The 140154-nt window shown below is 40.4% G+C and overlaps 5 protein-coding genes and 1 long non-coding RNA gene across 7 annotated transcripts; 1 reads left to right on the top strand and 5 right to left on the bottom strand.

Moving 5' to 3' along the window:
• Nucleotides 1-18928: 18928 nt before the first annotated feature.
• On the bottom strand, nt 18929-43607 carry ctnnbip1 (catenin, beta interacting protein 1). Its single transcript, XM_046057332.1, has 4 exons — nt 43435-43607; nt 34219-34333; nt 30540-30630; nt 18929-21707 (listed from the first exon to the last, which is right to left on the bottom strand). Exons 2-4 carry the CDS (start codon nt 34312-34314, stop codon nt 21649-21651), a joined length of 246 nt encoding a protein of 81 aa, XP_045913288.1. The 5' UTR covers nt 34315-34333; nt 43435-43607; the 3' UTR covers nt 18929-21648.
• An 805-nt stretch (nt 43608-44412) lies between these two features.
• On the bottom strand, nt 44413-64469 carry pik3cd (phosphatidylinositol-4,5-bisphosphate 3-kinase, catalytic subunit delta). The gene is made up of 23 exons (XM_046057396.1): nt 64225-64469; nt 63130-63304; nt 62103-62331; nt 60846-61078; nt 60349-60525; nt 58804-58959; nt 58200-58289; nt 56946-57167; nt 54406-54502; nt 53911-54041; nt 53765-53815; nt 53489-53656; nt 52321-52442; nt 52072-52215; nt 51888-51987; nt 51643-51809; nt 51051-51160; nt 50658-50736; nt 50391-50558; nt 47975-48098; nt 47420-47565; nt 47182-47314; nt 44413-46693 (listed from the first exon to the last, which is right to left on the bottom strand). Exons 2-23 carry the CDS (start codon nt 63268-63270, stop codon nt 46556-46558), a joined length of 3126 nt encoding a protein of 1041 aa, XP_045913352.1. The 5' UTR covers nt 63271-63304; nt 64225-64469; the 3' UTR covers nt 44413-46555.
• A 3717-nt stretch (nt 64470-68186) lies between these two features.
• On the bottom strand, nt 68187-82374 carry tmem201 (transmembrane protein 201). Its single transcript, XM_046056832.1, has 11 exons — nt 82189-82374; nt 81437-81557; nt 81141-81335; nt 80860-81039; nt 79453-79817; nt 79150-79350; nt 75121-75341; nt 73896-73958; nt 73494-73784; nt 73176-73304; nt 68187-70294 (listed from the first exon to the last, which is right to left on the bottom strand). The coding sequence occupies exons 1-11, from the start codon at nt 82296-82298 to the stop codon at nt 70197-70199; spliced, it is 1974 nt and encodes a 657-aa protein (XP_045912788.1). The 5' UTR covers nt 82299-82374; the 3' UTR covers nt 68187-70196.
• A 1062-nt stretch (nt 82375-83436) lies between these two features.
• Nucleotides 83437-84916, bottom strand: foxl2l (forkhead box L2-like). The gene has a single exon (XM_046056958.1). It carries the CDS (start codon nt 84762-84764, stop codon nt 83952-83954), a length of 813 nt encoding a protein of 270 aa, XP_045912914.1. The 5' UTR covers nt 84765-84916; the 3' UTR covers nt 83437-83951.
• Nucleotides 84917-111429: 26513 nt separating this feature from the next.
• Nucleotides 111430-112959, bottom strand: LOC123974597. Its single transcript, XR_006825891.1, has 3 exons — nt 112851-112959; nt 111801-111934; nt 111430-111551 (listed from the first exon to the last, which is right to left on the bottom strand). It is a non-coding gene; the product is annotated as an uncharacterized LOC123974597 (long non-coding RNA).
• A 13376-nt stretch (nt 112960-126335) lies between these two features.
• On the top strand, nt 126336-128354 carry her9 (hairy-related 9). Of its 2 annotated transcripts, none has more exons than XM_046056598.1 (4): nt 126336-126743; nt 126912-127007; nt 127117-127204; nt 127340-128354. In XM_046056598.1, exons 1-4 carry the CDS (start codon nt 126636-126638, stop codon nt 127918-127920), a joined length of 873 nt encoding a protein of 290 aa, XP_045912554.1. In that variant the 5' UTR covers nt 126336-126635; the 3' UTR covers nt 127921-128354. The 2 variants fall into 2 exon arrangements, with proteins under 2 accessions (XP_045912554.1, XP_045912553.1); XM_046056597.1 differs by having other exon boundaries at nt 127337-128354.
• Nucleotides 128355-140154: the final 11800 nt, after the last annotated feature.

Here is a 140154-nt window from a genome sequence, read left to right as displayed (position 1 = left end):
CAGGGGAAACCCCCCCCCCCCCCCCCCAGATATCTAGCACTCTGGGGAAGAGACAGAGTGGCCATTATCATTCCTCTGGGGGACAATGGCAGGCAATAGGAGGGCTTGGTGTATAGGTGTGAGAGATCAACAAAAGAACAGACAAACGTTAACTTCCTCCAGGCCATCTTACCCCCTGCTGTGAGTGACTGCTACTCTCAAAGGATTTCCATGACTGTTGATGGTTTCTTGTCTGCTGTGAATATAGGCTTATTGGCATTTTAAAGGGACAGTTCCCCCCAAAATTACAAAGAGACATGTTTTTAGCAGTATTTTGCCACGGAGGTACTTTTAGTTTTTGTTCACCAGGTTTTGTTCACATTAATACAATGGAGCTGAATCAGATTTTGTTTACGGTGCTCAGTAGTTCCAAAAAACTCTACAGCAACGTGTCATATTTCAAGCAATGTCCCAGGTACTCTGGAGAGTCCACAGACCTTACTGTGACCAATTTTCATTGGAATATTAGAAACAGTCCATATGAAGACTATGAAAATAAAGTTATGTGCATGCCCAGCAGTAAGCGAGGAAGACTTAATTTCTTAAGTCTTCCATTTTTGCCCGTCTGAACTAAAACGCTACCTGGAGTTTTAAAATGAAAAACGTTTTCGAACTTTTCCGCTGTTTTAGTCTGGACGGGAGGCGCAAATGTAGCAAAAGGTCTTCGTTTTAACACGAAAAAGCAGTAGTGTGGATGGGACCCAAGTGTGAACATGTGACAAAAATGGGAAATACCAAAAAATACCAAAAACACAATTGCAATTTCATGCAGGTGTCAGATTCTGATCCCATGTTACACTCATTTTGTCTTTGTAGATATTGTATCCCATGCAGAGCTGTAGCAAGTAGTTGATCCACAGAAAATCAAGCAACAGCCGAAAAGATAACTGATTAACAAGTTTTTAGTCAAGACATCAGATCGGATTTGGCTGCTCAATATGAAGATTTGATTATTTGTATTCATATATTTGTACATGAGTCTCAACTCACATTTAATGCCTGAGCTATACTATCAGACTTTCAGCACTTGAGGTACAAAGTGGTGTTACAAGACAGGACGGGCTGGGCCTAGCTGGTTAGCATGCTAACTTCAGTGGATGTCTCTGCAACACACTAGACTTCTTTGACACAACATCAGAACTTACTGTTATAAGTTCTGTTGATAATTTTAGTTCATCTTTAATTGTTTCAAACTCTTAAACATCTTAAATTCTTGCACATTGCACCTTTACATTTTCTGATGTTGTATAGACTAAACAACTAATCGAGAAAATAATCACCTAATTAATTTAAAATGTACACAATTTTCAGTTGCAGCCTCTAGACCTGCTGCAGAAAATGCTTTAGAAGCACATGTGTTTGTGTTGTCTGCAACTAAGCTTCTGTATGTTATCAACTAATCTATTGATTGCTTTTTGGTTGGTTTATAAAATGTCACAAAATAGTGACAATCATCCCTTACAAGATAGATAGATAGATAGATAGATAGATAGATAGATAGATAGATAGATAGATAGATAGATAGATAGATAGAGTTATTGTACATACAGGTATTGTGTTATCCGTTTGAACAGCACTTTTTTATTCGCAATGTTTTACTCCTCTAAAAAAAGAACCTGACTTGCCATCCATCTCAGAGATGAGCTCACTTCTCGAGCCCCTAGACAAGGATTTGGGGATTGGATACACCACATTATTTGGATGGTCGAAGGTCATGAATGCCTCACGGCTGCTCACATTATTCAAAATCCTTCAACCTTGGTTTCCATCCTTCTGCTTCAGTCAGACACTCTGCCAGTATGGACAGAGGGTGGATACACTGGGGGTTGCATACTCAGATACTGTCTGTGTCGGAATCATGTTGTTGGAGACATTACTGTGGGCTCCAATCATGGTGGGTGGTTGGCAGCAGACGGAGCATGAAAAAGACTTTGCTATCACAGGAATCAAAGTGGTCGTGACCATTTAACGCAACCGTTCCTTAAACTTCTCTTTCCTGTCTCGTGTCTGCAGCTTGTGTCATTATACTGCAGAGTTTTGGTTTTCCCTTCTCAGCTACCAGACTATGTGGACAGTCCATTATGTGTTCCACTTTTCTTATAATAGGCACAGATTTTACTGGACATACTTGCTCAGAAGGTAATTGTTTGGAGAGCCCAAATCTTTTTATAATGACTTTCTTCAATTTGTGATTTTATATTAATGATGTGTACAATAATTTGTTTATCGGTGTCTTTTTTACTTTTGAGATGTGCCAGTTTTTATTTGGCCCAAGGGAAGGGTGAGAAAGAAAATTAATTTCAGGAGTACAGCTCTTCATGCCAATTAGGCTTCATTTTAATTCACTCTCTACTTCTTTATCTGATAATCAAAAATATATTCCGTGAAACCTGAATGTGTGTCACCTCATAAATTGCTAGGCCTCAATTTTCAGTGAACATTTTTGTTGAAAGATTAATTTTATACACAGCGAGACATCTTTTTTCTGCTTCAGTATGGATGTCTCCTGGACTTTGCTCATGAATACATTTTTAAAATCCTTGGCTGGGGGAAATTAAAGCTCACTTTCGAAGTTCCGGATGTTATCAAGTTCTTTCACAGGAAATTCTTAAGCCAGTGGGTCTGTACGTGCAGGAGCCTGGCAACAACTCATGCAGGGAACTGAACCCATGCACCTTTAAGCTGCCTTTGCTGTCTAATTCATACATTCTCCACAGGGAACATTTAAAACTTACCCACTGTGATTGAATCCCTTCCACTTAAGTTGCTCTCATTTATCTTACAGCTTCAATTGTTGCTCACAGCCATTTATTAACTGCTGGCTCTTCCTCCATGTGCACACACTCTCACTATGAATGTCCTGAAAATGCCCTGTCAAATTGTCTTTTTTTAAACTGAAGCCACCCTCATTCATCAGAGGCTATGTTACAGTTCCTGGCAGTACTGCAGGCAGGTTTTGCAGTTCACCTCATAAGAAAAGAAATCAGTTTGTTTTTTTAATTTCCACATTTGATGCTAAGCAGAATCCTGCTTGTCTATTTAGGTTTATGAACAAAAAAGCTGTTTAGGGAATTGTTTTCTGATGTAGTCTGACAGCAGTGATCTATATTTCATACCTGCTTTATTCACTTTCTTGTCAAGGCACTTTTAGAAAAAAATACACTCCCCCCGAAGCCATTCTATTATGCAACTCTTTAGCTTATGAAGTAGCCTCTGGGCATTCGATGGCCCTCTTGATTGTCAATAGCCAACGGTGTAGCTGTCTCTCAGGCCCCATTGTTACTGACAGGACACTAAAACACATGGCAGGAGTTACTGGGAATCTGACAGACGGAGGCTTGAAAACCTCACAGATTACTTCAGTCCTCTCTATAGGGCTCAAGGACCCTGCAGATTAAGCTTTCAGTCCACACCTTCAGCCACATCCATATTCATGAGAGCCATATCTTAGTCTTATCACTGATATCAGATGTCAAACATGATTGATTTAATTTGCATTCATTATGTCCACCTTAACCAGAATTTAAAATCCGAATTCATTAATAAATGTCCCTATTTGCCAACCGTGAGTGGCAGATTCCTACAGATGGGCATCAGGTTGCTCAGAGGAGCATGAGTACCATGTTTTTGATGTTCTTGTTTTAAGACCTTGACACCTGACCCCCACAGAAGGTCACCTCTGACATGCAATGAGGAGGGTTCATGCTGTGGGTCAAGCTGGTGTCAAACTCTCACCTCCTTGACTATATTGCCTCAGAGTTTAGGGAGGGGGCACTGATATGGTATGATATATGTCACAATGAGGTAGGCAGGGTCCTTTGGCTCCCCAGTGACTCCAATTTTGAACACTGAAAATTAGGGCCCGGCGAATGGCAGCTGATGAATATAGATATGTTGGACATGTGAAGTTGTTGCGTTCAATGAAGTTTATTGAGAAAAGTGTGTAGATATACAGTACTGTTGTCCAGTGATTTCCAACCAGAGGTACTTACCCCAGGGGGATACAAAATGGAAATTTATGGAAAGATATATCCACATATTGAACTGTAAAACCAACACTTCATAAATATTGTGACAGTGTGAAAATGTGTTAGCAAGCGAGCAGAGCAGTCTAAATCTTTAGCTAAAAGTGTTAACTGTAACTTGAAAAAGATAGTTAAAAGTAATGGATAAAATTTGATATAGTCAGCTAAAAGTAATGGATAAATAGTTGATAGTTAGCTAAGGTAATAATAATAATAATAATATAGACAATATATGTCTATATTGTTTTGTTCATAGTGTGTATATTAGTGTTGTCTACTCTGTAGTTTGTGTCTGATTTTATTTTATTATATTATTATTTTATTATTGTATAAGTAAGCACATCGTGAGCAATGTACAATCCTGAGTCAAATTCCTCGTATGTGTATACATACCTGGCAATAAAACTGATTCTGATTCTGATGAAAAGAAATAGTTAGCTAAAAGGAATGGATAAATGGTTGAAATAAAAGAAATGGATAAACTTGAAATAGTAGCTAAAAGCATTGGGAAAATGGTGAAAATGCTAATAGTATTGGATACATGTTTAAATATATAGCAGCAATTGATGCATTTTTGTATTATAATGGTCTTAAAAAAGCCAAGTCGATTTAAATAAACCCATTTGGAACGTGAGGGGTGGTGTTAAAGGGGTACAATCAGATTGGGAACAACTGCTGGGGACAATCAGATTGGGAACAACTGCTGGAGACATCACATCTCTCAGTTAATCCATCTCCCATTTTTATTGAACAAACATATTACTTTACAGACACACATAAAAAAACGTGCATGTGTACACCCACACACCGGATAAAGCTAATAATACAGACGCAGACCCAAGACACATTGCCCACCCGATGTAACAACCCCCAAGTTGAGACATCTGTGATTAAAATCTGCGTCCCTGTGTATGGGAAAACCGGCTGTCCAGACAGCGAAGTGAGCGGTCTGCTCCCTCATTACCCTTGAAGGGGCTCATATGGTGAGTGGGTGATATTAAAGTGGAGGAGGTTAAAAATGGCTTGGAGCCAATGTGTACTCGTCTCTGACCGAGTGTGCCGCGCAGCTGGGAGAATGCTGACCCAAATGCTGAAACTGGTCTCAACGATGATAAGATCACAAATCATATCCAAGCAAAATCTAATTCAAACCAGGAGGTACATCACTTGAGGGATTAACTTGAGTGTTTATGTAAGGGTTAAATGCTGTTTTGTCCAAATTTCTTCCTCCAAACTTAATCTGAGAAGTATTCCCTTCTGCCCATAGTGGATTCAGTTAGGTCTAATGATGGTTATTTGTTCTCTTCCTCCTTGAAACAGCGTCTGATCCCCTCCTGCGATAGCTGGAGATTAGTGAAAACTGACCTCTGAGTTCACACTCATATGCACACTTGCAAACCTGGTGTACGTTAAAGGAGTAAATCACACCGACATATCAGGGTCTCCGCAGACAGCTTGGCTATACTGTGGCCGGGTCGCATTATAGCATTTATATCATGTTCCCTAGCTGCTCATCATTATGTTGTTAGCCTGCCATTTACCGAGATAAGTGTTTATTAACTGGCCAGGTCAGCGCCACAGACAGGGAGCAATAGGAATACCCCTGGTCACGCTTAGTTCATGATCCCCCCGTCGCCAAAAGCTAGAGCAACCGGATATGACTTTGAGCTTTGATAAAATTTGACATATGATCTTCAGGCTTGTCTTGTGTGATAAGCCAAGCTTATCAGAATCATCACATCAGTGCTGTGTGATGCTCAGGGGTGGAAAGCTTCTCCTAATGCATCCATTTGGTTAATTATGTTCATTCATTATAGATTCTGTTGAGCTTGGCCTTTTCCTTACAAAAGTCTGACTCTTGTCCAAGTTAAACAGCTAGTGGTGCACTTACTGATTACACTGGGTGCCTAAATGCACCATGGGGTATTTGCTTGACAAAGTTAATTTATTTGATAGTTTAAAAATGCTGCACAACATAAATACAACAAACACAAATTGTAGCTCCTGATAAGAACATAAACATTCAATTGCGCAGTGGCTAGGCTTACATGTTCCAAGCTCTCTTCATAATATCAGGCTAATTACTATACTCACTGATCAACTAGAGTTGTTGGAAGATTATTCAATTTATCATTCCTTTAAACCGAAAAAATGAAAATTTAATACATTTCCAATAATGTAAGAAGATATTACATTATTGGTAAAATGTTATTACTGAACAGTATCAGTCAGCACATCTTACTGAATTATTGGTGAAGTTATTACATTATTGGGTTTTCAAGTTGAAGTTAAATGCAACTTTTATTGCATTTTCAGGAAATGATTACATTATTGGGTGCTACAAGGACTAATTCATTGTTGGTTTTGGTGTTTTCATGGGATTACTTAAAATCAAAACACATCACAGAACTCTTACGCAGAACACAAAGCTTTATTCACCAAACATTTTCAGCTATCTTGCCTTCAACAGGGTGGTGTCTCAGGCTGTTTCCGGTTTCCTAATAATTCATTGATCCATCATGTGACCAATAAACTAAGATGGACTTATACAGAAGCTTACACTGGTCGGCACCTTGCTGTGTGTGCATTCTCACAAATTCATGGGATTTATTGACTCTAACAAAAACATAGAATATCACCAGCCTTATCCTTAAATCAGTGGAAAGTGGTTTCATAAATGCACTGGAAGAAATGGTCACATTCAATATGTTTGTGTAATAAACATGTTGAATGGCAAAGATCCTATTTTAAAGATAACTATAAAAAAGGTCGCAATCAGTATGTGCTAGCTGACAGATGCATGCTACTGTATGTATTATTCAGCAATTTCTGTACATCACCGACACACGTCAACCCAGAACTCATTCAGTATATACATCATGTGGGCATTCATACAGCAGGATGAACGTTTTGCATAAATAAATCCCATGGTACATTCGTGCTGGCATCCCATGTGACCTCACGTGATGAGGAAGCAGGAGATTTTGGCTGCTGCATGTTAAAGGACTCTCTTTCTCTCTCTATGTTTCCACATGACCTTTTAATTATTGATTTTCAACTCGCTAGGCCTCATCCCTCCTCTCTGCTCTGCTCCTCTCCTCTCCTCTCCTCTCCTCTCCTCTCCTCTTCTCTCCTCGCCGCTCACTCTCATATTCATCTTTCTGGCTCATTTTCTTCCAACACAAAATCACTCACAACAGCTGCACGCACCATTGCAGATGCATTTATGAGCACACACACACTTCTTCTCGTCTTTTTTCTCCTACTCGCTTCTCCCTCCTCCGTTTCTCACTGACTTGTCTCCATATTAAAATGCGTAGCTGCTGGCCACTAGCTGCAGTGTCAGCAGGGGGGAATGGGGAAGGTAATTCATACCCGGCTGTCAGCCGGGCTGGAGGTGAGCGAGCACACCTCTTCCCTGAGGAGACAGCCAGAAATGAGCCCAGCAGTGGAGCTCAGAGGCATCAATAATCTAGCGCCCCTGCCTGCACTAACGACAGCCTCACACAGTCTCATTAAACAATGCTCGTCATGCTGCCATATTTGTACAGTTGGAGCTCAGATTATGAATGTGAGACCTCTTTATGTGTGTCTTCCCCTCAACAGCAAACCCCCGCAGTTATAGGTGTGAATGAATAATATTATTTGGTCAAATTTCACTGCGGAGATGATGCAAGAGCCCTCTTGAGGAGATGCGATTCCTGCTCAGGGATGTCAGTTTGTGGAAAGCCCTCAACGTGTTTACACCCACCAGAGGTTTGGGTATATTTTCCACAGAGTACCTACCCAGCCCTGTGGAATGCTACTGTAAATAGGCTGTCACCAGTTTTATTTGGGCTCTATTAGGAAACTTAGGAGCACACACACACACACACACACACACACACATACACACACACAGAAAAATACAGCTACACTCCCAGTGACAAGAACAAAAACACACAGACAAATATACACCAATAAGTGCACAAATACGAATCCACAGACGTGCACATAATGCGCATACCACTCTCTCAAAAAACCTCTTCAAGTCTTTTAATTGGTTTTGGAAATTGTTTATATGAACCCCAAACCTGTAATTGGTTTTCAACCACCAGAGGAGCTGGAGCTGTGATTAGAAACAACACAATTAGAATAAAATAGTTTTCACCACTGAGTGACAATATACACACATGTTAAAACACAAAAGGAAATACATAACCAAACACACCTTTGTCGACAACATCCATTCTCTAATTTGTAATCCCTGACTTGAAGCATGCTCTAATTCTAACCTTAACCCTTTTGTTGGGAGAGGTGGTCAAATACAATGCCCTCACTTTGTCATATTCATGCAGGAACACAAACTAGCAAGTGCTCATGCATGCCACGCCACTGCCAGGAGACTGACACAGTTCAAAATAGGCATTTACATACACCCACTCCCCAAAATGGCTCCCAGCTCCATTCCTCCTCTCTGATTGCCCCCAGGATAATTCTGTCCAGGGTATTCTAGGAATCTGTCTCAGGATAAGATAATCCAGGGACAGCTGCTCTCTAATTTTAAGTGAATGCCCCGTGGATACGGGTGTCACAGAGAGAGCTGAGGTTCAGTGGATGCTCAAGTTGGTTAAAAAAGCTGCATGTTGCACGTGCAGGGCAGAATCTCATTTCACTGGCTTCTGTCACACACTATTCTCGATAGCCCCGAGGAGGTCAAGACCTGATCTCAGGGCGGAGAGTGAACCAACAGTCAACTCATGATTCACTTAGAGAATTTCATCTATTGTTGCCATGGCAACAGCACCTGCAGACGGATGAAAGCACACACAGTGACACTTCAGAAACACCCCCTTTGTGTCGTGAGCACATGATTGAAGGGTGTGTGTGTGTGTGTGTGTGTGTGTGTGTGTGTGTGTGTGTGTGTGTGTTTTAAAGTAATTGTCAAATGAGAAAATATATAGTTTAGACAGTATGCCAATAAAGAAACCCTTGTTTTTGAGCGTTTGTATGTGGTTGTTTATTCACATGCCAATCCTGCAGATAATTAGCTGGTAAAATAGTCATCAGTCAATAATATCTGCATCATCATCTGATGATAACAGGTGCAGCTGGTTAGACCTGCTGCTGTGTCCGTCATCAATTATACTGTTGCATAAGATCCAGTTCATTATTGTGCATCAGCATCAGCCTATTGATGTACTGAAATGCTTTGGCAGAGTTGGTTCTCTTCCATTCATGCCAATAAAGCTTTCAGGGATTAGTATTGACATATGCATTTGCAAATTCTTATGTGGAGGTCATGCAGGGCGTCGTAAGGAGGAGCTCCAAAGGCTGGTGTGCAAGTCCTCGTGTCTGCAAACAGCCACCATGCTTAAGGGTTTCTTTAAACAAGAAACTGTAGGGTGCTGTTTTGTAGATGACCCTGACCTCTGGTGCCTGTGGTGGAGGGCAAATGGAAAAGGGATGATGATATCAGCAAGAGCTCAAAAGTAAAACTGTGTTTGTGACCAGAGTAAGGGGCAGATATAAAAGTATATTTTTTATCATGTCACACGCCTACAGGAGGTTGACACAGCAAAATGTTGTTGATGCTTTGACAGAGCAGTCAACAAAATGGTCATTTCGGAGGCTGTAGTTTGTGGTGTTGTCGTGATTAGAATAACATTAATTTGTACAGTTGTTCCTGTTATTTTGTCCATCCTTGACATGTGTAGTTGGATAGAAAGAAAGCAGTAGCCATGGCTACAGCCAGTCGCAGTGCTGCTAATAACAATAGCTAAACGCGCCCCCCATCCCCTCATGACGGGGGACTCAACTGAAGTTACTGTCACTGGAGAGACTGGCTTCTTTTCCTCTTCGTCTGTGAATTTCTCTTAATTACTCACCATCAGTGAAAAATGTTGAGTCTGGATAGAAGAGCTTGTTAACCGTCTTATGAGATCCAACAAAACCTGATGTACTGTAGTTACAGTATAAAAAAAACCCATATCAATGTAAGCAATGTAATGTGACCATTTACAGTGGTTTGTCCTTTAATTTGAAAAGTTTTACTTTAAAAAGTTTGTGGGTGGTGCAGGCACCAGTGTCACGTTGTGCTAACATAATGCTCATAACATGCTCACAATCCCACAATCTTTTACCAACTGAATAATGAGGGCAACTGCCCCGGCTCCCCAAAGACCCCAGGATTATCAATCTGTGTGGCACTGACCATGTAATAATTTGATTAATTGCACGTTTGTTTAGCATCACTAAAGCACAATATGAACTGAAATGATCACAAATTTTACCTAATTGCTAAGTTGTATCTTACAGATTGGCCCTCAATGAAATTCTAGTGTTGATACCTTCATTATTTTAGTTGCTATTATGCTTCCACGGTGCAAGGCAAAATCTAATGCTCAGGGCCTGGTTATGAGGGTGGAGAAAATTTCATTGAGGCTGTCAGTGTTTGTTCCAGACACAATCGTGGTTTACATTTTAGCCAATTCCACTAATCACTTCTTCCTCCTCAATTCACTGCAGATTGACGTGACCCCTGGGCAGAACAAGGTCAGTTATATTTCCTCAGCAGTGCCTGTCAGCATTGTCTGCTCTGTCTGCACAGTGAGCCAACAGTTACAATGTCAGAGCAGACCGTAGCAGTGGTGTGATGGATGTCGACTCCCGCCGAGAACGCTGAGTCATTTTACGCATTCCCAGCATTAAGAGGGATGCTGCATTGGCTTCACTGCTCCAATTATTTATCTGGGGGTCAAAGTCCATAAAAAGCTCGGCTACAACTGAGACCGGTTATCCTGGTTTTTAATGTCTGATCTGGTGGTGTGAGGCACTTGAATCAACAGTTCATCCCTATTATAACCACAGTTTCAGTTGGGAAAAGGAGTCATACAAATACAGATTTGTCTGCCTCTTAAAATATATTGAAGAGTTTATGTTTTTGGTTTACAGACTCCATCATCGTTGGAAAGAAAACAGAGTAATAAATGCGGCTTTGAACTTGAGAGTTTGGAGTCTGTTTCATTAATCAATGCCAGGGCTGGTGCCAGCTGTGCATCTTTCTTTTCCCTCCCCAACCTCCTCAGGGAAGAATTTTATCGCTTTAAGGTTCAGCTTTTTAAGATTCCTCCCGCACTGGGTGAATTCAAATGAGAAAGCAAGTTTGGAGAATGTTTCTCAGTTGGCTGATAAATGCTTCAGCTTAAAAAAAGGACAAAAACTTTACCAAAATGAGACAAAGAATTTGTATTATGCTTTCCTATTGAGATTTCATGTTTGAGACACCATTGCAGTTGGCTGCAGCACTTGTGTTATTGTTGTAGTTGGATCTTCTCTAAACACTGTCTAAGTATATGCTGCCCCTGCAGCAACAGCAGTCACTCATGCTTATTTCAGTCAACATAATGCGGGCACAGCCAGAATCTGTTTATTATGACAGCTAGTTATAGTACAGGCCTCTCTGGATATTTTGAGACTAGAGCAGAAACTTGTGTCTATATTCATAAACAGCAATTACATTTATAAGATTTGGAGACATTTCCAGAACACCCGGATTTGTATTTTCAGCACCTGTCAAATCATGCTATCAGAATTGAATCACAGAGAAGTTTACACATAGGAGATGGAAAATATAATAATATTTTATTAAGAAATATTAGATCTTTTCAAATCTAACTGTCCCTAACCTCACAAGTTTTAGATTTACTGTTGCTAAGGTAGTACGATTCAAAGGAGACTGGACACTAATGAATTCTCTGATTTCGGTGTCATATGTTAAAAACAGAGATGACATCTCCATACATTTAGCCTACACACTGTATCAGGTACAGGAAATAAAATCTCACACAGCGAAAGCGATGGAGTGGGAATCCTGGAGGTGGACAGGTATGTTGATCCTGAGAGTGTATTGTGGAAAATAAGCTTCTGTCAAAGCAATATCACAGCTAGAAAGAACTCAAGCAGATGGCTGGAGTCGGTACGCCTTCAGGGGAGCAGTGTGCCATAACAGTCAGATGGGAAACAGAGTGGAAGCCACAGATCTTTGATGCAATGAATACTTGCGGTCAGTGGTTGATGGGTTTAAAATGGGATGCATGCTTTTTTTTTTAGTTTCACAAAATGAGATGACTGGTAACACAGGTGGTCCACAGAGAAAACTCACGACCCCACAGCATCTAAACCAACATATGGCCCGAATTTGGAGTGACCAGGTGCAGTAGGAATCTGATGCCGCATTGAAAAGGTCATAACTAAGAGGGTCTGTTGCACTGTTGAGTTTCAGACCACACTGTCAGGTCAGCAAAACAAAATATACTTTGTCTAATTGTACCTTTAAAAATGGACAACAGGTCCTGAAAGTGTATATGTATGTGTTTGAGGCAGATATTGGTGGTGAGAATTCCTCCCTCTAGTGTCACAGTTGCTGAGTGGTCACCTGCAACCAAACCCTCGCTAATAATACAGGGAGATTATCAGTTCTTCATGTTGACCTCTTTAACTCCATTGACCTGCCAGGGTCAACCATTACAAACTCAAGCTGTGCAGCCAAACATTGTTCACACACTCCAAACTTTTAAATTCTAGCAGAGATCCCAAAGATTCCAAAGTCACCAAACATGTCAGGTTGAGTTGTAAGGAAATGTGTATAAAATTATGCATCTATGATATCCAGCCAAATCCATCCAAAAAAGATCAATTAAAAGCTGGAAAAAGTTGATACAGAACATACATGATATAGTTTGACTGTGTGGAAGATGACTATTTTTCCAACCTTTAAGGTTAGGAGGAAATGAAAGTGCAAACTGGATGTGGAGGTGTCAAATGTTGAACTATAAGGTGGTTTCAAAGTGGTGGGCTTTGTGACAAGGCTTGCATGCTTAGAAGTGCACAATGACAATGCTAACATGATAATAAAGTTTAATGTTTTGCCTGTTCACCATGTTAGCATTACGGAGTCCGCGAGGTGTCAATAAGGAAATTTTAAAAAACTAATTTGTGTTTTGGAGTACAGTGGAGGCTGATGAGAATGTCATTAGTTTTTCATGGTATTTGGTCATAAACCAATGTATTGGACAAGATAAAATTCTGACCTGATGATGGCGATAGAGGAATCACCAAAGTTATTAGAATGCATCCAGAGGGGACCACAAATATCTGTGCCAACTTTATAATAATTCATCCAGTTGTTGTTGAGGTACAAATGTAAACCTCATGGTGGCACCAGAGGAAAAGTCAGGGTAACACCAAAGCCAGCAGGGTTCACATTCTGGGGAGCATGAATGCCTGTACAAAATTTCATGGTAATCCATCCTATCATTGTTGAGATATTTTAGTGTAGACCAAAGTGGTGGACAAACATTGCCATCCCTGGAGCCCTGGCACGGCTGAAAAACAAATAACACAAAATAAAACATATTTCAGGATTTCTTAGGCTCCGTAGTCTGCCATGCTGCAATCAGACTGAGTTAAAACAACATCCTGTAGTATTTTTGTCTTAAAATAACATCTTCAAAATCATTTTGATAGTACAGTCTGTCATTGCCACTTCAGGGCCCAGCGCACTTGGTATAGCACTATATGAAGGTTTAGCTGCTAGCTATAAACCTCGAGTTGACATTATAGCAAACTTCTAGATTATACACTTGGACACTGGTAACAGTATTGTATGGTCTTGTGTCAGTTGCTGTTTAGCTTTGTTGGCTAGCTTGCCGTCCAAGTTTCAAGTAACATGTAACTTTTCTACCATAAAATACAGCTGATGGAGAGTGGGCAACATAACCGGGCATAGCAGCCTATATACGTAACATTAGCTAATGATAGAGGCAAAGAGACCAAAGAGGGCGTTGATGTAGGAAGGTAAGACGCAAAAAAGAGTGACCAAGCAAGAGGCTCCCAGATGTTGGCGAAAGCTTTGTGAAATAAAAGCCTGCAACACAGATGCCGAGCTGATCTTCTTTCTGTTGGACTAGTAAGTGATATTAGCTAGTTTGCTATGCCTTGTATTTTTGCTTGATGTTTGGATTTGCTAATTTTTGACCATAAGTAATGTAATCAAAACAAATGCACATGTAGATGTCCTTATTTACGAATTACTCTCTGAAACAGTGGGGGTGCCAAATTGCACAAAAACCTAAATCTTACATAATGTCACTTTAAAGTATACAGAGCCTGGGACAGTATCATTCATCTGTCATTAGACTCCTTTATTTTCTTCGTAAAAATATACATTCATGTATATAACTATAGTCAGTGAACTCTTTTAAGTCCCTTCTTAAAACATACTTTTATAGGAGAGCCTTTCCTGATCTTATTTGACTTTATTTTATCCCTTTTATTTTATTGTATTTTACTAATTTTATATTAATTTTTCATGCGCTTATCTTGTTTTTTTGTATTATTCTTTACACTTGTTAAAGCACTTTGTAAATTGTTTTTGAAAAGTGCTCTACAAATAAGGATTATTATTATTATTATTATTATTGTAAAAATGTGCCAAAGCAAAAGACAGATCATAGCTGTCAACGATGAGCGTTTCATAAAGTGAAGTTTTCTCTCTGTGAAGAGTTCTTTAGACGCTACAAGTTGGAGGAACTGAGGGGAAATCAGTTAGTCATGAGGTTTTCGGGAGGACTAGAGTGTATCTGCAGAGCTTTGTGTAGGGCTGTGAGTGGTAGTGCATTGCTGCATTACTCCACAGCAGGCGCCCTCCCTGCCTGCATGCTTCTCCCTCCTCTTCTCTGGATTCCTCTTGGCTTTGCTTAATAATGTTGAGTCATAAGGTGGGAGGGAGAGTCACCTCCCTCGCTCCTGGAGCTGCTGCACGCTCGCTTTTTGCTTTGAAGATGAAAGGTGGAGTTGATCGCTGTAAAGTTATATCCTTCCTCTCAAATTTATGGGGTGGAGTTATTTTAGCACCGGATCAGGAGAGTCATGTGGTTTCAAACTTTCTTAAATAAGGCCTCCCTTCATGTTATGTTGATTTTAAACTGTCTAGATTTTTTAAATACCGAGGTCAGGAGTCCAAGCCTCGATTCTCCCAGAAAAATGTGGCTATGTACCAGAAATAAAGTCTGAAAATGTTTTAATTACTTAGATTTCATTTATTAATGTTCAGTTATTTTGTCTGTAAACATGAGGGTTCCTATCATATGAAAACCACATAAGACATCAGCTTTTCATTAGCTGTGAAATGCCTTTTTTTCATCTTTGTGAGAATACATTTTTCACATAATCCAGTGACTTGTGTCACAAGTGTTTAATTAGCCTAAGAAATTTATTTTTTCTCTGAAAAATTCAAAATCACCAATGTTTATATATCAATGTAGCATATAACCTGCCCCCATGTTCATAAAACCCCCAAATTCCTAAAAAATATATATACAGAGGACATGACCTCAGTGCCATCACAGAGAAAGATGCAAAAACAAAAGACCAAGACAAAATGCTAAACTGTTCTAATTGAGTACGGGATACAAACCCTACAGCAGTTCTACCATAATTTAGAAAGAAAGTTGCCATTTTATCTTGAATTTCTCAGTGGAACTGTGAAGTATAAACCTGCAGCACAACCTGAGCGTGTCTCTACATCACATCTCTGTCTGGCCAGGAGGTTGCATACGTAACTGACCTGTATTGAACTCCTTTTATAGAACGATTCTCTTCTGAATTGGTAAATATTGCAATCAGTAGATCAAAAATGTCTGATAAGGTTTTTCAAGTGTTGCATGTTAAGCACACTGAAGTCACACTGAAACTACCTGGTTCCTGTGTGCACTCGGTAAACATGGATGATGCACAAAGACTGAGTTGGCTATTTACATACAAAACATTTAAATTAGCCAGATTACATGAGAAAAAAAAAACCTTTATAAGGAAAAACTGTAGGCTTGTAGCATTTTCTTTTCTTTCTCTTGATATTGATATATTTGTGTGCAATTAATTAGAACATTTTCACACAAACATTTTTATTTGAAAGCCTATAGAAGTACATACTATATTGCAGTTTCCTATGTTTTACCTGAAGATACATGCCATATTTAGTTGTTTGATGAATAGGGGTGTGGGTCAAATGTTTGGCATGAAATAGAAACAAAACTTACAAACATAAAAAATGCAGAAAATAAAAAAAGCTATGGCCTTCACATTCACTAGACCTTAATTCAACTGAACAGCTATAGGATATTTTGGAGCGACGTGTTAGATAGCGCTCTCCCCCACCATCATCAGAACAACAAATGAGGGAAAATCTTTTTATATCCCTCATCCCTCCAGTTGAGTTCAAAAGACTTGTAGAGTCTATGTGGAAGGGCACTAAAGCTTTTCTGGCAACTCAGAGTGGACAAACATCTTTCAGACCCATCTGTGAAGGGATTGGCCAGTTTATCTTGGCTATTCAGAGATCATTGAGTACTTAGTATTTGTTTGTTTTCTAACTGCTGTGCAATGAGCTGCTCTTAAGATGATTACTGCTGTCAGACAGTGTGTGTGAATTTTTTTAGATGGCTTAACCACAGCCTTACATGCACTTTTCTTTGCGCATAAATGTCCTGCCGTCCATTCTGAGTCACGGTGACTTTAAGAATTTCAGCCTTGCTCCTCACATGTGTGATTTCCTTTTTGTTTGTTTGGGTTTCATTTAACCAACATTCAAGTCAGGAGCTTTGACTGTACATTGCCTGTATTTAGCAAAGGAAAACCATTTGAAATTGACTGTATTTGTGTGTCTGTGTGTGTTCATTCTGTGATGGACTGATCATCCATCCATTGAGTTTCCCTGCTTTCCCAATGACTGATGGCATAGACTCCATCCAACATGATTCTAAATTTTAAATGCGTAAAAGTATTATATCTTAATGCCGCTGTCCCTTGCCATGACCTACTGTAACATTTGCAAATCCTCTACAAGTTTATTAAAGAACAATCACACAATTAACACCGTATAAAGGTTAATCTTTGTAGTTCATGATCTGCTGCCCACAATCTCAATCTGAAAACAGAAATATGTAAACTATGTTACAACATGGCCAAACGCTATCTGGAAAAACTGGGGAATAGTATCACAATATCTATAGATTTTTCTCAAACCACTCAGAATAATCACTGCTGTTCATCCATATGTGCGGACTTATGTATGCCCAAATACGGCTAAATACACTGCTTATGTGTAATGCTGTCACATAAGGTCCTAAGCTCTGTGGGAATTTATTTATGTTCTGCCAAAATTTGACAGTTCCTATAGATATTTTTGATACTTTTTTTTCTTTTTACAGCCATGGCTTCAGCCTAAAGGGAAGGTGCATTTTGACACACAAAAGATAAATCTTGGAAGGGGAACCCAAACTAGGCACATGTTGAACAACCAGCCTTGACTTCCAAAACACTTATCAAAAGTGACCACATTTCACCCTGTTGTTCTTAAACAGATGTCCTCAGTGTGTGGACACTCAGCATACTGTCCAGGCGCGCACACACACACACACACACACACACCCAAGCTGTTGTATAACGTGATGTGATAGTGCTGGTGACAGTTATCGGCTGGCTGGTGCACAGGCGGGCTGCTGTGGGTCTGATCTGCCTGACATCGGATAAACACAACGTCAAGGCTCACGTGTACAGTGAGAGGGGGAGCTTATGTGGTTGAAAGGAGAAATGTGCTGCTCTCACATGCTGCACTTTGTCTACATTTCAGGCAGCAGCAGGCAATTGTGTCCACTGAAGACTGCACTGGACACAATTGTTCCTCCATGTGTCTCAGAGCTTGTGTTAAAAAAAGAAGAAAATTGTAATGGATGTGGAATGGAATTGTTATGGATGTTCACAAACTCATCAGGTCTTTCAAAAGAAATCTGTTTTTGCGTGACGAGGAGGACGGCTTTCACACAACTGTGGCGTAAATAAATGATGCTTCGACACATTTGCAATCATCATGTGAGCTTGAGCTTGAATACTCAGCAGCAGCCAAAACAATTGTTCAACTTGTTCTAGTGAGATACTGAAGTTTTAATGTCAGTAAATGACAGCTACAGTCTGAAGTGGCACATGAACACTGGAAAAAAAATGAAAAAAAATAAACTGCCAACAGCTGGCGTGTTATTCCCAGAGCTCGCTGCGTCTAAATTGCAGGATTCTAATGCATCTGTGAAAGACGGCATGGGAACAGCGAACAGATGCTCATCATTAGCAGAGGAATAACATGGAGCCCCATTTCCAAGTTGATGACCAGACAGCACCCAATTGAAACATCTGCCTGAACACCCGACAGGAAAATGCACGAGGCTGTGGCTAGTTAGGGTTAAGTAAAAAGCCTGTGTTTTAATATGACAAGTAAATTTACAGTACTTAAGAGTACCACAACATGAAGTGCCACTGCCATTACAGACAGCCTTTGTGGAGCTGAAAGGCAAATGTAAACTTTGAATGTAATGCGAATGTACGAGAACCAACATGTACATTTACTATAATTCGGAGATCTTTTTTGGGCCTATAGACATTCTCAGAATTCAATAGGACTCAGCAACTGATGAAGACAGTGGAATATATTTGTAAGCTTCAGAACAAGCGAGGAAGTGGGCCTTGAGTAGAGATTATCATTTGCAGCTTCAAAGGTCTTAAGATTTCAAATTGAATCAAATATGCTTGTCTTTGTATACAAACTACATTTTGTACTTATCAGGCTGGACAAAAGGATAAATTTGTCCTGTACATGCACATGATAAGAATAAGAAATAAATCATGACTTTACCCTTATTATGACTTTGCTGAATACTTTCTTCCCTGGGCGCCAGGCCTTATCTGAAGACAAGCAGCCATTCTGGGCTATAAGAATACGTTTCTCATCTCTGAGCTTCCTAGTTTGAAGAAGTTCAAGTAAATGTAACTCATCACTGTTTAAAATATCTTTAATGGTTCAGTTGGTATAGGATTTGGAAGCATTAAGTCAAGACATGGTCAGCAGCCATACAAAACAAAACCAACTAATCAATGTCGACTGAGAGGAAAATAAAATACAAAGTCAACACAAAAACAAAGAAGAAAAAAAAAAGGACAATTAGGCAATGTCAGGTCATCACAGTAAAAAGATACATTGATCCTAGTCAAACTCAACAGCATGCTATAAATCAAAACCGGTAGCAAGTTCAATGATGATCACACACACACACACACACACACACACACACACGGCTGTAGAACAACCCTGATAGGTAAAATGTACAGTAAGACGCCTTAGAGGGGGGGAAAAAACAATGCATAGACAAATAAAGAGGTTTTAAAATAAAAGTAAACATAAAAAGACAAATTTCTTTGTCATAGGCAGACAGCGTGACAGATCTGTTGGCTGATTACATTGCAATGATTGCTGAAGACATTCAAATAGACGTTATTGCCAACAACATATAATGGATAACACTTTACCCATACAAAAATGATTTTTTTTTCTGAAACCTTTTTTTTTTAAAGAGCTAGTAGCTTCCACAAACGTCAAGAATGTACAAACAATGGTCATTGTGGCAAGGCTTCAAAGATCCTCGGCTCCACTTGAATGAACATTATAAACCACAAGGCAGACATGCTTGGCTTTAAAACATTACGTTACAATTATTTTAAGTTATACAAGATAACAAACTGTACTTAAATCACATTAAATATTGAGCATGTCACTAGAAAAACATGTTGGTTGTTAACAAATATTCAATTGAGCTATTCCAGTTGAGTCAATTAACAAACAGAAGACTTTCTTTTTAAAATCATTGAAGGAATAAAAACATGGTTACAAAGTTATATATTGATCCAAACATAGAATCCCCTGTGCTAAATATCAAAATGTATTTTTTGCAAATATCCCATTGATAATAGTGCAAGAGATACAGTAAAGTCAGAAATAGCACACAGCTCTTATGTTTGGCTTCACGTGTTGAGTTACAGGTTGTTAAAAATTAGAGTTTGTGTGATTTTAGTGTGAATAAAGAGCCACTGCTGATGGCATTAAAGAGTGACTCAAGGTAGCCTTTCACTATCTACTGGTTCTCCATCTTTAATGACGTGTTGGAGGAACAGGGAGTCAATTCAGTAAACAATAAATAACAACTACAGCCCGTCTCTTATCAATTTTCTTAATCATGTTAATTTTATCTCACAGATAAAAAAACAACAAAAAATACAATTGGCACAATCAAGTCATTATTGTGTTTTTCCAACTATCTGTACAATAAAAAAAAAAAAAGGTTTTACATGTCACAATAACCCAAAGCCAGTATTTGTTTGGGGAAAAAGTGTACACCTGTGTTTCATGTGATTATGTCTGCTAGTGTCTTTAATTCTTACGCTTTCCTCACAAGAAGAGCGTTGTTGCACTCTCAACAGCCTATGGGTTCAAAATAAAGCAGCAGAAGAACAAGCGGGGCCTCATTCATAAAATGGTGCGTGGAGTTCAACGCGAGAAGGAAACTGTGTTCACTCAGAGATACCCTCACCTAAAGGAGTTTTCCATTCCTCAGTCAAATCGATCACCGCTCTGTTAACTCCCATAATTAAACACGAGGGATTAAAGACAGGCCTGTGGTGAGGGTTAGTACACACATCAATCAGGGTGTCGTTCTAGTATTTGTACATGATAGCAAAAGGTCAGACTGATCTGCACCTGTTTTGTTTTTGTTCATATTTCTGGTTTTATGAGAGACTATCAGCAACTCACAGCAGCTGTGAACATTTTGTTAAAGAAAAAGAGCCAAAAGTTTGAGCTGACTTCAATGCATTTAAATGCGTCTGGGTTCTACAACTGACTTCCTGCCGCAAGAAGGTGATATATAAACAGGCCAGAATTTGATATAAAGTGAAATTAATTGCCTGAAAAGATTTACTAATCCATTAGATTTTATTTTACTACTTGGCCTTCAGCATGCAGGTTCCAGTAAATGTGTTGACGCTCCCCAGAAACTTAATATCTGCATGGGGATAATGAATGAGGCCCCTTATGCTACAGAATACGAAAGCCTTTACCTTAACACAACAGCTAAATCAAAAACAATTTCAGCCCCATTAGGGTAAGCAGAAATAATTAAAATCTGTCCCCTAACACGATCAATCATCACACTTGCTGCTTGACCAAAACTATATTTCTCTTTGCTTCGATCAGCTGCTGACTGGCTAATTCCTCCAGTGACTGCAGTCGATGTAACACGTAACACTGCCTAAAGTCTCAACACAGACGAAATAATACAAAACAAAACCGAACCACTCACCAAAAACCCCCAAAAGAAACTACATTTGATATTCATCCACATACAATCTGTGAGTGTTTTCACTGACTGCCTTGTTGCCAAGACTTCAACCCACAGTGAAGCACCTGAGTGCATCTCAGGTAATGGCGTGCCAGCTTGTACGAGGAGGTGTCGGGGATGGAAAAGGCTGGTGGGAGAGCGAGGCAGCCACCTCCTGGCGTCTCTTCCCCTCCTCTTCTGTCCCTTCCAGGTTCCCCTCCCCTCCTGAGCTCAGTGTTGTGTTTGTGGAGTTTGGGTTGTTGTGGATCACGTGCGGGGCGAGACGGGTGGGGGGGCAGGGTGCAGTGGGGCGGAATTCGGGGTGGGGTGGGGGGGGCCCAGGGTCACTGTCGCCGATCCTCCGTCTCTGACCGTGAGAACGCCATCACCACGTCCTCTGCACCTGAGAACCAACAGCAGAGGGTCAGGTGTGTTTTAGTTCATTTGTGTGATATTTATGATTGAAAACCAAGGACATTCTACTTTGCGGCAACTGCTGTAGATTTTGGGAATGAGAGCTTTTAAGGAGAATTAAGTGTTACACAAGATAAAATCTGATATAACCAAAAATCTAGAAAATACGTGTGAGCTCCAATCAATAGACTGAAGACAAGGATAAATCGAGACTTTTATTCCGGTTGATTCACCAATTCTGTCTGGTGAGTTCATTAGTCCAGCAGAGAAACATTTATATTTGCTTTTATGACTAACTGTTAATGTCTCTTCTCTTTGCTTCACACTGATAATAGGTGTCACCTGTAATGGGCAATTTAACATTACCAATTGAACCATACACTGACAGAAACACACAAAAGAGATCATCTGCATTCAGATATATCTAAAAGCGTCTGGCATCAGGAGCTAAAATGTGTAGTAAGTAATCAACTGGGATCAGATTATGCTTTTCTGCTGACATTTGTGTTCTATGGGAAAGTGCGACAACTGCTACACATGCTGCTACTACACAAAAAAATCAATCATGTGCAGTTTGAGAAGATGACCTTGGCTATGGACTGGCAAGTTGACCAGGTTGTGAGGCCGTTCATTGTGGGATGCATTTGCAGTCATTTCCCAGACCTGTCTTTTTGTTGTTCTAATCACTGGATCCCGGTAAGTCTTCGCCATCTTTTGAACTATCCACTTGTAATCGGATCACCCAAAACGAATTTTAGCACAAAGTGTGAAGCAAGCTGAGCCGTGTACAGGTCCTCGGATCCTGTCAGCATCTCTTAAATCCTGTCAGCTGTGACTACAAAGCCGAAAGGGAATACACCAGCACGAAAATCCCTTTGGTGCATGCAGGTAAATTTCACCTATTGCAACAAACACATCTTGTGGAAAGCGACCGTCTGCCATCGCAGCTCCCCAACGGGAGATACTGTAAAACAGAGAGTGGCCAGCTGAGAGCAGGATCCTGCTCTGCCATGATAATGCTTAGATCTGTGGCTTCGATACCGCTGCTGCATTTCAGGCCTGTGAGTAAACAATACCAGTTTCCAGCTGATGATATCAACCTCACTAAGCCGTGGAAAAAGAACAATTGGGCCAAAGAAAACGGACTGAAATTATCTATAGTATGATTTCTTTCTTCTCCTTTTGAGCCTCTTTCACTTTTAGCAAGTTAATCAGGACCAACCCATAATTACAATCTCATCTGGGTTGAGCCAACTAATGGTTCCTGCAAGCAGCACAATAAGACTTAGTCAGCTAGCTTTTGTTTAACAAGCAATCATTCATTAGTCTCTTGCCAACTGTGATTCATCAAGTTGTTTGGGCCTGCCCACACCTGCTGAGACAGTTTATTCTCTGATATGTGAACACATTTTTTCTAATTCTATTTGAGTAAGATTCAATAAAATACACAATGCTCTTTCAGCGCTTCATACATCCAACTATTATTATATTATTTGAGCAACTCCGTCCGGGGGGGGCGCTAAAAACGCTTCTGCCAGATGAAGTAGGAAAGTATTAAAATCCCACTTGCACTGTCATGCTTGGCAGCCTGATGAAATGCATTTGCTTCTCGGTAATGGAAGCAAATTGATTGTGAAATATATGAGACCCTAAAGTAAGTACAGGAACCTTTCCAGTCTCCTCAAACCCTTAATTTAAAAACACATCTCTTAAAGAAGAGAGGAGCAAATGACTTACTAGGTGCCGTAGCCTACAGTTAGCCTGATCGTGTATTGAAATAAAAACATTTGACAAGCTACGATCTCATAAATACCATTAACACCAAGTTCCACAGCTTTGCAGACGGTGGAGAAAGAACTCCTAACAGCACCCGTGTGCATGTCTGCTATAAAAAATAATAATAATAATAAACCATTTTCAACACAGCCCTGTGTGCTTGTTAGATTTAATTATTGTGGAGATATGAAAGTAGGCCAGGGACTGAGAGCTTCCACATGTATTCGGCACAAAGGGCGGACCCTCCTCATCAGACAGCACAGACCCTCCAAACGCAGAAGTTTGTGTTTCATTCAGCTATCTCTGCGGGGAAGATAATTAGCATATTTCTATTGAGGTCGTTGTGAGCTTGGTATGATCGAGACTTTTGGGGGGGAGAGCGCCTTTTAATATGAACTTTCAAGTTCCTCTTCCCATGGGAGCTCACTGGCCTACCAAATGAGGCTATGGCAAAGAAGAAGCCAATAGGCAAAAGCAGCACCAGGAGAGGAAACTACAGACAGAATGATTAAAAAAAAAAAAAAACCTGGCAGAGACATGCTGTTCGACTTCAGATAATAACATAAATCTCATCTGCTTTGAGACTGCACGTAGGGATAATGATCCTCGAACATGAGACAATTATGTAATACCACACAATAGGGAACACGACCTGAACTACACTCCCGCTGAATAGCACTGCTGGTTAAGATGATGTTTTGGCAAAGGAACGTGCTCGTCTGATTCATTTTGTGGTTTTGCTAAGGAGTTCATCCTTATCCTACCCGTTCTCCTTGTGTAACGGGCAGTTCAGGGGAAGGACATGTCAGACGCTGTGCAACTTGAACCCAACAGCCAGCAGCAATACTCTCAAAATACATCCACAGAGCCAAGTGGATGGTCGGGCTATATCTGTTTAACTTTAGCACTTTGCCTGAGAGTTATGTTCAGACCTCGCCCTGCCACAAACACACATACAATACAACACACACACTGAAACAAGCTCCAGCCAAAACGATGGTCCCTCAAAGCTGTTGCCTAGCGACAGATAAAAATCCGACTGCTTGAGAAGATGGCAGGCGGCGGTGGCTGCTGCTGCTGCTGCTGCTTATGAGCAAAAAGCTTTTAGTTTGTTTGGATGCAGCTCTGTGTCCACTTTCTGGCCCCTCCCTCCAACGTGCACTGATCCCCTCTTCAACCCCGCCTGATGGGGGTAAACAGAGCAGCTCCGGACGGTGGATTACACAAATAACCGCAACAACAAGCATGTCATCCGATTTGTCCGCCATAGAGAAAAGTCTCCTCATGCATTACAGAAATTCTTTCCATGAAAAGAAAAAAATATGTAGGTAATATGTAGAGCTATTTCAACTTAACGTGTTTTTGTTTTTAAATAAATAATGCAGTGGTTATGAAAAGAAATGAAGCCATGTCTCAAATTCCAATATGCATCATCACAATGCTCTGCGCTAAAAACATTCCACTGGTTGATCTGCCGTAAATTTGGGTAAATGGTCAACTGTTTAAGTCTTGTAACTATTTAAATATGTGGTTGAGAAAAGCTAGTTTGAAACTACCACCAAAAACAAAACAAAAACAGGAAGTTCTGCTGAAACCTCTAAGGGTAAGGAAGCTGATAAAAGTTAAAGGCATCATCATGCTGCGGCCTTCGAGTCCCACCGGTATGAATAAGCAGCAGTATGACGACTCCGGTGTCGCAGTGATGGAGCGCAGAGTTATTAGTCAGAGCAGCAACAGCATTAGAGGTCACAATCTGTGCAAGGTCAGCAGAGAGGATAAAGACATGCCCCCACCCACAAGTTAATAAGCACGACACAGACCAGAGGACTGCGTGTGTTCTAGCTTAACATGTTCACATCAACAAACACAGTGGGTCTACAGTGCATTTAAGGATTAATCAATCTATTTATCACACACACAGACCTACGTACTAGTAGCAATTTATTCCACTATATAGTCCCATCATTTATCTCTTTTTTTAAACTTAGTTTTGAAAGCTAACATTTACCCCCATTACCCTTTCTCCCTTAAACATGAGTATTACAGGGACACGTGAGTTCAGACCTCTGCACCTTTGATTGTTTTTCTGACTATATGTAGATTTGCCATTTTGGCCAGTTCACTGTTTTAAAAGAGATTATGTATTTCTGTGGTTTTCCATCACATTCATGGTTTAGTAAAGATTAAAAATAAATCTAGGAAGTGATGTCCATTTGACTGTTCTAATGAGCTTCAGCCAAATGTTTATCATAATATTATAAAATTATACAAGTGCAGGGTTTTCCACCATTTTTGGTGTGAAATCTAGTACATAATACAAAATGTACAATGTCAGATTTGTTTAACACTTTTCAGTTCACATGGTGATATTTCAGAAATTTAACGAGCTTTGAAATTAGGTTTCAGAGTCATTTTTCTTTTCTAAATGGATCCTTTATAGACGGATTTAATGAATTTGGCATTTTATAGGCCAAGTCCAGAAAGTAAATTTGCTTATACGGCAGCAGATTTTTATGGAGCAGAGCAGATCCAGGGCTCAAAATCAGTTTGGTTAAACTTTTTGTTTCGGTTTCCAATAGAGCAGAGATCAGTGGTTGATTCGTCATAAAACTAACCTTTAACCTATTTGAACACATACTGGCGCATTTGGGATAGAGATGACATCGTATTTAAGGAGAAATCTAGTCTCTGTGTTTCAGTGAGTTGAGTTAGGTCGACATTGTACTTCATAAATCTTTAGTCTCTGGCTCAGATTCATGCCGCAGTGAGGAACAGGATAAAGTAACAATCGATACCACTCTGCCCCGGCCGAGCCACCAAACAAAGGCGGGTCCTTGCTCTGTGTCACATGGCTTTCACTCTAAAAGGCAGGTTTAAAGGTTGAGAACGGAACTGTAATACAGACAAAAAGAACAAGGTGGTATATTGATTGCGCAGGGCTGCAGCAATATTTGAAACAAGAGAGGCCATATTTCTGTAAGAAGTGATGGGACTGACAGAGAGATTGGAATATCACACTCTGGCTGTGTAATTAGCACTGCAGCTCGCCTCCAGGCCCCCTAATGACACCTGCTTCAATCTACCAATGCAGCATGTCACAGCAACACCAAAGCCCACAGGGAAGCTTAGCTTTCCTGGGACAACTGAGGTTGCTATGGCAACCGCATCCTCGTCTATCCTCTTTTGTCCTTCTGGGAGGAGTAAACTTTCCTCGTCAAGTCAGACAGGATAACGAGTCCTGAGATAGCTGGCTTTATGTGTGACAAAGTGAATTGTTTAAAGTGACATGTCGTCAGTTACAGAAAGCCGTGAATAAGAGAGTTAAAGGGGGAAGAAGGCTGACTGTAAAGACAAAACTTCTTTATTTCCCATATTATGCTGTAAGTACTGTATGGCAGAAAACACGCTGTGCCACAGAGAGACTCATTCAGTATTACCCAAAGAGCAGCATTTTACACTGAAACAGAGCCCCTCAAAACACAAGCTTCACTTAATGAGTTCACGCTTCATTTCAAATCATAATTTCAACAGCGTTAAAACATAACATGCAAAGTCCAACTCGCCCACTATCCTCTGTTCCTCTGCGGCACCAAAATTCTGCTACATCAAGGTATTCACAACGAGAAAAGCTGAATGAAATAAAATATTCTCATCTCCAGAGCCTTTGGCAGAGAATTCCTCTTAGGCCCGATTAAAATTGCAAAACTAAATTCTGTGTTTGCATGTATGGTAATCAGCCAATTAAAACTATTTGAAATGCAAATTCAGTGACCCCTAGTCTTAAAAGAAATATAAGTGGCAACCCCCAAGTTGTTTTTTTCTTGTTTCTTACAAGGAGGAACCAACAATAGACAGCTGAACGAAGTCTGAAGGAGTGATTCAGGTTTCACATTTCTACTCGTTCTGATCAGATGTGATAAAGGATGACAACATTTTCTAGATAGATTAAACAGCAACACCCACGAATGTGTTTTCTTATCAGAATAAGCAAGGCTGACAACAGCAATCATGTTATCCATTTGACACATTAGCTTTTGTGCGCTCTCGCACCTACACTATTATTTAACACTGTGTGAACATAGCCTGGTCTTAACTTAAAATCTGAGTGTGCCTCCACTACGCCACTGTGTCCTCAGCGCCCTCTAAGCATCCCGCCGCTCGATCGATGAAACCACGTCAGACAGGTGACACTATTGCTCCATGCTGAGAATCCTTGAGGACGTATCCTGCATCAGCATGTTAAACCTGTCCTCTGTTTGCGGTGGCTGGACAGAGCTGAAAAACCTCTTTGGAAGCCATCTGACGTCTAATGGTGGCTTCAGTGGCTTAATGCTTTTCTAATTTAACAATATTCAAACAATGCAAATTGTATAAGGGGTGACAGAAGATTCTATAAACCAATGACGAATGCATCAAAGATACAAATCAGTGCACTTTTTATTACAGCTGTTTGTCTGTACAGGAGAGGAGCCTTTAAAAATGCTGCAAAAAAACCAAACAGCTTTGTCAAATGGTACCAAAAAGCAAGGTGGATTTAAGTCCTACAGCTCAACAAAAACATTTTCAATAAAAACACTCTAACGCAGTACAGAGTGGATGATGTTTTTCTTTAAATTATCTTTCTCTCAATTGGAAAATGTTGCTCAAGCTTACCTGTACAAAAACACAACATCATTACCTGAAGCTACAACCTCAGTGTCTGCTGCAGAGACCAACTAGACCGGTGAGAGGTATGAAGATGGAACATTAATGATACAAAATCAGATAAACAACCTCTGCCTGGAGGTATCTATCTGGCTGCTATACTGTGTGATGGTCGACTGGGACAGACAGTACTACTGCTGCATATAGTAAAATGAGGGAAAAAGGTCTACTGTCATTATAATGAAGTGAGAACAGAGTGAACCACAGGGAGCCTGATTTACCTTCACACCCATATCCAGGACAATTAACACACAGAAATTCAATCAACAAAGAATTCACACATTTACACTACCAACATTTTATTTATTTGTTCAAAGAGGAATCAAAGAAAATCGTACTTTGTCATAATTGACACTTGTAATTTGCTGTTTGAAGTCTTCTGTAAAATTATATTTTAATAGGCACAAAGACTGTGCAAGTTGTTAGGCAATAACATTTTTCTTTTCATCCACTGTTTTCCCCTCTTACCAAGTCCAAATGAGATCAAATAGTGGCCTCCCTTCTTCATGTAACCGAACCTCTTCACCATCTCAAAAGGATCCCGAATGTGCTGATGCCTACAAACCAATGTTCTTCACTGCAGCGTTTAAAAGTGATTAACTCTCAGCTATCTCCGCGATGCCTAATCACAATACTGTGACACGCAGACCGCAAATAATTTATTTGCACACCGAGGAGGTGGCAGGCTGCCAAATGACACTAAATGTGTCTGTTTTTGTGATGTATAATGCATACTCGGAGCACCTTTCACTAGCCGTGTTCGTACATAATTAATGATGCTCTTCTTAGCAGTATTGACACAGCACAGACATGGAGTCCGGTATCTTACTAAAAGGGCATGAAGAAAGAGAACAAGGGCATGCAGCACAAACGAACAGCTAGTCTGTAGTTGTTTGAACAGACAGAAAACAACCTTTATAGATGAATGACTTATGCATCACTTTTGATGCTGCACTTTTAAAGATGTGATATCCTTACTATCTGATGCAATGCTCTGCTTCTGCTTGAAGAAAGAAACACTGTAACAATGCAACCTACACTGCACACATGCATGCCTTCTTGCAGAGTAAGGCAGAATTTATGACAATGCAGTTAAACACCCTGCAGGTTAACACAAATATAATAAGAAGCAATAGAGAAGGGCAAAAGGCAAAGTCATTGCATCTTTTACTTGCCTTCTTAATACCATGTATAAATCATAATCCTTCCCCAACACAGAAAATCACATATTTATCAATTCAACCAACACTGATTGCTTCCTTGCAGAGAAAGGACACAGACAAGGAGACACAACACTGCACTGTAGGCAACGCGTTCCCGATTTAAAGCTCCCCCTAGGGACCAATATCGTAAGGGACAAAGCAAGGCCCGGGCTTCGGCAGGTTTACCACAGGAGGACAGCAGGGTTCCTATCTGACAGGCGTGTTTGGACTGAGCCTGGAAAGCAGCTGATAAGTCTACTTACAGCAAATAATAATAATCTGGAACAATGTGTTGCTGCTGTCTCAGGTAACTGCAGTGCCTCCTAATATACACTATTCTGTTTGATCTAACACCCTCTTGTGGTGTGAAAATGTGAAAACTGTGGAGGAGATAAAGAGAGCTCAACAGTGCCCTCTGGTGCACGGAAAAAAGCATGACCATCATATGGAAGAATAGACTGGTATTGCTAAGCAAACTGAGTCTTATAACAACACATATAAAAATATAAACCCATCAATATTCGAACTCTGTACTCCATTCCATATTTCTACATTTATTTATGTTGACAGTATGTTTGTCTATGTGCAGCACCTTATCACCACAGCAAATTCCTCGTATGTGTAAAACACTACTTGGCTCCTTCTGATTCTGATTCTACCTAGGCCACTTGAAACTAGCGATGCACACAGGATGAGTCACCTGGTTCCAGTCAGCCACACTGTTTGCTGTATGAGTAATCTCACAGCGCTGGTAGGCCGCTGAGTCAACCTCAGTGCAGTTAGGGAATCCGTAAGGCCGTCTGGGGTAAAGCCTCAAGAGGAGCGATGTGTGGAGGGATTTTCCCTTGTTTTCAGTCTAGGCAAAGTAGCACTTCTGTCACATGTGAAGGTGGTGTGTGTGTGAACTAATGTAAAAGTGTTAACACACCAACATAAACGCCTTCTAACTTTCAAAAATCTAAATATTGAAACTAGAACTAAAACTATATAAACTTCAACTACTGGCCTGGATGAAAGAAGGAGAACAAAATTTGCATAGAAGCAAATGGAAAGTTCCAACTATAATAACACACTTTAAGAGTGTGTGTGTGTGTGTGTGTGTGTGTGTGTGTGCGTGTGCGCGTGTGTGACAGCCTTACCCTGGTCTATGTTGTGCTGTGGTAGCTGGCTCATCTGAGTGTGGACCACACCTGCATAATTCCGGAGAAAAGCCTCTTCACTCGGTGTAAGCTGAAGAGGAGTAAACAAAGAGACGTTCCAAATTATAATAAAAGCACAAACAAAACGTTATCTTAAAAGGAGGAGACCGAGTATGCTTTTACCAAGCTCATTAGCGAAATCAAATTTCAATCAGAAAAAAGGTTATTTTTTAGGCAGTAAGTAATTCTGCTGCAGTGTTAGTAATCACAAAGCACACTCTCTCACTCACTGAAAGTAAAACTCCTTCTAATGTAGTGCCTTAGTCCATAAGTATTTGTATATCTTATGAAGTTGTCGTGTTTTGAACAAGGCGACTTGCATGATGGTTTACTGTGTTGAGATAAATTCACAAAATGTGTCCTTGCTGGTTGTACCGACACATTCAGAATCATTACAGCTTTTGCCGTTGTAAAATGTATATTTTAAAAAGGCTCTGTTTTGGTTTTCTCTGTAATGTAGCACAGTGTTAACAATGAACAGAGTTACTAACACGTTCTCCGTTTCAAACTTCCATACATCCAGACTTTAACTTCCCTGTATTTTTTTCAGACCATATTTGAGATCTGAGTACAAACCAGCTAGATGTTTGTTATGTAAATAACTTTTTTTTCCGAATGCAACTGTTTACATGTATGTTACATTTTGATTAGGTATACTATTATGTTGCACAATAATTGCCAGAAGATTGTAGCTAGGTACTGTAGCTCATACTATAGCTGTTCAGTCCACACTCCTACGCAGAAAGTTGGACGGTAAACTAACCAGTGCTACCTATATTAATATTTATTTTATTATTTTTAACAAATAATACTATAATATTTTACTTTCAATGACATCAAGCCCGCTCTGGCTCGTGCTCTCTTACACTGTGGCAAACATTTTGCCTGCTCCAAACACCATGAAAAATACATATTTGTTTTTTCCATACATATCCAGACCTGGCAAATCAAAATCCATACTTTTCCATACTACGTAGGAACTCCGCATATAACATTCTTTCTCAGCTGTGGAACCACCATTTTCTCATGACCCCAAAATAAATATTTAAATAATTCAATTATCATAAATGTGTGATGATTAGGGGTGGGAAAAAAACTGATTTCTAGCTGCACTGAAATATGGACAATTCAGAATCGATTAAAAAAACGAAGTCGAAGTCCTCTGAATCATAATCGACTTATGGGGTGGTGATGGCGCAATGGATAAGACACACACCTTTGGTGTGAGAGACTCGGGTTCAATCCCCTACCCATCCACCAATGTGTCCCTATATACAGCAACTGTAAGTCGCTTTGGATAAAAGCGTCAGCTTAAATGTTAGGTGTCTAGATGCAACGACTACTTGACTACTGGTTTGAACTAAAGACTACTAGTTGACTAGGATCAGTTAGAGGTAATTAAGGGACTTTTGCCTATAACACGTGCAACAGAATCCAAAGTACTTCAGGGTTCACATTTTAGCCAGCAACTGTAGGGTTTGCTGCCCAAAATGACAACAATCACAAAGTGACTTAATCAGTTGTAGTTATACAACATTATTTCTGAGAGTTGTACTAATCACAAATTGAAACTCTTATCTCGTTTGCATGCTGGAACCATATTGTGGACTGAGCTGCTGTTCAGAAGACCAACAGAATGATCAGTGTAAGGGAGATGTCTCTCTGACTCTTTGGTTTCTCCTATTCTCCTCCACACGGGTTTAAAAATAAAGAACCTGAATATATGAGCATTTTTCACCTTTGAATCTCCTTGTTCTCTTAAAATAAGGTTTTAAGGAGGACAGGTTTGCATAATATACTTGCTTCTGTAAATCATTTAGAATACAGACTCTGATGGACAGAGTTGCCTGCACAGCTTCAAAAATAATTGGATGTGTGTACTCCACACCGTTTCTGAATTCTACCACATCCGCATTGAGCAGAAAGGTTTGAAAAATTTAAAAGCACTCCTCACACCCTGCAAACCTTCTATCCGGTCTTCTCCCTTTGGGTAAAAGACTACGCAGAATTAAGACTAGAACATCTCGCTTCCACAATATAACTTATCCTGAAGCAACAAGCACATTCATTATGATTGCAGTGTTATTTTTATTGTTTTATTGTATTGTATTGTGTGTACTATGAAAGAAACATATTCAAATCAACTGCGATTGATGTGGCAAATCAGTTATTGAATCTTGCTCAATTCCTGCCTGATGCAGGCATAAAAAATAAATAAATAAATAAATCAGGTGGATGTATTTGCTGAGTGACGTTCAAATTGACAATAAGTGTGTATCCCCTCCAGAAATGACAAAATGTTGGTTTCCAAACTGCCCCAGTGACCACAAGGAATTCGATTGATTTAGAACAGACATGTGCTACACTCCTCTACACAATAGCATAAATAACTCAGATGGAGGTCTTTATTTATTGTGAATCTATTTTGAATTGTGCCATACTTTACTTAGCTTCTCCTTCTGGTAGAATCCATCAGGCATGTGATTGGCAAAGAGCAAAAAAGAAGGAAAATATACTGAGACCCCCCCACATCTCGATAATACTGGCTATTATAACATGGATGGTAAAGCAGGACCCATGACAATAACTTATTTGGTGGATGTGTTGCAGTGGGAATCATAGACTAAGTGTCTAATCCACTGCGCCATCGCAACCTCTCTATAATAATTACTTTGTATTCATTTTTACTGAACTTCAACAGCTAAATGTGCAACTTGCAACATGTGATAATTGAGTCTATAACTAAATAATATAACTACTAACTTTCAAAATTAGTTCAGTAGAAGTTAATAGATTATTTCTAATGAATAAGAGACAGCAGCAAAGGTTGTCGCCTGTTTAAGACACAGAAACAGTTATATTATTCAGGAAACTCCGATCAAACAGTCAGATCAGTCTCTGTGTATTGTAGGGCTGGCTCACGTTGCTGCGCTGCTTTAGCTGATGTTTTAATTAAGTAAAGATGTAGAACTGTTCGCATTGAAAGCTTTTTGCTGGTCGCACAAAGTTTACAACAGACAACAATGTTCTTTGCATCTTAGACTGTGACAAAGTAATGTCAATAACGTTACTTAGAGCTGTCGAAAATACCTCTCTCCCTGTTCTCCAGTCTTCCTTTAGCTATTTGGCTAACAGCTGACTTGAACAACATTTGTTTTCCGGTGCCACTGACCTGCAGCGCGGTCGTGCATTTACGTCAGTGGATGGTGGGTTCAGTAGCGCAGCGTTACTTGGATTATTAAATGTAATAATATACTGTAACTGTTCTGGAAATAGTAATCCGTTACATTTCTCTTTACTAGGAAATGTAATATTGCAGTATTACTGCCCAACACCTTACGTACCACTGATGCACGAGAGCGACTGTGGTACACACTACGCAGACGCACACGCCAGCCTATAGATGTCCCCAATTCCTTTCCATTTCACTCGGCCAGCTCCTATACCCTTCCTGCAACCCCCCCCCCTTTTTAATACAGATCTGCATGATTCACGTGGGTCAGATTTTCAGGTGTGATCCAGAAAAATCACATCCTCAAATCCTATCCTAAAACATGAATATCCAAATTTAAAAATGTCACATCACCATAGTTTGTTTTAGTCAAGACACTGTACTTACATTTGATCCCATTTTCTTTAGCATGAGCAGGACCCGCACTTTCTGTTGGATGTACATGTCTTCCGGAGACTTCCCCGGGGCCTCCTCGCGGTTCATCCCCCCTGCTCCTGTGGCTCTGGACACAAACAAATCCATGTTACACAAGACCTGCGAAAATGCACAGCTACGCAAACACTCACTGTGTTATTTGGAGTTAAAAATACTTATACGCTGACAGTTAAGACTGTTTCAACCAGTTTGATTTGTATTCTTCTGTATGGCTATGGTATTACACATGAGTTCTGTGCTAAATGCAACACAGACAAAAGCTTTTTAACAGAACACTGACAACCACTTTATAAGTCGCATTATCCTTGGCAGCGGTCTTCAGCAGATATGAGGTTCAGGCTTATATCATTAGCAGCACTGAGCGAACACTCCCTGGAGTATTGCTAATATAACGACACTGACTGCATTTAATTATCAAATGTTTTCTCAGACGTACAGCACTACGCTTGACTTAGATGTTTTACTATTGGGGCAAATAATACAGACTCTAGTCTGCATGATAAGCCCTTCATTCAAATAATCCAAACAGTGATGATATTAGAAGTCAGCGGCCTCGTCTCAGTGTAGGTTTGACATTTCACAGCGTGAATGACTGTCATTAATATTGCAGGGCAGTTTTCACACAGATCTCGCCCCTGCCTGCTCCTTTCCATCTCTTATTCTCCATCTAACTAATGACCTATTTTCACTGTCAGTCTGCAGAGATGCAAAATATTGGCAAAGGGGGAGGAAAAGGAGTTAGGGGAGTGAAGGCAATAAAACAAGCTGCTAATGCAGATGACAGAAAAGGCATAGGTTCCGTTGTAATAGCACACACTGTGTCGCATTAGATCCCCGTAGTAATTCGCCAACAAGACGAGGCATAGAGCGCGCCGTTGTATCCAGCCTAATTGAAATAGCAACAAATACATCTTTAAAAGGATAAATCTGGCAAGAAAAAAAAAAAGCTTTAATGGAGAATATCAGTATGCAAGTCAGGATTTGTTCTCCCCCAAGAATCTTTCATAAAAAGCCTACGGGAGTCACAGTGACTATGATAGTTCTGGCAATTTATTTTGGCCTCTTATCTATACAAAGGAGCACTAATGCATGTTGACAGGCTGTTTGATGTGGGGTTATATTTAATTGAGGAGCTGGCTCGTCGTCCCCCCTTCCCAGAGCAGGGGGGTGGAGGGCGGGACCGTTGGCCATTGCTACTGTGAGCGTGTGGATTCATCCAGATCAGAGCAGCTGGAGAACATGCTTTTGGCTACAGTCCTTATAATTATGACTTTGTGCACTTGCCTGTTTTCAGCCACACAAAGTGGTAGCAGGACACCGAATGAGGGACAGACGAGTATTAGTGAGGGTGATATATATACTTCTGCATTGAGTCAAGGGGTTTCTATGTTCCCTTGTGATGACCCCTTGCCGGTTTTCCGGTTCTTTGTGGTCTGTGGCGCCAAGACGTGTAGTTATATTTTTTACACGTAGGCTACAGCGTAGATTCAATGCATAGTATAAATAAAGTCAGCGTCACGCATAGTTTAATAGGAGAGCCACTGAAGACTTAAAGCAAGACAGAAATAAAAGGATGGAGAGATCTTGCCAGTTGCTCAATGGTGGAAGAACTAAAGCTCCAGGCAGAGAACCCTAACCAGAGAGACGACATTCAGAATGAAGAATGATTTAAAGTTAAAACTCAGGAGGGCCAACCTGCCTGCCTCAGAAGCTCGCTGGGTATAAAACGCTCACTGCGTATGAGTGGAGAGAGAGTAGAGGATGAAGAGAATGACTGAAGAACTGGATTACTTTAATTGCCAAAAGGTGTCATTCTTGTCTTGAGATTTTTAAAGACAAGGATGATACATCAAGCATCCATTAATATTCAGTCATATTTTGAGACTTGACAACTTCACCATTTTCATGTCTGCAACTGCACAAAAAAAGGCTGATATATTCTACATTCATCATCTGTATAAATAGACCTAGTGCTTTCATGGCTGAGGCATTTCTGATCCTCTGATGTTTGCTTTTGAAGTTTGAAACTGGCCATATTTAGTACCATCATTGCCCAGGCTGTTGACTGTTTTGAGGGCTGCAATTTGTATTTTTACCAGCATGAATTTTTTTTAAATCTTATCCCACTTTCAGAGCGATATCTGCTAAAAGACGAACGAATGTAGTTGATGGAATCCTGTTGGGAAAATCTCTGCAGGAAGTAGAAAGAATGTGGAATTGTGTGATGTTCTACTATTGTCGTGACATGTTTGTTAGTCACTTTAAATAAAAGAGGGAAGGAGTCAGATGATCTCATTCTTTTGTGGATTTAACCTATTTTTCTTTAGGCTGGAGGGTGGCAGAAAGACTAGTTTGTAGATGACTATTCTTGGCGTAGCTACAGAACTGGAATCATTGCAACTCTGGTACTCAGTGAACCGGATAACAACGTGCATACAACAGTGATACACATTTTGCATATGATTATGTAACTTGTAATTTCATCCATCCAATCCTGCTGAACAAACTAGCTTTCAAACCATGTTTATAATTCTAACAATGCTCCAGATGGTACTCGGGTGCCTGGCGTATAATGTCTCACTGCCACAGACTTAACCTCTGAATAATGTCTTCAATGTATCACTGCTGGATTACATTTCAAACACCCGGGGTCAAGGTAAAGTCCATTTGAAAATGATGCCAAAAATCACATATTTCATCATAGTCAGGTGTATTATCAGTGCCCTTCATACATTTTTAACAATATAAATGCTACAACTAACTATTTGAATTTTTTAATGATTTGCTTCATTGTTTTAGTGAAAGATTCACTTAAAAAAGTGAATTTCTTTAAGGTGATTTGTGATTTGTAAGAAATAGTCTTACGAACAATGTCCCTTGCAGGTTGTCAAAGCGCAAGGTGTCATCTCCAAGTTGCTTACTATGTCCAACTAATGGTCTAAAGCCCAAAATATTAAGTTTTAATTATGCAAAACAAAGAAGCAGTATATCCTCACATCTGAATAGCGGAAACCACCAAATGTTTGGAAGTTTTGCTTAATGGAATCACTTAAATGAATAATCAATCAGAGTTGTTAGTCATTTTCTATTGCCCCACTACTAAATTAATTGACTAATCGTTTCAGCACTACACAAATTACCATTTTGCTAAAGTGGCCTAGTAAAACTAGCCCTCCAAACAGCCAACTTTCTATTACACAAAAATGCAGACCAACAAATAAATTCATTGCTAAAGATTGACTTGATTTTTCTGTCATATTAATATTTCTCCAAGCTGTGTTCTGATTAAAATCTTTTGGGAAAACACAAAACTCTTCTATTTATAGAGACCAATGTCTGATTTATATGTTTGCCACTTCAGCAAACAACAGAATCCATCTAGACACTCCTTTACAGTTTAGACTTAAGATGCTTTTTATATGATATTTGCACAGTGTGAAATATACTCTGAATAATATTTTTGACTGCTCAAAAGAAAGACAATATTTATTATATGTGTGTGTATATATATATACACATTCTTGTAAAAAGATAGCAGACATAAGATTTATCAGGATGCAGTGACAAAGGAAAAGGGACACAGCTGACAAAAAACTATAAACAGTGTTTTAGAAAGAAACCTTCCTGTATGTAGCCTACTAGGACCATTCTAGCATTATTCTGAGGTGTAACATGTCTTACATCATTTCAAGAGGCACAATAAGGATCTTGTCAGACCCCTTTGTGTGTGCCTGATGTTAGGTTCTAGAGGTGGGCTGGCTCAACACTAATCCCTAGAGGGATGCTCAGCCAGCCTCAGGCGCATGCGGCTAATATTCCAGACGTAATCAAAGGCTTTCTTTAATGCTGATCTAGGCCTAATCCCCCCTCTCTGCCACTGTTGGGGCTCTTATCAGTGTTGTGATGTTGGGTTGAGCTGAGCCCCTCTAGGCAGCCCGGCTAAATCACATAGTGAACTGAGAAATCTAAAAGAAACAAAAAAACGAGGGCCAGCTTCAAGTCTCCAATATGTACAGACAGTAGTGGTGGGACACATAATTGATATGGAAATATATTTGTGATCTTGAGGTTGAGGTGTCTCCAAAGCCCAGGTATTAGTGTCAGTATCAAGACTGAAAAAGTTCAGCCATGTGTCAGTTTATGGCATTTTTACAGTTACATTCAAAGACATAAGTTGCACCGCGTTAGTGTTTTACAAACACTTAAAAACAAGTATTTAGATAATGTGCTTCGATAAACGGTTTCTCAGTTTTGTATAAAAAAAATCACAACATATTTAATTCTTAAAGAGGTCATATTATGCGCTTTTTCTATTCCCGTTTCCTTTATTGAGTTATATATCTTTTTTGTGCATGCAATAGGTTTGCAAAGTGAAAAAGCCCAAAGTCCACCCCAAAAGGAGTTCCCATCTCCCACAGAAAACACTGCTCTGAACTGCCTGAAAACAGCTCGACCATAGTCCAGCCTTTTTTCCGCAACCTATCTGCGACACTTTGTAATGCGCTGGTGGAGAAACACACTGAGCTGCACTGCACACAGTGACAAGACGTCCACCCGCTGCCTCCCATCACTCTCACCCTCCGTACCAAATGTTAGATACCCTCCAGCCAGTCAATGGACATAAAGTTGTGCACAGTAAAAATGTTGTAAATTTACAAATTAATAACTCACCACTCTGAAACGTCTTGCTCCAGTCAAATTTGCGAAGCTGGTTCGGGAACATCTACAGCTGAACCGAAGCCGTGGTTACCGGCTTGTCAGGACCTGCCCTACTTTGCTTCTGACTGGCTAGTAGCCTAGTCCTTAACAAGGTTCTGCGCATGTGCAACTCCCAACAAAGATCAAATAGTAGTGAAATTCTTCACTCCATAGCTAAAACGGAGCGTTCAATACACAGGGTGAAAAGAGGAGCTGCAGCAATGTGCAATATGACAAAAATTTGGTGTTTTTTGTAAATTAAACCATGCAAACCTGTTCTGGTATAATTCCTAAATACAATTATGAATTATGAATGAGCATAATGTGACCACTTTAAAATACATATGATCAATTTTTGACTTTTGAAAAATGATATAATTTCAGAGCCACTTTTATCATCCTGAGTTATGTATAGAGATGCCATTGTCAACATGAGCAATGTATTGAGATACTATGGTATCATAAGACAGCGTCTGATTCCCTGCCCTCTTAAACCATGGCAGGAGACTGAACATATGCTACTGCTGTAGTAGGTTGGAGTTTAGTTGTAATCAATATCACAATATTAGTACAAATGTTTTGTTCCCCAGATACCAACATGCATTTTGTGCGTACCAAAAAAGCATGTTTCATTATGTCTGGACAATATGATTTGGAGGCTGGGGCACCATGTAGCACCCCAGTGCTTCACTTATATAGTGGTATGCTGTGACACATTTTACCTTTATCAACAAATTGCAGCTCTTGTGATTTGGATATTGTACTTACACCACTCCGATTTTGATAATATTTCGATTAACTGTTCAGCCCTACTCAGCGTTATTCAAAGAAAAAAACTACTGACTGCAAATTGTATGCCACATAAATAATATAGGCAAGCCTATTCATTGCATGGCCTGAGCAGTCCACATTTCTAGTGTACTTTGGGAATCAGTGTCCATTAATGTCTCTGAGAAGACTTCCACACTCTGACCAGGCCACACAGTGCAGTGAAGGGAGGGTCTGCTGCCAGGGATTACAGAATGCAATGTGATAGGCCCTCACATTTACTGAGGGTCATGAAGGGCAGAGGCTGCCACAGTGCACCGGCCCACTCACACATGGCCCGGTCCACTTGTCGAGCTTGTTATTGGCTCAAGAATCAGCTGCTCACACGATGCACAATGTCTGATCGTTTTAGAAATCAAATTCCCCCAGCAAGCAGAAAAAAAACCCCAAGAAGAACGGGCCTTTGGGTTGATGGACAAACTGTGTCTGAGCAGAGTTCAGCTTTACACAAATACCAGAATTCTGTAACATCCTGAGAGCTTAAAAGCCTCTACAAACAGGAAAAACTGAGAAGGAAAAATAACTTAAATCAAGAGCTGTGCCAACATCCCAAGCAAATGTGCGAGAAACTCAAGTAGGCTAGAAGCCTGGTGTGACTGCCAGCTGAGCTGCCAACAACCTGGCCTGGTTCTGTAGCAGCTGTGTGCAGGTACACGTACTCACGCACACATGCTCTCTTCTAGTGACGGCCGTGACACGACACCTAATGGAACAACTAGCAGTCATACTGAAATTGGGACATAACAATATTCTCATTCAGCACTGCAGTTCAGAAAAAAAAACATCATCAGTTTGACTGTTTATCTTGTGATTTTTTTAAGCAAAACTCTAATACTGTACAATTGGTATGGAAGAAATTGGGCTGCAATTTGTGATTATTTTAATAACCAATTAATCTGTGAATTTCCCCCCAATTAATAATAAGTAATTTTAGCTTATAAAATTACTGAAAATAGTGAAATCTTTTCCACAGGATCCCTGTGTCCACATCTTCAAATCAGATGTTTAGTCTGACCAACGATCCAAAACCTAAATATAAGAAATTTACATGCAAAACAGAGAAAAGCAGTAAATACTCACATTTCAGAAGCTGGACCCAGTCCATGTTCTGCAATTTTGCTTGATTAATAGATTATCAAAATGGTTGTCAATTAGTCTGCATGATCATTTTAACAGCGATGACGCCTTCTTTTATACAGTCTATGGGTGAGGCTTTGACCAGCAGTACATCCAGCAGACTGGCTCCCTCTGGGTCAGGGCAGCATGGGGTCCAGAGCCAGACAAGCAGACACTACAGGCCAGAAGGGTCTTGGCTTGGACTTACTGGATGTCTGCATGCTGCATTTGTGTGAAGCCATCTCCTCACATATACAGTGTCCACAACAATGCCTACAGTATTTGGGGACAATGGCGATGAACTGGATTGTGCAGACATGATTGATAAGTAGGTCATGTCTTGTTGTCACCACGTGAGGCATGAACTCAAACAATCCTGCTCAACTGTACAGGCTTAGTTCAGAGCTGGATTTCTGGGTGTGCTTAACTGTCCTTTCACTATTTCGGGGCCACATTAGGTTGATACTAAGACCAGAGAGTGAGTTACAGTAGCCAGGACATACCATTTCACAAATGTATACTGTCACTGGTAAATGTAAGTTTTTTCAATTTTTAAAAACATTTCCCCCCATTATTTAGGCTCCTATTAAGCTAAATATATTAACTTGTAAATTTGTAATACTACTTCAGGTCATTTTAGGAAAATATTTTTTTATTTTACAGTAAGATTCCAGCAGAGATTTTCACAGACCATGCTAGATAATATAATTAAATCAGGCCTATGATCTCAGAACATCTTAGCTCACTCGTCAGGGTCCCTCAAAGGAATTGAAACATAAGCTTCTGCCTTAAGCTGGTCCTTTGGGGGTGTGGCTGCAAGAATTCAAAAGCCCCAACGTCAAGGCAGAGCATAAAATTCTGAAAGTTACACGAGCTGTGAGCATGGAACAATACGATGCAAATGTGCAGGATACCATGCACAACAGACAAAGAACTGCAAACAGAAAAGACGGCTATGCTTTCAAGTCGTCTAGAGTCCTCTGCCATTTGGACTGGGTGCATAAACCATGAATGGCCGCAAGGAGCTTTAGTGTCATAGTGACAGGCCACAACAGGCTACTACGTGGGCTGGCTGATGCTGACAGGCTGACATGCGCTTGTGCGAAACACAAGAGTTTGTGACATAAACCAGCCCACCCTCCCAAACTGTGCTCACAGGCAGCTGATGAGATCCCCTCGGGGCTCAAGCGGGTTGAACAGCCGCTGAAGAGCACCTGCCCTCAGTGTGAGGAGGCGAGGAGGGGAGGGAGGCCGGGCCAGGGGCCCCAATTTCTCTCCAAAAATCGAGCCAACTAGGGGAATGTGCAAACTAAGGCAGGCTTGACGTACTGTGGTCCATGACCCCTTCTGCTAGTTGCCAGGAGGATTCAGAGTGCTTGCCTGTGGCCAAACCCTGTTACCCACTGGCTGCAGCACTCATCAATGCCCCGTTTGCCGGCAGGGTGCCAGCTTCACCACTCAAAGGGCTGTCAGCTATCTGACATGTGTGGGGGAAAGCAGACACTGTAAAAGGCAGGGTGGCACAATGCATCCATGGGTGGCATGATCCAAAAATAGAAAAACCAATTAAGGAGTTATGTGAAAAGCAATCTTGTATATGAAAACCAAATTGAAAGAAAGTCACTACATTTACAGTAGCTTTTGTGGATGAGGCACGTTAACTGTTCTCTAACTTAAGCATTGCCTTGGCTGACGGGTAGGTGTTTGATGAGTGGGACAAATGGGTCTGTAATTTGTATTTAAATGTAGGCGTGCATCATGTACGTGTAGTCTGCTGTATTGTCTTGCCAGCTGGAAACAGAAAACTTTTCTGATGTCGATGTTTAACGTTAAGTACAATATTGTTAACATCATAATCGTTAGCACACGTACACCAAACTATAACGTTAACGCTAGCAGGGGTCTGCATAAGGTAGCTGCACTAACGTTAGCTGAGATAGGTAGTTTTAGACTGTAGGTGATTTCTCAATGTTTTCTTCTAAGACAAACTGAATGAAGAATAACACGGAAAACAAAAATGACAGAACACCAAACGTAACGTTAGCAAAGTCAAACAGAAACAGTTTTAAGAGATGGATACACATGACTGTGAACGGTTCTTGTTATCATGTTGCGGGACGCTGACCGTTCAAACTGTAGCAGCGCTCTTGCTAGCAAGCAGCAAGTCTTCAACGCATTTTCGATATGAATCTTAAGCAATATCCGTCTTGGGGAAAAGGGTATGGGCAGTACAATCAGTGACCAACAAATCGCATTCCTTTTAACATGGCAAAAATTTCATTTAGTCGCCACCAAACCCGCGCTACTACTGGCAAAGCAGCCAGTGCTAACCAGCCGAGCTAGCTCGCTAGCACGCCCGAGACAAAAGCCTGAATGAAGTTCCTATGGGTGCAAACACCATCCAGGTAACGTTGCTGTTACCGCTGCTCTGCCAGAAGTGCAAACGCCGGGATTCAAACACACGCATCGTTTCAAAAAACCCTGACAATGAGGGCCTCGGCAAGAAAACGAGACATATGAGCTTACCCCTCCTGTTCCAGCTTTTCTTTCTTCAGTGCTCTGTTTGAATGGTGTGTTGTTGTAGGAGGGCGTCCTGTTCCGGGGTCACATCCCTCCACTCGGCAGAGCTACGGCGGACTGACTGAACGCAGCGAGAGCACCACTGGCTGTTCAGTACCGCTACCGGCCACAGGGGCCGCTGCCTGGCCCTGTGGACACGGTATCTAGGGTCTATCACAAAACTGATAGATCCTGTAAACACACATCTCAGAAAATACAAAAACCTTGCTGATACGAATTTTACTTTCTGTATTGAACCGATTTACTTGTTTGATGCCCAATGAGGAAATATTACTTATAGGAACCTACTTGTTTGCTTTTTAAAAAGTTATATGAATGGAACGCTATAGCATACACTGATGCTATTTCTTATACTCATATTAGGAAAATGATCAAAACATATAATCTGTGTTGTAAATATATATGGTATATCTCCACCTTAGGATACAGTATGTTTACATGGATTCACCACATCCTGTGTATTGATGATATGGTTCTGTGTTCAATAAAGTGTGGACCCACTAGAGAGACTTCATCACATTGGCCAAAACCACCATGCATAATCAGAAATTAATTTAATTGCTACAGCTCCAAATTAAAGTAACAGTGAGTGCTTTCATTAAAAATGAAAGGGACCCAGATTTTACTTTTGTGCATAGATCGATTCATAAACTTAACAGTTGATTAACCATTTCTGTGTTCGGTTGTATAGAGACTGCACATCAGGCTGATATTCTCTTAAAACTATATTATGTGTGAACTCCCATGGACCTGTCCAGGAGGCAACTGCTCTAAAACACTGGTGGCTAATAAAGAAAAACTGGAAACAAAGGGAGACTTGGGTGACTTTGGTGACTCTGGCTTTCATCCACGATCAGCCTCTTTTAAGATGAAAAAAAAAAATAGGTATAAAATTAAGCTATCATGGTTCCCAGGAAGCCTCAGTGCGCTCTGTGAAGCAAACTGTTTATTAAGTGTATGTTTCCCTCCCAACAGCAAATGAAGCAAATGTAAAAACAAGATGCAGATACAGGACAGGTCTACATCAGACCTTTGTTGACAGGATGATTTATCTATTTTAGCTGCACACATGAAAATAAGGCCTGAGCCTAAAAAGGATTGTACCATTAGACATAATTCATGAATTTACAATCAATTCAGAAGGCAGCAGTACATTTTACAATTTGCAAAAGTAGCACATAAACTCAATACTGTCACCTCTCTTTGGCTTAAAGCAGCAGTGTTTAGCTGAGCCCATATGAGGGACATTGACGACATGTATTTAAAGTCTGTTCCACAGTAAATATTTCAGTAGCTTTTAAATCTTCTTGCTGTGTAATCTACAGCTACACTGGATCTTCTGTAAAACTAAGACTCATACAAACGGTACATATAATTTAAACTGCTATGCAAAATGAAAGGCTAAAGCACAATGTCATCCTTGCAGGACTGACCGCAAGATACAGTATACAGCATCTAGAGTAACCTGAATGCACAATAAAGTTAAATCATACGGGCTCCCTTAAACAGACAAACACCATTTTGTACAGCCTTAGATGTGTCATAGAGGTGTTTGACACTGCAAGTATGGAATCTCTTTCATGGCACCTGGCACATTAGTTAGAAATCACAGTGCATAACTTAAATATCACAAAATAACACAGGCGCGCACACACGCGCGCGCACACACACACGCACGCACGCACACACACACACACACGCACACACACGCACACACACAGACACACAGGTACTGCACCATCTGAGATGGTACACAAATGGCAAACATGTACAGTATCACGTTTTGAGAAACACAACCACAAGCCTATGGCTTATATGAGTCCACAAATTCGTTGTAATGCCTCATGTATTCAATATTTTGTCTCATCCTTTGACCAAGTATCTATATAATATCATTTTAGGAAGCACTCCTATTCACTTTTGTGCCGAGGGTTAGACAAGACAAGTGATACCACTCTTATATCTGTCCATTAAATGTGAAGCTACAACCAGGAGACAATTAGCTTAGCTTAAAGACTGGAAAAAGGAAGGGGTGTCTACTAATAGTTTGACAGAAAACTGCAACTTATATAAACGTCAGTGTTGGGGCATATTTTCACCTTTATTGGACAAAGTAAAAGTGAAGAGTCAGGCACGAAACGGAGGAAGAGAGAGGGGCATGACATGCAACATGTGCTGAAGGCTGCTGGCTCCAGCTCCACATTAAACAGACAGACTTGAGATTGGTGTCAACCTTTTCATCTAAATTTCAGCACAAAAGCAAGTAACCGTATTTACCGAAATTTCAAACTATTCCTTTAATGCGTAGTAGCGGTTTGGGGATACAGGGATGTTATCAAAATAAAGTTCCCATTTAAAATAATTTTCTCATCTTACATTAAACTGTAAATGTTACAATGCTTCCTGTCTACTGGCACTCCAAAGGCATCATACTGTACTTCAAGGCAGTATTACACATCCATAAGTGATATCGCAGTAAAACACAACATCTTTTTAAAATATATAAGTTTAAAAAGTACTTCAGAGTTATCAGATTAAATAAAATACAATAAAATAAAATAAAAATACACAATTGCAAAGAGGAAGTTGAAATGAGAGGAAATGACACAGCCAATCAAGGATTGTAAACCGTACAAACGACTTGACGTGAAACTGCCGCCCTGTTATTGTACTCCGTCACTGAATGGCGTCGTCTAAGTCATTGTTTGCTGTTTTCTCTCTGCTGAGTAATGCAGTCGGTGAAATTAACTTAAAATCTCTGCTGTTTATAATTTTTGTTGACATGTCCTCAAGGCAAAGGCATTCCATTGTTTCACGGGAGAAAGACGAGTGTGATGGATCCTTCCTTCATTGTGAAAATATCTGTGTTGAAATTATGCTCCATGATTCTATCATTGTCTTTGGATGCCTCCACTTAGTAGTTATTTACCACAGACAGGCCCGTCAGATGTAAACATTTGCTGAGTGTCTTTGAATGCCATTAATAAAGTAAAATATTTATTTATATCTCCATAAGTTAAAATCCATCGTTTTTCGTCATCGTCTGGTCACCTTGGTGCAGTGTTCTTCACGGTCTGTTATCTTTGGCCAAGGAGTGCATCATCCAGTTCACCTTCGTCTTCCAGCTCTCCCGCAGAGCTTCGTTGAACTTCACTTTGAAATTCTTCAGTGCCTCTTCCTCTGATTTGCCCAAAGCTAAAGAGTCCTTTTGAAAACAAGAACCAAAAACATTGTCAAAATTATCATCATCCTCATCATCATCATCATCAGCAGCAGCAGCAGTGCATCAGCATTAACATCATCATTGTAGAGCTGCAACAATTAATCAAATAATCGTTGTCAACTATTTAATCAATCGCCAACTATTTTGATAATGGATTAATTTGTTTTAATTGGCTTTTGTTTTTTAAAGAAAAATGTTCTGATTCCAGCTTCTTAAATGTAAATATTTTCTGCTTTCATTACTCCCCGATTACAGTAAACTGAATATCCTTATTGCCTTATTAACAAAACAAGTCATTTGAGGACGTCTTCTTGGGCTTTGGGAAACAGTGATTGACATTTTTGACAACTGTCTGACACTTTGAACACTTTATAGACTACACAACTAATCGATTAATTAAGAAAATAATCAACAGATTAATTGACAACGAAAATAATCGTTAGTTGCAGCCCTACATCATCGTTGCATACCTTTAGATACTGGATGTCTTTGAAGGAGCTGAGCTCTGGCAGTCCTGCTGCCTTCATCATAGCAAAGAGGTTGACAAACAGCATCCCGTTACGACACAGGATCTTATAGGCCCGCTCACAGTACTCCCTGAACCTGACAACATGGATGCAATAATCAGTTATCGGTTATAAAAATATGTAACAGATGTATATAACAGAATCCCAGATCAGAAAACAGAATGAAACAAAAAGCTTGTACCTCTCAAACTTCTCACTGTTGTTTGTCCGTCCTTGCTGGATCACATGGACAAAGTCATAGGTCAGGATAAAAGGCACACGCTCCCTGTTGATGCCTAGTTTCCTCTTGAAGTTGCCCAGGAAATGCCCAAAGTCAATGTGAAAAAGCTGAGGAGCAAAGGTGAAAATTACTCAAAAACATACATTCACTGGCAAGTGACCTGAAGGACTTCATCCCATCTTATCAAAGACAAAAAACTCATTGAAGTATTACAGTTTTTCGCTAACTGGGAACTTGCATAACTTGACATACCAATCAGTATTGCATTTCAAAGGGACACATAATTAGTTTTTTGAACATTCAGCAGTGAAAACTACTTTATCATTGATGTTGGCAACTGTGGTAAGTGTTCTACTACATACAACATTATGAAGCAAAGCAACAGTGAAGTCAGGTTGATCACTGGGTTAAACGTACCACCCATTTCCCGCTTTATGTCTAATCGCCCCCTTGTGGTATATTTCAGTGTTGTACTAATTTCCTGTGATAGAAAAACATCCCAGTCGAAAACCCCACCTGTCCAGTTTCCCTGATCATGATGTTGTCGTTGTGACGATCTCCAATGCCCAAGACGTAAGTAGCTACACAGTAGCCAGCACAGGACAGTGTGAACTCTTCTATTGCTTGATCAAGTTTGTCCCTGGTGCCAAAAAAAGATAAGAGAAACAAGGAAGCATGAGTGGGTTTTGTTCCTACAGTACATTTACACTTCTCTTTTAACTCGCATAACTACTACTACACACACACAGAATGTCTTTACTGCTATATGAAATATTCACACACTTCCTGTGGACGATTAATGATCAACCGTCACGTCCTCTCACGGTCTACACATGCACAGGGTACATCGTGTCAAGCTTTTGCTAATTTTCTCCACTCCATTTTGGGTGCTGCAGCATTTCAAGCTAATTACCTTTCTGTTCTGTTGTGCAGTCAGCTGGACTTGTCTTGCCAAAGTGATGTACAAAGGCTTGTTCATTACATTGAATGGTTCTCCCTCTTCCCTCCCTCTTCAAGGAGCTTTTAGAATAGACAAGACCTTCAGACTGTCTGGCACCAAATAAAAATCTACTTTCATTTAACATTGCTGAAGCTCTAACAATGCCGCACACGACAAATACTTTGAAGTAAACAATTCAAAACACACACAGATAGATCCAGAGAGATTTTCTTAAAGCATAAAATTAAATGCTACCACCAATTTTCTCCATACTGTCAAGCGAAACCACCTACACACTCTGTGCCTGTGTGTTCCTGAATATAATGCTCGTATGTTCACCTATGTAAGATTTTAAGTATATTATTAGTATATGGTATAATTTTCTTCACTATAAATATAACAAATGTTCAATAACTGCCAAAAACTAAAGGAAGAATGGAGAACGAGGGAGAGAGGCGTTCTTTCCACAGCTGTAAGTAGCTACTGCCATTAGTGTGTCACAGTCTAAGATGCAAAGAACATTGTCGTCTGTTGTAAACTCTGTGGGACCAGCAAAAAGCTTTCAACCGCGAACAACATTTAACTCCGGCAGCTACTGTCACTGATGCTTGGACTCATCGGGAGAGAGTGAGAGTTAATGTAATGTTTTGTAACTTCTGAATACTGTTCTTTTAAACAGGGTATGTGCAGAAAAACAGCTGTTCAAAAGTCGGGATTTACTTGCTTAATTTTTTTATTTCAGCCGGTGGCATTCAGAAACGTTAGGCCTAGGCTATATTCTTTGTAAAAAACATACTCCTTGCTGCTGTCTAACATGGATATTATGTTAGTTAAAATGTCGGGAGAGACTGCTTTGTTTGGGGGTGAAGGGGGGTGGTAGTGAAAGCAGTGTTTCCCATAATTAGCCTATAATTTGGCACTTTTTAAATACGCCTAGTAAAAAAATTTGAAAATCAATATGTGGATATTGATTTTCAAATTTTTTTACTAGGCGTATTTAAAATCATATTTGATTGAGGAGCTGTATTGAGGAGCATATACTAGTGCAGCACCTCCTCTCGCTCACTCGCTCTTTCTGTCTGTCTCTCTCTCGAACACCGCTGCACAAACTGTCCAAAGTTAGAAACCAGTTAACTGGCTGGTTTCTTCAACTTTCACTCAGGAGCAATAAGTCTTTAAACTTTAAAGAAATAATAATTTGACATTTATTGTGATAATAATCAATTTCGATGGAAAAATATTTATTATAACGTGTTATAGCATTTATAAATTCTTCCTATACTTTTTATAACTGCTAAATGGGGGAAGCGTTAAAGTCAAGTATTCAAAACAGAGACAGCGGATGTGACACATTTCACAACATCACTGTGTTGAAATTCCCTACAATATAAAAATACTCCAAGTGTTATAATTGGTGCATTATTTTGGTAGTTTCACACATATTGCGATGCACACCCCCCCCCACCAACTATAGTGAGGTAGGTGTATACAAGAAATAAATATACTTTACCATTTCATACTAACAGGAAATAACAAGCACTGAGAGACATTTTTGTTTGCAGGTTTAATACTTTCCTTTGTTTATAATGTCTATGGAAATCCTCGTTCCACCATTGAATTCTGGCTGTGGCTAGCTCTAAAATATCTGTTGTGCATTACGTTATGGAGCAGTAATGTTTTGCATCACACAAAACAATCTTCACTTGACTATCCTACAAAACATGACAAGAATAACAAATGTATCTGGGTCACAGCTTATGACACAGCTGGCCCTGGGAGCACTTGGGGATCCCCCACGAGCTCTGGGGGAAATTACTGTGTTACTACACCATGTTGCCACAGTGTGACCCTGATCATGACCCAGTGCTGGGTTCCTGGGGTACAAGAGGGTCATCTCTTCTAGAGAGATCAATACAGTATCTACACAGTAGAAGATGACATTTTAAGGCTTCCAGTAGTAACCAATGTGTCGTAGTTGTTCATCCTACTCACTCAGGATTCTTAGATTTGAGCCAGTTGAGCAGGGCATCCTTGTTAAAGGCAGCCGTGGCGGCACTGTTACTGCTGTTACGCTGGATATTGGCGATGGTATCTGAGTTCTTCACTACCTCAATGAGCCCCATCTTGTTCCCAGTAGACAAGCAGCCATATGGGATCATCCTGTGAGTGTGGGGTGAAATCAGCAGTATTAGGTTGGTCTAGAGGTGCTCCTTGTACAAAAGCATCAACAGCTGCTGCAAACAAGTGCTCCCACTGTACCTGAGATCCAGGCCTTCTTTCTTCCATAAATTCTCCATGAGCCGGATCATCTGGAGAGTCAACATGTCTTGTCGAAGATCTGAAGGTGATGAGTGAAAAAGGTGAAAAATCCCCCCTCTTCATTTCATTGTCACAAGTGATTTTTGAGTTTTAATTTCATGCTAGCTTTAACCCTGGTACTGTTTGACTTCTAACCTTGCTCTTTCTGAATTTAGGGGACATCCCATTCAAAACCTGCTGGGTATGTTTATCTTTCTGGTCCATTTTAATATACAGTATGTTCGTTTCGTGTTTCAAGTTAACCACAGCTTAAATCCTGACATTGTGTGGCTATTGTATGTTAACATGTACTGAATGCGTGTGGCCATGTATTTGGATTTTCTGGTATCTTACCATCTCCATTCTTGAAGATGATGCCCACCATGTCTCCTTGAGCACTGGGGTTCTTATACATCAGCCAGAGCGGCTTCATCTTGGAGTCCATAAACCTGCATTTATCTGCACTGCAACAGCAAAAACACCCATTATAAACACATGATCATTATAACTGTGCCAGGTTCACAGACTGAGGACAAAATGCACATGAAAGTTGTCTGTTTTTACAAAACTCTGTGCCATTTTTAGTTTTTCACCCTGGGGACATTTTACTTTTTGAGTTGTTAAATTGTTATGCATCAATGGCTACTGTCCCATGTGGGCTAGTGTAAGAAATAGGGAAATTCAGTGCAGGGCAAATAGGCTGAGCCAATATTATTTAAAAATCCCTGCTCAAAGGCATGACAAAGTTAAAAAAAAACATCCTCATTAGCAGAAAAATAAGTGTAAAATAAAACAAAGTCTACAGATTCTGTAACAACTAAGGGTTAATTTGTCAGTATGCTACATAAATGTGTTATTTTGTAATTTAGTAAACCCGGAAAGGGACCAAAACTACCCCTGAAAATCCAATGAAGGAGTCAAAATATGCAATTTGTACTGTACTAACCAGATCTCAGCGAGGATGATGCTGGGGTTGAGTGGTGACAGCAGGTCTGACAGGGCCTCCAGGTAGGACTCCTGCCTGATACACAGCTTCAAGTCGTCCACTGTCATCTTCTGGGAGCCCGACTTGACAAAGTCACTCAGGGCTTTCATTTTGCCCAGAGCCTCGTTCTGTGTGGGAGAGGTAAGGCAGAGGCTGAGATTTCATCCAAAACACACATTTCCGAGCTTTAAGGTGTGTGAGATTACCTGTTTGGTTAAAAACTTGATGTGGTGGATGTTTCCCCTGCAGTAGGCCTCCAGAATTAGGCCAAAACGCAAACTCACAGATGCCACGTGAATCTCCGACCTACAATAAACACAAACTCGCCAGTCAAACCAAAGGCTGCAAATACACATGATCTTGTTTTTTTTCAGCTGGACTGTGTCTCACCTCAGATGCCAAAACAGAAAGTGTCCTATCCTCCTGTTGGACAAAGCCCTCTCTAGCAGGAAAGTGGTGAGGTCACAGTCTAGATAGGACTCGTACTTTAGGACTTGGACCAGCTGGATTAAGTACTGTAGCAGTTCATTATCACTGTATGCAGAGAAAATGTTCCATAAATTCTAACAGTGGTAAAACTCGAACTAAAAAAAGTCTGATGCTACATAAGCAAAAACATATACATTAATGTGTGTGTACCTGAGCTTCCTGAGGCATCTGATAGTGAAAGAACGGACCGCTGGGTCGGGAAAACTGTAGTCTAAGAGCTCCAAGGCATGGATGGCAGGAAGGTCCGACCAGTTCCTCAGTAAACTCACCATCTGAGGAAAATCAAAAAATACATTTCTATGACAATGAAAATAACTATGATTAAATGTCTCATGAGATCTAAGTGTGTCAGTGTACTGTATATTTACTTTGAAAAAACATTTTCAGTACCTTTACTGATTGGTAGTGCTGAATAGAATAATCTAAAACTACTTTAATAATTACAAAAGCGTATTAGGACCACACATAAAAAATGAATTATGCAGACCGGTGAGTAGTATAAATTTGTAAATTTATAAGAAAAACACTTTTCTCCAGTCATTACTAATATAAGACAAGAGCTTTCAGACAATTAGACAGATGTGAGGAAAAGCCACCAGAAAGCATGTGTCACATCTTAGTCATTTATAAATGCAGTTCTTCCCCAATTTTTTATGCTTTTGGTTTTTGAACAGAAGGAAGTAGGCTCAAAATACTGGTTGGCGAAAGGAACTTACTATATGTGACGGCTGTTGTTATTAACATCTGCATACCCTGTTTAATTAAGAGTACAGAGCCTTTCATAACACAACACATGTGAATTTTTGTATTTTCCGAGTTTCGTCTCACAAATGTATGACTTTTGGAAATTCTGAGTTTATTCTCAGACTATTACCCCCCACCCCATGATTCATTTTAATTTTTTTTTTTTAACCTACAATGGCCATAACACAGCGTTGTAGATAAATGAATAATAATCAAGAATTTCAAAACATTTTCTGGTTACAGTTTCAGCATTGTGACGATATGCTGCTTTTCGGTGGTTTATACCATTGTTGATTCAATGTAAAAAAAGCAATAAAAAAAAAAAAGCAATTTCAAGGTTGTCACCTTACCTCATCTGTAATATTGTTTTTAGCCATGCTAGCAACGTGGCTCTGGTACAATCCCTCAATCAATATTTGTTACAATAATTGTTACAATAAAAAACATCATTAACACAGCCTTAAGTGTTTTGTGTGTTTGGCCAACAGTTCCAGACCTGTATACAGACAACACAATTAAGAAAACAAAATTGATCAAAGTGGGGAAATTATGTTCCAGAACTCTCAATTTATACCTGAACTACGTCCTCACGCTTATTCCACTTGGTGATGAGGAGCAGCTTGGACAGACTTTCAGGATAACGGTCGCGGACCTCTGCACGGAGCTTCCACAGGAGCTCCTTCTCGTCCTCAAAAAACTCTGTGTAGTTTTTGTTGTCCATGATTTCTTTTAGTTTCATGTACTACATAAGAGGAATTGACCCGAAAACATATTCATACAAATGTGTCAGTCGTCAAGAAAAAGCTGCTGCTGAAAAAACTTCAACTGTGCCAGATGTGTAAAGTCTCACCTCCTCTTTAGTGGCAATAGCTACATCACCATTCCTCTCCATGTCACTTATCTGAAAACAGATGAGGATTTTGTGACTTACTGTAATACAAATCGAAATTTTTAGTACGTTCTCAAATATAGCCTTTTGGAAATAAGTAGGCCTACCTTGTCCAGTGGAGGGTAATAGAGAGGATGTGGCCGAATGTTGTGGAAGCGAATAAGAAGCCCAGCAGCACTGTCCACGTTGGGGTTCTTCTCGACTGTTCCCATCGGGTTCAACAGATCACCTTTGTCATCTGTGATGAAAATGTCATATATGAGTATATATCAAATAACTCCCATATCTCTAAAAAGAGTGCTAAATGTATTGCTCTTCTGAACTGCAGAGAAAGATCATTCCATGTTACATCTCAAGTGAATAAACATGTGGCCCCAATTTACAGCCATGTTGTTGACACCAACGAACAGTCACTTCCTCATCTTAAAAAGGCTATCTCATCAGCAATCGCATAATGTGTGAATATTTGGGGTTTTGCTGGCACCACATGTCACTCTGGTTATTTCAGCCATCGCTGAGTGCTGCAAGTGCTGTGGAGGCTGTTAAAAAGTGAGGTGTTTTTCAAGAGAATGAGATGTGAGAAGATGCAAGGCTGAAGGTACCAGGAACAGATGGCCATGTGGACAAGAGGAACTCCCCAGTCTTCAGTTGGTCCTTGTAGTCGAACACCATGGTGTTCACCCAGGCTATTGGACAATCCTGAAGAGACAGGGATGATTAGGTTTGTTGATTCAATTTGAAGACCATCCACAAGCAGTAAAATCAAGCAAAAGAGGGACAAAAGAGGGAGTACTCTCATTTTCAATAAGTTACATAAAGGTCTGATGCAAACAACTACTACAACTGTAGTAATTTGCGGGATATAAAATAAGACCTCAAGATCAATTTTAACATCTATCAGCTCTTTACAAGCTCCTGTCAAAAATATGCAGCCAACAGTAACATCCAGAATACAGGATTCTTTAAAGATAAAGCATTTTCATCTGTTAATCTAAAATGTATTGAATTATTAAATCTTTCTTGTATGACATCTGCTCTATTTTAGAAGATCATTAGAATTCAAATCAACTAGCTTTAAGAAAAGACAAATATTTTTACAGCATAAAAAAGTTTAAAGTGTTTTGTGGTAACTTTTATTGTCATTTAAAAAATTCAATAATAAAATGTGAAGCAAAGGAGTCCAGCTTCTAGTAAAAATGTACATGGCAGTGACATTATATTTATAAGGTCTTAAGTGTTATGGCTAAAGTTGGAATTTAAAGCAGCAAAAAGGGAAATAAGAGCAAGGCAGGTCAGCAGAAAAAAATATATTGACCATCCAAGGTGTTAAAAACAAAACAAACACACGCAGGCTGAATGCACCTGCAAAAAAGAGATATTCATAAAACAAGAGGCTAAATAGTTCTAGTCTGTCTGCAGGAATTCTCTTCCGGGCAAAAGAAGAGAGAGTGTGGCTGAGAAAGCAGAAGTGGCCTTGATGCTCATAATAAGCCCACCTGCGCGGACCTTCCAGGTTGCCCACAACCGCTGCAACGCTTCAAAACAGAAGAGGCTGAGATCACAGCCGCGAAAAAGGGGAATTTGTTGTTGTTCACTGTACTTTTCAGTGTACAGTGAGTGGGCGTGTGGAGGCTCTTTCCTATGCAGTCTCTCAGTGTAGTACTACTGCTGTTGTTGTTTTATGTTGTTTTATTATTTTTGGAATATTATTGATGTTAATCGTGGCATGAAGTAGCCTACTCTATTCAATTTAATTACATTTTATTTATATAGTGCCAATTCATAACAGAAGTTATCTCATTGCACTTTTCAAATAGAGCAGGTCTAGACTAACTTACTAATTTTTAAATTCATAAATATAATTAGGGCTGCAACTAATAATAATCTTTTATTATTGATTAATCTGTCAATTAATTTCTTGATTAACAATTTTGTCTATGAAATCTTCAAATTGCATCTTTTGTCCGAAAATTCAAAGATATTCAACTTTCAATGATCGATAATGAAAGAAGTTCTCGGATCTTTTATTTAATTAAAAGCAATTAAATTAATCTGAATCTGCAAAAGTAACCAGGCACTTAAATAATTTTGCCACTGAAAAGAAAATGGAAATACTCAAATAATATTTAAAAATTGTACAGTGCTTGAGTAAATATACTAGACATTACATTCCACCGGCAACAATCATATAGACATTTATACGTTTATTCACGATCAAAATAGTTGCACATCCATTTTCTGACAAAACACTAGTCAATTTGGTACTGAATGTAATACTCGTATTACTGTCAAGTGAATGTTATCAACATTCGTATGTATAACTGGCTAGCTAAGGTTTTAAATACTGTGGATCAGTGCATTTTACAACAAACAAACAAATAACATTGTTTTGGACTGGACCATCTTGTTCAGGTCTGGTTTCATGCATATTTGTCTGAAAACAGCTGGTGCCACAAGGTTCCATTCTTCGTCCATTATAATGTATATAAATTATACTATTTCCGAACAGACATATCCATTTTATGCTGATGACACAGCCTTGTACGTCGAGAGTACATTCTGCATATCTGCAACTACATAATGTACAAACAGTGTCTCATGTAAAATAGAAAGATTCCGCAGCTGTGGGCTGGTACCACAGCAAAACAAAAAGTATGGGTTTGGCTTCTTAGGTCTCCACGCTGAAGAAGAATGACAGTAGCAGAAAATTGCTTTGCACGGTTTTAGGCCTCAACTCTAAACTGTCCCAAGTACAGGCCTTAAAGATGAGAAGTAAATTAAAAGGTTAAATGCTCAGTGGGCGTGAGTGCTGTAACTACGAATGGGGACTGTGAAGATGAAATTAGAATTCCTTGAAAATGTTTGCCAATTCCTTCCTTCCTTGGTGTGATGTACAGATAAAAGAGCTGAAGCGGATGAAATGTTAACCGCAGCCATGCCACTGAACACACTTGCACAACCAGACGCAGCAGCAAAACACACCCACACAGCACACACTGACGCCGCACACTACACACTCGAGAGGAAACAGATCTGTTTGTGCTTGCTAACAAATTCACACCCACCAGCCCAAACACTCGCCTGCTCACTCACAAGTTGTACACTAAGTCCAGAAAACGGCATGAGCTTCTGATGGACTCACCGCTTTCTTATTCTTCTTTTTGGTGCCACGGGGTTTCTTGGTTTTCTCAATTACAGCATAGAGGGCAAAGCACAGGCGGCTCATGCGAGGCAGATCAGCCACGTTTATGTCAAACTCCAGCTTTTGATCCCACAGCGGCTCCGAGCACACCGTCACCTCTGAGCTCGTCACCACCTTACAGAGCAGTTCGCTGCCATGAAACAGACCAGCCTGCACCACAAGCTGGATGGGGAAACACACATACACAGTATTGATTAGATGAAGGCATGATATGTCATTTGGAAGCTGAGGAGATTAGCACTTGTGTGAGGGAGATTGTTTGTGGAGACTTAACTAGATGATTCAGAGTTTCCTGTGTCACTCAGGCTATGAGTCAAAGGGTCTACACATTCATAATGTAAGCAGGTCGCGATGCCTTTGAATGCGATCCAGAGGCAAAATTCAATATTGTACGACCATTAAGCTCCTGCCTTTTGGCAAATCAAGTTAGTCTGAATCTATATTTACAAAATATATGAGTGACTATTCTTCTGCAGGGTGTGTTTTCAAACATTTGCCTGTCAACTGCAGACATGACCGATAATTAAGTGACAGGACAAATTTGCCATCAGTCATGATGTGCTCTAAGGCAGTAGCCGGAAGTGCGCTCACCCTTAATAACCCATCTAACCAGTAACATAGTTATGAAACTGAATCACAAACACAGACACACATTAACAGAGTTCCCTATCTGTGTTCTCACTCTTTTACTTGTTTGTCAGATTGGTTGAAAAAGAAAACTGATTATGCAAAAAACAAAAAAAACAGACATGGAAAAAATGGATATGAAACATGGATACTTTTACATGGTTTATACTCTACATGCTTTTGCCAGTCATTTACAGGGAAACGTCTCAATTTTAACAAACACTGACACTAACGCAGTATGGAGTATTAACAAAATGCATGCATCAAAAAAAGAAGTGCATTGAAAGTGCGAGAGTGAGAGACAGCATTAAGTATTTATTTCTTAGAATCTAGGCCTCAGAATGAGACGTAAAAATCAGATAGGCCCTCCCCACTTCCTGTTTTGAAGTTTTAACCAACCGCCTTGATGAATTATGGGAAACGTGTGGTCTGGACCATGTGACCTCCCCGTCATTTACATATCAACTCCGCTGTTCTTACAACTGAAATTGAGATATTGGTAAACAAGTGAATGCCACACTTCATTGAGCAGCAAAGTGAGAGAAACCCACACAAAACCACACCAACCTTCATTCCTTCGTCTGCATTCACTCGGCTGCCCTGCAGCAGGTGAATGTAGAAAGGCTCATTGATGGACCACAGAGAGGAGGTATTTTGCTGTAGGAAGGAGTCAGGAGAATTACCATTCATTTTTAATTCACATTAAAGTTGCATTTATAGCATTCACTTCAGTCTAAAGTCGTCAAATGGTTGCTACAATTTCCTGTTTAGCAACATGTCAAAAGAAAAACTCAACACTGTACACTTTCAAAAGAAAGTAAAAAAGGGGAACAAACATGGAAACTGGCAGAAACTGACAAAAAAGCTCTCCAAAGTACATTGATAAAGCCTGAAAAACATGTAATTTGATTGCTCATATTTCTGATTTCTTTTGTGAATCATTTAAGATGAAAGCTTACTTTAATAGCTTTCATTTTTGCCAGCGCAGTTCCAAAGTAGGAAATGCAATGTATATGCTCTAAGCTCAACTACACTAAAGTGTAAATTATCAACATTGTGTTGCACAGTCCGGTTGAGGAACAACTGTGATGAGGAGAGAGAGAGATGGAGGAGAGAGGAAGAAAGAGGCAGCTCTGTTAATGAAAGACGACAGCCGTTGACTGACTTTTACCTTCTTCAGGGGCAGTGGAGGAGGTCTGGACAAGGAGCGGCTCTTATATACTTGGCTGCACATTCTGCCCTGCTCCTCCTGATATTTGCTGATGGTGGAGCGGTGCACCATGGTCAGATGAGGGTTTAGGCCATTTCTCAAACACATGAAAATGTACTGGGAGAAAAAAAGACAAAGGGATTGCCAAGAGAGGGGGACAGAAGAAGAAGAGATGTTTTGTTTACTGTTATAGCCATCAGTCAGTTTACCCACAGACATTTCCCAGTGTTCTGAAAGCACTGGTTAACTCCTGGAGGCTGTTCATTTGCTGTAAGTTAATGCAGCCGAAATCTCATTATGTCTGGATAGATGCAGTTCCCTTCTGCAGGGCTGCTAGACAGATATGAGTCACCCCTGCAGGTAGCTGGAGTTTCAAAATCAACAATGGGGTCTCCTGCCACCAAAACCATCACTCGGCATCTGACAGTCATTTCAGCTATTATGGACCACCTGCACAGGCCAAACCCACAAACACAACGCAGACAAACAACACAGAACAAAAAAAAAGGATCTACATTCCCTGAGAAAATAAGTGTTCACTACTGTTGGGCCTTTTCATGTTCAATCGTTTGTAAGTAGGCATTTTGACACAGATCAACAGAAAAGGACTCTGAAAAATGACAATGTACAAATGTATCTAAATCAAAGTACATTAATTGACTGCATATGTTTTGACAGTTTGATTTCATAATTGACTGCATAGCTATTCATCAACTATGACTCAAATCATCAAGTGATTTTGGGGTTTTTTTCTCATAAAAACTACTTAATGAAGACAGAGGGGATGTCAAATAAATCTACGGCAAGGCAATCAAAAAATACCAACCAGGGGAAGACATTTCCAATGCAATTAATATTTTTTGGTTAGTTAGATAACATAAAATATGGCACAGTTGTATTCTCAAAAATGTTGTATCCATATGAGAAGGCCATTAATGGGGGAAGCCACCAAGAAGTCACAAACAAAGAAGATTTTATGATCTGATGAGACCAGAATTTAGCTTTTTCCTCATCATTTTAATAGCTGTTTGGCATAATCACAACACGAGACGTCATCACAACTATGAAGCGTCATGTTGTGTGATGCTTCTCTGCAGCAGGTCCTGACGGCTTGTGAGGGCAGAGGCTAAAATGAATGCAGCAAAATACAAACATATCATGTCAGCTTGAGTGTGAACAAGTCTTGGGAAAAGATTTCTTTTTCAGAAAGACAACAACCCTAAACACAACAATGAAGCACAGTAAGGTCCAAATGTCCAAATCCAGAATTTGTGGTAGCGTTTGGAAATTTCTCTTCATTGTGTCCAAAATGTGCAAAGCTCATACAGACCTATCATCCAAAAAGACTAAATGCTGTCAAGGGTGCCTCTCTACATCATGCTGACATGAAGGGTGTGAATACATGTGTAAAACAACTAAATATGAACAAAACAATAAAATATGAAAAAGGCAGCTGTACTTCCACACAAAACAGCTCCGCTTAAATACACTGTTGTGGTCACTCACTTTGAACTGGCACATGGGGTGTTTCCCATAGATGAACTCCCACCTCCCGTTGACCTGTAAGGTGTAGTCCTCTGGCTCCTGTCGCACTGAGCGAAAGACAGTGGCTTTCTTCTTCAGGGCGCTCCTCATCAGAGCTACTGGGAGGTCCTGGGGGTCCTGCTGCAGCATGAAGCTTTCCTGTGAGAGCCCCGGACAAGTTAATACAAATAAAGGTGCCAGCTTTACAGCAAAATGTTGCTTTCATTGTCAGTGGATCCTGTTCCTGAGTGATGTTTTGAAGGTGGTGTTTGTGGTGTGGGAGGGGGATTTCCAAGGGTGCTCGCATTTACTTAAAATCATCCTCCACAATTTGTCTACACATGGTGGAAACACAGTTTTTCCAATCAAAGCTGGTGTGCTCTTTGTGGGGTTCCCTACTGCTGCCTCACCATACCATATAGTTTGATTTCTCTTAACTAAATATATATATGACTCATAAAAACAGGAGATAAACTAACTTCGCAAGCCTCAAACTTGACGTTGATGAAAATCTTCTTGGTGCTTTTTGACTTCACGCTCCCACACACGGGGGGAGAGCTGCATGGCTCCAGGTCACATGGGAAGCTGTACTCCATCCACTGGTGCCATGGCAACATCTGCCGCTCCTGGGCCTTCTCTTCGCAAAACGTGCGCATCTTAGACCGAAACTCATTCACCTCGTGGTTCTTCTGGGCCTCAAACTCATGTAGACCTGAAAAATCATAATTAAAGCGTCAAATAAATAAATGAAATATTTTCTTATACAAACATTTACTGGATCTGCCTGAGAGACGCTCATGTTTTATATATTATGGAAAGTGAAGAACTCTACTGTTAACTCTACTGTCCATTTTTAAGTTATTTACATTAGCTCATAGCTAGCTCTTAACTTTCCAATGGTCAAAGATTATGAACGAATAAAAGCCAACAAAGAAATAACTGCTTTTGATTGATGTCCCATCTTTTTCAATCAAGTGTTGGTTTGCTAACTTTGCTAACTGCTATGAAAAATAGCGTCCATTTGGTTTCCTTCATTAAGAATTTAACTTATTTCTTCCTCCAGAGCAGCTCTAACCTAGTCCAGTCCCAGACTTAGGAATCACTGTCACATCTTTTTTGCATCCATTCTAATAATGCTGCCGGTGTGAAAATGGCTGTTTCCCTGGTTGGAAAAACAACTGAGCCAATCAGTTTTGTATACAGGATTAAGAATTGGACTGCTACCCTCTTGTGCTAGAGCCTGAAAAATGGCGGCAAACGGTTTTCCAAGAAAATGGCAAAAACTTGATAAAATCAGTGCCACTGTATAGGTTGTCATAGGTCGATTTACAGAAATATCAATTGTTAAATTAGTGCTGATCGGTGAGTGCCAAACAGAAAACATGAACACAGTGTCAGACAGAATAGTGTGAAGTGAAATGAAATGGCAATTCAATCTGAAATTGCCATTTAATTTCACTTCATTATTGAACTCAATATATTAATCATTTACTCTGTTTGCATGGTTTAAAAAATTAGAGATGTGGACAGCGATTCAGAGAACTGGAACCAGGCGAGAGCAGATCTGCCTCAGAAAAATGTACATGACAAAAACTCTCACCGTCTTTTTGATGATGAGAGAAGGCCGCTTCTTATCTTATATTTAGTAACTATGCAACAATACCACCAACTACCAAAAACTTCTATGGCCCCACTGCGACTCTCTCTCAGCTCTATCAGAGAAGGATCCTGCTGACCTTTGCCAATTAGCAGGCTGATTTGGGTGTTGGTGAGTTTCTCCACTCGGTCGCCCTCCCTCGCCACCAGCCTCAGAACACACATGAAGGGCCGCACATCGCTTATACGCCTGGATTCCTCCTCCAGTTCCTCCCTCTCTGCTGTCTGGTTGATGCAGGTGAAGACGTATGCGTCGGGATCACCCAGTGCACCAAACAGGGCCTCACTGCTGGCATTTTTCCAAACCATCTGAGACAACAGCAAACCATGCGGTTGAGATCGCAGTGTTTATGGCCTGTGCAGTGTACAGTGTGTTCTCTGTGCATATAAAATGTGCGCTTGAGGGGTTGTGTAGAAGCCTACTAAACACTGATTCAAAACACCTCAACCATTGTCATAACTATTTACTCTAATGAACTTAATAAGCTAAAATGATAACCTATTATGCAAAAAATGACCCTGAAAGTTTTTAAACATTTTTCTAAAATTCCTTGTGAGCTATCCCATTTGGAAAGACATTTAATCTCTTAATCATCTTAACAGCTTCCAAGAGTATCATTACTTAACACAGCTAAATCAAACAGTCTGAAGAGGCAGAACTGTTGGCATAGAAACTGACACATTCACATTTAACAGCAGATCTGCTTCAGCAGAGAGCTGGCCGTGTATACCAAGGAGGAAAGCTGCAGCTCCTTCTATAGCATTTACATTAAAACTTCAAGATGAACCAAAAGCACGAGCAAGCATTGTTCGGATTGTGTGATGTTTTAATTAGTTTAATGTCTGACGGAAATATTAAGTCAACCAATTTGCTTAAAAGCGTATTGAGTAAATATTGTAAATAACAACAGCATTTCACAACTATGGTCATCAGAGCCGCAGCGCTGTGCTGCAGTCAATTAATTGCAGTCTATTAAAAATCCAGTGTTATCTTATAACAGATGCATGGTGATATTATACATCAAATATCAGTTGCAAAACATGTTGTATGTTTCTGGTCTCTAAAAGCAGTTACTGATTAATAAATGAGCAGGTGAGGGGACACACTTTTTTGATGCTTCTGATGGTGTTATTTCGAGACACCGGGAATTTGAGGAAGATCCCAGTAGGCAGCAGGAAGTCCATCACGATCTCCTGGTCCCCCTCCTTCTCCCATTCCTCCTGCATCCCATACTTCCCCGGGGGCATGATGACGGCCTCTCATTTACCGTCAGCTCCTCTGCTGCTCACCGGAACACAAGCCACCCGTCCGCACAGAGGAAACAGAGCCGGGGTTAATTTGTCCCCTTTCAACAAGTGTTACAGTACATGTACGTGTGCTGTGTTCGACATGGTTTTCCTTCCTAAAACCCTGAATGGTCTACCTACAGGGTGTTTAATGGAATCAGAAAACACATGCAGAGCGGCTATGACATCAATGAGTGACTGACACCATGACTGATAAACAATAGCCTGTAGTGAAAGGGCCTTCTTTGCACCTGATCCCATCCTCCATCTCTATAATGCAGGTTTCATGCACATATAATAATATTAATATAAGACATAAAATGGTAAGCTGAGGCAATATTATTGATATTGTTTTGGAGTGCTGCTATCAGTTTAATATGCAGATTAAGGTATACAGGCTTAATACAGCTCCACCTTAACAGACAGAATGTTCTGGCTGAAAGAAGTGCTCAGGGGTCAAATAAGGTGAAGGCACACTAAAAAGAAACTTCAATTGACTGAATTATACACACTACAAAAAATTCATACAGTCTGGAAATATGATGTCCCGCTTCCTGTAACTCAATTCATCTGACTGTGCAAACAGAAACACTGCATTTTGAGTGTAATATCCAATACGTTGCCATAAAGCAATTCTACACTATTGATTTTGGTAAGAGGAAACTTGTAGCCTAAAGTCTGGCCTACGCCTAACAGTTATATATATAAATGTATATGAATACACTGTAGAACACCTACAGTATGGTTATTTCAGCACATTATAAACAAGAAACATCTTTAAAATTAGCAATGGGGGAAAAACACTAGCACACAGGCTACAGAAACAGTTATAAGATGTGATATTCTGCTGTCTGACAAAAACTTGTACATTTATCATAGCGAAAGCCCTGCCAACCTGTTAGCGAAGACACTTGCCTTTCAGCTCTACGAGCCGGTCATCTCTTCATGGTGCTCAACAGCGAAGATGGAGGCTCTAACGTTACGCTGTCATGTCTCGCTCAGGCGGCTGCAGACTGCGGGTCTCTCCGTGAAGTGAGCCGAGGGTTTATAAATCCGTCTCAAACGGACGAAGCGCTCGTACGGCTCAAATGAAGAGGTGAAGTGTTTCCCTGAGTCGCACAAGTGCGCGGTCATTCAAGCAGTGATGTTGTTGCACTGGACCCAGACTAAGTGGCTGCGCTCTGCCTCTCGAGCTCCCTGCGCACTCCAAGGGACCGTCCACCAAAACCTTAGTTCGCGCGAAGTGAAAGTAAAAATGTTCACTCTCTAACTCCCGCCCTCCATCCCTCCTAAATAGCCTACTTGTATGTTGGTAGCCTTGTGGGCTTTTTGGGGATGAAAGTATAACTCATGAAGAGCTGAAAATAACAGTAAATTATTTTGATAACTGTTCTGTCATTACCTACTTTTTTAAAAGCAAAAATGTCTAATATTTGCCTGCTTTCAGCTTCCCAAATATGGGGTTTGCTGGTTTTATGTTTTATTTTTTAAATAAGATTTTTTTTTTTTTTTTACTCATCTCTATCCATAGACTGTAGGAAAGGCACACGACTCAAAATCATTGCTTGCTTTTATGTGATAGTAAACCGAATATCTTTGGGGGCTTTTGGACTGTGTTGGGGGAGGTATTCAGATGTGAGTAAAATTATCACAGTGTAAAAAAATCGGTTACAAGTGAATGAGTGAGTCAATTTTGAAAACTTAACTTAAAGTAAAAGCACAGAAGCACAGATGTATTATTTAAGGAGGTCCTGTTCATCATCATGAAGACAGCCTTATCAGTTTTATTTTCTCACACAGTAAGAAAATTATAAAAAGGAGTAATTGACAATTCTTGGCATGCAAAGATAAAAACACAGTAGATACTTTCAACTTTTGTTTCCTTTCACCATTGCAAGTTTCACAAGTCTTCACGCACTGTGACCCAAAATACACCAGCAGTGTCTCCTAGTTTTCAAAATTCTTGTAAGTCAGATGGAGGTTAAGTATATTTCCAGGTATTGTGTCCCTTAAGTAAGTTCAACCCTCTTTATTAACTCGACTCTTCTTCTATTAATAAAAAGAGGTTAAATTGCGCATTATAAACATTGTGTTAATGTGCATTTAAGAAAATGCAACCCATCATAAAAAGGAGTGAGAAGATTTTAGTAAAGACAAATTATAAATTTTATTTACTTATAAATTCCAAAATGTAAATATGTAAACATATCATGATATGTGAACATATCATTTTTAATAAACACAATATTTTGTTAACAATGTTATTGTTTCATGAATGTTAGCCAATAACAATTAAAAAATGACAAAATTCTTTGAGTCAGTTCAGACTAAGGTTCATAGACCCCTGACATTCATAGTTAACCACAGTGAACTTTACTATTTCAACTTTTTAAGAGATGGATGTCTGTAATTAAACTAAAACTTGCCTTCCCATTTCATATTTCCAAATGTTAATCATAAGACCAGTGACAATCTTAGTTTTGTAGCCGTCAGTGAGCAATGACACCACTCTCATGGAAGTGGAGTATAAACCACAGTAGTACTACTGTAGAAAGGGGAAATGGAGGGGCCAACATCATCAAACAGCTTTTTAGTTAAGTTTAGCTATTTGATGCAAAAATGCATCATTTTTTGACTTGATATCTATGCCAGACTATGCCTTAGCAAGACACATGACAGGTAAATAAATACATAATAATTGTGTCTATGTTTGTCAGTTTGGTTTGCAGGCGTTGATCATATGCGCATTCTTCTGGGTCTTGGTGGTCTAGTACTTCTGAAAACTCTGGTTTCCTGTTGAATGGTGTAGAGGCTACTGCCATGAGCGCATACGATCAGGCAGACTCAGTTCATGTATTTGAACGCAATGTGTGTTTGTGAGTGCACTTCAGACCAGCTGGTAAAAACAGGAAGTGACTGTGCAGAAGAGAAACTATTGGCCAGAGCTGCAGACTGTAAATATGAACCCGCTTCCCACTTCTACGCCCCTGAACAGTAAGTTAACTATTTTCAACTGAGCCAGAAAAACCCTGTCAGTAAACAAGGTACAGAGTTGAACCTTCAGTTCAGTTGTGTCTGACAAAAAGCACTCCGGTAGAGTTGTGCTTTTGATCTTTGATAGGAATCCAGTATGAACCACAATACTGTATGCATAAAGGTGAATGATAAAATGTCCAACTATTCATTTTATGAATGAACTTGTTGATCCAAGCAATGTTCAGAATCAAAGGAGACAAGATTGTTAGCTGTCTGTTTGATGTAGGCAGATCGCTGGTTGAGGATTTTCGCTGTGCATTATTTGTTCTCATAAAGCAGGGAACAGCAATCTAAATTTGGATGTCTTTTAGACAATAACAAGAGTCTTTAAATTGCACTGAGTGTGGTTTAGTATGGAGATATCAAAGCATAACAGCAGTGTTAACAGTCCAAAGAAATACATCAGTAGGCCTACTTCTGAATGATTTGACAAAGATGAAGCATACTGTAAAAAGAGAAAAGGATAGGACTTAAGATGGTTCCTTGAGGAACCCCAACCGGGATACTAGCAAATAGAAGCTGCCCATGTTAAGTTCTGTCTGTAGGGTAAATGACCAGTTACCCAATACTTGCAAAACTAATGACATTTCCATCAGCCTCAGCTGTGTGTTTAGTGCTACTTAGCAAATACTAACACACTAAACTAACATGGTGACAAATGGTAAATATTATACCGGATCATTTTAACAATGTCATTATAAACATGTAAGAATGTTAGTGTTTGCATTGCTTTGCTCAGGTACATCCTTACTGGGCCGCTAATATGGATGTCTTATTTTAGGATTGGTGGGGGAACATAGATCCACTCCCATTGGTGGCACCAGTAATTATTTTAAACAGTAAGAGTAGAGTAATACAACACCTGTTGACATGACAGAGAATACTGGAGGCTACAGCATCCAAAGCCTGTTTGAACAATCCGGGGGGAGAGGGGAGGGCAAAATATCCAGAAACCAAATTTTCAGTTTCATTTCAAAAATGTTAACTTTTGTTAACTAACTAATTGTGAAAATTCCAAAAACCAAAAAAGCTCAGCTTAGGGTTAAGGGAAGGAAATAAAGTATTAAACACAGAGGACCTGTGATGAGAAGACTGCTATGTCAGAAATTTGGACATGTTGAACGACATTTTAAAACAAAGTTCAAAGTATGGCCTACTTCATGCATCAAATGTTTGAATGATTTTGGTCGATCGATAAACTCATGAACAGACAGAAGGAATGACTGTCATGAAGTCACCAAAAATTACATTCTGTCAGATCTAGGTATGATGATAGAGAAAAGAATAGAAATCTCTTAAATCTTTCAGTTTTCTACTAACTTTGTGTTCTTAATCAGATTGAAATCATGCATATTATGGATTGTTTGATTATTTGAGGTCAATGTACCTGACAGATTACACTGCAGGGATATAAAATAACTGGGTTGTGGGATGCTGGGAAATTGTGTTATTTATCTTAATCAATAAAAGCCTCTTTTTTGTTGTCCTCGACGGTTTGACAGTATTGCACTTCTAGTGGCTCCCCCATCCACTGTGTCAAGTAGAGTCTTTCATTGCTATGGCAACAATGTAGATGTCCGACTTCCCTCAAGGCTTCAATGTAAGCTCAGTGATGAATACCTTCAGTTTACCACAAAGAAATGTTCCAACAAACTCATCACCGGACTACATAAAACTGTATAAAACATTTTTTTTTAAAAAGACAGAAAAATGCAGGAGATGACAATGTGCCCTTACTACCAGAAGGGGGCGAATTTATCAAAGCATCAAACAAAGCAAACTCATTATCACCTAGAATTAACATTTTTGTACCTGGAGACAAAGTATTAATTACACAAAACTAATTGCAAAAAACACTTTATTAAAAATGTATGGGTCCAGATAAAACAAGCTAATGTTGTTCCTTACAATCACACAGTCCAAACAGCTTTTGCAGACCAATTGCATTTCTGAACACAGTGGAATAACAATTGGTGAAACTGTTAAAGAGAACTTAAGACAGACTCTTGGTTTGACATAATGGTAATGTGAAGCGCGAAGAAAAAGTACAACATACTTTAATTACGCTGTAAATACAAATTCAAGAGTAAATTCTTTTTATATCTAACTGATAAATGATGGTTAGTCTCATTCAGGAAAAATTAAACATGGCTGAAGGAACATTTACATTTCAACATGTACATGATCTTTCAATGAATGAGCCTTCTTCAAAGAAGAAATACATGCCAGGTTACACATTAGGTACAAATGCAACAGCCTGTATTTACAGTGTATTGAAAGATTACAATAACTTTTACAAACTACTATTAGTTACAAGATTGTCTAATGATAGTTCATTAGATCATTAGACAATTCCCAGTCATTTAGATGTCTTTCAGTAGTAAGTTTTAGTTTTCTCAGAAGCTTTTTTTCTTCAAACTTTAATTTCATTCATTAGTACTTTGGCTCAAAATATCAACTTCAAACAAACTGACAAATGCACTTTAAATGACTACAAATTCAAATAAAGTATCTGAGATCTGAAACCACTTAAGCCAGTAATTCCTCCCAACAATCAAGCTCATGGTCATTCAACAATGAAAATACACACCCGAAAGCCTAACATGTGATTTTTACTTACACATGTCCAAATGTACAACTTTTTGTAGCTCATATGTTCAACAAATACACACACAAAATAAACATCTGTGCTCTTATCTCTACTACAATAATTTCAAACCTCATATTCAAAATACAACACAACCAAAACAAGTGCAAAATCATTCCAATTTAACGTGATGTTTCAAGTTGTAAGAAAACTACTGTATATATTAATTCAAATCTCAATTAGGAGTACAACTTCTATCTGAATATGTGCCTTCCGTATGCAAATATGTACATTTGAATGTGATTTTTTTTATAGATTGGAAATAAAATAAAAAATATTGCACTTGAGCATGAAGTTTTGCCCCTCACTATTCACCAGCCTGTGAACAGTAATCTTTAAGAGATAACACAAAATTAAACGGTTTGGTGAAAGAGAACTATTTCTGTAGTGAATGATGGTATGAGATATAAATGACCATTAATATTAAAAATGTTGGACTGTAAACTGTATATCAAAATAACACAACTGAATAGTTTGACACACCACTCGTTCCCAGCTGAATATACATAAAAAGTAGGTGGCAAACACAAGTGCAGTGAAATTATGAGACTCCAAAGAGAAAATCTGTACAAATTTCCTAAATGCAAAACTGTAACTATACATCACAGACATAACATGCTGCGTAATGTTTTCCAATGTTTGGATATTGTAGATAACCAGTAATGTTATTCAGCAGGGAGAAGTAACGCACTCCTCACAATCTGTATAAGCAGGTAAGACATGGCCCTCTGTGTCCAAGCAGCATCGAATGAACAGTACATGTTTATTGCACATTTCACACAATGGTTTTGAAAAAGCCATCATGCATTAGTGCAACACTTGAGATTTTTAAATCAATTACATATGCACCTGTCTTCATGTAAGAGGAGCAATGACAAACCAAAAGACAAAACAAGGCCAGATCAAAAAAGCCAAAACATTTTCAAGCAATCATGAATCACAAATTCAAAGAGATGTGATTTCTGATTTGACCATACAGTTTTTTCATAGCTCCATTAAAGTGGGAGGTAAGCTGTTGAAAATCTGCCAGCTGACATCTGTTTTTTCACCAAGCATCAGCAAACAATAAGTAACTGTTAGAAAAGATGTTTTCTGGCATTGCTGAATGACCTCCAAGTCTACAGACATGACAGGGTTGTGAAGGGCCAGAGGCCGACTCACACTGTGCAGGTCACAAGAGAACAGCAGCAGACCCATCAACAGTTCATCGCCAGGTTTGGTACATATAGAGGGAGGTGAAAAACAGGTTGGTGGTCAGGCTCACTAACAAAAGCCCTGGCCAGATGAGACGCTTCACAAAACCTGGGGACGTCACAGAGAAAGCAAGTTAATTTCATCAGAATCACCATCATTAGCTTGGCATAAAGGCTTTCCACTTTTTGCACATGTTTTTTACTGTTAAATTACAGACTGTTAACACATTTTTCTTCAAAACTGATGCAGATGGCAGCTAGTTTAAATTTAGGTACATGTTGATAAGACCATGACAGCGTGACTCTGTTTATTTAGAGGGGGAAGTTAATATAAGTAAAGCTACGAATACTTGCCACATCCTGCCAATCACATGCCCCCTGCCTCTCTAAAAGTAGTACTCTACATATTTAACGTTGCAATCTTATAACAATGTCAGACTCAGAACGGACAGTTAAAAAAAAAAAGGATCAAAATCATCTCTACTCTGTGCATTCTTTTTCCTAGTGAAAACTTGGTGCCTATGGGACCCACAATGCAACTCGGCCGCTGACACTTTGGTCAGAGATTTAGTTCTGTTGCGCTACTTGCTGCTAGTATAGCCTCAAGCCACTAGCTTCAAGCAGCGGTGAGTGGCAGACTACAGAGGAATATTTTTTTCAAAGGCCCAGTCCCAATGTTCTACACCCTACGCCCCTGAACTCTCACAGACTTTACTGACATCACTTGGAAAGTGATATCACGTTACCTTGACGAGACTGAAACACGTTGCATACTTTTTATTTTATGTTTTTGCCTTATTTTTAAGTCCTGCAGGCTCTCGCCCTACAGAGTGGAGGAGAGGTAGCCTAAAATGTTCATATATACACACACATTTGTAATTAATCAATACACTATTGTTGGTCAAATAGCATCATTAAGCAAAAACTAAAATAAATACACTGCTCAAAAAAATAAAGGGAACACTTAAACAACACAATGCAACTCCAAGTCAATCACACTCCCGTGAAATCAAACTGTCCACTTAGGAAGCAACACTGATTGACAGTCAATTTCACATGCTGTTGTGCAAATAGAATAGACAACAGGTGGAAATTATAGGCAATTAGCAAGACACCCCCAATAAAGGAGACAGACCACTTCTCAGTTCCTATGCTTCCTGGCTGATGTTTTGGTCACTTTTGAATGCTGGCGGTGCTTTCACTCTAGTGGTAGCATGAGACGGAGTCTACAAGGTAGTGCTCAGGTAGTGCAGGAGAAAAGTGACTACAGACTACAGTCTGGAAACTGAGCTGTATCAACAACAACATCTTTATGGTTAAACTGTATTTAAATATTCAGATGAGTCTAGTTGAAACAGGTTGGTTGGGAAAAGAAAGTACAATAATGACCATGGAGGAGCTGAGGTTAGCAAAGCAAATCATGGATGCAAAGTAGTCCTTTTAAGCTAATGAGGTAGGTGTTTCTTTGTCTTTTAATATACAAATGAAATGCTTGGTAGTTATACAGATCTCCCTCTTATTTACAGAGCGAGGTCATTTTAACGGGTTTTCCCCTACCATTATAAAGGTTCGGTGGTGCGGCCCAAAATGACTGGGGTGTTTTGCCATGAATATAAAATCAATGTGGAGCACATCAACACTAACTACATTACTTTTCCCAGATCTAATGGTTGTATTTATTCAGCAAGTTTTGTCTTTAAGCTTTTTGGGTGTTTATAATCCGCTCTAGCTTTTCAAACTTTTGTACACAGTTATGGTAATAATAAAAGGTCCAAAATTATGTCAAACTTGCTTGGACCACCAAGCACCCAAGTCTTCCACAAACCTAGGGAAACTGCTGAAACATTAATCTATTCTGGCGCATACGAATACAGGCCGGCATTGCATGCTCGTGGACATGCGGCGTGCAAAACAGAACTGCTGCTGAAAGAAGTTCTAAGGGAAACACCTTTTTCTAGAGATGCACTGATCGACCCATTTTAGCACTTTGTAGAGAAACAAGTGAGAGAGATGTTATCTGGTATTACGTTCGAAGGACACTGGATATTTTACAAGCATGGACCAGGAAAAGTAACAGTGAACACACCAGTGCACGGCATTCACTATTTTCGTAGTATTAGCATGAATCTAACTATATTTTGACCTTATTCATAGGTCAGCTTTTTGAGATGGAATCCCTTTAGAAGAGATCACAGAGTTTCAGCCAGAGACCTTTTCCCAGTACTGGATACAGAGCCTGCTGCCCGCAGTTAGAAGGCTTTGAACTACTTCGCTGACTTCAAGTGCAGTAGGATTAAACTGTATATGTACATATAGCTCCAGGGACGGACTACATTCATACCTTTCCTCATTTCAGTGCACCAGCTAGACTCAACACTGAAACATACCCGTTTGTTTTTGTTATGTGCGCACATTTAATTTTTTTAGTTTAGTAATATTTCTTACTGAAATGGTGGTTGGTTTTTTATTGGGACTTGGAACATACCTCTAGAGGTATATTGGGTCCCACCTTGTTGTTATGTGATATAAATGTTTAATATGCCCTCAAACGCTTAAGAGTCATGTGCGTCAATTTCATTACGGTTATTCGCCCTGGTCTCTTGTCGACACTCAAGCCTTCTGACTCACACTGTACCATTACCACATACTGATTACAGCGACATTATCTCTCTCAGGTCCAACTGTCCTATGGATTAGAGAGAACGCAAGATGTATTGCGAGGGAATGAAAAGAAATTCCTACCGTGCCCCTTTAATAGCATTTTGTCTCCCGTCACTTAGATTGAAATTGCTCTAAGAGCGAATCTCTTTGCTTCCAGTATGGAAAGAAGCAGTGATCAATTGTGCTTTCAATGAACATTTCACCATGTGAGTATTGTTTTACAATTTACAAGTAGTGGCAGGATGCTGTTATGACACCCAGTTAGACAACAGGCATAAAACCAAAACTAAAGGTGATTTCTGTCAGATTGTGGACACTGCCATGTTTACCTTTTGGAGGAGTTGTGCTCTCCAGCCCCTGTGTAGTAGTGCCAACCAGGCATGCGGAGGACTCTGAGGAGCTGCCTCGCTTCTCTTCCTCTTCAATCACGCTGCCGTCCCTTAACAAAGAACTCAAATCTGCAAAACAATTGAGCAAAGTAAATTATGAAGCCAGTGATAAAACCATCAAAAAAAGGAAGCTATTAATGAATGTGTAATCTTTTCTACCTAAAGACACTGTCAGATTTGAAAATGTTTTACTTTGGTGGTAGTATCACAAATGGCACTGAGGTTGTTGCTACAACCCACCCCCCGAGCTGTACTTACCGTTTTGGCTCTGGAAGGGTGATGTGTCAGGTGAAAAGCAGCCACTGTAAGTTGAAGAGGCTGGCTCTACATGAAAATGTGATGGGGACAAAGGTGGGGACATGAGTGTGGGCTCTGGCTCTGCAGAGAAAAGCCGGAGTTTCCGGCCGCTGATGTTGAGGCGAGCAGGACTGATGAGGGGACGCCGCTGTCTGGCAGAACATGAACTGGATGTAACTGATCCAGCTACCGAAGGAGTCGGAGAGGGGCCCGGAGATGATGGGCGGCTCGCAGACTTCAGTGAGAAGTAGTCTGTGCCACAAAAGCAGAGGAAAATGTCAAGCAAGTGCTCTGAAAGGGTTAGGAATTGTTTAAAATACAGAGTTGAGCGGACATCACAAAAATCACAAAGAGTTTTAATACCAGAGGGCGGGGAGTCTTTATATTGTGAGGCTCGTCTGCTTCCGCTAAACAGGTAACCAGAATCTGAAAATGAAGAGAAATGCAAATCACACCATTCACAAGAACCATGACCATGGGCTTTCCTTAAACCCGCATCAGTCTGTTGGCCAGTCCAAATAAAAGCTAATGTTATTGGGTGTGATAAAATTAAAAGTAGGCAAGGTTTAAACCAAAATGTTCAACAATCCTAAATTAGTGATATGTGGTGGTGGTCAGGCGATTTTGATGTTATTCTGCCCCCTAGTGGCAAAACCATAACACATGCAGGTAGGGCAGCAACTACGAATTATCAATGATTCTGCCAATTATTTTCTTGATTAACCGCTTGGTCTATTAAGGGACAGAATAGTGAAGCCAATTTCTTAATGCCTGTAACTTGTTTTGTCCAACCAACAGACCAAAATCCACGAATACTTAGTTTACAATCACTTAAAATAAGGAAAGCAGCAAAAACAAATGAGAAGCTGAAACTATTATTACATAATTTGTGTGCAAATGATTAATTGATCAAAATAGTTTCTGTCCATCAACCAACTGATTCATTGTAGCATCATATTACTTCTATAATAAACATTAAATGCATATTCTTGCCCAAATGTCACCATAAAATATACTCAAACAGAGAAATATCAGCCAAAATTAGCTTAATGCAAATTTATCCAAGTGTAGTAATGAAATAAGTAAATTGCAATACAGAAGTGTTTTGTCTTTTTTGAACTGTTGTGGTTGTGTGTGCACATCATAAACCATACACACGACATATTTTTCCCAATATAACAGTGAGTCTTTAGAGAGACCCAATTGTGTGACAAGCAGCAGAAACAGAAAGTAAAGCTAATGAATCTTATCAATTATAAATCTTGTTTGCATGGAAGGAACAACATTGCAAGAAGCAACTCAAGATCAAACATGTCTGAGCAGCTAAGGGAAGAACTGCAGGCAGAAGTTGGCTGAATATTTTTGCTGAAGGAAGCTACTTGAAAAGAAAATTGTGCTACTGTCATTTCCCTTTAGTTTTTAATAACTCAAAAAAAATTCACCATCTAAAAAGGAAATTGACAAACCAATTAAATGGAACTTAATTTCATCAAACAAGTCATTTTTAGATCATGCCAAAAGGCCTACAAAGATCTAACAGTATCAAGAGGATTATCAAACTCAAACCGGAATAAATAATTTTAGTTACCTGTCCTGGTTAGGGAGGGGATGGTGCCAAGGCAAAGGGCTCTGCTGAGGCGCCCAGGCAGAGAGGAAGGGGAAGCCTTGCGCTCGCGAGGACCATGTTGGCGTTTGATGAGCAGGGAGAGGTTGGGGGGCGGCATGGGGACAAAAGAGTCTGCCAGGTCAGGAGAGAACAAAGGAGGATGGCTGCTGAAGGGGGGGACTGCAGAGTTGCCTGCAAGGTATCTGCAAAACAAGAGCAATGTAACAGGCTACTATTTGAAATCAAAATGATAACAAAACTGTCAAACGGTTTTTACACAGCAGAAAAAGCACATCATTTGGCACAAACACAAACTGTTTTGTTACAGAAACGGGCAGCACAAAGAACATTAGAAATTGTGCGGTAAGGACAGAATATTCAATTTGCGATTTCAAGTGTAAAGTGTGATTTATGTTTCACATTGATGTCAATATACAACACTGACAAGAAAATATATAAACTTTGAATTGCATAACAGGTACAAGACGTGCCAAAGTCAAATCAGTGCACAAAATTTGTACCATACTGTTCCGATATCCATTTAATGTGAGCACTTTACTAACAAGTGCAGCATGGAGAAGGCTGTCACTGCAGCTGTTGGACAACACACAGCAGCTGATGGCACCAACAGAACTACAGCCACAGGAGAAGTTGCCCCAGCAGTTTAGCTCAACTCATTCATATTTCCACAACACACTGTCAATGGCACATTACGTGTCAGAATAGTGTTTACTCAGGGGCATTGAAGCTTGGTCCTTCTAGAGAAATAATCACAGGAGACCTCACTAAATTTAAGCTAACTTTTTTTAAAACTTTAAATCCCAATGCTGTGTAATCAGGGTACTGTTACAAAAACTGGAGAGAAACATAGCGCAGTGGATAAGATGGTGTGTTTGTGTTGAAAACAAACAGAGATGGCATATCGTTTGACCAGTTCTTTATTATAATCCATGTACAGCAAGCATTCATACAAAGTCTTCAAACTGGAGCCTGTCATTAAAAGCAATACACCCAATTACAGCATTTAGGCACAAATACACTGTTTCATTGGGTGTGTTGCAGGAAACCTTTTAGCATGGATGGAGATCCATTTCTGAGGCTGCTACAGAGTATATAAACACATAGTATCTGATCAAATTGAGATACATTTCATTAGCTTATTTATAATATAGTTTGGCATAGCAAATTATTGCTTAAATTGTGAATTGTGAGAAGTACCAATGTTTGGCACAGTAAGCTCTCATTGTTTTTAAGTACTGAGTCAGTCTTTCTACAACATCCATTGCTAAAACATTTAGGTATGACACAACCATGTTTGTTAGCTATATACTGGATGTGCCTAGTAACAGTGCGGTAAAATCACCAAGATTGACAGAACTATTAGTAAAATAAAAATATAAAGTATTTCTACAACTATCACTGTTAAAAAACACCACAACATATGTTTGAGGCAATGGTATAATGCTGTAGTTGCATATGGCAGATGAAATGTATGGATTAACATACAAGTTTGAATGTAGTGTTTCTAGAGATAAATGCTTGACACAAAGTGTTAACAGTCATACAGCAGGTAGATACAAGAATTCTCTTAAAACCACACAAATAGCCATATACTCAGGCTATATATTTTAACACAAACATGCACACTGGTGGTTTATAGGGAACAGACTTTTTAGCACAGCATGTAAAACAAAAAGAAAATACAATTTTAATATGTACCTTAGATATACAGACGAAAAGGTAAAAATATGGATGAATAATACAGATTCATCCTGCTATAGGACTATTGCAAGCATTGCAATATTTGCATGTGATTTTTTTTCCAGAGGCAGAAAAGTAAAATCACAGCTTCAAAACATGGAAATTACTCTGTATGAGCAGTAATACTTTCCTCATAACCTACAAATGGCATCTTGAATGTCTTACCTTTGGCAACACATTTGTTACCAAAATTCACAATTTAAAGCTTTATGACTCTTGCACCAAAGGTGCTGGTTTGATAACATAACTTAGTCTACAGGAGTATTTTTACATTTTCAAATCCCACAGATACAGTACTCTACCCATCAAATGTGATCTACATTCACTGTCTACAGCGATTAGTTTCCAATACCTTTTCACGTTACAGTCAAATAAACACCCCCTTCACATAATACCTACAGAGTAAAAAAACAAACAGGTTAACAGAAATAAATAAGAGGTGAAATGTTAGCACATGCAGAAAGTACGTCCATCAGTGTTTTTAATACATCAACATGTTAAAATGTTGAAAAGGAAAGTTCAGTATTACTGGTAGTGATCAAAGGAAGCGATACATGAGTGCAAAGTCTTTTTTTTAGCTGCAAAATGCATTTTCACATTTTAAACATAGCAAATTTGTATTCCAATAGAATATGAAAAAGATGACAGTCCAACATTTCACTTGAGGCTTACTTGAAACTATTAAAATGTTAGGATGAAAGTACATCCTACTTGGACGTAACCGAAGGCCGTGCAAGTCCAGTAATAGTGCTGAGTAGTGCACTGGCGTATCTTGCACAAGTGCAACATGTGAGGTAAAAGCTTCTTTCAAATCATCAAACAACACTGACTCTTTTCACTTTGATTCTTACACTCAGCAGAGCACTTGCTTAGAGCTTTACATTACACTTGAAAAATGTCCGACCAATGACTATATTCAGTTGCAGAGTTCAAACACAGATACGACCTGGCTGCCAGAAAATACTACTTAGAAATGATTACCTCAAACTAATTAAGTATCTGTCAGGTAGCCACTAGTTTTAAGCATTAGCTTTCGGCACAACAGACTAACTAAAGCATAATAAAAGTGCCGTATACAATGCAAATTCACGCATCAATTCAAGGCAGAGGGAAAACCTGAAGCAAAATCCAAATGGAAATCAGAGAAACAAGATCACAGCAATGAGGATGGGAGAAGAGCAGCTAACAGCAAGACCTCTGAATGACAGAATTTTGGGGAAAAAAGCTGATGAACTAGTGACTACTTTTCCCTGACAGCTGAGCGTTTAGATTTACCATGTTTTAGCATTTTGGCAAAACGGCTTCTGTTACAACTGTTTCTACACAAAGAATTTGTACACAGTGGCTGTCAGAATAAAAATGCAATGGAGCCACTTTACTCAAAAAGATAACTACATATCACACATGGAAAAACCTTCCAGCGCTGCCCTGCGAACTGATCAGTTCAGCACAGATAGTGTTCCTTAGAGATTCCTTATGGAAATCGGTTATAAATACATAGTGGTGTCAAAGTACTCACGATGAACACTTTTTGGAAATGTCCAAGATCACCCTTTGTTCAGAAATTGAAGACGATGTGAAGAAATCTTGAGTGTGGCTTGCGGTGTCTTCACAAATGAGTATTTCAGGCAATGAGCTGTACTTTCAACCTACAGCTACACCATAGTGTTAATAAATAAATGAGTACATCCAAAATGCTAATAGTATTAGTTAGGTAGTTGAATGTTAAAGTCCCACTATATTGGTTTAAAAATGACTTTAACTGCATATTTCTATTCACCCTCAAGGTCAGTCCATTACACATTTGTTCTGGTTAATATGGCATTAGCAATGTAATAATTCAAAGGTTAATAAACAGCATGAATTTGAAACAATACCTCTAGCTGCAAAATTACTTTAACCTCCATAATTTTACACACATCAGGCAACTATTGGCCATGTGCGCTTGAAGGTGAGGTTTTGATGCGATTAAGGACGTCTTTTGTCCCTATGCCCCCCCCCCCCACGCCTTTAAGTTTGCTATTCACGTGTCATATCAGTCGTATGTACACGCCAGAAAATTTGGGTCTTAAAGTTAAAAATGGACATTGAATTTTAAAAAAAAGCATGTTCCTTGTTCTGGTAATGACACCACTCCGATTAATGTGCTTTGATCTGGTTCTAATGAACACACACCTCTCATGGAAAGAGGACTCTTTATAAAATCCCATGTGTCAAACACAATTTTAACATTACTGCTCAGATTCTGACCTTCGATATCTGGCTCTTCTTGGACCCAGTGGTTTGCGAGTAGCCATAGCAGCGGCAAAGCTGACTAGGCAACAGAGGGAGATGGCACTGAGCTTGGCTGTGTCCATCCAGCCCAAGGCTCCAGTCAAGTAGCTCTCAGCCAGGTAGAGGCATAGGATGAAGAACCACAGGACAGAGGCCACAGCATCAATTCTCCTCAACCTGAAAAAAAGACACATAATCTTGAAGAGTTTGCTTCCGACTAAATTAAGCTTCTCTGTGACGACCTTTCCAAGGGAAAATAAAGGGGTGATGAGTGCTTACCTCACAGGTCCTGCTAAGAAGATAGCGGTGAGACATGTCAACAGGCCAACAGAGACTACAGCCAGCCGGTTGTTCCTTCCATGCTGCCACACCAGCTTGACATTTTCAATGGCCTGGCCTGGGAGCAGCTCCAGCAGATCCTGCCATGCAGGCACGCCTCCACTGCTTTCGTTGTTCAGGTGGGATTCATTGGAGACGTTAGGCTTTGGAGGAATTACCCCACCACTTAATGTCTGTGGGCCACTAGGCGGAGTAGGCTGGTCCCTCAACTCACTTAAAGATGTAGCAACTAGGAAAGCACATATGAGGAAGGTGAGGGCCCGTAACAGTATGACCCCCACGGGAGAAGACGCAGAGTAGGAGCTCTGAAGGAGAAAGAAAATGTATTCTTTGTGAATATTTTGTTACATTTTCATAACATTAACACATTTTAATAAGCTGTGCAAAGACTAATGTTGACATATTATCCTAAAACAGACAATATGCAATTGACTGGGGCTGAATAATTTTGAACAATACTGGAGGAAAAGATTAATTTTACATAATTATTCTCATTTTCACTGAAATACATATTTAAATGGCTATAGTGTGATTTTTGCAAGGATCTGTACCAAACAAAGTCTTATGAGGTGTAGGCCAGGACATCTCTGCACCACGACAATATTCAATTTAAATTGGTATTTTGACACACATTTGGCCTACAACAATATTTCACAACCATACGCACTCCATATTAAATTCTTTAATAAAAACATGTTATATTTAAAAATCACAAAACCTCCTCCAGATGAACAAGTTCCATCTGAATATCCTTTCTGAAAGTTACAGACCTTTAATAAAGCCTGACATCAGTGGAGCTGTATAACTGGTGTTACAAAGCTGGTTGACAGCTGGCTGTGTTAACCTCTGGCTTTGGGCATGTGCACATAAAAAGGAGGTTCAGTTTGTAATTACAGAACAAGCACATGCAACATAAACAGATGAGATCAAAAGGAGGAATATTTAATATGAGAAGACGAAGGTGGCAAGACCTGTGGGTACTGTACTATCTTGTGGTGGCATAAAGTAATGTTCAGTAAGATAAAAACATTTGTAAACAATGTGAGGATGTCGTTTCTGATGAAATGCTACAGTGGGAAGGCTCTTTTCTTTATAATCATCATCATCTCAGTGAGCAACAGTGATGGAGAATGTTATCTGACAGAATTTCAGTGCAATTTATATACATGTCATTCATTGTTATAGTCAACCATTTTCCTACAGAAGTGTGATTGTGCGACAAACTGTTCCTGCATCGCACTGCATGCAACAGCATATGGTTACACATCAAGCCTTACAGTGTTTAATGTAAATTAAAAATTCATTTATTCAGACAGTTGTTAGTTTTGGACTTTGGATCACACTGACCTTTACGAAGCCCTTGTCCGATTCTCGGCTGCGTCGCAGCTGATGGTTTAGGAGCACTGTTCGAAGTTGACGGTTTTGATATTTGATGTAGTACTCCACTGCTGTCTGACATGGCCTGCATAACTTATAGGTCTGCTCCAGGTGGTGCTTGTAAGCTTCAATTTCCTCATCGTAGTTTTCCTAAAAATTATACAAAAATGATAAAGTAAGTGTTTACAGTTGTCAGTCAAGGTAGCAATAAATATAGTGTTGCAGTGAATGGAAAATAGCACAGTACATACGTCATCCCTTGGAATAAATGATGCCAACTGCTTGATCTTTACAGTTTGGTTGTTATTGCACTTTCTGCATAGCAGCATCTGACAGTTGACCCATTGCAGTGTCTTGGGTGTCTCAGACGAGGGAAGACTACCAGATACTCCATGGTTAAGATGCTCCATGTACTGAGCCGGGATGGGTTTGTTGTAATCCCCATTCTGAAAACAAGACAGGTAAACAAAAATGAAGAATATGAAAAATACAGTTTACTGACATGCCAAGAAAACAATTCACATGTGTCGTGTAATTTAAAACTTACCTTCTGGAAGCCATTATACTGGTCACAGTTGGGACAGTCCCAGCAGTTCCTGTTCCCATAGGGGACCACTGTGTTCTGATTACAGAACCAGCAGTTCACATTTGCAAAAGTCGGCTTCTTTCTGTAAGAAGTGGAGTTCTTATGACATTACACGGTTATTCAAACCGGATAACGTTACATCTTTGATTTGCCAATGTTTCCCACCGTTGGTCACTGAAGTAACGTTATTACAATTATATTAACGAGGCACTATTTTTCTTATATACTGAGGAAGGGGAGTACATAGTCTAAGATCACGTCAGTCTGTTTGGAGATGGTTCAGATTCTTTGACATGAAAAAGTTTGGGAAGCCCTGCAGGTTGGTCAAGCATAGACTCAAAACAATCACATATTTATTAACGCATGCATGCAATAGTTCCCAGCAAGATCAAGAACAAATAGATATGTGCATTCAAACAGTAAATATCACGATTTACCTTCACTTTATTACCTCAAAACTATCCAAGTAACGTTAAAGCATTAAAGTTAGTTAGCATCATAGCTAGCAAACTTAGCACTCGGCTATCGTGGAAAAATTGGTCCCTCTTAGGACATATAAAACATATTTAGACATTTTTGTTGGCAAAATTATTTCCTGAATGTCACCATTCTGAACCACCAATGCAAATGTTAAACGCTGTTTGAAAACTTGTACTAATTCACCGTAAATGTGGCTAAAAGCACAACGCCGCGGTGCAAAACCTTGAAGTTACCTGGTGGCAATTTTGTATATCAGCGCTCCACCGGCGACAAACGCCGTAGCTCCAACTCCACTGTACATTAGTTCAGGATATTCCGAAAGAAGCTGATTAAACGCCTCCATTTCCACTGAAATGATCAGCAATGTATCGAACAAAACATGAGAAACGTAGTGGTTCCAACCGAACAGCAAAACACGCGGCAAGCGACCCCCCTTTTGTTCACGCCCATGTAAAGGAAACGGAAATTACGTAGAACCGGGACGCGTTCCAACATCTTTAATTCATACTTTCTTGTCGACTGGACTATTCACTAAAAACACCCATGTCATGATTAAACTATTACTTAAACTTTACATGTTTAGCCATAAGTCGAGTGTTTTTTGTCTTAGTGCTTATCAGTATCGAAATCAATCACTCCTTGGTTTGTCTCTAAACAACGCGTAGTGTTGTAGACGGGGAGTTTGATAGTGTTGGAATGGGAGAGGGGACAATTTCTGTCCTCGCATGGTTTGAAGCCCTGATAGGCTATTACAGTACAGTGCCTTTCTTTATAGACATTAGATTAATCGGCCTTTCAATGTGTATGCTGTCAAAAATAATTAGCCTCTGAAACAAAAGATTTAGCTGCATCCTATCACCTGGCACCTCTTTGTTCTTAATCTCCCTTCCAAAATGTCCAAACAATATGCATAAAAATAAATCACGCAATTTAAAGATCAAATTAAACGTTAAACAGCAATATAGTAGGCCAGATTACAGTAGGCCTAATGATAAACTGTAATGGAGACAGGTCCTAACTATAGTCTGTATAGGCCTAGGCTATATGACGTGTGTCACTTTAAAGACAAGTAGGCTAACTGACATCTGTTAATAAGGTGCGAGTTTTATGTCAAAAATCAAATGCATGGCAAAGATAAAACACTGAAATTACCAAATTAATCTGCCCACGTTTTGAGGATGGTTCTTCATTTCAACAAGGCTGATAGGCTACCTTGAGATAAACTATAGGTCTCAAATTCTGACATGGAAGATTATGCTCATATAGCCTAGAGGTAACATTGTTTATCACTAGTAGGCTATTACAATGAATTAGGCTACATACATTTATTATCATTATTATTACAACATTGTCAGACGAATAAGTAAATCAATGAGAGTATTTGATGCAAAAATAACATTTTATTTTAACAAACATTATGTATTTAACATCAAGTAGCCTAAACATTCATAATCGAATAAGAAAACTGACCAGTGCTTCACTGTCACCAACTGTTGCATAGCAGCTCGGGGAGGGGATAAAACCAGAGAAAATAAATAAATAACCTAGTTACAAATGTATTGGCATAATGAAAAAGGATAGAAATAAGAAATGTAAAGAAAAAATGTTTTTAAAAAATAAAAAATAAAACAAAAGTTTATCTGGTTGCAAAATAATTCTCTATTAAAAGAGACATGGACTAAACTAAGCTTTCGATTTAAATCAGCTGTCAACCTGCAGTTCACGTCGGTGCCATTTCTGAAGCAACTCAATGAGGCTACTGACAATAAATTCCTTGGCATTTGAAACTAGCACATCAATAAAAAAAAAGTTAACAAACAGCTTATTTAACAGTTAATCACTTGTCAACAACTTTACACCTTACCAAACTCGCCTACAAAACAATTAAGCTAGGCTAGCTTTACCTGACAAACTTATGACAGCTGAACTGAAATGGTGAAACAGATGAACTTCGAGTCTCTGAACTGGCTGTCAATGGTTAGTACAGCTTAAACCCCTACAGGTCATAAGAGTGAGCAAGAGGCGCCTCCGCTTGCCTCGCATAGGAGGTGAACTGCTGGTAGTTACACGCCACGGACACGGTGCCTCCGTCGGGGCTCACCGGCTGGGTCACTCCGCCGTAGGGACACCCGTTGTGGGGCACCAGCACCGGCGGGTGGCGGTGGTAAGCGCCGTACGGAGAGTGGTGGAAGTGGGGGGGCGGGCAGTACGAGCTCACCGGGCCGCTGGGGGACACGCTGCGGGTGTGACCAGGGATGACCTGGGGTGTTGGGTATCCGTTCGGCTGGGACGAGCTGGGCTGGCACAGACTCCAGGAGCTGCTCATGTAAGGCTGGATGTAGAGTGGCTCGGGATAGTCCGCGGGGTTCCCGGACAGGTAAGGCACGCTAGGGGGTCTGTAGGGTCTCCTCACCCTCCTCCGCCGCCGGTAATTCCCTTTGTCAAACATGTCCTCAAATGCGGGGTCCAGCATCCAGTAGTTGCCTTTCCTGTCCCCTCCGGTCTCCCTGGGCACCTTGACGAAACACTCATTGAGAGACAAATTATGCCGAATGCTATTTTGCCAGCCTTTTTTATTTTTCTCATAGTAGGGGAACTTGGAGATGATGTAGTCGTATATTCCGCCCAGGGTTTGTCTCTTGTCTTGTCTGTCCTTGATGGCCATGGCGATGAGAGCCACATATGAATAAGGCGGCTTCTGCGGCTGGCCGGTCTCCTCCGCACCTTTGGGCTCAGGAGGGGGCAAGTTGGAGCTGGTGTCCAGGGGCTGCATCCCCGGGTCTGCGGGGGATTTCTCCTCTGCATCCATGGCTAAGGTATCCGCTTTGTGAGTCCTGTTAGTGGGCAAAAAGCTGTAGTCTGCCGCTAAGCAAGGCAGCGATGTGGCTGTGTCCGCAGGTGCAAACACTCCTCCCACAGGCGCAGAGCGCAGCGGTTATCTCCTTCTTTCATCTCGCCGGTTTCTCACACTGTTTATGCCTCTGTATGGGACTACTGTACAGTCTGTTTAGGTTGAAACAGGGGTCACGCAAACTGTGTTTTAGCAGGTATCAAAATATTCACTTTGGAGGGAGATGATCAAAGACCCCTCCATTTTATTTAATGTTCCACATTTGCAACATATGGACACATAGCGGACTTTTTTATCATTGTAAAGGGCTTTTTAGTTTTTCTGAAATGACCAAACCTTGCCTTATATTTTTGGTTAAGTGTGTGTTAATAAGTTAAACTATTCTTTAAGCTGGGTGCACTGACGCCCGCACACACACACACACGCGCGCGCGCGCATTGATTTGTACTCTTGTTGGGTATTTCCAGCACTTGGTATGCTACAGGTAAGTACTGAAGCTTGCAGGTATCAAAGCCCGGCATACCACCCACATACAGTGAGGCATGAACAGCAGGCCTGTCTGTCCGCTGAGGATGGGAGATAATGATCACCTGCTCTCGCCAGACAGCCTGTCTCCCCTGAACTGATAGGGAAACACAGATCTCAAAATGTGAGCAACAAGTGGAAAAGCAACTACACCTTTGGCAAGGATTAGAGGGCATTTTGGGTTGGCAATTGTTATCACTGTAAGGGTAATTAATTGGAGTTACACTCAATACCTTTCTTAAACCAGAAGAAAGTACAGGCAATTATTCAGAATATGGAAGATGATGTAGGCCTATTTACCACTCATTTTTTGTTTTTGAAGTAGTCCATCATTATTAACAACAATTCTATCCAGAACAATTATTCAAACCCTCAGAAATGTATTGTAAACTCTGATGCATGGTTTCCGTAAGGAACGTTTCAGGCCACTCATTTTTCAGGGGTTTTTTTTTCATTTAACAGCCATATAATACATTGTGTTATTCTTCTTATTTTATTGCTTTCATCTTTATTTAAATGTTTTACTGTGTTTATAGTTATGCACCAATATGACAATGCAAATTCCTTGTGTATGTAAAAACCCAGTTTGGCAAATCTGATTCTGATTCACTGGAAACAAGATTCAGCATGTCATCAAGGTAGAAATGATGAAAATGGTATAGTCAATCACAGGATCTTTTTGCTTAGGAGATAATTCAGACTTCATGGCTAGGTCAAAAAGTTACTTTTCCTGACTCTGGAGCAAATTGTGCACACACGATGGCAGGAATGAATCCCCACAGACATTTGTCTCATTTGCTCTACTGAACTTCCCTCTCTGATTTCTCATTCCTTTAATAACTAATAAAAAATGACAAAATGAAACTGGACAGCCCACTTTCCTTTTTGAAAAAGCTAGATTTACCTCCTGATTTCATATGAGTGAAGCGAGGCGCCAGGCTAAACACAATCTGTGTAGTTTAAGCTATCTGAGACTAAAGAAGAATGCAGCTAAACTGCCAAAAACAAAGATCATGACTGATGGGGTTTGACAACAGGAGAAATGAGGAGTTACATCACACAAACATCCTCAAACAGCCCTCAAGTCTGACCCAGAAAAAAAATAATTCAAGCTGTATTCAGAACTCTAGCCGTGTTTTCAAGTGATACACAGCCTTCGCATTTAAAGTGATTTACTTAAGCTGACTACAGAATGTCATGGGTGCAATATCTTATGAACATGCAGAGTATTTAAAGTCTTTCTTTTTTTATTTTAAATAAATTGCAATAGTTTAAGTATCCTATACAGCATTTTCTCTATTTCCACATCAATTCACACAATTACTGCCCTATGAAGGTTATCAATTTGTTATTTTTAACATCTGATATTTACATTTTTATATTTGAAGCTCATTTTTTTCTCTAGTTATTGTATTTTTGTTGTATTTTTATTTATACATATATTTTATTAAATTTATTATTGTGGGCATTCGATGTGGACTGCAAATTAGGAATTTCAGTGTACAGGGAAACTTGAACATCTGACAATAAACACTTTGAATCTTTGAAGCTTGAATAACAGCCCCTGGAGCACATCTCTAAGATAGAGCTTCAAAAATCACTTTGACCTTGATGTTCTCTGGTTATTTCTTTTGAATGAGAGCTAGAGTAAACATGCCACACTGTTGCTATGGAAAATAAATGCCAAAATATCAGTTAAATGTAACTTGATTATGTGTACTTGTGTTTGACTAACAAACAAAGCAGTAATTTTAAGAAAAAGCAAACATTAGTATGTGGTTAGGGACTGAGAAGCTATATTTAAAACAAGAACCTGACAAAGCTGATAAAACATACAGCTCTATATTGCCTGTTTCGTATGTTGTTTATTGCAAAATATCTCTACATTTTGCTATTGTGCATTAGCGTGGTCAAATCAAACCACCATTATTGAAATCATCTGTAAAAATAATGGCTGAAAATGATTTTTTTCAGATCAGTGTACAGTGAAAATTAGCATTTGAAAAGTGAACTATAAACAAATAAGGATTCTTCTTCTATTAAATGAATGGGAAATCTATTACTTTATTCTGATTATTACACAATTAAATGCAGATTGTCACTGCTAGAATAGTTTATAAAGATAATAAATTACACAGTAGCACATTTATTTTGTACAAATTAACTAAATTAAGTAGCTAACTGCACAACCTGATCCAACATGGTAAAGATATTTATACGTTAATGCTGCAATACTCAGGGTCTGTTCTTCTTAATATATATATTTGTATTCTAGAGTTGAATTTTCTGCTAGTCAATAAGTCAGTAAAGTAAATACATTTCATGTGTTTTTACTGGTAATGGAATATTTCACATTCCAGTATCGCTCAAGTTACCAGCAGTCAGGATGAGCACTTGAAAGACTGACTTTCAACTTTTGACTTTGGGGAACTTCCCCACAGTCATACCATGAATACCTTTTATGCAAAGAAGGTGACTACACAGCTGCACTAGTCCTGAACATCAACTCGTCTTAACAGATCAGTTGGCTCAACACCTTTACTTCTCTTCTTCCTGCAGGCTGACATGGGTGGAAAGGTTGAAGGTATGTGCCAGTGCTACAAGGCTGCAAATGGACCCATACTGTTGAAGTTGAGGCAACAGCATACTCTGACATTTGTAAGTGAGATGAATGATGTCCAGCTTCAGACATTTTCTCAGCTCCTGGCTTTGAAATTCTTTCTCCATTGGCCTGTTAAGAATGTCACTACACAGATCGCTGGATGTACTACCATCCTGGTGGCTCAGGCTTAAAAGTTGTTCATTATTTGTGATGCATTTCTACAAATCAATTTTGGGCCAATGCAACAAAGTAATACCATCGCTTGATATCATTTGTTTGCTCTTGGCTAAAATTTTGTATTATTTCAGTTACATTTACACGGTTAGCTTTTTGCACAGCAGACATTTTGAATTCTCGCAGTAGGAAAAGCAAAGGTGTTACTTATGACATTAACAATGACTCCATTGTAGTCAGGTGTCTCAGTAAGCTGTGACAGTGAGCTAGCATGTAAAATACCAGGACCCTGAAACTGAAGCAACTAAATGGAAGTCAGCCATCATTGATGTTATTATTTACACCTGTGAAAAAGGTTACTATATGATCAGTATGTAATAATATTGATCATACTTCCACCTAATGATTTTATTTTGTTTTTAGTCAGGTTCTTCCGGTGACATTTAAAATGTTTAATAAGGAGATGAATAAAATCTATGCGCAGAAAATAAACATGCATAGTTTGACTGCAGGGGGGTGAGCAGTAATGAAGTCTGACTCACCAGGGCACCTGCAAAGCTGTGATCAGTGATAAAAGGAAATGACAGTATGTGTTGCGGCTGCATTGACTTACAGTAGTCATTTTAGGCACCACTCCCAGAAGTCCATAATCCATGGATTACAAGAAACCTGACTTCCCTCTGTTAGTGACAGACCCAACAGCACACTTGATCTAATGTGATGGGCACTCAGACAGATAAAGATAAGAAGGGCTGATCAAAATGTTTTCAAAGAACAAATGTTGGTTGTCACACCATTCTGAACATAATTCTCGGTATGGACACATCACAGGTGATAAATGTGATAATTTCTTTCACTTCCTTGGCACTGCTTGTTGGCTGAATTCCTAGTGCTAGGTGTGGCTCTCTCTCAGGTATCCCTGTGCCAGTCTGGCATTGCAGCCCACATCTCAAGTAAACCACTCCCAACTCCAACCACCACTTCTCTGTTGTTTGCATACCTAATCTGGGGTTAAAACACTAACAGAGCCTCCGAACTCATAGAAGAAGAGGACGTGTATGTGACTGCCACTTTGTCAGATCTTTGTTTATTGTTGTCTGACATATTTTGTCACATGGAGTGAATCTTTTGATTGACGCCAAACATTTCCATGGTCTACTATTTCACGGTTTGCATGGTTTTCTTTGAATAGGTCTCTTATGATAGCCATTATCAATCATTGACTGATACCTGCCTTTATGGTGGAGACCAAATGTCTCAGTCAAAAGTAAAAACAACATTGTTGCACTCTCCTGTCAATTACCAAAATAGGATGTCTGCCAAGAAAAAGTTAAAATGGATTCGTCAGTGACAGATTGCATGCTGACAGCTTGTTTGTTACTGAAATGATCATCCACATAGAGGTTAAAATTCTCACAGATAATATTTCATCAAGTAAAGTACTTAAATTTGCTGATTATTTCATCTACAGTGACTGTTCAGCTTCTTATCGAATAATTACTGAACAGAATCAAACAGACAAGCTTCCTGTTTGACTTGTTTCCTCACTCCAGATCAACCTGTTGCCACATGTGTGCCCTTTATTCTTATCTGTTGTCCAAAGTTTTACCACAGTATGCTCTTGCCTATTTCCACAGAACAGCTGGGAATACTGATCTCAGATGGCGATGAGGTGTGTGACATCTTGCTGACAAACGATTTCTATCTCAACTGAGCCTCTAAATAGGCATGATTTACGTGACAAAGATCTTATATGATAAGGAAACTGCCAAATACCAGCCTTGCTTGAATTATCAACCTGCGTGTTCCCACATGAGAATATTATTTATTTAGCAGTTATTTCAATTCCCTCTTGCACTTAGTTGCGTTTATCGACCTGTCCAGGGTGTCATCTGCCTTTCGCCCAATGTCAGCTGGGATTGGCTCCAGCCCCTGTACGCAGGATAAGCGGTTGACGATGGATGGATGGATGGACTTACTTGCGTTTATTGCTGTGTTAAAAATAGATTACAGATTAATTTTATTAAAAAGAACAAGGTTACTGTTTTTCCTACTTAGTCCAATTCCCCAATAAGTAAAAGCTCTAGTATTCAAAGAAACGGAGAGGTTGTACACTCACTGGAATTTTCAAGTTTCCAAAATGTTAATTGATGGATTGTTTTGTTGCAAAGACTTTGTCAGGCAAACGTCCATGTGAACCAAAGCAGGCTATATACACGCAGACAAAAAATGACATCTCCACCTACAGTTAGGAGACCACAAGATACAAGATAACATCCATTGTCCCCAAACAATTTATTAAACACATAATGTTCTAAGGAAAGGTCTGTTGCCCAAACAGAATATATGATATACATTTGTCTCATCATCTTTGCGTTTGTTTTGCATTTCTTATTTTAAAAAGTTGGGGTTGGATTTGCACACTATCCACCTTCTTTGCTTTGAAAGCCTCTGGTATTGTCATTTACTTACGCCATACAATCGTCCATTTGTTGCTCTCCACTGCCATCTTGTGGAGGTGAATAGAAAGAACAACTATGTCAGTGCACCATGGATGAAATGCTGAGGAGGAGGGTCAGAAAAGGCCACAAGGCCACCTTTCAAACCCAATCACAATGTTAATAAAATGAACATTTCAAATTTACCGATAAGACAAGGCAAGAAAAATCAGGTGTTGGAGCAGCACAAAGGCAGAGAAGTAAGTACAGATAGAGACAAAGTAAGTAAGAAAGAAAGAAAAATGAAGTACTATAAAATTATATAATAATAAAATAATAAAACGTAAAAATAAGAACTATACAAGAGCAATACATGCACAGTACCAGTCTTTAATCAAAGTTACATAGTTGTGTGATTATTAGCGGTAAAGTCAGTAGTATGACAAAGGATCACATGAGATTACATCTATTATACATCTTGACGTCAAAGATGTGCTCGTGTATCACTTTAAAATCACATGTAAAAATGTATGAACTATTTTGCAATAACATTTTAAAAAAGTTTCTGCGTTTATACAAGGAATGGAGTGAAGTCATGACAAACTTTCTTGGTTCAGTTGCATTTCTAAATTCTGGCAGCAGAGGGCAGCAGACTGACACTTTTCAAGGATGCGGAATGAACCCGTGAATCCCTTAAATTTTTGTAGAACCTGCTGATGTTGATTGTCAGGATTGTTTTGTCACTACAATGTGTTGAGAGATCGCGTAAAATGCTTGTTGTAGTGTAATGCATTAAGTTTGTTGGTAACCACAGTGCACACTAAAAATCAAGGAAGATGATCATAAACAGCAAACTAAAACATACTGGAATCGAACAATAATGCTTATCATAATGTATTTTGTTGTGGTATCACACCAATGAATGCAGCACAGCAGACATACTGTGTACTCATAGGGGCCGATGTACTTGTTTTTCAACATACAGAAAATGCAGCAGGTTTATGCCTTCGTAACCCCCATACTATGACCCCACATCTGGGGCCTTCTTTTTACCCAAGCAAAAGTAAGAAGAATGTTTTGCCCATTACATGAATTCAGTACAAAAAAAAATTTTAATGGTTGAAAAATGTTTTGTGTAATGCCCCATGGTGGCTCCATAGTTTTAATGCTCCTCGACTTGGTGAGAAGGTTGGTAAACAACATCCAGTGTTGGACCTGGTGACCCCTCAGTTTTGTCATTCCTACACGTCTCGTTCCAGATAACTTTGAAGTCAAAGACAAAAAGAGGAAAATGTATCCCCGGGGTCTCTGGAATTCATGTGAGGAACCACAAAAACAACACTTCATCAGGGGCACCATTCAGAACGGTAATCAGCAATATGTGGGGGAATTCAAATGAGAAGCATTGTGTGAGGGAAAAGCCAAAGAGATTTGTCTCGTCCCTGGCCCCTTCCTCCTTTTTACCAACCTCTCATGAGTGACTTTGATGTGGACAAGATGATTGAAAAACAAAGCGGCATGGCTCGATTTAATTCCAGTGGAGAATAGGTTAGTGGGATGAGTGGGTGGGAAGGGGATGCGAGAGGAAGAATGCAGTTTCAGAAAAGAGACACAAGAAAATCACATTTCAGCCAGTGTATCAATCTGCCAAGGAAAGGCGGGGAGGGTAGAGTAAAGAGGGAGGGCGAGGAGGAGATACAGAGCAGTGCTGAGTGAGCGGGGTGTGAGAAAAGGAGCTCCAGTTGATCGCTCTTTAGAAAAGGCCCCCACTCTCCTGCTGGGTCCTGCTCAGCTCTTGTCCTCCTGGTACAATGCTGGTGGAGCGGCTGCACCCCCACTACCCCAGAACCCCCCCACCCCCCACCCCTGTGCCCCCCAACTGCCCTCCATGTGCCGGAGCTACGCTGACAGCCTGGACCCCAGACCCCAGCATATGGAGGCCAGACCAAGAGGCCTGCTCTCCAACGTGCTCCACAGCTGGGGCTCTGCTGGGGCTTTGCTGGAGTGGGCAGCAGAGCTTCATGCAACCACATGCTCTCTGCTGATTCTCTTCACCCACAATGTTATACTTATTGACTGGTGGACACAACCCAAACACGTAGAAGACGTAGAAGGTCAGTTCACCCAAATTATGAAAAGAAAAACATTTTCTCACTTACTTCTGATTTCAGGCCATGGAGATACTGTGATTTCTGCCACCTCCCCAATGCAAAAGGCCCTTTTCAGCAGACATTTCAACTTTTCATAGCTCATTGCTTTTAGTTATTTTAATATGACTTATAATTTCAGTTAAACCTGTACAATATACATTTTCACACCAAAATATACACTCGTTGGCCACTTTATTAGGTGTACCCGACTAGCACCGGGTTGGACCACCTTTTGCCTTCAGAACTGCCTTAATTCTTCGTGGCATACTTTCAACAAGGTGCTGAAACATTCCTCAGAGACTTTGGTCCATATTGACATGATAGCATCACGCAGTTGCTGCTGATTTTTCGGCAGCACATCCAATATACGAATCTCCCGTTCCACCACTTCCCAAAGGTGCTCTATTGGATTGAGATCTGGTGACTGTGGAGGCCACGGGAGTACAGTGAACTCATTGTCATTTTCAAGAAACCAGTTTGAGATGATTTGTGCTTTGTGACATGGTGCACTATTGTGCTGGAAGTGGCCATCTGACGATGGGTACACTGTGGTAATAAAGGGATGGACATGGTCAGCAACAATACTCAGGTAGGAATTTAAACAATTGGCACTAAGGGGCCCAAAGTGTGCCAAAAAAATATCCCCCACACCATTACACCACCACCACCACCAGCCTGAACCGTTGATACAAGGCAAGATGGATCATGCTTTCATGTTGTTTCTACCATCTGAATGTTGCAGCTGAAATCGAGGCTCATCAGACCAGGCAACTTTTTTCCAATCTTCTTTTGTCTAATTTTGGTGAGCCTGTGCCAAATTTGTAAATTTTGGTGAGCCTGTGCGAAATTTGTGGTCTTCTGCTGCTGTAGCCCATCTGCTTCAAGGTTCAACGTGTTGTGCGTTTAGAGATAATATTCTGCATACCTTGGTTGTAACGAGTTGTTATGGGCACCAATAATCATGCCACATTCAAAGTCTTTTAAATCTCCTTTCTTCCGCATTCTGATGCTCGGTTTGAACTTCAGCAAATTGTCTTGACCACATCTACATGCCTAAATGCATTGAGTTGATGCCATGTGATTGGCAGATTAGCCATTTGTGTTAACAAGCAATTGAACAGGTGTACCTAATAAAGTGGCTGGTGAGTGTATATTTTGAATTGCCATATCAGGAAAAGCACAAGCGTTACTAGTAACATTAACAATGTATTTGTTCTATTCAAGTGTCCCATATGCCATGAAATTCCAAACCTAGTGAAACAGCATGCACATTACTAGGACCTTAAAACTGAAATGATTGTAATGAACTAAATGTAATTCATTCATCTATCATTTTATTATTTACACTTTTTCCTGCACTGTGTCAGAATGTCTTTCATGAGAAAGCCCTATGAAGGTGAATAAAAAAATTCAGAATAAGAATCAATTCATTATTTTCATTATTTTCATATTTTGCTCAATACAACTTTAATATGGCCTCAATTTGGCACAAGAACAAGCAGATGCAGAGGAACAGAGCACAGTATGTGATGTCTGAAAACAAAACGCTCAATCATCTTAAGTGAAAATTTAAGGAACATATCAGTATTATTTGTGCTGAACAATATGAACAAATACATACAGGTCCATATTGGCTCAAAGGGGAAAATGGCTTTCATGTCAACATCAAAAAACCACAGTACTGACCTGTAAACTCTCTTATTTGCTACTTACTTTATAAAATCATCTAGACCCCATGAATTAAACTATGAACGAAGTACACTTATCGTTTGCAGTCAGAGTCTTTAGTTTGCAGCCTGTCCTCCACCCCACAATTCTGACATGAACTAATGTTGACTCATGGCAGGAATATGTGGCCATTCTGATGCTAATAGCAGCTTTAACCACCTACTTAACCACATAGCCATCTCGCTCTATACAGCTCCACTCAGCCTGAACGCAGTGTGTGTGTGTGTGTGTGTGTGTGTGTGTGTGTGTGCTCATGTGTGTGTTTGTGAGAGAGAAAGAGAGAGAGAGAAGGAGAGAGGGAACTGGATAGACAGCAAGAACAGTGACAAGATGAGTATGCCAGGAGAAAGCACTTGTTAACTTTTGCTGGGTTGCTATTCAGTGCAGTAATGCAGTGTTTTACACTAATAAGCACGTTGATTAAAGCCAGCTAAAGCCACTTTTGTTCCTCGTTCTGCATCTTAAAGCTTTGTTTTTGTTAGAGGCGATTAATGATTGGAGTGATTGTGCTCGTTACCTGTCTGGGTGGCTTTGGCTGTCTAGGCTAGTGTTGGCGGAGACAAGGGTCACCAGTTAGCAATATGACCCTTTAATTCCATGGGGATGCTTGCTGCTTGGCTTTGCATGGCACAGCATAGTGCTGGAGCAAGGACAGGTGGTCATTAAAACTGCTGTAATCCCCTCCATGAATAGCTCATGGGCAAGATGACAGACTGAGAAAGCAAAGGATGGAAAGACAGGGAGAGAAAGACAAAGAGACAGACAGTGCAACAGGGAGAGAGAGAGAGAGAGAGAGAGAGAGAGAGAGAGAGATTTGACGGTGGGGAGCGTTTGATGCTTGGACCATGGGGCTCTTTAGCGCAGTCCGCGGGCCGTGCTTCAGAGCGGATGTGTTAACAGTTTCAGGCTCAATGGAGGGAGAAATCCCCACAAAGGGAGGTGTACAAATATTGTGGGAAATCTGTCCGCTCTTTAATATTTCATGAAGGCCCACAATCTATTCATGGGACTCCATTCCTTTGGAGGGGCCCACATTCAGGCTCACTCCGTAGCCTCAATGGGCAGCCCTTAATTGAGTGCCCGCTCATTCTTCATCTCCCTGGCAGATTGTTCCCCGTGAAAGCCCCTGCCTCTTCATCCTCCTCTTCTTCTCCCTGAGAGTGGCCAAAGAAAAGGGGGCATGCCTTGCTGGTGGTGCATGTGGGAGGGTGAATACGTAAGGGGGGGGGGGGGGGGGGGGGGTGTGGATCAAATATGATAATAGGGCAAGAGGGGATCGTAATGTAGAGGTGGGGGTAGAGTACAGGGCTAATCCTCGGGGTGGGTGATGGAGAGAGAAGGGGGTTGCATTCCCCTAGATGGCAGGAGTGTGTGGGGTAGTGTGTCTGTGGGGAAAGGTTGTCTGTGTGTTTGTGTGTGTGTGTGTGGTTGGGGGTGGGGGGGTGGGGTGTATGCCTGGTCAATGCTGGTTGGCACAGAAAGGGATAATTGATGTGAATGTTCTTTTTAGATAAAAAGATTGGGCTAGCAAGAGAGAAAGGAATGTCATGTTAGTTTGGACGGAGCTAAATTCTGTAGCTAAAACGCTGGTGTGGACGGAGATTTTTTTTAAATCAAAAAAACATAGTGGTAGCCTCAGCCTGTGGAAACACTTATATAATGTCTTCTTTGGCTCAGAAGGGATGTTTAACAAATAGACTTAAAACAATTTTTAGGGCAGTTTTATTGAGGACGCAGAATAGGCCTAATGAAAGATGCTATTGAATTGTATTGTGGGGAATGTAGGATTTTCCCGTAGGGAAAATCAAGTTGGCACAGCAGCACAGAGGAATGCAAAAAGAACAAAACACGATAAAAATAGAAACATCCTTCGTAGTTATACAAATATCTTGTCTTATCTTGTCTGATCCATTGTTTTTGGAGATTCAACCACACAAGAGACTAACAGTCAGGATATCTTGGCCTCTGCTGCTTTACTTTAACTTTATGGAAGTGTAATACCATATCTCTCGAGTACTTAATCAAAGAAAAATGCAAGAACAAAATGTGTGTGCTCACCCCAGGTGTTTGTGAATTCATTGCTGGTTCATCTGGCAAATACATCGACCCCCACGTAGTGGAGCTTGCAGTATCTTACTTCCTTCATTTTTACATCTCATCACCCCAATGCATCCAACAGCCTTGGCGCTACCTTCAGTCATGATAACAATAAAAGCAAGTTCATCCAAAAGCTTTTCACTAAATCATAGCCAGAACATTTGAATTGTTGCTTTTGATCTTCCATTGTAATACACAAAGTGTAAGTTGAGTCTGAGAATTAGTAAATCCAATAAAACCCTCATGTGAAAGAGGGCTGTTTGGCTATAACACAGAATCAGATCTAAACTCATGTCTGTGGGTTTTATTCAGACTGTGTGGATGAAGATCTTGCAGATTAATGTTAAGACTTCACCATAAATGTACACCTCATGCCTGCACTGAGAGGTTCATCCAGCCTAAGGCTGCCCCCGTGTCCTGGCTCAAGGTGGATGGCCAAGCTGGGAGTGTGACCTGGGGGCTCCGGCATAATCAGGGCTCCTGTTGGCCTCCAGCTGCAGCTGGGATCCTGATCCCTGATTAAAGGTCATCCTGCTCCTTCTAAGGGCCTGTAAAACCCTGGGAGCTTGGCTCACTCCCAGTGACTCCCCTTCACCCTTCCAATGTGTGTCCAACAGGCTTATGCTGGGTCATAAGGGACGGAGAAGACCTGCCGAGAGGAGTCCCAGAAAGAGGAAAATCCTCCACAACACAGACTCACAGAAACCACATGCAAGGACATACACACACAAACACTGGATGCATAATTTATTCCTGTGGTACTACGCCTAGTATCCAGCCCAAGCACCCCCGTGGTGGAGTGTGGCAGAACCATGCAAAATGGATTCTGCAGAGGAAGAGATTTAAAGCTTTCATGGTGCTCAGTGTTTTCCAGGCGGCCGCATCTCAGGGCTTTGATGGATTGTTCTCAGGTTCATTTTTGGATTTTCTGAGAGATTTTGCAGTGGTGACCTGGCTATGACTCAGTGCTGCCAGGGTTTAGTGGGCTTTGTATGAACACAGGATTCAATTTTGTGCAAAGTGCATGTCCTTTATGTAAATTTTAAAAAGATCCAGCAACACATGTACTTGTGGAGTTTTGACCCTTTAAGACTGCTTTTCTTTCTCTATACATCTTGCAGGAGAAGTATGAAGAAGGTGAACCCCACTCTACTGTCATTCATTTCTATTAAAATAATGGCAAAATAAATGCAAAGTAACTGATCTTGCCTGTTAAACATATACATAACTTCTTTAAATGTGATTGAGAGGTTTAGCTGTAAATGGAGACTCCTGCAAGCCAACCTTCAAAACAAGGAGAAACATCGTTTTCAGGTGAACAATAAATAAACAGATGATACAAACATGACAGATGACTACATAATTTAAGAATTCAGCGCTAAGTCTTGAACTCTTTACTATGCAAGAGCCTGGAAAAAGAAAGCAGTTGGGCTAAATCTTGTAATATGATTGTACTTGTTAACCTAACAAGTGCAGATGATTAAATTCACTGACATAATCCCTGGCTGCCCATGGGCTCAGGAGGAAGTGGTCCAGGAACAATCTAATCCAGCCATCTCCGGATATGCGACACTCTCACCATGCCGCTCCACTGGTCCTTTGTAACAGCAGGTATTAACACCACAAGTGCTGGCTGAGACTGAGATGGGCACATGATTGGCTGAAAGCACTGGGAAGGGGGACTTGATGGCAAGTTTCATTCAGCAACGCATAACTTTGCACAACTTTTATTTTCCATGACTGCATCTCAGAACCTATTTTAATTAGTCAAAGCAATAATACTTACTTCTTAGTCCACTACATATCTCCACTACATAATGCACTACATGAATTCTCAGCATTTTCATTAATTGCTCCAGCCTGCTTCAGCCCAGGTCTATAAATTAATTCTGCTAAGTGGCAGCACACAAGCCCCCGAATTATTTATACTTTTACTATTGGTCAGAGTGTCACTTAAATAAACACCGCGGAGGTTCATCTCATCTGATCCACAAAAAGCCAGAGTGTGCCACTACCAATGGCTCTGCTGAACTTTGACCCTGATGGGTCACAGAGAGCATTTGTCCCTCGGTAATTGGACAGAAGGGCCCTTTCGCTCTTCATTTAACCTTTGGGATCCAAATCTTTCTTCCCGGACTACCATAGAGCCCCTGGTCCTGACCCAGTGTTTTCAGGCCTATCTTTCCACCCCCATCACAGGCCTTTGAAAGCCGAAGAAAAGCTGAAGTGTGCTTGCCCTGTCAGAGACAATGGCAGAGTTAGTGACCCCTGACCCTGCAGGCTGAGGCCTTTCTTCCTGGATCAGGCACTGCCTTTCGCTACGGTAGGTTATTGCGCCACAGCTTGGCAACAGAAAGAGGGTAAACACTTGTTAAGATTCTTCTTCTCTACGCTCACCCCCATCTTCTTTTCTCTCTCAGCCGCTCGGCTTATATTTTTTTCTCTTTTGGGAGGTTTGTGGGTCTGTTTAAGGATGGACAGGAGTAAAGGCAGGTCCCTTGTTTGAAATTCAGGCAGCAGCTTCATAATCCATCATTCTGACAGCTCTTTGTCACTGGTCCAAAGGAGACAGGAGTCACAGTGGCTCTGAGCATGGAGGAAAATACCCTAGCTAAAGTAATGTAAATGGTTTAGACATACATCTGCTTCTATTTAGAAGCATTTGGACGTTTCTTGAAAAAAGTATGCATGTGGTTGTCAGTTAGCTATAGTTGCAATCTGGAATAGTGTCTAGAATTATTAAGTATTACAGTGTTAACTTCTATTGAGTATCTAATATAGTAAAATAGTGTAATTTCACATCATAATACCATAAATGGGAATAGCAACAATTTTGTCGTCAAAAATCACTTTCTACAAAGGTTTTATTGGATGTATTTGTGAGCTTCATTTGACTAAACCAAGCTTATTATCTGCATGGGGCTAATTCTGGTTTTCTTCTTCCTACCAGTATTTCAGTCCTGTTGGGGCATCTGCTGTGTGATTTCTGTGACTCTAAATCCAACAAAATTGGGATTTCACTCCATCCAGAAGTACTTCCTTTCCTTAATCTCTTGAGTGCTGCCCTGAATCCTTGAGTATCACCACAGCGTTACCATGGAGACTCCGTTGCCCTCCCTAACGCTGCAGTGGTCACTGAGGAGAGACCTGATGTGTCCAGATGCTGAGCATGCGGCCGCGGTGAGAGGAGCATCCTGTGAGGGGGCCACAACCATATGGGCTGAAAAGGAGGACTCCTCTGGAGCTGCTGGCCTTCTCCTCTGGGACAGAAGCCCATTGTCCCAGCCCTGCCCTCCATGCCACTTAATGGAGCAGAACAGCACTGTACAGGATTGTAAACTGTTCTGTGCTCCTTTTGCCCTGTCGGGCCCTCAATAGCAGGGCCCTCTCCCTCTTTCCCACTTACTCAGTGGGTGTTTTAGTGCCCTCTTCTTTCATCCCTTTCTTCAGCTGCCTCCTCCCTTTGCTACTTTTGCTTGGTTGCTCAATGTTCGCTTGAGTGATGGTCTAATTGTCAAGGAACAATTAAGCCATCTGATTTCTCCCCTCTCCTCTTGTCATGTGCACTTTGTTTTAGAAAGGGGCCGTCCAAGTACAGGAAAGGGCTGGGGGTCACTTCAATATCTGTCTGCCCCCACCATGTGGTCCTCAATATCACAGAGCTTCCCAGATAGAGGTCCATCTAAGATATGACACATAACCCCTTTACTTTTGTCTTGCTGTTGACAATTTGCTTAATAATCTGCTGCACTTACAATGAGCTAAAAATGTATATTAATTTCTGTTCTGATTTATCAAAGTGGAGAGTCGGAACTCCCAACACAAGAGAAAAAGTGATTTATTGGCCCTTTTCTAATAATCAATCCACTTTAAGGCCTCTCCCTTGTAGGCCCAATAAATCTGTCTCTCCCTCTGTAGACACCAAGAAATATGCTCCCTTTTAATAGACAGGTGAACCAAACAGCTGGGAGACAGCTTTGCCCACGATGGGATGTCTGCACACTTTTACCCCCGGCGCTCCTATTGTTAGTGTAATGTCACATCTGTGACCCTGTCTGCTCCCTTCTAACGTTTTGTCTTTCATCCTCCTCTCAGCTCATACCTTCCGCTTCATTTCATTCTGTCTAGGTTCCTCCCAACGCGTGGAGGCAAGGCTCTGTACCGTAGTGCTGTAATAAGACGACCAGGCCCTCATGTCTAATCCTATTTTAATTTGACCCCCGTGCCGCTAATTCCCACATTGAAAAACAGGGAATGTAAACTATAAACTCTCAGACATTTGATTAGAGACTGCAAGCTGTAGCAATCACAGTCTTAGATAGATATAGATTTCCTGTAGATTTGTCGTATTGGGATGGATCACACTTTCTGTCAACTTGACTACCAGGTCTGAAATTTTGTCTTATATCTTCAGAGCAAATAAAGGAAAAAAAAAAACATAATAATGTAAATGCAGATGTCTCCATACAGGAAATAAGGGGTTAGTGAATGATTTGTGTATGAAAATTATGTTAATCATATGCTATGGATATGCTTCACAATTTACACCTATGTGCTTTCCTGATGTATGTTTATCTTAGAGTAAATAATAAATGAATTACTTTATTCTGATAATATCCAACATTAGATGTTGGATATTGAAAAACAACACAAACTAATAGGGCTAATAGCAGTCATTTAAAAGCAAGAACTTTAAACCTAGCCTTTTATCAGCATGTACACATGCTATGACTACAGCATCTGTTGCCAATGTCCATCCAAAAATCCTTAAAATGTAAAGATTTTAAGGATACAATGGTGGGATAATGGGTATTTGTATGGTTGCTTCACTGCATCGATGTTACTCGTTGTTGCTTTATATGTTTATATGTTGTTTTATATATATTTTATACATATATATTTGTTGTGTTTGTCTTAAAGTGTCTGTGTGTTAAGGGTTATTTAGAGGGGGAAAAGTGAGAGTGAAAAGGGGGATATTTTTCTTTCTTCTCTTGGTTAAAAAATATAATGCGTGTGAATGGATGGGAAAGTGTAAATTAGCCTCTCTCATCTGGATTACTCCTACAGATACAGAACTGCTGACCAGGTCATTTTTTCAACCTGTAGGCATCCACAAACAACCACCCAACTTCCCTCAGTTGTTGGTTAATGACAGCATATTATTAAATATGCAATATAATATACAGTTATTAAAGGCTTAATGTGTAATAACTTAAGAGATTTAGCTGTTTAAAACATTCAAAAACTAACATTAGAATCAGTTTTATTGCCAGGTATGTGTACACATACGAGGAATTTGACTCAGGATTGTACATTGCTCAAGATGTGCTTACTTATACAATAATACCATAACACAATAATAAAATAATAATAAAATAAAATCAGACACAAACTACAGAATAGACAACACTAACATACACACTATGAACAAAACAATATCAGCAGAATAAAGATGTAACAGGTGTGTCAAAGATGTCTATGTATTGTGTTACAGAGATATCTACTGAAGTTAGCATGCTAACGAGCTAGCCCCGTCCTGTCTCGTAATATCACTTTGTATCTTAAGAGGCAATAGTCCAATTATAAAGCTCAAGCCTCCCCCCTAGTTTCAGCTTGCGGATGTGCATATCCTTATCAAACAGTTTGGTACAGATCTGAGCATGTACAATGAAGTTATAACAATTTCCAATTTAATGGCGAAGCACCAAACTTTGCGGCCGTTCTCACAAGCACATTAACACTGCACCATCCCTGTCTTAAGGCTCTTCTGAGACTGTTTTCAGGTGGGTGTGGCCAACCTGCTAGGAGTAATGCTGCGTTCCATTTACCTCGGAATTTGGAGGTCGGAGCTGGGAATGACGTCACATCCGAGTTGACGGCGTTCCAGTTAACAAGTCGGAAAACCTCGCTCGGCCAGCTGTTTGTTTAGGTTTGTTTAGGTTAGCTATTGATACGACGGTTGATTAAAAAAACGCATTGTGCGGTATTTACTCACACTAAGTTAAACACTGTAGCAACACGTCCACAGACTTTGTGTACGAACATTTATATGAGTCACAAGTACACAGAAGTGCTAATAAATAGTATAAACTACAGCTTTATCAACTAACTGTTGATACCCCGACAGCCATCTTGGATCACGAAGTCGGGGTAGTGCGATTCTCCCGACTTCCCGAGTCGGAAATCCGACTTCAGGGGGCGCTCCAGTTGAAAGTTCCAACTGGGAACTCGGAATTTCCGACTTCCCATGTCAAATGGAACGCACCGTAATACATCACAGCGTAAAACTTCCTGTTGCCAGTAGGTATCGCTATGACTCTGAATAAACATTGGCACATGGATGTATTCACGGTGGGATTCTTATCCAATATGTTAAATGTGGTGCAGATTTGTGAATGTACATTGAAATGAGAAGAACTTCCTTTTTCATGGCGAGTCAGTTAGCAAAAGTTTACATCGTCAGTGCCTTAAGATTGCACAACAAAAGTTTGAAGTTGATTGGATAAATTCTCTAGGAGGAGTTTGTTAAAGTACACCCCCTGTAAAACACCAAAAATGACTAATAAATTCAAAATGGCTGACTGTTGGGTATAGGACATCGCTCCCAGGGTCTCTTTTTTGATATGTGAATCTACCAAAAATTTTGTACATTTTGGTGAAATGTGGCCCAGGGGTGGAAGCAAGCATATTTTCCACACCCATATGCGACAAATGTGACACATAAATTTCCACCACGTTTGAATTGTGTGCAAAGTTTCGTGAGTTTTTGAGCATGTTTAAGCAGTCAAAAATGTGATTTATTAGGAGGAACAATAATAATTCCTTGCATATCAATAGGGTCCTTGGACATTTCCCGATAATGGAGTTAAATCTAGATAAAAATCGAGCTTACAGTATTGTAGCCTACCAACTATACAGTGTTGTGATGCTTATTGTCAAGGCAGTTAAATTGTGCCTTTTTGTCTACTGTCTCTAGTTACACATGCACACACATTTCTTCAGCTACAGTGCAGCACCCTAGCAGCAGTACTCAGTACCTTGAACCTTGAATAATGATTAATAGATGCAATATTCCTTTTTGATATTCCTATTTCCCCCCATTCCTATTCCTTTAATTTAGAACTTACCACTCAGTAATGTTGTTGTCACTTTAAAGGAACATATCCACACATTATGATATGTTTAGGATGAAGCTATCCCAAAATAACAGCCATTGTATGTTCTGTATTTTGCTCCAATATGCAGCATTTCAGATGTTCACAGTAAAAGTAACTCAAACTAAAAAATGTGTGCTTGATAGATGAGAACAAGGCAGAATATTTTTCACATCCCAGCTAGTGGTTAATGATCTGCCTGTGTGGCTCGCTGTGTGACAGCAGTGCAGGGCACTGTGGTGCTAATGAGAGAAGAGGACGGCCTGGCCTCTCCTACCACACATACAGCCTATTGTCTCTCCCTCTGCCCCCCATCATTAGCTTAATGTGGCTCTCTCCCTCAACTAAAAAGGCCACTGCCAGTTTGGCAATGGGTTCACAGATGCAAATCCCTGCCCAGTGCTAATGGAGGTAAATGAAAATTAATTGATTCTCATTCTAAGGCCTTTTCACTTGCCTGTTCTCCCTCCGTGTTTTCTTAATATGCAGACCTTGCCTCTTCAACAATACACGCTTGCCCCTCCACCTCAACTATTCCAACATGTTGCAATGTTCTTGCCATTGCTATGCAGAGTGGACAAGACAAAAAGCGAGCAAGGGAGCACATTGCCATGACACCTTGGTATTTATGAGATGTGTACCTTTGCTCTTTGGCCCAGACCATAGCCTGGGGTGTGGCCAACTTGTTAAACAGTTAAAAGGCAGAGTTCAAAATTTAGTTTTTCACTTACCTGCAAAGCGATTTTCCCCAGCCATAATAAATAATGTACTGTATGCAATCCTACCAGTTTCAGAGCAGTTTCATCAAGTAGATACCGAACTGAATCTTGATTTCAAAATGGCATTTTGCGGATTCACAGGGTCATATGTGTAATCCACCTTAAAGAGTTTGATTAAGCCAAGGCTTTGAAATTGCATTTTCTTCAAAAGAGGATGTGGCTATTACTGATTTATCCACCAAAGACAACTTTTACTGCCATTTGGCAATTGGCAAATGCTAATTTCAGACACTTTCATCATGCAGTATCTACCAATACCATGACTGACTTCTAGCAGCATAGTTAAGCAACAAACAGATTAAATTCTCAGACTCTTGAACAGGTTGAACAGGGCTTCACATCAGAACCGGTTGTGGTCACAGGCTACCCTAGGAGGCATGAAACAGGTGCTGTAACGTAAATGAGGTGTAAAAATAAGTTGCTGGGTCCTTGAGAAAAGACAAAGGAAGGAACATTCCTCCAACTGTAAACATCACGTTTGCTCATCACGAGCAGTACTATTAAGCATGAGAAAACAGTCGTTTAATGTCTTCTGTGGGAGCTTTCCAAAGTTTGAATACATAACACTGATTATGTCATTAGGGTTAGCTTGTGCTTGAGAATTCTGCATTTACAACTAGAGGTGTGGGGTGACCATTTAGGCAAGTATAGTCTAATTAAAGGTGTAATCCACTCACTTTATGTGAAATGTAGGATCCAGCTTTTGGGAGCCTGATAAGAGACTTATGGTCAGGATAAGTTGGCCTCTGCTGCCCTGATGTGAACCATTGTGTTTTCTTTTTAAATCTGCCTCTTGTGAGTCCCCCAAATAAAATATAAAGAGAAGTGTTATAATAAAATGAGTACCCCATTAAATCATCATTCATTTCAAGTTGTGCTGCTTCTGGCTGCTCCTGTGGTTTGATGAAACAAACAAATGCATGGGTGGCAGAGCTATCTGTGAGTGGATAGTTATTTACTGTGCATCTGACAAAGAAAAACACACTCAATCAGAAAAGCAACATAGAACACTCCATGGTTGCGACAGGCTGAGAACTTCATCCTCGTTTCGTAACATCTTGAGATTTGATAGCAGGCAGGTAATCAGCCCCATCAACACCTCTTGATACAGCTATGATAATGAGGTTTGATGGATAGACATGTCACATGTGGTAGATAAGGAGGCTCGGCTCTCCGGGTCCCTTCTGCTCTGCCACTGCCTGTCTAGCCTGTTTGTTTACCAATCAATCAATCACCCTCTGTTGTCCTTTTGTCATTAACCAACCCTTCTCTGCTCCTTTTCCTTCTCCCCCTCTCTCGCAGACCCAGGAGGAAAAAAATAGAGGACTAGTGAAACATTAACCAGACAGAGAAGTGACAGTGATGAAATGAGCCTGGAGGGATGATGCCGCTGTTATCTACCAATGGGACTATTGTTTCTGAGCCTGTAAACTGCTACCCGAGGTCAGCTGTGGGGTCATGGTGGACTTTCAGCCAGGCTTTATCTTCTAGAGGAGACAGGCGCTCATTATGTTGATATAAAAGATCATATTAGACAAATATCCGAAGTTCAGACTAAAAAGACAAAAGTAAATGCTTGGGATTTTATGCCTTTTCTGAACAAACAGATCTTTACTTACAGCAGTGACACACTTTAAGGTAGTCTTTACCAGCATCTGAGCTAACAAAGGATATATTGCTGTTATAACTGTGTGAACGTCTCATTCCTGTGTATCTGGTTGAATTTATGGAACGTTGTGAAAATTGCACACATGGTGTTTATCTCACCGAGTGAAAAACATCACGACCTCCCAGGAAGTGCCATTCATATTAAACTGAATCACATTCACAGGCTTTCGTCAATGACAGATAGCTTTACATCATTCCACAGACTGGGCATACCGTGAGACCACAGCACCCATCAATTTAACAAGCAAAAATGTACAAAAATACCCCTCCACCCACCCACCAAACACCACCAACACACACACTCCCCCGCTGTACTCCAAAGTTCACACATACAAAATCACACAAAAACCAACACGTTTCAGAATCTCAAACCAATCAAACCCAATAAAACTAACAAAGCTGGGCAAGTTTTTTGAGTAGGGTATGAAAGAAAACGAGAGATGGCCCTACAATGAAAGCCAGTGAAAGGAGGGCCATTTGCTAAGCTATCATTCATGAGGTATGGGTCCCATGCCCGTACAAGCTTGCTCCCAGCTCTACACACTTGTTGCCATTGTGACACACTGGCAGAGAGAAGCCTCTGTAGTCCCGGGGATCAATTCAAACCCTGACAACACCACACTAAACCAGGGTGCCATTTGTTCAGAGGAACCCCCCAAAACCCCTCTCCCCATCTGTCAGGGGGCCTCCGAGGCACTTTGTGTCCATGTGTATGTGTGAATGTGAGTGGGTGGGAAAGGGGGAGTGAGAGAGGAGGTTAATCAAGATTTGGATGTGGACAGGAGTGGGAGGAGGGCATGCATGAGGAAGGAGTGTGTGTATGTGTGCGTGAGAGACTGAATGTGTGGTAGTCATTATGCTGATTTCCCTTTTTCTTTCAAAGACGTTAGAAGAATACTTTCTTTTACGTTCCTTTTTCCTTCAGCCAGGCAGTCTTCTGCCACCTATGCTGCCCACTTTTATGCTACGGCAAGGGTGGTCAGAGGGACAGAAATCTGGGAATCAGGTCAATTATGGATGGTGGCTTGCTGATATGAGTGAAATAAAGCGAGCAAGAGAATGCAGGAGTAACAGGGAGAGGGAGTGAGACTGCTGTTTTTTTTTATCATTTGGTAGAATACTGCTGGGTCACTGCAGCAAGTCTGGCCTGACCTGGATGCCTGTTTTTTCAGATCTGTTGTGACGCTCCTAACAAGATCTGTTCTCACGCAGACCTCCCCCTTGAGTACCATATAAACTTAATTTTGTTGTATTATCTTTTACGTGGCGGCACTCCCCCCAGTTGCTTCACACGCATCCGTGCACACCTGGAAATTCTCAAACCACAGCTTTGTTTTCTATTTGTGTCCATGCCATTGATGATGCAGAAAGGACGAGACAAAGCAGGACAACTATTTGTTCTGTACTTAATTAAGAAACCGCAAGAGTCCCTTTCAAACGCTTTCGTGCAGCAAGCCGCCTCAAAGCTCAACTCCTGTTCAGTTCACACATCCGTGGCCCTAAGAACCAATCGGGCACTGTTTCCCGCTGACCGCTGTGTTCAATTGGGGTTCATGTTGGTTCTAGCTCACAATGGGACAAGTGCTGACCTCTGGCTTTGGCACTGACCCCTTGTCTTCCAGGGGTTAGGTGCTGAGACAGATGTGGGTAAACTTCCCCATGTGAACAAGAGTATGGGGCCCACTTGTTAAAGGTCTCTGTTTTCTCCATCGTCTTGGAGTAAGTAAACCTCAAAGTGGAAGGTGGGTCTAATTGGGAAAGGTCTGGATATGGGGTTCAAATAGCAGTGGGCCAGTTGAAGAGTACAATGGATATCACTGAGGAAATGGGAGACTCATGAAAAGGTTTCGGTACATCCATGCTCCTAATTGGCAGTATGAAGGTGTAATGAGCATGAAAAGAGGCTTTTACTGACAGGTGCACCTAATTACACACCTTTCTATTTAGCAAAAAAAAGAACATTAGGAACTGAAATTATCTTGTATATATTTCCCAGAAGCCAAAGAATAAAAGTAAATAGTAAAAAATAAACCTAGATTTCTTACATCTGATCCTACAGCGTGTTTTAAATTGTGAATTTGTCCAACTCACAGTTTTGCCTGCTTTTCTGATGTGACACCAGCAGGTGGCACTCCAGGCCTGAAGGCTATGAGGTCACAAGACTGTGTTTGGTCTCAACACAGAGCAGCAACTTGAATGATCCCCCAAAAATAATCACTCTGAGATCAAATAATGTGACTAATCCACTAGCATGTACAAATAATAGAATCAAGAAATGATGTTTAAAGTTGTCTCCATCTTGTGAAGTACTAAATTTAAGTTTCTTTCTTGTGTGTATATGGTGTCACTTGGTCTTTTGCATACTTGTTACATGGATCTCAATATGTTTATTATTTCATTAGAGTTCATTTGTATTTAACTGTAGACTGAGTAATTTGAAATTAAGACCTGCCACATGTTAATCTGTCCCCAGACTAAGGTGAATGTCTTGAGCCCTAGAACACAACACAAACTACAGATACAGTCAAACCCCAAATGAGCCATCGGTATAGATACATTACATAAAAGTTACATTCATACATATTGCTAAATATAATAGACTATTAATAGTCTATTTATCACTATTATCAATAACACACTGGCATTGATCATCACATTCACTACGACTAACCTTTTAGTTTTGCTGCACGCTTTAATACTTTTCAACAATTCTATGTAATTAAATGCAATACTTTTACACTTTTGGTGAAATTATAAATTAATACATATTGGGGGGAAAAGACCCCTTTATATACTGATGAGCCCTCTTATTACATTAGATTTTTTAGCAACAGTTTATACACAGAACGTGTGCCTAAATTTGCCTTACTTGGCGCATGTGAGTCTGAATATATCACTTTGGTTGCCTGGGTTATCACTACTAATGTTTACGTGCCACTGAAATACCAAGTCAGGATTCTTCTGGCCCCTGTCCATTGAGTGTTGGTGAAACTAATAATTAAAACTATCATAAGACTGGGATGCCAGTAGAGACAATGGCTGAGAGAGGCAATAACAGGCCATTTAAATCACCCCAAATGGGACAGCCTGGTTGGATTCAGGGGAGACCTTTTCTTTGGCCTTTCAGACACAGCCCAAAAATGTGAGCTGTGACTGCTCAGGGCAGCATCTCTCCCAGTGTGTCGGTGGGAGTACGAGAGCTGTGAGTGTCCTGAGTGTGAACCTTCCATTTTTTCCGTGGCCGAAGAGTCATAAATGTCTTGTTCCTATTGTGTGGGAACTCATCTTGGACATTGTCCCCGTGGCTCTTCCCACCAGTAGCCAATAAGTGGAACATGGTCTCCTATCGAGCAGCAGTCTAGCATTCCTGGCATTTCCAGTCGGCTGTCTGGCATAAGGTCGGAAGAGACACCGTCAAGCCGAGAAACGTTGTTTTGGTCCCTTTTCCTGGTGTGGAGATCTTGGTTGCCTCCAGACTGGAATGCCATTATCTTCAGCATGTTTTTCAGTGTAGAACCAAAATAGTCTTTTTGACCAAACCAATGATACAACAAACATCTGAAGTACTACAGTATAACAACTATTGTGACCACAAACGCAAGTGTGGTATAACCATCTGCTTATATTTGTGATACTTATCACATTAAAGGGGGGAATCTCCATTTCCATCTGCATCTTCATCCGCTTATCCGGGGTCGGGTCACGGGGAAGGGGGTAATAATTTCTCTCAAAACTAGTATGGCTCATGAGATTATATAATAACTTCTCTCACATTAAATGTTTATTTTTTCTGACTTCTGACAAAATTGTTCCTCTCTGTGTGGAAACTGCATAGTATTAGCCCTTCAGGCTTCCATAAACTATTCAAATGAAACACATTGCAAATAGACAGCCATTGTTTGGTTGAACTGCTCAGGACTACTCCAGGATACCTACCGTAGGGGGTCATACATAGAACTTGCTTTGTCTTGGGGACATAACAAATAACAGTGCTGAGTCCTTTTAATAACAGTTCACTACCAATGAAGCAGCTCCAGAAAGACCTTGATGATCATGACTCAAAAGAAGCCTGATTTCTGTGTAACATGTGAATTCTGATTTCAGAGTGAATTTTCTTAAGGCCGCCCCACACAATATCTGTGTTCGATGGGGTTCCTTCCTGCCTCCGCTGCTTCAGCTCCAAACTAAATGCGTAGAGAGGAGAGAGTGTGCAGCATCTCGGGCAGTGTCGGGGGCCGCCATGATTACAGTGAATGAATAAATTGAGTCCCTGGAGGGCAGGAGACGGGCCTGACACTCGGTCCTGTAGCCCAGTGAAGGCATCTACCTAATCAACACTCCAGTGGGAGTCGTTGCTTCATTGTGAACTCCATAGTAATTCCCAAGAAAAGTTACCAGGGGCTTTGTTGCCCTTATGTCAGTATGGGTTGGGGATTGATAACTTTCACAATGGTGCCATTTTGCCTTGCTGTTTTTAATGCAAAATACTCAACCACCACACAACACTGTTTCAGCCGTTCCAGCCATTTCAGTTCGAGCTTGGCTCAAGCTCTCCCAAAAACATGATTTGTGAAATTTTGGGGGGTCTCTAAACAGTAGTCTGTTGCAGGAGAGTTGTATCGCTGTTTGGAGCTGGTGTCCTGAGTGTCTCCTCCTCTCTGCATGTTAGATTTGCAGCAGCAACTTTAGCGGCAGTATGCTAACCCACAACTTAGCTAACATTTGATATATTACCTGCTGTGTCATTGTTCGCTGTATTTCATGGTATTTTTCATGGTGTTGGATTTCTCCAGGATCATTTACTCCACCTTTGAAGTTTTGTGCTATCGTATTCAAGCTTTGCAGTCTAACAAAATTATGTGATATTGTCATTGGGATATAGGGATTAATTCTTGCTAGCGTCAAGACAGCTCAGTCCAGAAAACTTCTCTGTCAAAGTTGAACATTCTTCTCTTACTTTCAGTCATAAACATTGTAAAGAAGTTCTGACTGACTTTGTGGTTCAACTTTGACTGCATTATATCATCATATTTTGTGTGCTCTCGCTTTCAGTTTTATCTCCAGAAAAGTGGTGTAGATTAATTGTTGGCTTTTTGTACAACATGTCTAATTGTAGAAATTATGTTTATATACAAATAATATCCTTTGTTTTTATCAACATAATGAAGAAAGTTTCTTAATGTCTCTTGAAAGTCTCAAAAATGTACATACTGAATCAGTCAAATATATCACTGAAAACACATTTTATTTGTTTTTTGCCAAATATCAGATTTTGTAATAGGCCTACAATATCTGCTCGTGGCAGCTACAGCATTACAGTATGTTTAGGCAGACAGTATGAAGGCAGGCAAGCTGAAGGTGTAGTATGGTGGAAGTTGAGCTGAGGCAGCGAGTCGTGAATGGTGAAACAAATACGCTGGTACTGGAATCCTGAGGCAAAGGAGAAACACACCTAAGCTAAAAAGGCATGAGGAAAAAGTCACAAAAACACACTCGAAGTTTCACTGGAAGTTAAGGCAATATTAAGTTATTTTAATCCAATGTATTTTTTTGTTAAATTCAGCTAATATTTGCTCATGGTTTTCTAGCTCTTTGTTTTTTGTGTGCTGTGAAAAAAGAATCTGGGTTTCCAAAACAGCCCTGGCTCTGTAAATGGAAAACAAAGAAAGTGGTGTGGACCTTGCCCACAACATCGTTCCAGCCAATCAGCAAAAGGTGCCGTCAGTGCTCGTTCACAGGAGTGATGGGAGGAGGGGGGCAGTGGGAGAGAGAGTTCTATACACTGGCACATTCGAACAGCTGGACTCCAGGCACTGTGAAGAAGGAGAGATGGCTGAGAAACATCCAGAGAGGAAAAGGTCTGAAGTAGGGCTGACCCCGATTCAATGCTTCGGTGGGTGGTGCCTGATTCGACTGTCAATCTCACAGTTGAAGCTTCACAGCGAGGATCATACCATTTTGGCGATATGGGGGTGCTCAACGTCTGATTTTACATAGAATTATCAGATTTCTCCTAATAAGTTAATATCAGCCTATTACAATATACATTTCAACATTTAACGCTGTAAATAAACATGCGAAAAGAAAAATACTTTTAGTAAAGTTTTTAAAGTGCGTGAATAAATCCAAAATTATAACCCTAACTCTCAAGGTAGGGGAGTCAGTGCCTATGTGTAGGCATAGTGTGTATGGCGTAGAAACACTTACTGAAGAGACGGAGTCCCAACTTCACCAGTGTTGTGCAAAGTTGTCCGCACTTGTGCGGTTGTGAGGTTCATCAACGGTGAACCTCAAAGAATATTATATCGTTTTTAACCAGTTACTTAAAATAGCTGCGAGGAACCGCGACGTGTGTCGACCGCACAGCGTGCATACAAAACTCTGCACAAGGCCGGTGAATGGCAGGCCAGCAGAGAGAAAATGGTCAACAAAAAGCCTCATTTTAGCTGGAAATGTACAGTGTAAGTTACACTGACTAAATAGAGACTGCAGCGCTGCAGCTTCTCAAGATTAAAGTGGAGCTATCGTGTGTAACCACCCTGCCACTCACAATCGCAGTGCACAAGCGTACACATGATTCGACTATAGGCAAGATATGACAATTCTGATTCGACTATGTAAATCCTTAGTCAGGACAGCCCTAGTCTGAAGAGTAAAAACAAAGATGAAAGTTGTATTTGTTTGGCAGTTGAGTTCAAATATCAACAATCCTTCTGCAGAATCACTTACTCTCTCTTTAATTGGAGAATCTAAAATAAATTGGAGAGACACTGTACCACAAAGGAGAAGAAACAATCTGGCAACGAGTTGCAGGAGAGCTGCAGTTGATTTGAGTCAGGTGAGGAGATGAGCCAGGTGCCAGGAAGGTACGGCACGCCCACAACACATACACACAAACACACAGACGCACAAAGGAGGATGAGACAGGGGAAAACACATTGAAACAAAAGTTGGAATAAACTGGAATTTTCCAGTCATCTCACATACTAATATGTAGACTCAATTTGTTCTGTCATCGTCTGGTCCTCTAACACCGGCATTCACATATGTACTTTTTAGCTATGCCCCACAGATTCAAGATTCCACAATTCAATACATCAAACCTGCATTTGGGGAATCCCTGCCTGATATCAACAAATCTTCCTCTTTGCTCGTAGAAGAGGGGAAAGTTGATGAGGAGCATTAACTCTTACTTGCAGTCATAAAATAAAGTGTTAAAGGGAAAACAGCATGCACTGTGTGTAAGTGAACCCTGGGGCCCAGTGTTTTACCGCTCTAGATTTAAAGTCTCGTTACTGGGAGATTATTAGACTTAATCTAGTAAAGAGGAGCGTGACGTTCCGATCACCCTGAAGGCTCCTTAGAGCCTTTTGAAACAGTAGGGGAATTCATCTGAGTCGGCCATATGTTGCCTCCCTCATGCCTCCTTTCTGAGGGGGGAGAGGTGTAGCTAATTCTTAAGTGAAGCCCATTGAAACATCACCTGAGGCACTTAGCTGGCAGGTAGCGGCTCAGCTAGCGGTCAGCAGTTCCATGTGTTGTGAATGGCCCGGGATGTTGTTGATGGAGCCGGGTCACCCACGGTGTGGAGGAGGGTGAGCTTTGCCTCAGGGTAGGTGGTGGCTGGATAGCAGAGGAGCAGTGAGGTGCACAGGGTGACCATCATGGGAGCCCTTTGAACTGCAGGCTGCAGGTGGAATGTGCTTAGTCAGCAGGTCACTTTTTTCATCCTGCTTAAGGGGTGAGCCTGGAGAGTCAAGCTAATGCTAATTGTCCTTGATGTGGTGGTCTGTGACTGAGATTTACCAGCCATCATGACCAATCCATTGTCCATATTCACCAGCAGTAGCCCAGACTCTTCCTCTTTGATCTGTCCAAATGCTCACTATAACGCAGGACTGTTTTCAGAAGGTTTGCATTCATCACTGATTGTAGAGAATTTTAAACAAACATATCTAAAACCAGATTCAAAATTTGCTACCTGGATTACCTGACTCTGTAAATGTCTTTGCTAGCATTGGATATAATGTATTGGATTTATAGGTATGTGATGGCTCTCTGGGGTTTCTTTCACCTGACAGTGCTGGCCCAGGACCAAGGATCTGAGGGAGCAGAGCCTAAGGGCCACAGCTAGCTCATGTTTTGTAGCTTAAAGTGTTTCAAAGACTGCTAAAACCATGATATCCTCCCTACTGTTTCATTCAACACAAATTTAAGTGCATATGATTCTTAATGGAAACGAATTTTGCAAAGCAAATGAATGATAACTGAGTGGACAATATCACCTACTTTCAGGCGTGTTTACTATACAGAATAAAATATTACAGCATCATTGTAATGAAGACAAAGGTTCTTGGTCCAACCAATTGAGGCAGATATACAAATTTCATTCTCCTGTCTCTGCAATTTAAAAAATACAGAGAGTCCAAGTTTTTTTTCGGTCGTCGGAAAGCAATGTCGAAGTGACATTTTAATGAGGAGATTTCTGTTTTTGAAAGAAAGTTTTTTTAAAAAGTTAAAAAATGTGGCAGCTACTTCAGTGTCTTCTTAATTGTGTTTGTGGAACTGTACATGAACTGTTTTGGTGGTTGTTCAGTGTCTTGTAAACAAGCTAGACAATCCAAAAGAAAGGATAGCTGAGTAAATCTCTCATGGTAGCTGATGATTTACCAAACAATAAAAATTGACTTGATGAAGAGAAGAATACCTTCACAAATACAAATGGCATGAATTAGATAATGGATCAGATAGAGTCTGGCTATGCAGGGCAATACCCAAAGACAATTTCTTGATGGACATCTTACAAACATCATTAAAATATTTTCCTGTTGAAAAATAACGATCATGATCAATAATGGGTGGTTTTTTGTCACTTAACTGATATCAATTATATTGTTTAAAAGGGGCGGATGTATTCAGTGAAACAGTTTACGGTATCCTCAGTAAAACACCATCATGTGAAACTATTTGAAAAATTCACTATATGCATGTATGCAACACCAAAGCTAAATTCCTTTGGAAAGGTTGTTGTTTAGATACTGTGGCGTCAAACAGCGACATGAATCCCTAGATGCAGTCTGTGCGACTGGAGCCCCATGACTCAGGAGACTCGCTATTCCTTCAGTGGAATCCCTTTGTGTCTCCCCAGACCCAGGGCATCTGACCGCAGGGGCTCCAGACCTTTGGTGTATTACATGCAGACACACCAGCATACCTCAGCCTCACCCCCATACCAGCAACTGACAGAGTAAATACTGATTTGCACCAAACAACACCCCCCACACACCACCACCACCAAACAAGGGTGCGATTTGGAAGAGGATGAAGAAGCACTCAGCTGCTGATGAGATATTGAATTTGCATAAGGTGGCTGGACTTCAAAGAAGGTGTACACAAAAGGTCATCTCCATAATTGTTTTACAGACTGTTTCTACTGCAGTGATACCATCAACACAAACAGTAAACATCAAATTTTCTGTCTGATTTCCATGAGAGGAAATTGGTGAAAGGGTGGGTTAACAGAGAGAGGTGTGCCTTTGCTGAGGGAACAATTAAACAGATTAGGCTTGATCAACTCAGGATTGTTGAAGCATACTGGATATCTGATGGTGCTTTGTACTGTATACTATGCTGCAGCAGCCTCGTCCCCGCTGTGTGTCACACTGCTGCTCACGGCCAACAGATCAAGGCCTTGGCCCCCATGGTCCTCTGTTAGCCCCCAGCCAGCCTCCAGGTGGGCGCTGCTAATGAGCCCCACTCAAAGCTCTGGCGTGGGCCCCTTCTTCCCAGGGTTGGAGGGGGCCAGCAGAAGGGGGCGGAGGGGGTCTGCTGGCTGGGTCAGCACCAGGCAGGGGGCTGGGGATGGGACAGGGAAGAGAAACACAAGAGGGAGAGCTGAAAATCACACTTTTCAGACCCCATTAATAGTGAATTTGTATATGAGTGTGGGAAGATCGAGTGTGAGGGCATTGTAAGGAAAAAGGTTGTGCCACATGGTGCAGTATAAAACAGAAGTCCATTTTGTGCTCTTTGATCTGTGTTTATTGTAATTGACTACACAGTAGTCCACTTGTTTCCGTGCTTATTGAATGTGCCAGGCGGTGGGTTCTCTTTGCCTTTACAGTGTGATATTCCAGAGTAAACAACCCCTCCTTCGTCTGCAATGTGATACACGAGAAAGAGAGTGCAGTGACTAATGGGAATGTTTGTCTGGTGCTGCCAGCCTCTGCCTTTGTCTCCTGGGCTTTTGATGTGATTGATACATGGTGTTTTCAAACACACAAATTGTCCTGTCCGCAATGTTTGGCCCAAAATAAAAGTTAAAAGGAGGGTACGTGCTGTGAAGTGTATGAATCTCCACATCAGAGGGAAAAGAAATGGCAGTGGTGTTTGGGGTTTAGAGGGGACTTTGATGATGGGATGATGTTGGAGGTGACCACAAATGTGTAAACGTCACAAACCAATGCCACTTGGTTCAACCATTGTGGATGCTGGTCATTGCTCCATTCAGATGATTTTAGCAATTACCAACATGCACAATCGTTTTCTTTGTCATTGTACTATGGACATAAAACAATCCCAGCAACTTGCCGTGCAAGTCTGTGTCCTTTGTTTTACCTCTGGCCTTGTGAAGGAATGTGCTGAGCTCAGGATCGGTACTCTACCAGTGTCTTGCAAAGTCAGCATCTCTTGCTCTCAAAGTGGTGGAAAGTGATTTGTGTGTATTTAGTCAGTGTCCTGTCTTTTTCAGAGTAAAATCTGTTCTTCTGGCTCTTCTTCATTGTCAAAGCGCATCACCTACATTACCCACAATGCAACGTGGCCACCAACAGGTGTTTTGGTAGTAGTGGCTAATTTAGCACTAAGATCACTTTTTTCTAACTCTCTACACCCTCAGATTTTTTCTTTTTCAATCTTCACCTCAGACCATTCAACAGATTTCATGCAGCTCCCTTTTGAGTTACTTTCACTGCTATTTAATGGGCCTATTATTAGTCATAGTAAGATGTGCCTGAATAGGTGGGTTCTAGTGATGTGCAGAGTTATCCGCTGATCTGGTGGGTCTTTGTCATCGGTCAGGATGAGCTGACAGCGGCCTCTCTAATCATGAAAGTAATTTGTTAAAGCACAAACATATAGCTTATAGAAATCTATTTATGCATAATCCATTAGGGGAGCTACCAGCTTGTTAAGAGGAGCCGAGCTCCGCTGTAGTTTGCACCCTGCCTACAATCTCGACCATCGGATTCCCACAGAACGAATATAACGTTACTCTTTTACTCATGGTTTTGTTTTTCTGCTGCCAAAATGTTTGGTGTTGGTTAATTAGAAAAACAAAACACCACATAATTTCGTGTTAAAATGTGTTGTAACGCACGTTACTGAGATTGTAATGGGTATAATATTACCAGTTTTTTTTTAGAATGCATTATATTACTGTGTTACAGCAAAATTAATACATTACTGTTACTGCAATACTGTTACTTTTGTAACACGTTACTCCCAACATTGCTGTCAGCACAGGGTTATATTTATCTTCATTTTATGAAAGAAGCACACATTTTTGAAAGTTTCCTCTGTTGATAATAAAAAGTGGATTATAAATTTGTCCACGACAGTCTGCAGCCTGTCCTTCTCTGCCGGTCACCTCGTCCCTCAGAATGGGCAAAGATTAAGGCTTCTTTTGGTTCTCTAACCTCCTTTATGGATGTAAAAAGAGTTGGTTTTACTGGGTCACCATTTTTGCACGTGTTGGATCTCCTGTGGTGCTGGTCAGCCAGAGTGGAATACCCTTGCTTCATGGGTTCACACCAACGCCATAAAGGAGTCTTTGTCACCCATGAGAGGGGTCATCTCTCTCTTCCATTGGCCAATAAACGTTCACATTTTCCACCTTTCTTATGATTTTGTTTAGCTCACGGGCCCCAAACAAAAGTCTTGAACTATTCACAGGGGAAATGAATAAAGGATTAATTTGCATTGATTTTGCTCCTCCACAAAAGGAGTCATTTTTTGTTCAGAAGAACTAGAGAGCAAAGCATTTCTTCAACCAACAAAACTGAACAAAGAGATCAGTGACATCTTTTAATATGGCTATCAAGGAGGGAAATCTCAAAATTGTCGCTTTGTGTTAAATTAGTTTGAGGGATTTTCCACTTGGTCAGTAGGCATAGGTTGACTGCAACTTTTGTGTGGCATTTACGCTTTTGGTCACAAATTGAGAAAAACATCAGTCTAAATTTGAATAATTTGGCCTGTGAAGGGTTGGAGAAGTTCTTTATAAATCAAAACTGATTGAGGAGGCGGTATGTTAATGAAGCGGCAAATGTGTCCTTTTCTGCTCTGTGTTCGCCGGTTTGACTTATTTAGGGTCATTCAACACTGCCAGTGAAAGATCTTGTTCTCCTTTTACATGTGTTTGGTTTGGCTGGAACGGATTAGACACAAACTCACTTTAAACCAAAAGAGATAAAAAAAGCTGATTTTCTGCCTGATTTTTCTGTGTATATTGCTTATTTGCAACCTTTGGTATAAAGGAAAAACTTGAAAACAGCACAAGAAACCTTTGTTATGTTTTAGTGTTCACAAAAACACATTTTTTTTGTTTTACCACAATTGTTTGCAAAGTCACAGAAAGATATCAGCTAAATAAAAACTAAACCATAAGCATTGATGTTGACTTATTAGCAGCTAACTGTGTGAGCCGGACTGGAGCCAAACCAGATTATATCATGGAAAACACTTACACATACCCTGCATGTCAGTTAGCTAGCCTTTGTCATTATTAAAAATGTTTTTGGCTCCATGATATCTTTTACAAAGTGTAAACATGTTACGTAATAAACTATGAAATGTGTTATATTTCACGTGTAAAGAAAGCTAGTGAGAAAAATTAACGGAACAAGTCAAGGTTAACGGGAAAATATGCATATTGTTGCACTCAAACATAATTTTGTTGACACTAAGACGTTTTTTAGATTTTCTTTGCCCTCCACGTTTGATCCTTTGTCTTTGCAGTGCCCACCCTCTGTTTTAAATCCAAGAACTTGTATGCAGAGGGATGAGGGGGTTGCCAGTCCCATGGGGCGCAACCTTGTTCAAGAGTACCCAAGAGGGCCATATCTGTCATAGCACATTCCACTGTGGAGCCATGATATGAATGAAGTGCTGTGGTGTGCCCAAGCTGCAAGTGTGGAGCTCAAAGGGCTGCTGAAATGCTGTAATGTAATTATGTGGACAGTCTCTCAGATCCATTAGCTTGAAATGGTTCTACAGCCCCCCATTCAGTCAGTGGGCTGCCATGTCTTTTCTCAGGGGGGGGGCTCTGAAGTCATCTGAAAAGACCTCCTCTGTATTCATTGTGCTCATTGTCTTTGTAAGTCTGTTATTAGTGGGGGAATCAAGTTACGGCACACCACTGATGAGAACTTCAGAGATTTTACAGTTGCACGTGGGGGGCATATTCTTAACTGGGCATCTGTGCATATTAATCTAATCAAATTTCAAGAAAAATAATTGATTTCACTGATTTCAGGGACTTTCCAAACTTTTGCTTCCTTTAATGTCTCTCTCCAATTACTAAACATGTTTAAAAGTGAATTATTTAGAGTTCTTGATCAAGGACACAGATATAATTAATTGTGTGATTATGCATCTGTGTCACACCACATCATTTATGACAATCCAAACAATCTTCTTGTTATTTTTGATCAAATTTATTTTGATCATGTAGGCGATGTAGTTGTAGTAGGATCGTGTAGTTCATGATATTAATAGTTCAAAACAACAAAGTCAAACTCTGAGAAAAAAAATGCACTCATATCTAACTAAAGATTATAGACATTTGTCAAAAAATAAATTTTTATATTTGAATGCCATGGTTTACAGATATTCTTCCCAAAAGATAGTTTGTCATGAATAGAAAATGCCCACAACAATGTATGTTTTCATTTGACAATGGAGCTTTGGAGGGATTTTTTTAAGATAAAACACAAAATGGATATAAAGATTTAACTGGGCAATTATTGTTTTTTTAATCCACTGTTTCTAACAGTCACATCTTGTGACATCTAAACAATAAAAGTGTATTAATTTCTCTTAAGAACAATTTAACAAGTTGGCCGTGAAAACACTACTCTCCTCCAAGAGTCTACATAAAGGTGGAGATTGCATTAGCCTTGTAGTTTACAAAACATCCCTCAAACATTTATTTAGGAATCAAATTAAAGGTTCCAGCCATTTCCAAAATTTGATTTAGTGCTTTGTGTTTACCTAATCTCTGGCACTCACACAGACACCAGTGGAAATGTCCAAATGCGTCATTGCACAACTTTAAAGGCCTTTCCCATGTATAGCAGTCTAGTGACCCATTCTAAATAACCTATATCATTGGGGAACTGCGGTTTATAAAGGAGTCCATTGGGACCTCTGCTGAAAAGGTTTTTTTGGGTGGAAGCCTGGATGAAAAGTGCAAAGAGGAGGATAAAGAAAAAGTATAGGAGATGTCAGGACGCCTTTGGAAGGAAAACAAACTGCAGAGACCAATGTGAGTTGACTTAATCTGATTAGACTAACCTCATCAACAGCCCACTTAAAAGGGAGAAGAAAGCCCTGAATTGGGCGAGAAGCAAGAGAAAAGGGTCTCTCTCTGTTCAGAAAGCCAAAGAGGCTCCGTGAATACACCACATTGTACTGGACATGCTGGTCTGCAGATGGCAAAATGACAACAAACCGCTTGAAAAGTGAGGCAAATATAATTGATCTCAGGGTTTTTTTTTTGCAGGTATGAAAACAGCCAAGGGAGTAATGAGATTAAGGAAGAATAAAGTGAAAGTGCATGAAAAAATACCACTTTCCCTCACGTTTCTGGTGCAAACATGCAGCTTTGAAGCCTTTGACTGAATGCACCCATCCCTGTAATGCCATGAGAAATATTTCCAAAATCATATTAATTTATTCAAATTCTGACCTCTTATAAAGCACCCTGCTGTCCTGGTAATACATCAAACACGGAATAGTTGAACAGGAAAATAGCTGTTTTAATACCAAAACAATTGATGGGTGTAAAAAAAAATTAATACATCTGGCCACTCCTAAATTTGAGAAATCCCTAGCAACAATGCACATGAAATATCTCGTCCTAGCAGGGGGAAATCCCTTCAGATCGTTTGCCAATGTCTGTGAGCACATATTTTTGCACAAATATTTGTTCACCTTAATTCTTCAGTGTTTAGTTTAATTAGATTCCATAATAAATCACCAAACCCTGTGTTTTGGGGATTCAGCAAATCCCTCTACTTAAAGTGGGAGGTGAATGCAGCAGCCACAGGTGTTCTTTCACTCAGAAGCTCAGATCTGCTGGTGTTGAGGATTCTGGCTTGGCTTGTTTCAGAAACCTCCCAGCACTAACCAGTACTGAGAGTACCTTTGAAGTCCTGCTGTCATCTCTGATTTGGAAACAGAACATCAAATGAATGTGTCCTGATCGTCATCATGTATCTGGATTTGTGTCACCAGCGGTAGAGGACTTTACTTAAGTAATAGTGTCCTCTGTAAAGTAAATAATGTCCTCTGTATGTTCTCTGGGAGTTTGGGTGTTTTAGCAACCTGGGGGGATTTTAAATTCTACGATTAAAAACTTCCACATGATTGTTTTTTTATAGGCTGATTCCAGTGTTTTTAGACTCGGTCAGACTATTTTAATTTGTCTAGTTTTAGATCAATGAGTAAATGAATAAGTTATTCAACATTTCTCTACCAGAATACCAGCATTTTAGGCTTTGAAATAGCATTTCGAACTTAATGTTGGGAAATAGAAGTTATACAAAATATTGAACACAAAGTTATAATTGAACTTAATAGATAAATACAAATAACTGAAACATTTACAGATGGGGTGGAGGTGGGGGACTAGTGACCTTAGTATTTCTAAAACCCATGCCTACGGGACTGACTTTTGTATATTACATTACTGGATTATACATGATGATGATGACGACGCATTAATGGTGCGTTAATATGTTAGCAGCCAACTGTAGCAGCATCTTACTGTTGCAGTTGGTGGATGTGGCCCTTTTTAAAAAAAGAAATCTTAATCTGTAAAGTAACAAGTAGCTGTAGTAAATGTAGTACAGTAAAAAATCTATATTTTTCAATACAGAAATATCAATATAGAAATTAAATGGAGTAGAAGTATAAAGCAGCATAAAATGGAAACACTAAGAAATAAAAGTACCTCAATTGAATTTACTTAAGTAAATGTAAATAGTTACATCCCATCACTATAAAAAAAGATCACTTTAAAAAGCTTTTTAATGAGATTTATGTACCAAAGTGACATTTTCACACGATAGTAGCATCTTGTTTTGTTACTGATTTGCCTGTCTAAAATGGCCACTGTATCTGAAACCAAGCAAAAGCCACCCAAACACAGGCTCAGTGGTGAGGATTCATGGCGGTAAACACATCTACTAGCACTTGATTGAGGATTGTGTATAGAGGGATTGTCTAGCCGACACCGGCTAATACAGATATGATTGACTCTCCTTCTGTGTTCTGCACATGGATTTAGAGAAGTGCATGGGCTCATTGTACAACAACAAATTAAGCAGACGGCAGTCAAAAGGAGCCGCAGAGCATGCACTGGATCTGGACAACAGACTACTGAACTCTGCTAAATCTGCAAACACAGCTTCAGCCTCCTTTTGGGCCCTTTCATCTCCCCCTGCAGACCTCCAGCTCATACAGCTAAGTCAAAAAGCAAGTACTTTTGGCTCTTGTCTGGTGAATGTTGATCGTCTCTTTAAAACAGCAGTGATTTCTGTCCTCCACATTCCTCAAGCCAGCAATGTCGGCATCAACTTTAATGGTGCTCTAATGACGGAGTCACTCAAAAAGTTTCAGTTGAAGGGGAATTCCTGTTCTCTTTGTTGTCTGAGTCTGAGATCTTTGAAATGCAGGAATGAAGAGGGGGAATTATTGATGGTTAGGGTTTGAAATACTAAGAGTTGTCAGACTTGGTCTGACTTCAGATCAGTTTCAACAGGTGCTGCTTCACCTATACAGAATTATTAAACCAAAATCCCATTAACTCCACTGCTGCAGGGAGCAGTTGTGTAATCTCTGTGGAGCTCTGTAGAATTAGATCTGCATCATTTGGGCAGATCCGAAGGCAAATAAAGGCGATGTGAGCCCAGGCACACACAGCTGGCCCTTAAGGCTCAGAATCCTGGGTAAACAAGTGTCCAGCATGCCTCAGCACAGCTCACCCATGGTGGTGGTGGTGGTGGTGGGGGGGGGGTCATGAGCCACTGAACAATGACTGATACTCCACTAGAGACTGGACTGAAGCAGGGCTTAACAAAATTTTATTACATTTGGCCTGTTTCAATAGACTCCTGACCAAAAGAGGATCACAGACTTTGTCATCAGTTTTAAGATTACTATGACATCTACGCCTCCTTACATTTTGTAATGCTCCCATTGTTGCTGTACACCTACCGATTTAACATGGAAATCTACTTTTCACTCACATAAAGTTTTCAGTTGTGTCATGTTTGCATGTTTTAGTTTATTTATGTGACTGGTAACAGTTACATTGTTTGTGTTTTTAGAACTGGTGATAGCAACTTCAAATGTTACTTTTAATTATTTTTATTTAATAATCAGATCAGTGTTTTTGCATGTTGGAGCCCATTAACAATTAATCACACATACTACGCTGATTTCTTCAAAGTTTATTGTGTGTTTTTGAACTTTTTCACAAAAAGCTGTAGCTTTTCCTTAGTTTCATTACTTTATGAACGTCAGCTTGCAGAGACTTAAAGTGGCTTAGGTTAGTTAATACTTCACAGTAAACATCATGTCTGCTCTTTTATTTCTGTCACAGTTACATTATTATTGTGTGTTAATGCAGATGTAGTTGATCTGAAAAGTTTTTACTGCATTCCGAATACATACGTTACAGAGGTAACATTGCAAACAACTGAAAATTACATGAAACATTGCAGACTTTGCATGTATGTTTGTAATGTGTGTATGCACGTTTGTACATATGGGACATTCAGGATATATTAAACATCTACAGAATCTCTTTATTTTTGTAATATTAATACTGTAAATACAACTGCTTCCTTCTGTGGTTTCTTTCACAGTGTTTCTTCTTATCACTTGTTTTCATTTCCACCAGCTCACTTTCTTTTTACCTTTCTTTCCCCACATATTAAGTTTAACTGATGGGGTAGCCTAATATAAGAAATGTCACACATCTTTGATTTGTGGCTGACTTAATAACCACTAATCAGATATAAGTAGGAAAATAAATTCACCACATTATAATTACATACATTTTGTTTCATTTTATTAGGAGTTTTCTACATCAATTTGGACACAGATGTGCCACCTTGTGGTCATCTCAATACAATGAGCACAAAAGAAAACTTTTCCTTGTCTTCTACTGCAGAGGCTTAATCTCATTTTCCTGTGCTTTTATTTTTATTATTAAGTAAAACAAATCGAAAAGTCACACGTGTTTCAAAATTGTAAGGACATTAATTTCTACGAATGAGGAAATGATATGCAGAGCAAGAGAATCATTGCATCCCATGTAAAAAAAACCCCCACCAATTCCAGCACAGCTGATGTTTACATTGCGTTCGGCATACAGGCTTCATTTAAATTACTATTTTATAAAAGCTAAGACCTTAAATGCAAGTGTCGACTTGGTTTGTTAAATGCCATGAGATCCATCGTGTTAGGTTGGTTAACTTCACAAATCGATCGCTAGATGTCGCTCTTCTCCCTCAAACTGTGTCATACCTCGTTTCAAACACATAATCTGATGGAAACGATGTGTCGACAATCAAAGGTTAGGGGAAATATATCTGGGTGTTTAGTTGGTTACATATGGATTAAATACTTTTTTTGAGCCACGCTGATACAAGACCCTCATCATTTCGTGGTATTTAATGTTGGTGTTGTTGGGATTTCATTATTTTATGTAGTCTATGTTTATCAGTGATATTGTAGTGGATTTCCTGAAAAGCCTTACCGATATATAGGCCAATATATTTTTGTAATTAGGTTATAGGATTATCTGACCTGCTGCATATGATATGAGATACTGCAGCCCAGATATAGGCCTATTTCTAGTGCAGCATAAATGTCATCTGTCATAGTGATTTATATGCGCCTTTTCTATTCTAGTCTACTATATCCTATTCTCTTGAAATATAACGTTTCCAGATTCCCAGGCTTGGCATTATATGCTCCATGGTCTCCAGGCTGTAATCTGCGAGTTTTGGCACGTGCTTCGCATAGACCGGAGGAGAGTTTGCGCGAATGGCACGCGGACAGATGTGCCCCCCCCCCCCCCGAGCTGCTCCCGCTCCGGGTTGATTGACACAGAGCTGTTCACATCCAATCATAGTGCGCCCTGCTGTATTTGCATAGAGTGGACGCACGCCATTGGCTTGGTGCGTGCTACTGCAAACCGCCTCGCGTGCCATTACAGATGTCTTCTCCTTGGAGGCACAAGAGGAATCTTAAAAGTAGATGAAATGGGTATTTGTTTTCACGTTAGGACAAGATAATGTTAGTACTTGAAATAAATATCTGATTGTTATTAGTCGCATCAGGCATATACAACTTTGAGCATTGGGCATACACATTTGGAGATACTGAATACAGCCATTAAATATTCTGGGTTTATTCTGGGCACATTACACACACCAAAAAGAATCACTTGACTATTTCTCTCATTAGAAGCATGAATCCATTTGCAGCCAAGTAACAAAATAGGGTCTTATCATTTATTTTAATAAATACGATTTCTAAAGTTCTTCAACAAAACAACACACACTGTCAGAAGTAGGCTACCGGCTGCACTGTTAAAGACTCCACATTCTTCCCGCACTCGCGCGCGCGCGCGCACACACACACACACACACACACCAAGCAGTAAAACATTTTTGACGAGCACGAGCAAAGTTGGAAGCAAACATCCACAGCATTCCCCTCCCTTATCACTTCACAGCCCGGCCGCTGCAGCTCGCTCCGCTTTGTTGTTTGTCCCTGCAGGGCTGATTGAGCAGCGCGTGACTGACGGCCCGCGGGGTGTTGTCCAATCAGCAGCCTGCCCCGCGCCCAATGGGTGAGTCCTCTCTGCCATTGGCTGAGGCGAGTGTGGGAAAGAATGCAGAGAGGGTTTCACACGAACTGGGAGCACGCGAGCCGTCTATAAGTACCGCCGCGGCGTGTGTCGGTGGCAGAAGCGGAGACTTGCCCCGCACGGTGCAACGCACGCCCCTGTAGTCAGATGACAGCTCGGTGATAACAAGCGACATAGCGCAAACCGATCGGTGGGAACCGAATGTCAAGCCTCTCTTTTATGTTCTGCAGTGGCTCAACGTGAATTTTTGAGACATCTCAAGATTTTCTCAACGTTTTTCTTTTCCCGGCGCTTCCAAAGAGGATTTACTTCTTTGCTTTTTTTTTTTTTACCTGGTTTGATCAATAATGCCAGCTGACACTATGGAAAAGCAAACGGCATCCCCCATTGCCGGCGCCCCTGCAAACGGAACACACACACCGGACAAACCCAAAAATGCCAGCGAGCATAGAAAAGTAAGGGATTTTTTCATTTTCACAAGGAAATATACTGCGCTTTCTCACGAAGAGTTAAGAGTTTCTGATGTGGTTAACACGTCTGTTGTGATGATGTGACATGAAATGCAAGTGGCTGTATGTGATTGGTGAACGAGACATTTATGTAGAGTTTTTTGTTCTTTGCAGTCATCCAAACCGATCATGGAAAAACGCCGGAGAGCCAGAATAAACGAAAGCCTTGGGCAGCTCAAGACTCTCATCCTGGACGCACTTAAAAAAGATGTAAGTAGAGATCATCTTGATGAATTTAACAACTCTTTCATGTTCATGTATAATTTCGTTTCAAGTGTGGCTTGAATATAAGCTCAACTTTTCATTTTATATCCTATAGAGCTCCAGACACTCTAAATTGGAGAAAGCAGATATCCTGGAGATGACTGTGAAGCACTTGAGGAATCTGCAGCGGGTACAGATGAGCGGTAAGTTTTTTTGTTGTTGTTAATGTAGGCCCAAGTGGGTCAAAAAATATCAGGAAGTCATTAGGAAGCTGTTGAAAGAGTCACAAACCCATGAATGCGTCACTAATATCCGCCACCTTTCTTTCCCCCCAGCAGCGCTCTCAGCAGATGCCACCGTCCTGAGCAAATACAGGGCAGGATTCAACGAGTGCATGAACGAGGTCACCCGCTTCCTCTCCACCTCAGAGGGGGTGAACACGGAGGTGAGGTCGCGGCTCCTCAGCCACCTGTCCAGCTGCATGAGCCAGATGATGTCCATGAACTATCCGCAGCAGGCCGCGTCCCAGCAGACGCACCTGGCTCAGCCCCTCCATGTGCAGCTCCCATCTACTCTGCCCATCAGCGGTGCTGCAATGGGCTCCAAACTCAGCCCCGCCGAGGCCGTCTCCCCTAAGGTCTTTGGTGGGTTCCAGCTGGTGCCCGCAACCGACGGACAGTTCGCTTTTTTGATCCCTAACCCGGCCTTTGCCTCCGCCACAGCGCCTGTCATCCCGCTTTATGCAAACGCAGGAGTGCCTGTTGCGGTCAACGCCAGTCCGGTGCATGGCAGCTCGGCACCGACTGCAGCATCTCCGGTCCACGGCTTGACGTCCTTCTCCGGGGGTTCCCAAGTGGTCAGCCCGGTCGGGGTCAGCACCGGCTCGGAGAGCAGCGAGCCTGTGTGGCGGCCTTGGTAGTGCACAGGACAAGAGCCTGCATGTGACACCAGTTTGCATTACTTTTCCAGTGTAGACATTTAACTGACTGCACATACAACTTTTGCAGGGTTGAAACCTGGAACTTTTCCCGCTACTGGACGGTAGCTCTAACCACTTAATACCACCCAGTAGTTCTCATTGTTTCGTTTTATGGAACAGGGCATGTTTTTTTTAATTAATTTATTGTCTGATTCCAATATTTGGATGTCAGTGATAAATGCTGTACATGCAGATGAAAGATTTATAGGAACTCTTTATGAAGTACTTTTTATGAAAGGGTTTAGTTTTGTACAGAGTTGTTATTGATTGTCATACCAAAGCTGTGTTTTATATCCTTTGTTGTTTTGTGTTGAAATGAAAACACTGAAGTTGGGTGATGGCAGTGTTTTAATAAACGAAAATTCAGAAATCAAGTTTCCTGTCTAAAGGCTGTTTCTGTCGTGTCCATGTATTGCTTTGTTATGCTTTATTTGAGAGTATAAGTTGTTGTTGTTCTGTAGTTTTTGAGGCCGTGCGTAAAAGTTACATTTCATGGGTAAAAGTCACAAGACAAGTGAGAGAATACAATATGCAAACACTTGCAGCAGTCATAGCTGCAACCTCAAATACACTCCTAAAATTACCTCCTATAGCAATGAATCTGCTAAGTTTTAAGTTGCCACCTTATCACCAGTTTGGCGGGAGCACTTTACATCTGGCCCGTTGGAGAATGGTCCAGGGGAGAATGGGGGTGTATTTTTCTATTGCTATAAAGGTAATTAAAAGATTGAAAAGGGTCTCATCCTGTATGCAGCGGGAGCTTTAAGAAGTCTTAAACCCTATTCATGAGCCTGGGAAATGCGCTCAGGGGTTAATGTCACTAACAGATTGCTTCAGTGAAAGAAGAATATGGAAGGATCCTCGCTTCCTTTTGTGTATCAATTGTTCAAATCCACTCCCAGTGGGCCCACGCATCAATAAAGAAGAAAACGAGGGAACTTGGTTGTACTTTTGTTTGATGACAGGGAAACCTGACGGAAGTCGAGGTGGATAAATAGGCCTAAACCTATAGGACATCTGAAACTTGAACATGACGCACAATCAAATCATTTGAACTGGCCTTTTATTTATGTAGGCCTACAGTCTCTGGCCTATATCTGGCCAGGTGCCTTTTCTTCACAGCTTCACACACTTTTCTGTGTAGTAAATGTGTCTCCCCTCTTGATCTCCTGCCCCTTCTCTGTTTATCCCTGGGTGTAAATGTTTCTTCCTCCAGTGAGTGAGGTCCGGAACTGAGGGCCGTGTTTGGTCGGCTTGGCGCTAGCCGTGTGTCAGCCGCTTGCAGTCAGCATTCTCCCTTACTGGGGATTTAGTTACAGCCTGGTGACCGCCGGTCAGAAGCCCTCAACATTTAATACTCCACCGGCGCGCCGTGTGTGCGTGTGGCTGGCACAGGCCAGAAGGAAGTCGGTTTAAAAGTGTTTCTTTTAGCCCCGACCGCAGGCACACACAAGATAGACACAAGATAAAATAAGGTGCAAACAAGCGTAATATAAAGTGTGAATATAAGTGCACAACGCAAAACCTATTGATGTTTAGAAGTCTCATTCAGTCTTAAACCCCGGCCTCTTTTAAACCGTGAACCGAAACCTGATTATAATAGTTTCGGTTTTTTTAGGGACATTGCAGAACCTAGTCAGTGATAAAGCTACTGCAACACGCACTGACATTAACATCACAGCATTTAAGCATGCGTGTGAAGCGAATTTGTTCGTGAATAAGGAACATTGGGAAACATAGAGACATGTAAAGATAAACCCTTTCAACAAACAGAGAAAGTAAAGCTGTTGACAAAACCAACACTCAAATTTGTACTGGAACTTGGCCCACGGCTTGTGATGGCTGTTTTTGCACTGATAACTCGCAAAACTCCCGGTTTTCATCTTCCTTTAACAGTTGGACTATCTTGTTAATTCGTGTAGTTGCGTTCTCACTTTCACCCTGTTGAGTGCCCCTGTCCCTCAGATGACACCGTCAGTAAATGGCATACTGAAACCCCCACCGCCAGTGATGTTTGAGCAGCTTCCTTCTGCGAGGAGGCATACTGAAACACCAGTTGGCAGCGTGTGTGGGTTCTGTGGTTGTTCCTACTGCCTTCGTGTCTGAGTTAATAGTTCAGCGATGCCTTTGTGGAGCTGAGGTCGTGAGAACCGAGCGAACTAGTCTGCTTGCGGGCGGGCACAGCGCCAGTCAGTAAATCCCCGCTGGCGGGCCGGGTCGTGCAGCCGCTCCGCGGAGGTGAGGAGGCGAGCGCGCACACGCCTGACCGCCAAGAAGCGAGCGTGGTCCGGTGTAAACACCAGGGATCGTGGGGGGACTCGGATACTGCGGTAGCATATACAAACTCCCAGGAGAAGTTGACTGAGTCTATCCTATCTTTATATGGTTTTAGGCTGTTGGCAAATGAGGTTAAAAGCTGCTGCGTCTGCTCTGTGGCCATGAACGTGTTGGGAAATATGAAGGGAGATAAAGAAATCTTATATTTATACTGTTTGAATCTAATAAACTAGTAACCAAGCAACAGCAATATTTTAAGTAAAGGTAGAAAATACAAGTATGATTGAAAAAGTCCCACAGAAACTGTAGGAAGAGAGGTGCATTAACAAAGCATGGAAATAATATCAACAGATAATGGCACAGGGACAACAATATAAAGTCTACAGTAAGCTATTTAGGAAATTTTGATGATCAACCATATATAAAACGAAACAGGCGGGAACCCCCTATCTGCTGATGAAAAGGATTCCTATAGAGGGCTGAATGTCCCTCAGGGACCTGCACCATCACGTCCCTTGGGAGAAGTCGCTATTGAAGGGGCTAGGGGTCGTCAAAGAAGCCACAAATTATCATTCTCATTAGCGACTCAATGGAGAAATGCGGGCACAACGTTGCCGCCAAACCTTTAACGTCACTTCTCCCTCCAAATTTACAATTACCATTGTTGCATTAGGCCTTGTTTAGCCAACACTTAATGCTTTTTGTATGCAGTTTCTACTACAGCAACTTACAGTGTGTGTTGCATACTTCATGTAGGACTGCAACACTCCAGAGTCTCCCTTTCTCTCTCCTCCTTACTACTCTTAAGTGCCAATAAGGACATCAGCTACAAGCTCATAGAATTATTACATGTGAACAGATAAAGAAAATTGTGCCTTTTCCCCCCATGCCAGACTTTTATTAACTGAAGTGAAATAAGGAAGTCATGCCAGGTTTAACCAATAGTTTTGTTCGCCTGTCTGTCTCACTTGTCTTGTGGTGTGATTTATTGTTTTTAAAAATGGTTACTTTTTCTAATGTTTGGCTGCCAGAGCCACACTGATTATTAGAATCATTAAAAAACGATTTAACTTACAAGTATTTCAATCAGTTAATTAGACAAATAGAAACTTGGAAGTAAAAGTTGCCAGATTGACAATAGAATGTGTTTTTCTGGATGAGCTGTATGAGAGAGGTGTCTCTAATGTAGCCTATACTGTTAGGCCTTGTTCATTTTTAAATCTGTGTGCCATGAAGTGCCAAGAAAGTTTTCATTTCAACCAAAGGCATTAACAAATCTTAGGAGAGATATATATGCATTCATTTAAGATTATTCTCTCTCTTTATGACACAATCTCAGCAGATCACCTCATGCACAAAGAGCCTTTTTGCTTGGAGCACTGGCAGTTGTCCTCTGTTCTGAGATTGAGTATAGGCCACCCTTTTCCGCATAGGATTGTAGGAGAGCTCCACTGCTCTGACTTTTACATGGATGACAGGCTATATTAGCTCTTCAATTTAAGACGCTTCAGCTACGAGGACAGAAGGAAATGTTCTGCATGCTTTGGCTACAGGTCTTGGTAAGGGAAAGGCGGGGCTGGGGCAGGCATCACGCATGAAGTGTTTATATGTGTGTGTGCGTGTGTGTGTGTGTGGGTACTGGACACTTCTCTTTGCACCTGTTTTCTTGAGACCCAGAGGGTAATATCGAGAGGCGGACAAGGATGAGGAGACAGACAGACTGAGGAGGGTGGGGACTTGATTAAAAGAAGGTGTTGAAACTCAGGAAAGTACATAATGGTTACCTCGAGTGTGTGATCTAAAGTGGCATGCGTCCATGTGTCTGTTTTGAAGGGCATTGGGGCAAATGATGGATGCAGCAACACTGGAGATTAAGTTGACAGATTGTGAAATTATTTTTTTTTATTGTCGCCTCACAATTGACTCCTTGGCACCTTATTAACAGGTGTTCACTTTTTATGTTTTAGCCATACTTGCTCCCACCTCCCACTCTTTTTTGGCTGCCTCTGAGCTTCCATCCTGTCTCTGTATTTATAGAAAGGGACCACTTATCCCTGGGGCTGGGTGTGAGGTGTTGGGTGTGTGCAGACGGAGGAGGTGAAGCAGGGTGGGCAGACGCAATGGGACGCGTCAAGCCCGATCAAATATCACAGGGTCCGGGTCCCGCATGGGCTCCGTTGATCCTCACCGCTTGTCAACAAAACGTATTTCTGAGGCCAGGTTTGGCTTTTCAGCAGCTTCTCCAGTTTCAAGGCATGGGGCCTGTGGCTTACACCCTTTGCAACTGGTGCAGATTCCACAAGAGAAAGTAAAGGGTCCTCTTGACAGGGGAAGAGGTCATCCTGCAGACTCCTAGGTGGCCTTCAAGGAGCCTTGCCCTGAAATCGAGACACATTTTATTTATCTATTGAGGGGTCATCCCTGTATTTCCCCTGTAGCTTTGGCAGCTGTTGCTCTATTTTAGTTCAGCAGCAATACTCTTGGAGATAAATGCTTAACTAATGGTGTCCTAATGTTGGAGATGTGAAAACGAAACAGCAGTTGTGGCCTCCTGAGTTAAGAGAGCATTAAAAATATTTACCCATGAATAGCATATTTACAGTTGTAGCAACACAGTAAGTAGCCCTTTAGGGGAAATTTATGATTTTGGGCTATAAGAATATAATTGACCGACTTGATTCAACTTAACATTATTATGTTAAATAAATGTGTTATTATTGTTAAAGGTGATGAATTGGGTTGGTACTATTAAACATTACATAAACAGTAAGTAAATTATAGGACATGACATATATACATTTAATAAATAAATATTCTGTCTGTTTTGAGGTCAAACAAATCACAATGAGGGATATTATGTCATGAATGTAGAAATATTCTGTTTCAGTCCAATTGTGACGCAAGTCAAAGTATTTGAAATGATCAAAATCTCACATGATAGGTCGTATAGTATTGTGTTCATCCTTGGACTACGGTGATTACTGTAAAGTATGAATCAATTAAAGTAGATAACTTAATATCACCACCTAGTGTATGAAACCTCTCAAGCTGCATGAAAGTGTGTACGTATGTGCGTGTGACTCAACCTGTGTCTCACCACATGCCCAGACTTGTCCCCAATGTGACACTTGTGAAAATTATGGACAGTGATCTGACTCATATGTCTTTTCAACAGATGCCACCGTCTGCGTGTTTGTGTGTAAGTGTATTGCATCCTCTCCTTTGTGTGTGTATGTGTGTGTGTGTGTGTGTGTGTGTGTGTGTTTGTGTATGTGAGTGGTGGGTGAAAGCAGTGTATATGGGTGTATACCACATTTGCATGGTGTGGTTGGGTGACAGTGTGAGAAAGAATCTTATTCTTCTAAGAGTCTTATTTCACTTATGGATCCTACAAGAAAAATAATGATATGATTTTTACTGCCACTAAAGACCAGCGTTGTTGCCCAATAATATCTATTTATTTTAAGGGAAATGACATATTGAGATTATCAATTTTCAAGCCACTATATACATCTTTTGCATTTGACATTTTGTCAGGAAAAGCATGGGTGTAATTAGTAACATTAATGTAGGGTCTGTTGTTCTAAAGTGTCCCAGTAAGTCATGCCAGTGGGGGCTTGAGTCTTTGTGATTCAATGAACACAGTTTTACGTTTGTCGTTCATGACCATCTATATTCGTGGCCAATACAAGCAACTAACTGAGGTGTACAACCAACAGAGGTGCTAGCAACAAACAGAGGCTGTATATATGTTTGTAGTAGCTTAGTGGATAGGATTTGTTTTTTGCCATGGCTAGGCTGTTGATAGAGTGTTGTACCATTAGCTGTTCTAAGTGCCGTCTGCTGCAAAGAAGCAAGCCAGCAAACTTTTTAAACCTTCAAGCCAGCAGCGCTGAGTTTTACATACTCAAATCATAAGTTTTCAGAGGAAAAATAAGTTACTGAACAGACTGACATAATTATGTGCATTCAATACAGATTTAGGTCCATGATGCTTTTAGCCTAGCTTAGCTCAAAGCGTGGAAGCGGGGGAATCTGTTAGCTTCTGTCAAAAGTTTATAGTCCCAGTAGCCTAACTCTAAAAACTATTATTAACTCCATACTATTATTGCCCAATATATCGTCTTATATCGCTAGTAAGTAACACTCAAAGTGAAATCAATCTTGCCATCTAACACTTGAAAAGACAACAAATAATACCCCCAGTTGTTGGAATATAGAGAGCCAAAGTACAGACTAGCTGCTGCTCTATTAGCTTGTTCAATGTAGTCTGACATTGATCAGTCTTTCTGAAAAAGTAAAACAAGCTTCTATTGTTTACTATTAATATACTAAAATATATTAGCATGTATTACACTTGCTGTCAGAATTTCAAACACAGGTGATCACGACAAAGCTAAACAACAATTTATTTCGATTAAAAAAACTAAAGGCCCAATGAAGTTTTACTACCAGTGTGCTAACTGAAACTTTCAGTTTCTTCCTTGACCATGATGTCCATACTGTCTTCTAATGTCATCTTTCAAACTTTTTAGTTGTAATATCTAAAAAATGTCTTTGCCAGTCACCCCTCCATGTCTTGCTCTTGTTACAGGTATGTGTGGCTAAAACTTTCCATTCCTGTGTACAAGGTTTTGTTCCAGCGCTGTATTTCTAATAATTTTAATAGTTATAATTTATAACAAATGCCAAATTAACATTGAATGCGATTTTGTTACTTCTGGAACAGAACAGGCAAGTTCAATTTCACTTTGGCAGTCTTACAGAGTCACCCTTTGTTTATGTTACAAAATTGCAAAGTTAGCATGATTCTACATATTTTCCCATGAAATTATTACCGGAAGAACAGGGAAACGCTCTGTCTCTGTCTTATATTTAGCAAATGAAATACAAGCATGTTTGACAGAAGGATATTCTACTCTGGGAGGTGTTGACAAGCTTTATTTCCTGACCAGCCATCCCACTGTGCTGAATCCTGTGGTCCTCTCTGGACCCTGGCTAAGCTAGGTGGTGACAGCCGCTCTGTTACAAGAGCATTATCACTTTGGCACTGTAGAGAGGGGGGCATTGTCTCCTAAACAGGATGTCCTGGTGTCTGGTCCCATCTCATATGGTCTATCCTTTGTGTGTGTCTCTATCTGTGGACATTTGGGCAAATCCTTAAAGCAAATGTGACCAGGATTTAAAAAGGTGCCATCACCTTTTTACATTATTGAACTCTTGTTTCCCTTAGTCAGTAGATCAGCATGTTTTTTTCCTTTCTTTATCATGAAGTTTTCCCACATATGTATTTTGATGCAAAATAGATAGGAGATGAGTCTATGTGTCATTGTGTCTTTGCATTGCCCGTGGTAGGGAGTTGTGAGAGTTATGAGATTTTCTTTTTCTTTCTTCCATGCTTTCTGCCTCTTTTCATGCCCTGGGAAGGTAAACACTCATCCTCTTTGCTCTTGTTTTACTTATGGTAACTGTTGAACAGTGTGTGCTCCACTTGTGGTTTTATTGCTTGGATTGTCATGCAAGAGGCAAGGGAGACAAGTGTCAATAAGTGGATGGGCTCACTCCAAACAAATGCACCCAGAGAATAGGCTAAGAGAGCCAAGAATGCAGCTGGGTACACAGACACACTCACACACACACACACACACACACAAATAATAAATGGTTTCTTAATGCCCAACCCCCTGAAGACATTAGTCAAACATCATTCAAACAAGATATGGTAACTGCACCGCTAAAGTAGCTATAATTTCCATTTTTGAAAATCCTTTTGGGACATAATGCTCTAGTAAAATGTGTATTTAGTTGAAGCTTTTACATTCACAGGGGCTAAGGGAGTAAAACTACCTTATTCTGCATCAGCTGCAGGGATCCCTCACAGCCATTGTTTACATATTTCTCATAAACCAGACTTGCAGACAAGAAACAAAATATGTTTTTTCTCCCTATTGTAATTAACTATCAGCTATTTAATATTATGAGTTGGCAGATCTTGTTCAGCTAGTGTGGATTGTGCACAACTTATTAACTTAAAATATTGCTGAGAAATCATGTGTTAGTTTAAACATAAAGGCCGACATAACAGGAAATCTTAAAACACATAATCTATCAGCACTTTCAAACTCCCTCACACGCATCACTCAACCCCCTGTCATACTCTTATCTATATAACAAACAGCTTTTTAGTGGTACTTAGCAATGGACTGACAGAAGGTAAACAGTGCCTCTGCACCTCTTGTGGCTCTGCTCGTGTCTTTCTGTCTGCTAGTGGTGATCACTCCAGGATGGACCATCCGTCCAGCACAACCACTCATCCCCAGATGTGTTCTGCTCTTTAGAGCTGAAGAAACTGGGCCTCATGATGAATACATGGAGCCATGATAAGATTAGTACAGGCCAAACACACACACGGGGCACTGTCTAGCATGATATTCTCAGTCGCAGCCCATTCGTGAGAGAATCCCTCCCTCTGTGAATGTCTGGCTGTGGGTCTCTCACTGCTACGCTCTTCATGCCTACCGGCCTTTCGCTTTATTTGGGATGAGTAGGAGCGATGCTGCAGAGTTTTGAAAGAAATGATGAATTGTTTTCTGTCTGATAAGAAAGACACCTCTGGGTGCAGCAGTCTGTTTCTAAGAACTGTAACCACTGGGAACAGTCTGAGCCTAATCTGAGCAACGTCTGTGTGTGTGGGTGTGTTGGTTTTGTGTGTGTGTAGTGTGTGTGGTGTGTGTGTTTGTGTGTGTGTGTGTGTGTTTCTGTGTGAGATGCTCGGCCACCCCCTGCAGTGTTGCCCTGCGTTGACTGACAGCACCAGTGCGGCTGTACAATAGCTGATCTTTGTTCTGTGTCTGACTGTATAAACATGGCTCCCTCATGCAGAACTCCAGTATTGATCACTTTGGCAAGATCCCACAGCCACACTCATTGTCCTCTGCCCCTTTTCTCTCCTGCCAATCAATAGCCCTTTGTGTTGATTTTTACCCATTGACAAATCACTCTGCCACATTGCATTTGTTAAGCTGTCAATCAAGTGGAAGGTATTTCCTTATTTGATCCTCATTCAGTCCAGAATTTCATATTCCAGGTGGGAAGAGTACAATCCACAGGAACTGTCTGATGCTTGTTATTACAACTGAGTTTGGAATATCTTACAAAATGTGTGGACTTTTAATTTAAAAGCATCAGTATTGTTAAATAATTTGCACTGTTTCTCAGAAAAACATGAGTAATCTTTAAAATAAATAAAATATATAAACATATGTCTTCAACAATGTAAACTACATGCCTTTAATTAATCAGATGTTTCCGATACTGTTTTTATAACTGTTTTAAAAAGCCCACATCCTTCATGTATTAGCCTACAAGAACCGAAATTTCCTCAACAAAGCTAACTGCAAATGAATTGCTCGTATTATTATCTTCATCCTAGGTTCTGACAATGCCAACACCCATCAAGCAGTCAGAAAATAAAAGTCTTGCGAGTCATTAAACCCCATTGTTTAAATGAGGGATCCTGAGAATGTGACCTGAACCCTGTTGTGCCCAACATGATGATGTTGGCCACAGAGAAAGAGAAAGAGAGAACTGCAGCTTTCACCCACTCACATTAACACACAGGGTTGATTCACAGGGCATAGATGAGTCAATCTGATGAACCTGTTACTAAGACTCGATTGTTTGGTAATTTTTTAAGAATCCACTGAGGTGTCAGTTATTCAAAATGAGACTTTTTTGCTTAAAATGTTGGGTTTTTTTTTCTTTTTTCTATGAATGATCCTTTAGTGTTTTCCAGGAGACACACACTTTTCTTTAACATATATTCTAAAAACATATGACAGCCATCTCATGCAACAGGAAAAACGTTGACCTTCAGACCTTCTTCCACCAAAATACAGCTGTACAGGTCTTGGGGTTGATGAATGTGTCAAACACAGGAGGCCGCTGTTCATTTGTCTGTGTGAAACTGATTTATTTTGACTTACGTAACGTCACCTGACTTTCGTAACTTATCTTATTGTAACATAAACCATGATCATTTTCCAAACCTAACCAAGTAGTTTTTGGTGTCTAATCCAAACCAAACTGCAACCATTACATAAGTCACATAACAAAACTCAATTTACATAACCATGATGAAGAAGGCTGGGTACGCATGTTGCTGCTACTCTCCAACAATCACATTCTGTAGATGTTGTTTTGGGAATCCTTGGCAAATGACCTATTCTGTCATTTAGGAATGAGGACATGTTGACCAAATGTCAAGTCTAGTCTCCCCATCTACTTATACATAGATGGACTAAACCTGTCTCCCAGGAATTACGTTTATATACTAATTTGTTTTCCCAATTACGTTTTGAAAGGAAAAGTAATTTCTACCTGGATTGTGTTCTCTGGCAGTGTGGGAAGGGTTGCATTTTTGCACTGATCGGGAGTCAATAGGGCGGCGGTCGGTGTGGATGGTAGATGGGGTTAGCATCCTGAGTTCTGTGTGTAGTTAGGTTTAGGCAACAAAAGCACTTTGGTTAAGTTTAGGGAAAGATCATGGTTTTGGTTAAATGTTGATAAAGTGAAATCATCCTGTCTCATGCTTCAAGTTATTGTTGACTTTTCCAATATTAAACCAAGACCATGATCTTTCCCTAACCTTCACTGAGTGCTGTGAGTTTCTAAACATAAACAAAAAAGATTTGTCTTTCTTTGGTTGCTATATTGTAGGAAAACAAATTAAATACATTGTCAGTGAACATTCTCCATATACCATACCATTGTCAACATTTGGAATTATGTTGGTATAAAAATGCTATCCAGGTGGCATTAACATTTTTCTCAAACCTATTTGCTGTTGCAACAGGTTTGGACTGACACATGCATGGCTTGACCAAACTATAACTGTAACTCTAATCACAAAATACAGATCAGAAGTGCTTACATAGGTACATATATATACATATATGTTTCAAAAATGTTTCTTAACAATGCGTGTGAACGAATGCGGCTGGGGGAAGCCATCTCAAGATTAGTGGACAACTTACTCACAGCCGCCCCTAACCCGCAGATGATGACTCATGAGTTGACCACCTGCTGAATATCGGCTTTCACTGTCATGAGTTGTTATCTGTTTGTTAAAACAGAGCTTAATAACAGGTGTGACCTTTCATCAGTCCGTTTTGTAGCTACAAGAGTCCTCTCACTGCCTCTGACTTTCATGCCTTTACCATCTTTTGCCAGTCTATGGATACTTCGGATGGATTACATGTATTCTGTGCTATTGTGGACGCAAGTTGGTTTCCACACGTGTTTATCCCATGGTGCAGCCCATTCTTTCACATATGGCCAGTTGCCATGAGTCAGCAGCAACGGTCAGAGGTTTCCACTTCTAGACACAACAGTCTATCCGGGAAAAACAACTCTCTGATGCCTCAGTCTTCCTATATTGTCTGGGATGATTCCGAGTTGGGAGAGGCTTATTGTTTGGATGTCTTTGTAGTGCAGGTCCATTCCTGCGGAATGTGGGGATTTCCTCCCTCGTGGGTATTTTTAGATCTCTGTGTGAATTCAAGGGAGCTCTGCATAATGCTGTGCAGTGTGGGGTCTAAGGGTGGGGTCTGTACACCCGTGCATATATGTGGTAATCTGTGTGTCTGCTCATGTGATCACAGAGAGGATGTGTGTGTGTGTGTGTGTGTGTGTGTGTGTGTGTGTGTGTGTGTGTGTGTGTGTGTGTTGAGAGCAATGCAGTATTTTTTGTGTGCAGAAATGGTATCCATGTTATACAAAACTAGGATCAGGATCACAAAGGGAAATGTCCTGCTAAGGAAAGATTGGTGGATCATACTCAAAGCTTCATTAATTGAGACGGATGCTCAACTTGTATTTCATTTGAAATTTCACAGT

The sequence above is a fragment of the Micropterus dolomieu genome, linkage group LG08, assembly GCF_021292245.1.
Source record: "Micropterus dolomieu isolate WLL.071019.BEF.003 ecotype Adirondacks linkage group LG08, ASM2129224v1, whole genome shotgun sequence".
NCBI classification, from domain to species: Eukaryota; Metazoa; Chordata; class Actinopteri; order Centrarchiformes; family Centrarchidae; genus Micropterus; species Micropterus dolomieu.
This window is presented reverse-complemented; position numbering and strand designations above follow the sequence as displayed.

What these genes read in the sequence shown, in the direction of transcription:
- ctnnbip1 (XM_046057332.1), bottom strand. Translation starts at nt 34,314, where the DNA reads ATGAACCGCGAGGAGGCCCCGGGGAAGTCTCCGGAAGACATGTACATC. An exon ending in TAAAGAAAATGGGATCAAAT is followed by an intron (nt 30,631 to 34,218) that starts GTAAGTACAGTG and finishes ACTCCTCTTCAG; the next exon opens with CTTACACCGAGTGAAGAGGC. An exon ending in ACAGCACAACATAGACCAGG is followed by an intron (nt 21,708 to 30,539) that starts GTAAGGCTGTCA and finishes GTTGGTTCTCAG; the next exon opens with GTGCAGAGGACGTGGTGATG.
- pik3cd (XM_046057396.1), bottom strand. Translation starts at nt 63,270, where the DNA reads ATGCCCCCGGGGAAGTATGGGATGCAGGAGGAATGGGAGAAGGAGGGG. An exon ending in CTATTGCCACTAAAGAGGAG is followed by an intron (nt 53,657 to 53,764) that starts GTGAGACTTTAC and finishes CCTCTTATGTAG; the next exon opens with TACATGAAACTAAAAGAAAT. An exon ending in CTCAAATCTAAGAATCCTGA is followed by an intron (nt 48,099 to 50,390) that starts GTGAGTAGGATG and finishes TTTTGGCACCAG; the next exon opens with GGACAAACTTGATCAAGCAA.
- tmem201 (XM_046056832.1), bottom strand. Translation starts at nt 82,298, where the DNA reads ATGGAGGCGTTTAATCAGCTTCTTTCGGAATATCCTGAACTAATGTAC. An exon ending in CCCCTCCCTAACCAGGACAG is followed by an intron (nt 73,959 to 75,120) that starts GTAACTAAAATT and finishes CTTCATTTTCAG; the next exon opens with ATTCTGGTTACCTGTTTAGC. An exon ending in TAAAGACTCCCCGCCCTCTG is followed by an intron (nt 73,785 to 73,895) that starts GTATTAAAACTC and finishes TTTGTGGCACAG; the next exon opens with ACTACTTCTCACTGAAGTCT.
- foxl2l (XM_046056958.1), bottom strand. Translation starts at nt 84,764, where the DNA reads ATGGATGCAGAGGAGAAATCCCCCGCAGACCCGGGGATGCAGCCCCTG.
- her9 (XM_046056597.1), top strand. Translation starts at nt 126,636, where the DNA reads ATGCCAGCTGACACTATGGAAAAGCAAACGGCATCCCCCATTGCCGGC. An exon ending in ATGCCAGCGAGCATAGAAAA is followed by an intron (nt 126,744 to 126,911) that starts GTAAGGGATTTT and finishes TGTTCTTTGCAG; the next exon opens with TCATCCAAACCGATCATGGA. An exon ending in GCAGCGGGTACAGATGAGCG is followed by an intron (nt 127,205 to 127,336) that starts GTAAGTTTTTTT and finishes CTTTCCCCCCAG; the next exon opens with CAGCGCTCTCAGCAGATGCC.